This window comes from Schistocerca nitens, chromosome 3, assembly GCF_023898315.1.
Source record: "Schistocerca nitens isolate TAMUIC-IGC-003100 chromosome 3, iqSchNite1.1, whole genome shotgun sequence".
Lineage (NCBI taxonomy): Eukaryota > Metazoa > Arthropoda > Insecta > Orthoptera > Acrididae > Schistocerca > Schistocerca nitens.
In genome coordinates, this window is record NC_064616.1 from 335,935,002 (window position 1) to 336,079,180 (window position 144,179).

Genomic DNA, 144,179 nt, shown 5'->3' on the forward strand with positions numbered 1-144,179 from the left:
TACTATAAATTTAAATTTCCTTTTACCGTAAGTCGATTGTGTCCATATTCATTATATATTCGATCTAATCATTATCCTCATCTTATTTGAACTGTTTATCGTCCATGTTTCACTTCCGTAAGAAGCTACACTGCAGACAAATACTTTCAGAAAACAATACTTCTCATCTAGAAAAAACCATATAAATTCCATGTTAAGAAATCACTCTGTTTTAGAAACCTTTTTCTTGCTACAATCAATCTGCAATTTAAAACAACTTAGGCCGTTGTCACATACATTATTGCCCCTAGCAACAAATCTCAGTTATTCATTTTACTAATGTCTCATTTCCTAATCCAATGCTGTCAGCATTTCTTGAGTTAATGAGACTTCATTACATTGTTTAACTTTTGTTGACGTTCATCTTATAACCTCTTCTCACGACAATATCCAGTCTGCTCAACAGTTCTTCCAAGATTGAAATTCTTTATCTTGAACTTTTACGCTTTTCCGAAATTCTCCTTGGTTTCCTACACAGCTTACTCATACTGCAGATAAAAGAACACTTCCTCTCGCTTCTCAGCCACCCCTTCGCCTACATGAATACCCTTACAGCATTTCTAACTACTGTGTGAATACATCAGAAAGTGTAGCAAATCATTCATTTGTTGTGTAGGAGCCGCTTTATATTCAGAATTTCAAGAAGTCTATTAAGTTGAATGTAAGTAGATAATTTAATAAACATAAATGTTAATATAAATACCAGCATTTGAAGTAAGTGATTTAGGGGGACCACAGAAGAACTAAACAGATTGCTTAGGACCTAAATAAATTGTGTTTCGAACTGTAGTATTTCCTGATGTGTGTGCATTGTTTTACTTGTGCGTCTTCAAGCCCAGTGTGTTACATCAATACGAGTGGTCTGCAGGAGTCGTAAGTGGCCATACACATTGCTTTAAGAACATGTATATACCCACTTATGACGCCTTGCCGGCCATAACGAACTACGTTCTCGGCTGTCTTCTGTGGCTCATTGTCCTACTCCATCATCCCATTGTTTTAAGAAAATCGTTGTGTGTAAGTGTTTGATTTATTAATAACGAATTTTATTTTCCCCTCCTACTTGTATCATATGCATATAAAAGAGCAATAGTCTGCTTATTCTAGTACTATGCAATGTCTTCAAAGTCTTATACGATGTTCTTCATTGATGGTCAGTCATTACAAAAAAACAAATTTAATCGTTTCTGACGGATTAGGTTTGTACGTCTTATGATATTCTATATTTACCTCGGAGTACCTTAATGTTTTCTCGATGAATTATATATTGCAAGCAAGTTGAAATTTGGAGAGGTTCTAACCCTTACCTCAATTCATGTATTTTAGTACTTTTGGAACTTTCCACAGTAAATGGAGTAAAACATTATTTTTTCTTCAAAATACATTCTATCGTCCGTTTATATTTATTCATTTATTTTTGGTACTGACTGGCAAGAATTTTGTGTTAGGATCGACACCATAGGATCGACACGATCTTATTGTAAACTATAAATGGGAACTTCTTAACCTTTTCTCCTAAAAGTTTACTACTATTTGAAGTTTCCACTAACAATGTAATAAGCAGATGAAACGACTAACTCAAATCTAGTTTACTTATGGCCACTACAGTACGACAGTAGCACACTTTTTAGCACTCAGAGGCATATAGGTCAGGCGATAACCCTCTGTCATTGCTGGTTCATTAGTGGTCGTAAGCATTTATTGGTCCAACCTGAATCCCAACTTTTTCTTGCAGATTATTAGTCACTTAAGTTTAATTATTTAGGAAGTAGAGGGTGGTGGATGTGACATTGTGTCTTACTGCATGATTTTTAATAAGTGGCAGCTGTTTCCGAGAAGCAGAACAGAAGAGTGACTTATATTTGTTCCACTGCGAAAGGTGATATGAAAATATCATACACTGATTTACGAAAGTTAGTTTATTTGGCTACGAAACGGACGATGACCGGACGATGACTTGATGCCTTAATAAGTGTTCTGTCAACATATCTTTTCTTTTAGTCATATTGTACCACAAATTTCTTTTCACCACAGTCTGATGGTCTACATATTCATTAAATATCTGACCTCCTAACCATTTAATCTTCATTATTCATCTGCGGTGCCACTTTCCAAAGCTTACATTCTCTTCTTATTTCAAGTCCTTATCGTCATCATTTCACTTCCATATAGGGCTACAATCCAGATCAAAACTGTCTGAAAATATTGATTTTGATTGAAACATATGTATTGGATGTCAAAAAAATTATTCTTTTTCAGGAACCCATTTCTTGCTACTACCAACCAACGTTTAATATCTAATAAGCCATCATCAGTTGCTCTACTACGATCAGTAAAAAATCATTTTTACTACTTTTAGTTGTGTGTCATTTCATATTCTGTTTCCCTCAGGATTAATTGATTTAATTCGACTACATTCCAAGCTCCTAGTTTAACTTTCGTAATTTTTCTCTCGACACTAGCCTTTGCGTTCTACTGTTCTTACAAGTTTGAATTTCTTCACCTTCAATTTAAGTTGGCTTCTCGAAATTCCTCTTGTTTTCATTCGTACCTAGCTCACTGCAGAGATAAGGGAACACTTCTACTCCCTTCTGAAGTACTGCGCCAGTTTCATTAATAATCTCGCAAATTTTATAACTGCAGTCTGACTGCAGCGGAAACTGATTATACTCGTTCACGTCCTGTATATGATGCATTCTACGCTCAGAATTGATTTGGAAGAAATGTATTCAGTTCATTATAAGTACAATAATTTACTTAGTAAATTAATAAATAATTAAATATATAAGAATAAATGGAACTATCATTCCTTGAAATGAGAATTAAGAGAAACCTCAGAGGAGCTAACAGAGAGTGCTGTATCTCGTGATGCGAGTCCAGTGGTCTAGTTTGGGCAACATGTCATTGTGTTACTGTAGGGATGCTAACTCCGTTAGGAAAATGTTGCCGCCCACTTATGACGCCTTGCAAGCCATAAACAACAAGCCATAAACATCAAAGTTTGGAAGGCAGGAGACGAGATACTGGCAGAAGTAAAGCTGTGAGGACCGGGCGTGAGTCGTGCTTCGGTAGCTCAGTTGGTAGAGCACTTGCCCGCGAAAGGCAAAGGTCCCGAGTTCGAGTCTCGGTCGGGCACACAGTTTTAATCTGCCAGGAAGTTTCTTAAACAACAATGTTCTAGTCTCTCTCCTGTGGCCCACAGTGCCACACGATCGTTCACTTGCCATGAGCCGATGGCTGTGGGTAAGTGTGTAATTTATTGCCTAGTTCTGTGATATACAGTGTTTACGGAGTTCAATATAGTTTGGTCCTTTGTTGGTCAGTCATTGCAAAACACTGAAGATTTTCATTATAGACAAGTCTGATTCGCACCTTATATGGTATTTTATTTTTTATTTTGGAATAGTTTTGTGGTTGCTCTACAAATGTAAACTGTATGCCTGTATAAACTTGGAGACCGTGTATCCATTTTGCCCATGGCACATTGTACATTACTTCTGGTATTTGCAAAAAAACAATAGCTTGAAATGTCTGTTGTTACATTTTCTAAATGGCTGCCAAGAATGTTATTACAGAATGTACTATATGCAGATGCCTTAAATTTTCTTTGAAATTTTTGCTAGCATCTGAAATAGTCCCTAACCCACAGTGCAGTAATTATGTGACACATCCTTTACCTGTATAGTTTCCTGACGATCTTTATAGCGCCGTTGTAGCTCATTTCCAGCTACCAGTTTCAATTGGGGCAGGCGATAAATCTGATCATTTTCTACAATTTCTGGTTTATAACTGATCATAATATTTATTCGTCCAACCCATATTTCGCCACGTTCTAGGATAATAAAGCAGCACACCTAACTAATAATATAGGTAGCGGATGACGGTAAACGTTACTTTTTTCGTTATTACATGATTTTAATAAGTGGCAGCTTTTTCCGAAAAGTAGAACGGTAGTGTGGCAGGATTTGTTTCACTATGGATGGTGATCTGCAAATACTAGGAGCGTTTGTAAAGTCTGTGCAAGAGTCCGAGAGATGGCACCACCGGCGCTTATCGAGGTCAAGTTTAGTTAGTAACATCGTTGGACAGCCCTCACACCAATTTTCAGCCATATTGGTCTATTTCTTTGTGTTTGGCATTCGTGTGAATCAAGGAAGTCGAATAATTGTCAAACAATGGACGAAAAAGAATTTCGTGTGGTGATCAAACATTACTTTTGAAAGGCAAAACGCCTCAGGAGACTAAAGAGAAGTTTGATAAACATTATGGTGACCCTGCACCTTCAGTTAGAACAATTTATAAGTGGTTTCAAAATTTTCGGTGTGGCCATATGGGCACAAGTGATGCTGAACGTTCTGGACGCCCTGTTGAGGTTACGACTCCAGAAATCATTGATAAAATCCATGATATGGTGATGGATGACAGTAGAGTTAAGGTGCGTGAGATTTCTAGTGGTGCGGGCATCTCGAATGAACGGGCACATAATATTTTGCATAAGCATTTGGACATGAGAAAGCTATCCGCAAGATGGATTCCGCGACTGTTCATGCTTGACCAAAAACGGAATCGTGTGAAGTGTTGCAAGGATGGTTTGGAGCTTTTGAGGAAGAATCCGAAGGACTTTAAGCGTCCTTTCGTCACTGTGGATGAAACATGGATACATTACTATACTCCCGAGACCAAACAACAATCTAAACAAAGGGTTACCAAGGGAGAATCTGCACCAAAAAAGGCGAAGACCATTCCTTCGACTGGAAAGGTTATGGCGACTGTCTTTTGGGATTCGCAAGGGATAACCGTCATCGACTATCCGTGAAATGGTAAAACTATTACAGGTGAGTATTATTCATATTTATTGGACCGTTTGAAAACCGAGCTGCAAGAAAAACGCTGGCGACTGGACCGCAAAAAAGTCTTTTACCATCACGAAAATGCACCAGCATACACGTCAGCAGTTTTGGTCGCCAAATTAATGGAAACAGGATTCCAACTCTTTTCACATCCCCCCTATTCTCCAGACTTGGCATCCACGGACTACTATTTGATCCCCAATTTGAAGAAATGGCTGGTGGGACAAATATTTTATTCAAACGAGGAGGTGGTTGCAGCAACTAATTTTGCAGACTTGGATAATTCCTATTATTCGGAAGGGATCAACAAATTAGAACAGCGTTGGACGAAGTGTATAAGTCTAAAAGGAGACTAAGTCGGAAAATAAAAATGTTTACCCCAAACACGTAAGTAGTTTTTATTTTTGCACGGACTTTTCAAACGCCCCTTGTAGGTGCCTTCACACTCTGATTTATGGAAGTTAGTTTTAACATTTTGTATTCCATAAATAAGTCCTTCTTTTTTCTGTGCACCATTCCGACGTGAGATAGAGTACGAGCCGTTGGAAAACATTTGGGGCAAAGCTAATCTTGTTGTTATAAATGTTTTTGTGGTCCTCTGTTCGAGGACTGGATCGACGCATCTATCCATCCTAGTTTTTTCTGTACAACCCTACCTCACTCCACTTCCAGCAATTCCCAAATTGACAATCGTTTGATGCGTCAGTAAGCGTCGTTTCAACTGATGCTTTCTTTTAGTATGGTATTACCCATCCGACCTTCAGCATTCTTCGGTCGCACCACATTTCTAAATCTTATACTCTCTTCTTATTTGAACTGTTTATCGCCCATGTTTCACTTCCATACGAGGCTACAGACCAGATAAATAATCTCAGAAAGTACAACGTATGTTTCAATGGTAAGATACCCATTCGATATTCTGAAACTACTGTTTTAATGAAACCGTTTCCTTGATACTACTCTTCTTAAGCCACTAGCCATTCCGTTCAGCTGTTATTCCAAGTTAGAATTTCTTTAGATTGAATTTTAATTGTCTTTCTGAATTTCACCTTGGTTTTCCTCAGAGCTTGCTCACCTTAGTGATAGGATAACACTTCCTCTCCCTTCTCAACTGCTACTTTATTAGTCTTATAAATCTTATAACTGCAATCTGATAGTGGTAGAAACTGTAGATAATCCTTCACTTCCTGTTTATTATCAATTATACGTTCAGAATTTCGGGCAGGGTATTCACTTCAATATAAGTACATAATTTAATAAACATAATTATCATAGTTATAAATATATACAAGCCGGCCACGGTGGTCTAGCGGTTCTAGGCGCTCAGTCCGGAACCGCACGACTGCTACGGTCGCAGGTTCGAATCCTGCCTCGGGCATGGATGTGTGTGATGTCCTTAGGTTAGTTAGGTTTAAGTAGTTCTAAGTTCTAGGGGACTGATGACCACAGATGTTAAGTCCCATAGTGCTCAGAGCCATTTTTTTTATCCAGTTGTTCTCAATTTATCATACACATATTTAAATGTACGACGTGTAGGGTGAGTACGTCGAGAATATCTTTCAGCGTATAAGTCTCTAGTTCTCACTGAATTTCGTTGGCATTCTCCGTAAATGAGAAGCATATCGATTTGTTTTTCGAAGTCATACATCATTCACACTCGCTTGATTCGACGATACTAGTCTTACCGTTCCTATTAGTGTTTTATTGCGAAACCGTCGAATGGTGTTTACATGTAAATGGCACGTTAGATGGAGACGCCGTATCGGTGAATTTTTACTATTTGCACGATATACGAGAGAGAATTGTCAGAGCATGTGTTTCGACAAGTGCCGAAGTGATAAGGAATACCACTCAATCCATGATAAGAAGATTGCAGCACTGCATTGACACCAATGGACATCACTTGAACACCTTCTGTAAATGGACGATCATGCCACCGTTTTCACCTTCCTTGACCTTCAAAGACCTTATTGTTACACTTCATTGGATTCGTCTCGATAGCCGCTATCAGAAAATCAGTACCAAACTATAGCATCCCATTAAAAAAAAAAAACAGAGTTGACCTTCATATCTGTGACGCGACCCTACCTAATAACAAAAACGAACATCATATTATCGCCCCCGTTGTCCCATGCAACTTTTGTCCCACAAACTTTTCAGCTACTATTATATTTTCGGTGGCAATAGTTAGTGATTCACCCTGTATAGAAAGCAGAGGGTAGTAACCACGACTTTGTGCCTTAAGAAACGATTTTTAATGACTAGCAGCTGTCCTTGAGAAGCAGAACAGATGTGTGACGTAGATTTGTTCTACTGTGGATGGTGATCTGCAAATATCGTAGGTGCCCTGTAACACCGCTTTACGAAAGTTTGTGTAGGAGCTTTTAACATCTTATACTCCATGAAGAACTGTCTTTTTAGTGTACCATTCCGACACATTTTATTTTACCAGCCGCTGGAAAATGTCTGAGGTAAGTAAATGTTATTGGTATTGTCGCTAGTGTGGTTGTCTGTCAGGGGGCTGGGTTGATGCAGCTGTCCTGTAAAAGCCTCTTCAGCTCTTCAGAATTACTGCAGTCTACAATCACCTAAAACTGCAGACCGTAATCATGCTTTGTTATCCCTCCATAATTTTACCCGCTACCTCCCTCCACTTCCCACAGTGACGTAATTGATGATCACGTGATGCGTCAATAAGGTCATGTCAACCAATCCCTTGCCTTAGTTTAGGTGTACCATAAATTACTTTCACCAGATTCGATATATTATCTACCCGTCCAATCCTGTGACCTGAAAAAATGGTTCAAAAATGGCTCTGAGCACTATGGGACTTAAAATGTAAGGTCATCAGTACCCTAGAACTTAGAACTTCTTAAACCTAACTAACCTAAGGATATCACACACATCCATGCCCGAGGCAGGATTCGAACCTGGGACCGTATCGGTCACGCGTTTCCAGTCTGTAGCGCCTAGGACCGCTCGGTCACCCCGGCCGGCTATATATTCAGAAAAGACCACTTCTGATTTAAACATAATATATGTTATACATCGACAGAGCGGCAAATTAAGTATTTGTCGTGTCCTTTGTCTTCCTCAAAGTTTATTTCCTAACTTGGTACGTTTTTCTGTTTGAGAAGTGTAAGTTCTCATTTTGTAAGTGCAAATTAAGGCAGTGTCTAGCGCAGTTTTCATTTCTTCTGAGCAGCCAGCTACTTATCTCCTTAAGGCATCAGCGTCCATAGATGACACACCAGCAGGTAATCTGGCACATAGCATGGGACACGTCAGGTGTCGCTCGTTTCACCCAGGGGCTCCTTTGCGGAGGCCCCTTCTAATGTACCTGACGCGGTGGAGTCGCCCTAAGAGCAGGGTGAGCGGTAGGTGGTAAAGCGTTCGTGTCGCATCGACGCGGAGAGCCGGTGTGGAGATTGGTCATCTAGCCTCGCCCATACACCCTTTGAGTGGGCATGTGGACGCTGTTTCAGCAGGGTCCGAGTAGACACATGGAGCGGGGGAGGGGGCCGAGGTGACTAATTATCGAGAGCTCCAGCGTTAGGAGTGTTATGGAGTCCCTTAGGCAGATAGCGTTCAGGGCTGGACAGAAAGCCAATGTGCACTCATTATATCCGTCGCGCGGCCTCATCCGAGGTGTGGAGATGGCTTTGCTTGCCTCCGGCTGTCGAGCGTGTGGGGTGCAGTCGTCTACAAATTGTGGCTTACACCGGCACAAACGACGACTGTCACATGGGTTTTGAGGCCATTCTCAGTTCATGCACGCGGCTAGCGGAGGTGGTTAGCGCTCCCGGTCTCATCCTTGCGGTGCCAGCAGAGCTCGCAATTTGCAGCATTGCTCCCGGAGTTAACCTGGGTCCTTTGGTTTGGAGCCGAGCGGAGGGTCTGAACCAAAGGCTTCGTCGACTCTGTGACGGTCTTGCCTGCAGATTTCTAGAGCTGTGTTACCGTTTGTTGATTTGTAGGACTCCACTCGGTTGTTCAGTGGTGCACTACACAAAGGAAGCAGCTACTCGGGTAGCAGAGTACGTGTGGAGTACACTCGAGAGTTTTTTAAGCTATGCTTTAGTTTGCAGCACTCTGATGAACACTGGTCAGCCGGCCGGAGTGGCCGAGCGGTTAAAGGCGCTACAGTCTGGAACCGCACGACCGCTACGGTCGCAGGTTCGAATCCTGCCTCGGGCATGGATGTGTGTGATGTCCTTAGGTTAGTTAGGTTTAAGTAGTCCTAAGTTCTAGGGGACTTATGACCATAGCAGTTGAGTCCCATAGTGCTCAGAGCCATTTGAGCCAACACTGGTCAGTCGATAGATAGCAGGTGAAGTTGGACCACGTTCAGAGTAGAGACACTTCGACTGTCAAAATTTTATCTGTAAATTGTAGAAGCATTCGTAACAAACTTCCAAATTTACTGTCCTGCAGGAAAGTTCTCACACCTGAAATATTCGTGGGTCCGCTAACTGGCCGAAACCCGAAGTTGAAAGCTGTGAAATATTTAGCGAGTCATGGAACGCATGCCGGAAAGACAATTAGAGGTCATAGGAGAGGGATTGTTCATTGCAGCTGACAAAAATAATGTTTCTATTGAGGTCGAAATTGAATGTGACAATGAAGTTATCTGGTCGTGTATAACAGGTGTAGGTGGAACCAGCTTAACTGTTGGATGCTTTTACCAGCCACCTGGTTTTACTACGACGGTTCTAGAGTCATTCACAGAAAGTCTACGGTCAGTAGCTCATACATTCTCAGATCGTGCCATACTAGTTAGAGGCGACTTTCAGCCACCGTGTATAGACCGGAACGTCTATGGATTCGTTGCAGAGGGTACAGACAGACAATCGTGCGAAGTACTTTTGAACACGTTTTACGAAAACTTGCTTGAGCAGCTAGTTCGGCAACCCACTAGCAGTAGAAATATCTTAGACTTTGTGGCTACAAATATGTTGGGTCTTATCGCAACGTCGGGATAGAAAGGGGGATTATAGCTCAGTAAGTCATTAAAGCAACTATGGTTATGAAAGTTAATAAATGAGTCAATAAGGCTACAAGAATATTTCTGCTAGAAAGAGCAGATAAGAAATGGTTAGCGTCTCAGTTATGCAGCGAATTAACATCACATAGTTCCAGCAGGATGCACGTGGAGAAATTATTGGTCAAGGTTTTACAGGATATAAATGGTGATCTGGAGAGTTATGTTCCTAATAAGTGGATTAAGAACGGAAAAGCCCCGCCATGGTTTAATAACGAAATGCGGAAAATTTTGGGGAAGCAGAGGATGTTATACTCTCGGTTCAAAAGAGAACACGCAAATGAATAGACGCAAAGGTTAGCAGAGAGTCGTGCGTCTATGAAAATATCTACGCGCGAAACATCAAGCAACTACTACGTCATACCTTAGCAAAAGATCTGCCAGGGAAGCCGAGAATAATCTGGTGTTCTGTAAAATCGTTAAGCAGGTCTAAAGCCACCATCCAGTCACTTATTGACCAGTCTGGTGTTGCAGATGAAAGTTGCAAAACGAAGGCCGAAGTTTCAAATTTCGTATTCAAGAAATCGTTCACACGGGAGGATCGTATAAATAAACCGTCCTCCCCCTGCGGGTTCGGGGGTGAGAATAGGCCCGCGGTATTCCTGCCTGTCGTAAGAGGCGACTAAAAGGAGTCTCAAACGTTTCGGCCTTATGTGATGGTCCCCTCTCGGGTTTGACCTCCATCTTTCTAAATTCTACCGAAGAGCGAGCCAATTGGGGAAGGGCGCCTTACATGGTGCACTGTATCCATCGTGCGTTGAGACCTTTCGCCAGCTTTCTCGTTGTCGCAATGCTGTCCCGCTCGTTTTACATCTCTTGGACGAGGATAAGTTCCTGGGTGCGATTACCACTCTGCACTGTGCAGTGTTGCTTTTTGCTGCGACGACGACCTTGGACTTTTTGCACCTAAGATCCAGCACGGTAGTCTTTCCGTTGTGGTGGGGCCGCCATGTACCCTGTTGGTTGTAGCCCCCTGACAACACAGGGATCGCTCTACTGATGCCTGCGCCGTTTACTCCCTATGTATCCCAAGGAGTAGATGCCCGTCTCCCTGGGGCATCAGGACACCCGGCAATGGCCTTCCTGCCAGGTGGCCCTTGCTGTGGCTGGGTGGCGCCCGTGGGGAGGGCCCTTCGTCGGAGTAGGTGGCATCAGGGTGGATGAGACGCAATGAAGCGTCACATGTAATCTCTTGCTGGTGGCCAGCCACCAGCAGTCTCTAAGCGTTCGAGGGCTCATTTTAAAGCTAACGTGTATGACCCCAAATCGTTCCCCTCCCTGGCCACACCTTGGGAGGAACGAAAGGCTATGAATGACAGTGAAACGTATTCGCCCCGATATCTCGTCTGTACCAGAGCTGATGGGGAACCCTTTGTATCTGTGAAGCCTCCGTTCTTTGCAGAGCATTTAGAGGACAAGTTCGGGGAGGTGGAGGGCTTGTCCAAAATGCGCTCTGGGTCAGTTTTGATAAAAACGGCATCCTCTGCCCAGTCACGCAGGTTACTTGCTTGTGACAAGTTGGGGGATGCTAACGTTACCATCACACCACTTAAGAGTTTAAATATCGTCCACGGTATTATTTTCCATAGGGACCTACTTTTGCAGTCTGATGACGAGCTGCGCGCCAACTTAGAGCGTCAAGGTGTTCATTTCGTCCGGCGCGTTCATCGGGGTCTGAGGGGCAACCAGGTTGCTACCGGTGCATTCTTCTTGGCCTTCGAGGGTGATACATTAACGGAGAACTTCAAGGTGATGGTCTACCGTTGTGACGTCAAGCCCTATATCCCTCCCCCAATGTGGTGCTTTAAGTGCTGGAAGTTCGGCCATATGTCTTCCCGCTGTACTTCCAGCCTCACACGTCGAGATTGCAGACGCCCATCACATCCCGATACTCCATGTGCCCCGCATCCCATCTGTGTCAACTGTGGAGAGCCTCATTCACCTTGCTCGCCAGACTGCAGGATCTTACAGAGAGAGCGCAAAATCATGGAATATAAGACCCTGGACCGACTGACCTATACTGAGGCTAAGAGTAAATACGAACGCCTCCATCCTGTGCGAATGACTTCCTCCTACGCCACTGCAACGACAACTGTGTTAGCCCCATCAGTTACGCGACTTTCAGTCGGCTCGCCTATACGTCCCCGCTTCTAAGACGGAGAAGCGTCCAACTTCTTTGGCTTCTCACGCTCGCAAGGGGTCGCTTGGGTCCCTCCCTTCCCAGTTTCCCACAAGCGGGAAGGCTGAGCCCCGACAGTGGCATAAATGCCCACAACCAGCTGGTCGTAGGGCTTCACGATCCTCCTCCGCCCCGGAGACTGAAAACGGTGAAGCCCTCCCAGCCAGTGAAACCCAAGGAGCAGCGTGAAAAATCCAAGAAGAAGAGCTCTACGCACAAGGAACTCGCGGTGGCACCCACCCCACCGCAACCTTCCAACTCTGCGTCTGAAGACGCGGTGGACATTCTGATGTCTACTGAGGACCTCGATCTCGGCGGTCAATCAGACGCAATGGACAGCACTTCCCCTGGTGCTCAATCGGAGGCAGCAGGTGAACCAGCGGCGTAATCTGCCTCCCCAGTCCCTTCACGCCTTTGTCAGCCATGGACAATACCATCCTCCAATGGAACTGCAGCGGTTTTTCCCCCATCTTGCTAAGCTCCGCCAACTTCTCAGCCTTCACCCTTTCTCCTGCATTGCTCTATAAGAAACTTGGTTTCCAGCGATGCGAACCCCAACCCTCCGTGGCTATCGGGGTTATTATAACCTAGCAGATTAGCAGATTATGAAAGGGTATCTGGTGGCGCCTGCATCTATGTCCTTCACTCTCTTCACAGCGAGTCTGTCCCTCTACAAACACCTTTAGAGGCTGTCGCAGATCGGGTGTGGACGCCACAGACTGTTACTGTCTGCGGTCTTTATCTTCCACTGGATGGTGATGTCCCGCAGCATGTCCTCGCTGTGCTGATAGCTCAATTGCCGCCACCTTTCCTGTTACTGGGCGACTTCAACGCCCATAACCCTCTGTGGGGTGGGTCAGTGGCGACGGGGCGCCACCTTTCAGCATGTATTAGCACTGCTCGACCTCTCCCTTTTAAACGATGGAGCCTTCACACATTTCAGTGTGGCGCATGGCACGTACTCCACCATTGACCTTTCGATCTGCAGCCTTAGCCTCTTACCATCTGTCCAATGGAGTGCGCATGACGACATGTGTGGTAGTGACCACTTTCCGATCTTTCTATCACTGCCACAGCGTCACTGTTCTGGGCGCCCTTGCAGATGGGCTATGGATAAGGCTGACTGGGACTTGTTCTCCTCCATTGCCGCTATTGAGCTTCTTTCCAATGAAGCCATTGATGCGGTGGTTCACTCGGTCACCACCGGCATCGTAACTGACGCAGAATCTGCCATTCCCCCGTTCTTCTGGGTCCCCTCGGCGGAGGACTGTGCCTTGGTGGTCGCCTGCGATCGCCGAGGCGATTTAAGATCGCAGGCGGGCGCTCCAGCGTCACAAGCGGCATCCATCTTTAGAAAACATCATCGCCTTTAAACAGCTCCTTGCGCGGGCCCGCCGCATCATTCGCCAACACAAGCAGGAGTACTGGGAACGGTATTTCTCCACCATTGGCCTCCATATCCATCGCAGGTCTGGGCCAAGATTAGACGCCTCTATGGCTATCGGACCGCTGTCAGCGTCCCTGCACTGTCACTGAATGGAACAGTTTGTACTGACCCCAACATCATTGCAAACCGCTTAGCAGACCATTTTCCTCTCAGTTCCGCTTCTGCGAATTACCCACTGGCCTTCCGCTCCATTAAAGAGCAGTTGGAACGTCGGAGCCTATCATTTCACACCCGCCATCCTGAATCCTACAGTATCCAATTCACTGAGTGGGAATTCCACAGTGCCCTAGCTGCTTGCCCTGCTACAGCTTTTGGTCCAGATCGCATCGACTGTCAGATGCTGGAACACATCTCAGTGGACTGCCAGCGACGCCTCCTCCACCTTTACAACCGTATCTGGATCGAGGGTGAGTTTCCGCCGCAATGGCGGGAAAGCATTGTTATCCCCATTTTGAAACCTGGCAAGAACCCATTGGAGGTGGACAGCTACCGCCCCATTAGCCTCACCAACGTTCTTTGTAAGTGATCGAACGCATGGTTAGCCGGCGGTCGAGTTGGGTACTCGAGACTCGGGGCCTTCTGGCTCCCTCAAAGGGTGGGTTCCATGAAGGCCGCTCTGCCGCCGACAATCTGGCGAGCCTGGAGTCAGCCATCTGTACGGCCTTTGCCCGCTGTCAGCACCTCGTCGCTGTCTTTTTCGAAATTCGGAAGGCGTACGATACGACATGGCGCCATCACATCCCCTCTACGCTTCATGATTGGTGTGTTCGGGGTCCACTATCGATTTTCCTACGAAATTTTCAGTCGCATCGTACCTTCCACGTGCAAGTCGCGGCCTCCCATAGTTCCTCCCGAGTTCAGGAGAACGGGATACCACAGGGATCTGTCTTAAGTGTCTGCCTGTTTTTAATTGCAATTAACGGGTCCGCTGCGGCGGTGTGAACGTCTGTCTCAGCTTACTTGTATGCTGACGACTTCTGCCTCTACTATAGCTCCATTGGCATTGCAGCTGCTGAACGTCAGCTGCAGGGCGCTATCCACAAGGCGCAGTCTTGGGCTGTAGCGCATGGCTTCCAGTTTTCGGCTGCCAAGACCTGCGTTATGCATTTCTGCCGGCGACGAACAGTGCACCCTGAGCCGCAGCTTTATCTTTCCGGCGAACTTCTTGCTGTGTTGGAGACACATCGGTTTTTGGGTGTGGTTTTTGATGCCCGGTTGACTTGGCTCCCACATATTCGGCAGCTTAAACAGATGTGTTGGCGGCATCTTAATGCTCTGCGATGCTTCAGCCACACTAGCGCCGACCGATCTACCCTCTTACGGCTCTGCCAGGGGTTAATCCAGTCCTGTCTGGATTATGGGACCCTGGCTTATGGTTCAGCATCCCCATCTGCGTTGCGGGTGCTGGACCCAATCCTTCACAGCGGGATACGACTTGCCACTTGTGCTTTCCGGACCAGCCCTGTGAACAGCTTACTTGTGGAGGCAGGTGTCCCTCCACTGCAGTTACGGCGCCAACGTTTACTGGCCGCTTATGCTGCACATGTTTTGCCCGGGCATCCTGATTATCGTCTCCTGTTCCCTCAGTCAGTCGTCCATCTCCCAGAACGTCGGCTCCGGTCGGGTTGTATGATCGCGGTCCGAGTCAGAGAACTTCTCTCAGGGCTTGAGGTTTTCCCTCTTCCACCTCCTTTCCTGGCCTCTCTGTGTACACCCTTGTGATGGGTGCCCCGCCCTAGCCTTCAGGTCGAATTGGCACAGGGCCTGAAGGACTCAGTCCCTCTGGAGGCCTTCCGCCGCCGCTTTCTTTCCCTCCTTGCCACATATCAGGGCTCTGGCGTTGTTTACACTGACGGTTCGATGGTTGCTGGTCGTGTCGGTTATGCTCTCACTCTAGGCGACCATTACGAACAATATTCATTGCCGGCTGGATGCAGTGTTTTCACTGCTGAGCTGGTCGCCATCTTTCGTGTCCTAGAGTATATCCGCTCCTGCTCAGGCGAGTCCTTCGTTATCTGTAGCGACTCCCTGAGCAGTACACGAGCTATCGACCAGTGCTTCTCTCGCTCTCGTCTGGTGATGGCTGTCCAGGAGTCCCTCCATGCTCTTGCCCATTGCGGCCGCTCTGTGGTCTTTGTGTGGATCCCAGGCCATGTTGTGATACCCGGCAATGAACATGTTGACAAACTGGCCAAAAAGACCACCAGTAAACCATCTCCGTACATTGGCCTCCCGGAGGCTGATTTGCGAGCGATCTTACGCCGCAACGTTTTCGAACTTTGGGACACTGAATGGCGCAACCTGACCACTCCAAACAAACTCCGTCCTATCAAGGAGACGACAGATGTGTGGCGGTCATCCATGCGAGCCACTCGCAGGGACTTTCTCGGTGGTTGGCTTTTCCTTTTTTGTATCTATGGTCGGCCAACCACTGTCACACTATGTGTGATTTTAATTCTTTTTGTCTGATCTCTGTCTGCGTCTTTCTTGTCCTATGTCGTCTGTTGTCATGTCCATTGTTCGTTGTTTATTCTTTGTGGGAGTCTGAAGGTTTTGGAATAAGGGACCGATGACCGTAGCAGTCTGGTCCCTTCAATCCCACAAATCAACCAACCATACCGTCCTTTGACCATCGAACAGACTCCCGTATGGACGGCATAGTAATAAGCATCCCTGGCGTAGAGAAGCAACTCAAAGATTTGAAAAAAAAAAAAAAACATGTCAGGATGGAATCCCATTTCGGTTCTACTACGAGTACGCTACGACATAGGCGCCTTACCTAGCTTTCATTTGTCGTGAATCGCTCACCTAGCTCAAAGTCCCGTTGTTGTGGTTGTGGTCTTCAGTCCTGAGACTGGTTTCATGCATCTCTCCATGCTACACTAGCCTGTGCAAGCTTCTTCATCTCCCAGTACCTACTGCAACCTACATCCTTCTGAATCTGCTTAGTGTATTCATCTCTTGGTCTCCCTCAACGATTTTTACCCTCCACGCTGCCCTCCAATACTAAATTGGTCATCCCTTGATGCCTCAGAACATGTCCTACCAACCGATCCCTTCTTCTAGTCAAGTTGTGCCACAAACTCCTCTTTTCCCCAATTCTATTCAACACCTCCTCATTAGTTATGTGATCTACCGATCTAATCTTCAGCATTCTTCTGTAGCATCACATTTCGAAAGCTTCTATTCTCTTCTTGTCTAAACAATTTATCGTCCACGTTTCACTTCCATGCATGGCTACGCTCCATACAAATACTTTCAGAAACGGCTTCCTGACACTTAAATCTATACTCGATGTTAACAAATTTCTCTTCTTCAAAAATGCTTTCCTTGCCATTCCCAGTCTACATTTTATCTCTCCTCTACTTCGACCATCATCAGTTATTTTGCTCCCCAAATAGCTAAACTCCTTTACTACTTTAAGTGTCTCATTTCCTAATCTAATTCCCGCAGCATCACCCATCTTAATTCGACTACATTGCGTTACCCTCGTTTTGCTTTTGTTGATGTTCATGTTATATCCTCCTTCCAAGACACTGTCCATTCCGTTCAGCTGCTCTTGTAGATCCTTTGCTGTCTCTGACAGAATTACAATGCCATCGGCGAATCTCAAAGTTTTTATTTCTTGTCCATGGATTTTAATTCCTACTCCGAATTTTTCTTTTGTCCCAAGGGATTTGAAAAAAGTGCAGGTGACTCCTATGTTTAGGAAGGGTAAAAGAATGGACGTGAAAAATTACGGATTAATATCCCTAATTTCGTTTTGCAGGAAAATCCTTGAAAATATTCTCAGCTTTAATATAATAAATTTTCTTGATACCGAGAAGCTCATGTTCCCGAATCGGCATAGTTTTAGGAAGCATCGCTCTTGCGAAACACAGCTTGCCCTTTCCCCAAATATTATGCTGTGAACTATGGATGGAGAGCAACAGGCACACTGCATATTTCTAGATTTTCGGAAAGCGTTTGACGGTTGCAGGCTGTTAACGAAGCTACAAGCATGTGTAACAGGTTCATTGGGAGAATTTTAGGAAAGCGTGGGTCATATATAAGGGAGACAGCGTATAGGACTCTGGCGCGACCTATTATTCAGTACTGCTCAAGTGTTTCAGATACGTACTAAGTCGTATTGAAGAAAGTCATCGAAGGAATTCAGAAACGGGCTGCCAGTTTTAGTACTGGTGGATTCGAACGAAGTGCAGGTGCTACGTAGATGCTCCGGGAACTCAAATGGGAATCTGCGGGAGGAAGGGAACGTTCTTTTCGTGGAACACTATTGAGAAAATTCAGATGACCATCATCTAAAGCTGACTGCAGAACGACTACACTGCCTACAACGTTCACTACATGCAAGGACCGAAGGGCTCCTACGGAGGCGTATAGACGCTCATTTTTCCCACGCTCTATTTGCGAGCGGAACGGGCTGGCTCTGAGCACTAAGGGACTTCCGAGGTCATCAGTTCCCTAGAACTTAGAACTACTTAAACGTAACTAACATAAGGACATCACACACATCCATGCCCGACACAGGATTCGAACCTGCGACTGTAGCGGTCTCGCGTTTCCAGACTGTAGCGCCTAGGACCGCTCGGCCACTTCGGCTGGCCGAGCGGAACGGTAATGCAAAGGATTTGTAGTGATACAGCGTACACTCTGCCACATGCCGTGCGGTAGCTTGTGCAGTGTGTGTGTAGATGTAGATGTAAAAGCAGATATTATGGATGTCAAGAAACTGCTCTTTTTAAGAAACCATTTTCTTGCTGTTGATAGTCCACGTTTTAGGTCTACGTAGGCCATCGACAGTTGGTTCATTGCTTATAGTAAAAAATCTCATTTACTGCTTTTAGTAGTGTCTCATTTCCTATTCTGATTCCCTTAGCATTACTTGACGTAATCAGATTACATTCCAAGACCCTTGATTAACTATTGTTGATGAGCATCTTATAATCTCTTCCCATGGTACTATCCATTCCGTTCAACTCTTCTTCCAAGTTCGAATTTCTTCGCCTTGAATTTTACTTGCCTTTCCGGAATGCCGTTTGCTTTCCTTTACAACTTGCTCACTGTACAGATAGGATAATACTTCTTTTCCCTCCTCTTCTAGTGCTTCACCTTCATGGATACCCCTAGAGTTTTATAAATGAGTTCTTATTTCAGCGGAAACTGTATAAAACCGTTCACGTCTCGTATATTATCCAAAATACCTTCAGAATTTCTAGGAGTGTATTCAATTTAATATTAGGAAATGATTTGCTAAACAAAAATATGATTGTAAATATGAGTACCAACATTTACACTGAGCCATTTAGAGAAACTACGGAGAACCTATACCTAGATGACCTGATTGTGATTTGAACTGCCGGCTTTCCTGATACGAGTCGAGTGTTCTTCTTGTCCGCCACCACACTCATTGTATTACACCGGTATTGATGGTCTGCAGGAGTCGTAAGTGCGAATATACATTGTGTTCAGAAAATGTTTATTCACCCTTACGACGCCTTGCAGGCCATAAACAACGACGTTCCAGTCTGTCATCTATGGCCCCTTGTGCCACACGATGGTCCACAAGCAGTAAGACAACGGTAGAAGGTAAGTGGCTAATTTATTAAACATAAGTTTTACTTTATTATACCACTTAAATGAATAGTGTATAATAGAGCAGGCCCCTGCTTAGTGAACTGCTATGCAATGTTTGTTTGGGTCCTTTGCAATTTTCTCTATTGACGCTCAGACACTGCAAAACTCTGGCGACTATCATTACAGAAGGATGTGATTCGCACCTGCTACCGTATTTTATTCTTATCTCGGAACACTAGTATGTTTTCTCAATTAGCACCATCGATTCAGTTGAACTGTCCCTCTAAGTTCGAATTTCCGCACCTTTAATTCTATTTGCCTTTCAGAAATTAACCTGGATTTCCTTCACAGCAAGCATTCTGTACGGGTACGACAACAGTTTCTATCACTTCTGAATTACTGCTCTTTTACGAATAATCCTACGACTCTTATAACCGAAATCTCGTTGCTATAGACTGTAGATAATCATTCGCTCCTCCTATATTATCCATGCCACCTTAAGAATTTTGAGGAGTGTGTTAACATAAATACAGCATTATCTGCATTGTGCAACTGACTAAAATCACGGAGGACCTAAACCCTCATGACCAGACAGTTTTTTGGGCTGCTGTATTTCGTGATGCGAGTCCGTTGTTCGACTTGTGCGCCAGTGTGTTACCTTAATAATGCTGGTCTGGAGGAGTCGTAAGTGTGCATACAGATTGCTTTAAGAAAATGTATATGCCCACTTATGACGCCCTCCAGGCCTTAACGATGGACGTTCCAGCCTTTCATCGGTGGGCCATTGTGGCCACAATCATCCACTAACCGTAATATAATGCTTGTGGCTGTGTAATTTATTAAATATGAAATTTACTTTATTATTCCACTTGTATCATATGCAGATAATAGGGCAGGCCTCAGCTTGGTGCAATGCAATGTAGCGTCTTTGGGATCTTCGCATTTTTCTCATACGTTCGTTAAAAATGCATTAAGGAAGGGCCCACCTTTTTGCGAGTACACAAGTCATTGTTTTGTTTTACCATCCAAACATGATTCGCCACACTTGTGACATCCTCATTGCGTTTTTTCCTGAAATATAGACTTACGCTGTTATATAAAAATATTATATTTTAAATCTGGGGCAACCACGGCTAAAATAGTTTTACATGGATGCTTGACAAAGCATATACGGTACAGTTCTTTTTAAATACAGGTGTTAAAACTATTGAAATGAAACTAAATGAAATGTCGAATGATCAACAGTAGCTGTATTTGTTCACGGCACTTATAAACCCACACAAACGGTTTCGCAACTTTTAAATTGCGTTGTCTGGTGCAAGTATAAATGATATGTCATGGGTTACGGAATGCCTCAGAGTAACAACTGGCTTGGATAGGTAAAATTATCAGCCCTCCCTAACTGACAGAGAAGCATCGAAATTTGATAAAGAGACCATCGACAATGGTGAATGTCATATCTGTGTCGACTCGCGAACTGTGCACTTTCCCATTAAAATATGCTCCAGTCGGCCTATGTGAGGCAACAAAATTACCCTCATAGATGTTATTCAGGGAACTACTGAACCCTGTAGTGACAAAACGCGACACACACTCGTGTATTTACCACCATCATAGCAGCTGACAAAATGGTTAAAATGGCTCTGAGCACTATGGGACTTAACATCTGAGGTCATCAGTCCCCTAGACTTAGAACTACTTAAATCTAACTAACCTAAGGACATCACACACATACATGCCCGAGGCAGGATTCGAGCCTGTGACCGTAGCGGTAGCGCGGTTCCGGACTGAAGCGCCTAGAACCGCTCGGCCACATCGGCCGGCGGTAGCTGACAAAATAAGCTAGGAGCGTCCAATGCGTTTTCTAACCGTTAGCTGCTATTGCCGTCCGGGTATGAGTTTTAACACCTGAATACATTCAAGGAGCATCAGTCCGGAACCGCGCGACCGCTACGGTCGCAGGTTCGAATCCTGCCTCGGGCATGGAGGTGTGTGATGTCCTTAGGTTAATTACATTTCAATAGTTCTAAGTTATAGGGGACTGATGCCTCAGTTGTTGTTAAGTCCCATAGTGCTCAGAGCCATTTGAACCATTTTTGAACCTGAATACAAAAAAAGGACTCTTCACTGTCTGAATTGCCAAGCAATCATGTGCATAAAAACAAACTTGTCACAGCTAAAGACTAGCAAAATAATAGAATGCTAAGGGCAAAAACAGGCGTATGACACGAATTTCACCAGAAGATCCGTTTTATAGATTGGGTAATAACCAAAAAAATCAATGCAGACGATTTTCTAACATCTTTCATGTTTTCAGATGACATGGTGTACTGATTAAGACATGTGGCTGATTTTGGTTGGAAGCCACAAGACACGTTGTTTTTGTGGTCTTCCGTCCAGAAACTGGTTTGATGCAGCTCTCCATGATACCCTATCCTGTGCAAGCTTCTTCATCTCCCAGTACCTACTGCATCCTACATCCTTCTGAATCTGTTTAGTGTATTTATCTCTTGATCTCCCTCTACGATTTCTACCCTCCACATTGGTGATTCCATGATGCCTCACAACATGTCCTACCAACCGATCCCTTCTTCTAGTCAAGTTGTGCCACAAACTCCAAAATGGTTCAAATGGCTCTGAGTACTATGGGACTCAACTGCTGTGGTCATAAGTCCCCTAGAACTTAGAACTACTTAAACCTAACTAACCTAAGGACAGCACACAACATCCAGCCATCACGAGGCAGAGAAAATTCCTGACCCCGCCGGGAATCGAACCCGGGAACCCGGGCGTGGGAAGCGAGAACGCTACCGCACGACCACGAGATGCGGGCCGCCACAAACTCCTCTTCTCCCAAATTCTATTCAATACCTCCTCATTAGTTATGTGATCTACCGATCTAATCTTCAGCATTCTTCTGTAGCATCACATTTCGAAAGCTTCTATTCTCTTCTTGTATAAACTATTTATCGTCTACGTTTCACTTCCATGCATGGCTACACTCCATACAAATACTTTGAGAAAAGACTTCCTGACATTTAAATCTATACTCGATGTTTACAAACTTCTCTTCTTCAGAATCTCTTTCCTTGCCATTGCCAATCTACATTTTATATCCTCTCTACTTCGACCATCATCAGTTATTTTGCACCCCAAATAGCAAAACTCATTTACTATTTTAAGCGTCTCATTTCCTGATCTAATTCCCGCAGCATCACCCTATTTAATTCGACTACATTCCATTATCCTTGTTTTGCTTTTGTTGATGTTCATCTTATATCCTCCTTTCAAGACACTGTCCATTCCGTTCAGCTGTTCTTCCAGGTCCTTTGCTGTCTCTGACAGAATTACAGAGTCATCGGCGAACCTCAAAGTTTTTATTTTTTCTCTATGGATTTTAATTCCTACTCCGAATTATTCTTTTGTTTCCTTCACTGCTTGCTCAATATACAGATTGAATAACATCGGGGAGAGTCTACAACTCTGTCTCGCTCCCTTCCCAACCACTGCTTCCCTTTCATGCCCCTCGACTTTTATAACTGCCATCTGCTTTCTGTACAAATTGTACATAGCCTTTCGTTCCCTGTATTTTACCCCTGCCACCTTAAGAATTTGAAAGAGAGTATTCCAGTCAACATTGTCAACAGCTTTCTCTAAGTCTACAAATGCTACAAACGTAGGTTTGCGTTTCCTTAATCTATTTTCTAAGATAAGTCGTAGGGTCAGTATTACATCACGTGTCCCAACATTTCTACGGAATCCAAACTGATCTCCCCCGACGTCGGCTTCTACTAGTTTTTCCATTCGTCTGTAAAGAATTAGTGTTAGTATTTTGAAGCCTAGGCTTATTAAACTGAAAGTTCGGTAATTTTCACATCTGTCATCACCTGCTTTCTTTTGGATTGGAATTATTATATTCTTCTTGAAGTCTGAGAGTATTTCGCCTGTCTCATACGTCTTGCTCACCATATGGTAGAGATTTGTTAGGCCTGGTTCTCCCAAGGCTGTCAGTAGTTTTAATGGAATGTTGTCTATTCCCGGGGCTTGTTTCGACTTATGTCCTTGAGTGCTCTGTCAAACTCTTCACGCAGTATCATATCTCCCATTTCATCTTCATCTACATTCTCTTCCATTTCTATAATATTGTCCTCAAGAACATCGCCCTTGTATAGACCGTCTATATACTCCTTCCTCTTTTCTGCTTTCCCTCCTTTCCTTAGAACTGGTTCCCATCTGAGCTCTTGATATTCATGCAAGTGGTGCTGTTTTCTCCAAAGGTCTTTTTAATTTTCCTGTAGGCAGTATCTATCTTACCCCTAGCGATATGCGCCTCTACATCCTTACATTTGTGCACTAGCCATCCCTGCTTAGCCATTTTGCACTTCTTGTCGCTCTCATTTTTGAGACGTTTGTATTCCTTTTTGCCTGCTTCATTTACTGCATTTTTATATGTTCCCCTTTCATCAGTTAAATTCAATGACTCTTCGGTTACCCGAGGATTTCTATTAGCCCTCGTCTTTTTATCTACTTGATCGTCTGCTACCTTCACTATTTCATCTCTCAAAGCTACCCATTCTTCTTCTACTGTATTTTTGTCCCCCATTTTTGTCAATCGTTCCCTAATGCTCTCGCTGAAGCTCTCTGCAACCTGTGGTTCTTTCAGTTTATCCAGGTACCATCTCCTCAAATTCCCACCTTTTTGCAGTTTCTTCAGTTTTAATCTACAGTGGCCGGCCGAAGTGGCCGTGCGGTTAAAGGCGCTGCAGTCTGGAACCGCAAGACCGCTACGGTCGCAGGTTCGAATCCTGCCTCGGGCATGGATGTTTGTGATGTCCTTAGGTTTAACTAGTTCTAAGTTCTAGGGGACTAATGACCTCAGCAGTTGAGTCCCATAGTGCTCAGAGCCATTTGAACCATTTTTAATCTACAGTTCATAACCAATTGATTGCGGTCAGAGTCCACATATGCCCCTGGGATGCCTTACAATTTAAAACCTGGTTCCTGAATCTCTCTCCTACCATTATATAATCTATCTTTGACACTACAGTACCTCCAGGCTCCTTCCATGTATACAACCTTCTTTCATGATTCTTGAACCAAGTGTTAGCTATGATTAAGTTATGCTCTGTGCAAAATTCTACCAGGCGGCTTCCTCTTTCATTCCTTACTCCCATTCCATATTCACCTACTACGTCTCCTTCTCTTCCTTTTGCAGCTATCGAGTTCCAGTCACGCATGACTACTAAATTTTCGTCTATCTTCACTATCTGAATAATTTCTTTTATCTCATCATACATTTCGTCAATCTCTTCGTCATGTGCGGAGCTAGTTGGCACATAAACTTCTACTACTGTGGTAGGCGTGGGCTTCGTATCTATCTTGGCCACAATAATGCGTTCACTATGCAGTTTGTAGTAGCTTACCCGCATTCCTATTTTCCTATTCATTATTAAACCTACTCTTACGTTGCCCCTATTTGATTTTGTATTTATAACCTTGTATTCACCTGACGAGAAGTCTTGTTCCTCCTCCCACCGAACTTCACTAATTCCCACTATATCTAACTTTAACCTATCCATTTCCCTTTTTAAATTTTCTAACCTACCTGCCCGATTAAGGGATCTGACATTCCACGCTCCGATCCGTAGAACGCCAGTTTTATTTCTCCTGGTAACAACGTCCCGCCGAGTAGTCCCCGCCCGGAGATCCGAATGGGGGACTATTTTACCTCTGGAACATTTTACCCGAGAGAACGCCATCATTATTTAACCATACAGTGAAGCTACATGCCCTCGGAAAAAATTACGGCTGTAGTTTCCCCTTGCTTTCAGCCGTTCGCAGTACCAGCACAGCAAGGCCGTTTTGATTAGTGTTACAAGGCCAGATCAGTCAATCATTCAGACTGTTGCCGCTGCAACTACTGAAAAGGCTGCTGCCCCTCTTCAGGAATCACACGTTTGTCTGGCCTCTCAACAGATACCCCTCCGTTGTGGTTGCACCTACGGTTCGGCTATCGGTATCGCTGAGGCACGCAAGCCTCCCTACCAACGGCAAGGTCCATGGTTCATGGGGGGCCACAGGACACACACGAAATAAAATAGAAGCCAAAGTGCACATAACATTTTAAATGACAACAACACCTGATGTGTTATATTCCTTATCTTAAAATAACTTGTATGTGCGTATTTCAGGAAAATAATAAAGAAATTGAGGATGCCACAACTGTGGTGAAAGATATTTGGGTGAAAAAATGAAATAATAATTTGTGTACTTGCAAAAAGGCAGACCCAGCCGTAATTCATTATTATTTTTTTGCAAGCACGGGACTAAGCTCAAAACTCTAATATTGCCCTGCGTTTATCGTTACACATGGGTCAGTTTCACACAGGTTCTGGTACTTTAAATTTATTTCGAAACACGTTGATGCTTTTTTCGTAAAATATGCATTGCATGCTAGTATAAACTTTGAGAAAGTTCATACCCTCTTCTCGTTTCATATATTTTAGTACTCGTACTTCTGGCCTTCTCGCCGATCAATGGAGCAAATGATTATACCCTCTTGAAAATGACTTGTAACGTCAGTTTTCATTTTTCAAAATATCTGGCAGGAATTTTCTTTAAAATGAACTCTAGCATAATCTACACGAGAACTGGTTATGTCCTGTATCTTTTCGAATTTTTACAAACATTTGAAACTATCACTAACTGAAAATATAAATTAATGGGTGAAATGACCATTACTACATGATTTTTAATAACTGGCAACTGATTCCGGAAAGCAGAACAGAAGTGTGACATAAATTTGTTCCATTGGGGATGGTGATCTGCACATATGTGGCTAGACACATTGCTTAACGAAACTTAGTTTAAGTGGTCTTAACGTCTTGTATTGCCTAAACAACTCCAATCTCAATGTAAGTACCCAATTTTCTAGCCATAATCGTAGATATTAATACCAGTACTTGCACTGAGCGACGTACGAGTAGAGATACCTCGGAGGACCTAAACCTCGTTGGCAACTTGGTTTTCTGAACTGCCATACTTGCAGGCGTGTGTCCAGTGATCCACTTGGGCGCCACAACGCACAGTGTGTTACAGTAATAACCGTAGTCTGCAGGAGTCGTCAGTGCGATTACGCATTGTCTTAAGGAAATTTTTTTTTCTGATTTATGACGACCTGCGGGCCATAAACAACGACGCTCGAGTCATTCATCTATAGGCCACGATCGTACGCTAGTTGTAAGAGTATAGCTGTGTGTCATTGTGATAGTTGTGTGTCAGTGTGAAATTTATTAATTATTAAATGTACTTTGTAATCCTGGCTGCATGAGAAGCTTGTAACAATAATGCAGTCCTATGCAGTGTCTGTGGGGTCGCATGTAGTTAACGTCATTGACTATCAGGCACTGCAAAACTTGGTTTTTAATCGTTACAGACGAATCAGTTTCGTACATCTTGCATTTTCTGATTTTTATCTCGAAATGCTTTTATGTTTTCTCGATAAGACATGTGAAGAGTGCACGTATAATCTTGGAGAACATTTATCCATTTTTCTTTACTGCATTACTTCTGGCATTTTCAATGACATAAGAAATTGTTTATCTTGAAAGTATCTCGTAACGTTAGTTGTTATCTTTCTCAATAGCTGCCGCAAGTTTTCTTTCAGTACACTAAAAATACCAATGTTTAATATTTTTATTTCTTCCTAAATCGTTACTGCCATTTGAAATTATCACTAAGTGGCAATGTTCTAAGTGCGTTAGGTGTCCTTTACCCACCTAGTACCCGACACCCCAATGGAGCCTTAATAGCCCAGTTCGAGGCAGCCACAGCCACTATCAAATGGGACTGGCGATAAGCTCAGCATTTTCTACTAGTGATGGTTCGTTACTGGACAGGTTAGTAAATGCCACATTGTTCCTTAGTACGTCAATTTTATTTTCTGACAGCTGCTTTCGCGAAGCAGAACAGAAGTGTAACATGGCTTTGTTCACTGTGGATCGTGATGTGCAGAACACGTTAAATGCTTTGGCAGTGTACATTACGAAAGTTTAAGCGCTTTTTACGCCTTGAAGTCCATAAACCACTATAGTTTTTCTTCTGTACACAATTCTGACACATGATAATTTACGAGCGTTTGGAAAATTTTTGCGGTTCACTAAATGTAGTTGTTATTGTTGTTGTAGTGGTCTTCAGTTCAAACACTGGATTGCTGCAGCTCTCCATACTACTGTGTCCCGTTCAGATCGATTGATCTCTGCATGATTCAGCGACTTACTACTATTTGAATTCGCAAACTCTAGTCGTGCTTTGGAATCCCCTCTGTCAGCCAGCCTCCCACATCCAACAATTACGCAACGGACGATAACATGATGCCGCAATAAAAGTCCTGTCAACTGATCCCTTCTTTAAGTCTAGTTGTAACATATATTCCTCTTCACCAGATTCTGATGCAGTACATTTTCGTTAGATATCCGATCGATCCATCTACTCTTCAGCATTCTTCGGTAGAAGCTGTTATTCTCGTCTTATTTGAACTGTTGATGATCCATGTTTAACGCAACTACTTCTCACTGAAACAAAAAAATATGTATGCGAAACCAAGGAATTCCTCTTTCTCAGAAAGATTTTTCTTGTTATTACAAATCTTTTTTTCTCCTCTTAAACCGTCATCACTCATTTCATTGCACCTACTCACAAACCACTTTTACTCCTTTTAGAAGTGTGTCACATGCTATTCTTATGCAATCAGATTACTTGATTTAATAGGATTAAATATCATTGCCCAAGTATAAATTTTGATGACATTCGACCTATAACCTCATCTCACGCCAATAGGCATTCCGTTCAACTGTCCACAAAGTTTGAATTTCTTCCCCTTGAATTTTATTTGCCTTTATGGGTTGCTCCTAGGTCTCCTTCACAACTTGCTCACTGTACAGATAGGATAACACTTCTTCTCCCTCCTCTTCAACCGTTTCACCTTCATGAATACCCTTATTGTTTTATAACTGAAGTCTTATTTCAGCGGAAATTGTATATAACCGTTCACGTCTTGTATATTATCCACGCTTCCTTTAGAAATTTGAGGACTGTATTATAGTCATTATTAGTGCATGATTTCCTGAACATAAATATGAATGTAAATATGAGTACCCGCGTTCGCACTTTGCTATTTAGAGAAAATACAGCGAACCAACATCTAGATGACTGATGGTGATTTTAACTGCGGGCTTTCCTGATACGAGTCCCGTGTTCTTCTTGTCCGCCATCACACTCATTGTATTACACCAGTATTGATGGTCTGCAGGAGTCGTAAGTGCGAATATACATTGTGTTCAGAAAATGTTTGTTCACCCTTACGGCTCCTTGCAGGCCATAAACAACGACGTTCCAGTCTGTCATCTATGGCCCCTTGTGCCACACGATGGTCCATAAGTAGGAAGACAATGGCAGAAGGTAAGTGGCTAATTTATTGAACATAAATTTTCCTTTATTATACCACTTATATGATAAGTGTACAATAGAGCAGGCCCCTGCTTAGTGAAGTGCTATGCAATGTGTTTGGGTCCTTCACAGTGTTCTCTATTGACGATCGGGCACTGCATAACTCCGGCGACTATCATTACTGACGAATGTGATTCGCACCTGCTATCGTATTTTATTCTTATCTCTGTACACTTGTATGTTTTCTCAATTAACGCCACCCATTCCGTTGAACTGTCAGTTCGAATTTCTGCACCTTTAATTCTGTCAGTTCGACTTTCTGCACCTTTAATTCTATTTGTCTTACAGAAATTATCCTGGATTTCCTTCACAGCTTGTATACTGTACGGATACGACAACTGTTTCTTTCGCTTCTCAACTACTGCTTCCTTTACGAATAACTTCACAACTCTTATAACCGAAATCTCGTTGCTGTAGATTGTACATAATCATTCGCGTTTCGTATATTATCCACGCCCCCTTCAGAACTTTCAGGGGTGTATTCAACATAAATGTAGCAGCATCTGCATTGTACGATTCAGTAAAATCACGGAGTACCTTAACTCGTATGACCAGACTCTGTTTTTGACTGCTGTATTTGCTGATGCGAGACCGTTGTTCGACTTGTGAGCCAGTGTGTTACTTTAATGATTCTGGTCTGGAGGAATCATAAGTGCGCATACTCATTGCTATAAGAAAATGTATATACCCACTTATGACGCCATGCAGGCCTTAACGATGGACGTTCCAGTCTTTCTTCGGTGGCCCATTGTGGCCACAATCATCCACTAAACGTAAGATAATGCTTGTCGGTGTGTAATTTATTAAATATGAAGTTTACTTTATTATTCCACTTGTATCATATGCAGATAACAGAGCAGGCCTCCGCTTGGTGCTGTGCTATACAGTGTCTTTGGTGTCTTCGCATTGTTCTCATACGTTTAGTAATAATGGATTAAGGATGGGAATACCTTTTCGCGAGTACATAAGAAATTGTTTTGTTTTATCATCCAAACATGTTTCGCCACAGTTTCACAACCTAATTGCGTTCATTCATAAAATATATACATACATAGGTCGATAAAAACAAATAATTTTCAAACTGGGGCAACCATGGCTAAAATAGTTCTACATGATTGCTTGACAAATCGTACAGGGAACAGTTCTTTTTTTTTTAATACGGGTGTTAAAACCATTAAAATGAAACTCAATGAAATGTCAAATGGAGACTGTAGCTGTATTCGTTCACGTCACTTATAAACCCAGACAAACGGTTTCGCAACTTTTAACTGGTGAAAACATAAATGATATGTCTTGGGTTACAGAATGCCTCAAAGTAATAACAGGCTTGGCTAGGTAAAATTTTCAGCCCTCCTCAACTGATAAAGAAGCATCGAAAATTGATAAAAAGACCATCGTTAATGGTGAATGTCATATCTGTGTTGACTCGCGAACTGTGCACTTTCGCATTAAAATATGCTCTAGTCGCCTGTGTCAAGCAACAAAATTTCCATCATAGATGCTATTCAGGGAACTACTGAACCCTGTAGTGACAAAAGGCGACACATACTCGTGTATTTACCACCAACGTAACAGCTTATAACATAAGCTACGAGCGTCCAATGCGTTGTCGAAGCGTTAGCTGCTATTGCCGTCCGAGTATGTGTTTTAACACCCCATAAAAAAAAAACACCTCTTCACTGTATGAATTGTCAAGCAATCATGTACATAAAAACAAACTGGTCACAGCCAAGGACTAGCAAAGTAAGGTAAGGCCAAAGACGGGCATATGACACGAATTTTACCAGAGGATGCATTTTATAGATTGGGTAATAACCGAAAAAATCAATGCAGACGATTTTCTAACATCTTTCATGTTTTCAGATGACATTGTGTACTAATTTGGTTTTAAGCCACAGGACACAAACAAAGTAAAATAGAAGCTAAAGTGCACATAACAATTTAAATGACAACAAAATCTGATGTGTTATAATCCTTATCGTGAAATTAATTTCTATGTGCGTATTTCAGGAAAATAATAAAAAAAACTGAGGATGCCACAACTGTGGTGGAAGATGTATGGATAAAAAAACGAAATAATAATTTTTGTACTTGCAATAAGGCAGATTAATCCGTAGTTCATTATTATTTTTTTTTTTTTTGCAAGCACGACACTAAGCTCAAAACTCTAATTCGAGTCTACGTTTATCGTTATGGACGGGTCAGTTCCGCACAGGTTATGGTATTTTAAATATATGTCATAACACTTTCATGTTTTCTTCGTAAAATATGTATTGCACGCTAGTATAAACTTGTAAAAATTCAACCCCCTTCTCAGGTCGTATGTTTTAGTACTTCTGGCCTTCTCGACGATCAATGGAGCAAACGATTATACGATTATTTGGAAAGTTGTTTAAAATGAACTCTAACATACTCTGCACGAGAAGTGTTTATGCCCTGTACCTTTTCTAAATTTTTACTAACATTTGAAATTATCACAAACTGAAAATATAAATTATTAGGTGAAACGACCTGCACAAACTCTGAATGCTGACGATCACTACAGTGCTGAGGTAGACCAACGTCTGCCAGGGAGAGGCAAACAGTTCAAGCGATAAGGCTGATCACTTTCTGCCGTTGCTGGTACATTACTGACCATAAGAATTTATTCCTCCAATCTGAGTTCCATCTTTTTCAGTTTAATTATATAGAAAACTGAGGGCGGTAGACGTGAATTTGTACCTTACTACATGACTTTTAATACCTGGCAACTGATTCCGGAAAGCAGAACAGAAGTGTGACATAAATTTGTTCCATTGTGGATAGTGATCTGCACATATGTGGCTAGACACATTGCTTAACGAAACTTAGTTAAAGTGGTCTTAACATCTTGTATTCCATAAACAACTTCAATCTCAATGTAAGTACACAATTTTCTAGCCGTAAATATAGATAACAACACTTACACTGAGCGACGTACGAGTAGAGACACCTCGGAGGACCTAAACCTCGTTGGCAACTTTTTTTCTGAACTGCCATACTTCCAGGCATGATTGCAGTGTTCCACTTGTGCGCCACCACGCACTGTGTGTTATATTAATATTGGTGATCTGCAGGAGTCATCAATGCAAATATGCATTGCCTTAAGATTTTTTCTTATTTATGACGTCTTGCAGGCCATAAACAACGACGTTCGAGTTATTTATCTGTGGCCCACGATCGCACGCCTACTGTAAGACTGTAGTTGTGTGTCAGCATCATATTGGCGTGTCACTGTGAAATTTATTAATTATCTGATTTACTTTGTTATTCTGGTTGTATGAGAAGCGTGTATTAATAGTGCAGTCCTATGCAATGTTTGTGGGGTCGTATGTGATTAACGCCATTGACCGTCAGACGTTGCAAAACTTGGACTTTTATCGTTACAGACGAATCAGTTTGGCACATCTTGCATTGTCTTATTTTTATCTCGAAATGAATTTATGTGTTCTCGATAAGATATGTGAAGAGTGCACCTATAACCTGGGAGAACATTTATCCATTTTTCTTTACTGCATTGCCTGTGGCCTTCTCAATGGAATAAGAAATTGTTTATCATGAAACTATCTCTTAACGTTAGTAGTTATTATTCTCGATGGCTGCCACGAGTTTTCTTTTGGTACACTAAAAATACAATGTTTAAGATTTTTTACTATCTCCGAAACATTTACTGCCATTTGAAAGTCTGGCAATTTTCTAAGTGTGTGAGACGTCCTTTACCCACATATTTACCCGACAAGCAATATGGCTCCATAGTAGCCCAATTACAGGCAGCCAAAGGCACTATCAAATGGGACAGGCGCTAAGCTCAATGTTTTCTACAAGTGCTGATTCGTTACTGGACATAATAATTTATTCTTCTATGTGAATTCCAGCGCTTTTTAGCATCACTTCGATTCAATTATGTTGGTGGCACAGGTTGGTGAATGCGACTTGGCTCCTTACTATGTGATATTTATTTTCTGACAGCTGTTTTCGCGAAGCGGAACAGAAGTGTAATATGGCTTTGTTCACTGTGGACGGTGATGTGCAGAACACGTAAGTGCTTTCACAGTGTACATCACGAAAGTTTAAGTGCAGCTCGATTCATCTCTGCATAATTGAGCGACTTATTGTTATGTGAAGGTGCATACTGCAGTCGTGCTTTGGGAATCGCTCTGGAATTGATGCCTCAAAGGCAATTATCGTATCGCGACATTGCTGCTCCCGTTGGTCGATGTCCAATGACTGTTAGCAGAATATGAAATCGGTGGGTTCAGGTGGGTAATACGGAACGCCGTGCTGGATCCTAACGACCTCGTATCACTAGCAGTCGAGGTGACAGGCATCTTATCCGCATGGCTCTAACGGATCGTGCAGCCACGTCTCGATCCCTGAGTCAACAGATGGGGACGTTTGCAAGACAACAACCATCAGCACGAAAAGTTCGATGAAGTTTGCTGCAGCATGGACTATCAGCTCGGAGACCATGGCTGCGGTTACCCTTGACGCTGCATCACAGACAGGAGCGCCTGCCATGGTGTACTCAACGACGAACCTGGGTGCACGAATGGCAAAACGTCATTTTTTCGGATGAATCCAGGTTCTGTTTACAGCATAATGATGGTCGCATCCGTGTTTGGCGACATCGCGGTGAACGCACATTGGAAGCGTGTATTTGTCATCGCCATACTGGCAAATCACCCAGCGTGATGGTATGGGGTGCCATTGGTTACACGTCTCGGTCACCTCTTGTTCGCATTGACGGCACTTTGAACAGTGGACGTTACATTTCAGACGTGTTACAACCCGTAGCTCTACCCTTCATTCGATTCCTGCGAAACCCTACATTTCAACAGGATAATGCACGACCGCATGTTGCAGGTCCTGTACGGGCTTTTCTGGATACAGAAAATGTTCGACTGCTGCCCTGGACAGCACATTCTCCAGATCTCTCACCAATTGAAAACGTCTGGTCAATGGTGGCCGAGCAACTGGCTCGTCACAATACGCCAGTCACTACTCTTGATGAACTGTGGTATCGTGTTGTAGCTGCATGGGCAGCTGTACCTGTACACGCCATCCAAGCTCTGTCTGACTCAATGCCCTGGCGTATCAAGGCCGATATTACGGCCAGAGGTGGATCTTCTGGGTACTGATTTCTCAGGATCTGTGCACCTAAATTGCGTGAAAATGTAATCACATGTCAGTTCTAGTATAATATATTTGTCCAATGAATACCCGTTTATCATCTGCATTTCTTCTTGGTGCAGCAATTTTAATGGCCACTAGTGTATTTCTCTTCACCAGATTTTGATGCAGTAGATTTTCGTTGGCTATCCAATCGACCCATCTAATCTTCAGCATTATTCGGTAGAAGCTGTTATTCTCGTCCTATTTGCATTGTTGATCACCCATGCTTAACGCAACTTCTTCGCAATGAAACATAAGATACATATTCGATGTCAAGGAATTTCTCTTTCTCAGAAACACTTTTATTAGTATTACCAATCTACTTTTTGTGTCTTCTTAGACTGTCATCACTCATTGTATTGCACCTAGTCACTAAACTCATTTACTCCGTTGACAACTGTATAACTTCCTCTTCTAATGCACTGACATTACTTGATTTAATGCGATTAAATTTCAATACCCTAGTGTAATTTTTGTTGACATTCATCTTATAATATTATTTCACGGTTCTGGACATTCCGTCTGTCGGCTCCACAAAGTTTGAATTTCTTCCCCTTGAATTTTATTTGCCTTTCTGGAATGCTCCATGCTTTCCTTCACAACTTGCTCGCTGGACAGATAGGATAACACCTCTTCCCCCTCCTTTTCTAGCGTTTCACCTTCACGAACACCGAAATGGTTTTATAACTGAAGTCTTATTTCAGCGGAAACAGTATATAACCGTTCACGTCTCATATATTACCCACGCTACCTTTAGAAATTTGAAGACTGCATTATAGTCAATATTAGTGCATGATTTACTGAACATAAATATGAATGTAAATATGAGTACCCACGTTTGCACTGTGCTATTTAGAGAAACTACAGCGAACGAACACTTAAATGACTGTTGGTGACTTGAACTGCCGGCTTTCCTGATACGAGTCCGGTGTTCCACTTGAGCGCCGCCACACCCAGTGTACACCAGTACTGGTGGTCTACAGGAGTCGTAAGTGCGAATATACATTGTGTTCAGAAAATGTTTATTCACCCTTACGACGCCCTGCAGGACATAAACAACGACGTTCCAGTTTGTCTTCTGTGGTCCATTGTACCACGCGATTGGTGACGAGAAGTAAGGCAATAGTAGGAGGTAAGTTGCTAATTTACTAATCACCAATTTTACTTTACAGGAAAACTCTAGCTCCTTTGTACGGATGAGATTCGCACCTGCTATCGTATTTTATTCTTATCTCGGAACAGTTTTATGTTTTCTCAATTAACACCATCCATTTCGTTCAGCTGTCCTTCTAAGTTCGAATTTCTGCACCTTTAATTCTATTTGCCTTCCCGGATTTCTCCTTGATTTCCGTCACAGCTTACTCACAGTAATGGTACGATAATACCTTCTCTCGCTTTTCAGCTACTGCTACCATTACGGATAATGTTACAACTCCTATAACCTGGTTGCTATAATCATTTGCTTCTACAGTATTATCCATACCACATTCAGAATTTTGAGGAGTGTATTGAACATAAATATAGCAGCATCTGCATTGTGCGATTCAGTAAAATCACGGAGGACCTAATCCTGGATGGCCAGATGGTGTTATGTTCTGCTGTATTCTATGATGCGAGTCTGTTCTTCGACTTGTGCACCAGTGTATTAGATTAATAATGCTGGTCTGCAGGAATCATAATTGCACATACACATTGCTTTAAAAAATTTATATGCCCACTTATGACGCTCTGAGGCCATAACGTTCGACATTCCAGTCTTTCTTCCGTGGCCTATTGTACCACACAACAATCCAATAACTGTTAGAAAATTCTTGTATGTGTGTAATTTATTAAATATGAATTTTCTTTATTATCCTATTTGTATCATATGCAGAAAACAGAGCAGGCCTCAGCTTGGTGCAATGCAATGTAGCGTCTTTGGGATCTTGGCATTGTTCTCATACATTTGTTAACAGTGGAATAAGGATGGGCCCACATTTTTGCGAGTACACAAGTAATTGTTTGCCGGCCGGGGTAGCCGAGTGGTTCTATGCGCTACAGTCTGGAACGGCGCGACCGCTACGGTCGCAGGTTCGAATCCTGCCTCGACCATGGATGTGTGTGATGTCCTTAGGTTAGTTAGGTTTAAGTAGTTCTAAGTTCTAGGGGACTGATGACCTCAGAAATTAAGTCCCATAGTGCTCAGATAAATTTTAACCATTTTTTGAAGTAATTGTTTTCTTTTATTGTCCAAACGTGTTTGGCCAAAGTTGTGACATTCTCATTGCGTTTTTTTCCTGAAATATATACATACGTAGATACACAGAAACAAATAACTTTAAAGCTGGGGCAAACACGGCTAAAATACTTATACATGATTGCTTGACAAATCATTTTAAGTTGCTTCTTCTGGTGCAAATAGAAATACTACGTCAAGGGTCACAGAATGCATCACAGTTACAATTGGCGTTGCTAGGTAATGTTTTTAACCCTCCTCAAATGATCAAAGACCATTTCCAATTGATAAAAAGACCGTCGACAATGGTGAATGTCATATCTGTGTTAAGCAGCGAACTGTACACTTCCGGATTAAAATATGCTCTAGTAGGACTATGTCAAGCAACAAAATTTCCATCAGAGATGTTACCTGTGGAACTACTGGGCCCTGTAGTGACAAAAGGCGAGACATACGCGTTTATTTAACACCAGCATAGCAACATAAGCTACGAGCGTCCAATGCGTTGTCTAAGTGTTAGCTACTATTGCCGTCCGGGTACGAGTTTTAACACCTGAATAAAAAAAAACCTCTTTACTGTATGAATTGTCAAGCAATCATGTAAAAAAAACGAACTTGACACAGCTAAGGAGTAGCAAAATACTACAATGGTAAAACCAATCGGGCACACGAATTTTACCAGAACATACGTTTGAAATATTCGGTAGTAACCAAAAGAATCTGTGGTATCACCGCCAGACACCACACTTGCTGCGTGGTAGCCTTTAAATCGGCCGCGGTCCGTTAGTATACGTTGGACCCGCGTGTTGCCACTATCAGTGATTGGAGACCGAGCGCCGCCACACGGCAGGTCTAGAAAGACTCCCTTGCTCTCGCCCCTGTTGTACAGCCGACTTTGCTAGCGATGGTTCACTGACTACAGACGTTCTCATTTGCAGAGACAACAGTTTAGCATAGCCTTCAGCTACGTCATTTGCTACGACCTAGTAAGGCGCCATATTCAGTTACTACGTCTTCTGAACAGATAATATTGTAACTCATGTACCGTCAAGAGCGACGTTCATCATTAATGGATTAAAGTTAAGTATCAAACTAGCTGCGTCCGCTTTCTAAATTCTAATTCCTTGTCATGTTCCAGACCTCACGTCAGTATAGTCCTTCCCTTCTCACGCCAGGCTGCGTGAGCTAAAACGCGTGCATTTCGGCCTCCAATAGTAACACGGTGTTGGCTCTTCTCACATCCTGCAAGATTTCAGGTGACATGATGTACTGATTTAGACCTGTGGCTGATTTTAGTTGGCAGCCACAGGACACACACAAAGTAAATTAAAAGGTAAAATGCACATAACAGTTTAAATGACTACAAAATCTAATGTGTTATGTTCCTTACCCTAACAATAACTTGTGTATGCGTATTTCAGGAAAATAATAAAAATAACTGAGGATATCACAAATGTGGTGAAAGATATTTGGGAGAAAAAACGAAACAATGATTTGTGTACTTGCAAAAAGGCAGACCCAACCGTAGTTCATTATTACTTTGTTGCAAGCAGCTCAAAACTCTAATATGATCCTATGTTTATCGTTGCAGACGGGTCAGTTTCGCACAGGTTACGGAAATTTAATTTTATCTCGAAAGGCTTTTTGTGGTTTCTTCGTGAAATATGTATTTCACGCTAGTATAAACTTAGAGAATGTTCATACCCTCTTCTCGGTTCATAAATTTTAGTACCTCTGGCCTTCTCGACGACCAGTGGAGTAAGCAATTATTGCTCTTGAAAACGACTTGTAGCGTCAGATTTTATTTTTCAAAATATCTGGCATGAATTTTCTTTAAATGAAATCTTGCATATTCTGCACTAGAACTGGTTATGTCTTGGATTTTTTCGAAATTTCTACTAACATTGGAAACTATCACTAACTGAAAATATATATTAATATGTGAAACGAGATTCACAAACCCTTCAGAATGAGATTATCTCTCTGCAGCGGAGTGTGCGCTGATATGAAAATTCCTGGCAGATTAAAACTGTGCGTTGGACCGAGACTCGAACTCAGAACCTTTGCCATTCGTGGGCAAGTGCTCTACCAACTGTGCTACCCAAGCACGACTCACACTGTTTACTCACAGCTTTACTTCTGCCAGTACCTCGTCTCCTACCTTCCAAACTTTACAGAAGCTCTCGTCCAGCAAAAAGCTGTGAGGAGAGGGCGTGAGTCGTGTTTGGGTAGCTCAGATGGTAGAGCACTTGCTCACGACGGGCAAAGGTCCCGAGTTCGAGTCTCGGTCGGTCACACAGTTTTAATCTGCCAGGAAGCTTCACAAACCCTGTTTTCTGACGACCACTATAGTGCTGTGGTAGACCAGCGCCTGGCAGGTCGAGGCAAATAGGTCAAGCGATAAGGCTGATCACCTTCTGCCGTTCCTGGTACAATACTGATCATAAGAATTTACTCCTCCAACCTGAATTCCAACTTATTCGTCACATTACAGCACCGCTTCACTTTTATTATATAGAAAACAGAGGTCGGCAAACGTGAATTTGTACCTTACTACATGATTTTTAACAACTGGCAACTGATTCCGGGAAACAGAACAGAAGTGTGACATAATTTTTTTCCATAGTGGATGGTGATCTGCATAGATGTGGCTAGACACATTGCTTAACGAAACTTACTTTAAATGGTCTTAACATCTTGTATTCCATAAACAACTCCAATCCCAATGTAAGCACACAATTTTCTAGCCATAAATATAAATATAAATACCTGTACTTGTACCGAGCGACGTACGAGTAGAGATACCTCGATGGTGACTTGGTTTTCTGAACTGCCATACTACCAGGCATGGGCCCAGTGTTCTACTTGTATCCCACCATGCACAGTGTGTTACATTAATATCGGTGGTGTGTAGGTGTCATCAATGCGAATATGCATTACCTTAAGAAATTTTATTTTATCATTTATGACGTCTTGCAGGCCATAAACAATGACGTTCAAGTCATTCATCTGTGGCCCACGATTACGCGCTGTATTTGAGTGTCAGCGTCATAGTGGTGTGTCAGTGTGAACTTTATTAATTATCAGATTTACTTTGTTATCCTGGTTGTATGAGAAGCGTGTATTAATAGTGCAGTCCTATGCAGTGTTTGTGGGGTCATATGTAGTGAACGTCATTGACCGTCAGGCGTTGCAAAACTTCGACTTTTATAGTTACAGACGAATCAGTTTCGCACATCTTGCATTATCTTATTTTTATCTCAAAATGCAGGCATGTTTACTCGATAAGATATGTGAAGAGTGCACCTATAACCTCGGAGAACATTCATCCATTTTGCTTTAGTGCATTGCTTCAGGCATTTTCAATGAAATAAGAAATTGTTTATCTTGAAAAAACTCGTAAGATTAGCTGTCATTTTATCTCAGTGGCTGCCACGAGTTATCTTTTAGCGCACTAAAAATACAGGTGCTTAATATTTTTTATTTTTCCGAAATATTTACTGCCATTTGAAATTATCACCAACTGGCAATTTTCTGAGTGTGTTAGACGTCCTTAACTAACATAGTTCCCTGACAACCAATATGGCACCATAGTAGCCCAGTTCCAAGCAGCCACATCCACTATCAAATAGGACAGGCGATAAGCTCAGCATTTTATACTAGCGCTGGTTCGTTACTTTCAATAACCATTTATTCTTCCATGTGAATTCCAGCGCTTTGTAGGGTCACTTCCAATTATTTATGTAGGTGGCGCAGGTTGGTGAATGCGACTTAGTTCCTTACTGTCCGCAGCTCGTGGTCGGGCGGTAGCGTTCTCGCTTTCCTAGCCCGGGTTCCCGGGTTCGATTCCCGGCGGGGTCAGGGATTTTCTCTGCCTCGTGATGACTGGGTGTTGTGTGATGTCCGTAGGTTAGTTAGGTTTAAGTAGTTCTAAGTTCTAGGGGACTGATAACCATAGATGCTAAGTCCCATAGTGCTCAGAGCCATTTGAACCGTTTGAGTTCCTTACTACGTGATTTTTATTTTCTGATAGCTGCTTTCTCGAAGCATAACAAAAGTGTAACATGGCTTTGTTCACTGTGGATGGTGATGTGCAGAACACGTAAGTGCTTTCACAGTGTCATTACGAAAGTTTGAGCGCTTTGTACGGCTTGCAGTCCATAAACCACTACAGTTTCTCTTCTGTACACAGTTCTGACACGTGATAATTTACGAGCGTTTGGAAAATTTTTACGGTTCACTAAAAGTTGTTATTATTGTTGTTGTAGTGGCCTTCAGTCCAAACAATGGATTGCTGCAGCTCTCCAGACTATTATGTTCCGTGCAGGTCGCTTCACCTCTACATAATTGAGCGACTTAGTGCTATGTGAAGGTGCATACTGTAGTCGTGCTTTGGAATCGCTCTACAATTTATCCGCAGCCACACCTCCCCCAGCCAACTTGTACTTCCAACAATTACGAAACAGACGATAACTTGATGCCTCAATGAGAGTCCTGCCAACTGATCCTTTCTTTAAGTCTAGTTGTAACATGTATTTCTCTCCGCCAGATTTTGGTGCAGTACATTTTCGTTGTGTATCCGATCGACCCATCTACTCTTCAGCATTCTTCGGTACAAGCTGTTATTCTCATCTTATTTGAATTGTTGATCATCCATGTTTAACGCAACTTCTTCTCACTGAAACAAAAAAATATGTATGCGAAGCCAAGGAATTTCTCTTTCTCAGAAAGACTTTTCTTGGTATTACCAATCTACTTTTTTTTTCCTCTTAAACCGTCATCACTCATTTTATTGCACCTAGTCACTAAACTCATTTACTCCATTTACAAGCGTATAACTTACTCTTCTAATGGACTGAGATTACTGGGTTTAATGCGATTAAATTTCAGTACCCAAGTATAATTTTTGTTGACATTCATCTTACAATATTATTTCACGGTACTAGACATTCCGTTCATCGGCTACACAAAGTTTAATTTCTTCCCCTTGAATTTTATTTGCCTTTCTGGATTGCTCCATGGTTTCCTTCACAACTTGCTCGGTGTACAGATAGGATAACACTTGTTCTCCCTCCTTTTCGACTGCTTCATCTTCATGAACACCGAAATGGTTTTATAACTGAAGTCTTACTTCAGCGGAAACAGTATATAACCGTTCACGTCTCGTATATTACCCACGCTACCTTTGTAAACTTGAGGACTGTATTATAGTCAATATTAGTCCATGATTTCCTGAACATAAATATGAATGTAAATATGAGTACCAGCGTTTGCACTGTGCTATTTAGAGAAACTACGGAGAACGTACAGTTAGATGACTGATGATGATTTGAACTGCCAGCTTTCCTGATACGAGTCCCGTGTTCTTCTTGTGCGCTGCCACACTCAGTGTATTACACCAGTCTTGGTGGTCTGCAGGAGTCGTAAGTGCGGATACACATTGCGTTCAGAAAATGTTTATTCACTCTTATGACTTCTTGCAGGCCATAAAAAACGACGTTCCAGTCTGTCTTCTGTGGTCCATTGTGCCACGCGATTGTCGACGAGCCATAAAGCAATAGTAGGAGGTAAGTTGCTAATTTATTAAACATCAGTTTTACTTTATTATATCACTTGTATGATATGCGTATAATAGTGCAGGCCCCTGCTTAGTGAAGTACTATGCAATCTGTTTGGGTCCTTGACAGAGTTCTCCGTTAACGGTCGGACCATGGAAAAATCTGGCGCCTTTGTACGGATGAGATTCGCACCCGCTATCGTATTTTATTCTAATCTCGGTACAATTTTATGTTTTCTCGATTATCACCATCCATTCCGTTCAACTGTCCTTAGTTCGAATTTCTGCACCTTTTATTTGCCTTCCCGGATTTTTCTCATGATTTCCTTCACAGCGTACTCACAGTAATGGTACGATAACACTTTCTCTCGCTTCTCAACTAGTGCTACCTTTACGAATAATCTTATAACTCCTATAACCTGGTTGCTATAAACTGTAGATAATCATTTGCTTCTCCTATATTATCCATGCCACGTTCAGAATTTTGGGGAGTGTATTCAACATCAATATAGCAGCATCTGCATTGTGCGATTCAGTAAAATCACGGAGGACCTAAACCTGGATGGGCAGACGGTGTTTTCTTCTGCTGTATTCCATGATGCGAGTCCGTTCTTCGACTTGTGCACCAGTGTACTACATTAACAATGATATTCTGCAGGAGTCATAACTGCTGATACACATTGCTTTAAGAAAATGTATATGCCCACTTATGACGCCCTGAGGCCATAAGGGTCGGCGTTTCAGTCTTTCTTCGGTGGCCATTGTGGCGCACAATCGTTCACTAACCGTAAGACAGTGCTTGTGGGTGTGTAATTTATTAAGTATGAATTTTACTTTATTGTCCTACTTGTATCATATGCATAAAACAGAGCAGGTCTCAGCTTGGTGCAGTGAAATGTAGTGTCTTTGGGGTCTTGGCATTGTTCTCATACGTTTAGTAATAATGGATTAAGGATGAGCCCACCTTTTTTCGAGTACACAAGTAATTGTTTTCATTTATCATCCAAACATGTTGTGACATCCTCTTTGCCTTTTTCTTAAATACATATTTTCGTTGGTACATGAAAACAAATAATTTTAAAACTGGGCAACCACGGCTAAAATAGTTGTGCGTGATTGCTTATCAAATCATACAGGGAATAGTTAAAAAAAAAACCTTCCCACTTACAACAATTACGAAGCAGACAATAATTGGATACTTCAATAATGGTCCTGTCAATTGATCCCTTCTTTTAGTCTAGTTATAATATATATTTCTCTTCACCAGATATTGATGCAATACATATTCTTTGAGTATCAGATTAACCCTTATAATCTTCAGCATTCTTGGGTAGGAGCTGTGTCCCCAGTGTGGAAGATAGCACGTCGGTTGTGGGAACTTCTACGGCGAAGGCTGCTATGTCGTCATCTCGAACTTGAACTTGTGTTTGTGCAATGATAGTAGGCGACATCTCTCATTAATGTATTCTATTTGTTTACAATTTGAAATATCGGTTTTCGTCTCCCAGGCGCGCCAAAGCGACACGAAGGTTTCCGAAGCACTTACTCTTATGTTTCTCAAAACCAGTGAAATTTAATAAACAAAAAGAGTAGATTCGTAGCGTAACCATGAGAGATTGTCATACTGAAAACTGGGTTAAATACGATGAAAATGATATAAATAATTAATAAGAGTAGTTAGGCGTTTTGGCGCCTAACACCCGAAGGAGTCGATCAATCAAGCAATTCAGTACAATAGGCGGACTGTCCCACGGGAATCGTACATACTGTACCATTCGTTGCTTGTACCTTACTCCACTGTTGTACAAAAAAAAAAAAAAGTGCTACTTCATGTATATCAGGCTGCATTAAAGCGAGCTTATAGCGAGATAAAATACTGGCGGCCACAGCAAGGAATATCATACTTACCTCCGTTGACTATCAGACGTTGCTGTTCTCCGACATTTATCTCTACATGCGAGTGAATGTCACACATATTAGAGTACGTTATTTTTGTACCGGAATACTTTTGTGTTTTCTCCATAAGATATATGTTTAGTGCACGTACAAACCTGGAGAACAGTTACTCATTTTCCTTTCCTATAATACTTCTGACATTTTCAATTAAGTAAGAAATTGCTTATTTTTCTTGATGGCTACTAGGAGTTTTCTTTTTAAATGTACTCCATCGTAATCTGCAGTAAAATAGAGATTTTTGCATTTTTTCGAAATTTTCACTGTTATTTGAAATTATCACTAACGGGCAATACTGTAACTATGTGAGACGTCCTTTACCCACCTAGTCCCCTGATGATCACTTTAGTGCCACAACAGCCCAGATCCAGCCACGCAACTTCAAATGGGGCAGGAGATAAGCTGAGCACTTTCTACTAGTGATGGTCCGCTACAGACAATACTCATAACACCTCCAACACGAATTACAGCTTATTCCAGTGCATTAGAACATCACAATGATTTATTTACATAGGTAGCTGAGGGTGGTAGCCGATATTTGGTTCCTTACTACATAATTATTAATATCTGGAAGCTATATCAGAGAAGCAGAACAGAAGTTCGACATGACTTCGTTCCACTGTGGTTGATGATATGCATAAATAAGTAGTGCTTGGCTTGGTGTATTACGAAAGTTTAAATGTTTTTAGCGTCTTGCAGTCCATAAACAACGCCGACCTCTCTTCTGTATACAATTCAGCCACACGATCATGAAGATTTCTGACGTGAAGATTTAATCTGAGATGCGTAATACACTCCTGGAAATTGAAATAAGAACACCGTGAATTCATTGTCCCAGGAAGGGGAAACTTTATTGACACATTCCTGGGGTCAGATACATCACATGATCACACTGACAGAACCACAGGCACATAGACACAGGCAACAGAGCATGCACAATGTCGACACTAGTACAGTGTCTATCCACCTTTCGCAGCAATGCAGGCTGCTATTCTCCCATGGAGACGATCGTAGAGATGCTGGATGTAGTCCTGTGGAACGGCTTGCCATGCCATTTCCACCTGGCGCCTCAGTTGGACCAGCGTTCGTGCTGGACGTGCAGACCGCGTGAGACGACGCTTCATCCAGTCCCAAACATGCTCAATGGGGGACAGACCCGGAGATCTTGCTGGCCAGGGTAGTTGACTTACACCTTCTAGAGCACGTTGGGTGGCACAGGATACATGCGGACGTGCATTTTCCTGTTGGAACAGCAAGTTCCCTTGCCGGTCTAGGAATGGTAGAACGATTGGTTCGATGACGGTTTGGATGTACCGTGCACTATTCAGTGTCCCCTCGACGATCACCAGTGGTGTACGGCCAGTGTAGGAGATCGCTCCCCACACCATGATGCTGGGTGTTGGCCCTGTGTGCCTCGGTCGTATGCAGTCCTGATTGTGGCGCTCACCTGCACGGCGCCAAACACGCATACGACCATCATTGGCACCAAGGCAGAAGCGACTCTCATCGCTGAAGACGACACGTCTCCATTCGTCCCTCCATTCACGCCTGTCGCGACACCACTGGAGGCGGGCTGCACGATGTTGGGGCGTGAGCGGAAGACGGCCTAACGGTGTGCGGGACCGTAGCCCAGCTTCATGGAGACGGTTGCGAATGGTCCTCGCCGATACCCCAGGAGCAACAGTGTCCCTAATTTGCTGGGAAGTGGCGGTGCGGTCCCCTACGGCACTGCGTAGGATCCTACGGTCTTGGCGTGCATCCGTGCGTCGCTGCGGTCCGGTCCCAGGTCGACGGGCACGTGCACCTTCCGCCGACCACTGGCGACAACATCGATGTACTGTGGAGACCTCACGCCCCACGTGTTGAGCAATTCGGCGGTACGTCCACCCGGCCTCCCGCATGCCCACTATACGCCCTCGCTCAAAGTCCGTCAACTGCACATACTGTTCACGTCCACGCTGTCGCGGCATGCTACCAGTGTTAAAGACTGTGATGGAGCTCCGTATGCCACGGCAAACTGGCTGACACTGACGGCGGCGGTGCACAAATGCTGCGCAGCTAGCGCCATTCGACTTCCAACACCGCGGTTCCTGGTGTGTCCGCTGTGCCGTGCGTGTGATCATTGCTTGTACAGCCCTCTCGCAGTGTCCGGAGCAAGTATGGTGGGTCTGACACACCGGTGTCAATGTGTTCTTTTTTCCATTTCCAGGAGTGTAGATAATAAAACAGTTCCATTACTGAAGGAAAGAAGAAGGCAGTATAGTTACAACGTGCTGTCGGTAACACGGTTCTGGAGAGGAGTGCAGCCTCGTATAGGGGAGTTATGTGGACACAATAAGCTACGTGCTGCTAGTATTTGCCTTGAAGAATTTAGGGAATCCGCAGAGTACCTAAAGTTTGATGGCCATATGCTGATTTAAACAGCTGTTCTTCCCGTTGCGACTCCAGTGTTCTACGTCTGCGCCACCACGCTTGTGTTTTACGCGAATAATGGTGATTTGCAGGTGTCATAAGTGGCAGTACACATCGCATTATGAAAAGTGTATACTGTCCCTTATGACGCCTTGCAGGTCACAAACAACGACGCTCAAGTATGTCTCCTGTGGACCACTACACCACATGATCGTCCACTAGCTATAAGACAACAATTGTGGGTAAGTATGTAATTTACTAAATGTCAGTTTTACTTTATTATCCTATTGGTATCAGGTGCATGAAATAGAGGAGGCCGCTGCTGATTGCAGTCCTATGCAGTATTGCTGGATCCTTGTGTATTGTTCCGCATTGATCGTGAGGCGGTTCACAGCATCGACTTTATTGTTACACTGGCGAAACAGTTTCACTACTCTTACAGTATTTTCTGTTTGTATTACGTAATGCATTGATTTATTCTAGGTATGGGATGTATCGCATACAAGTACAGACGTTTAGAAGATTCATATATTTTCTCAGTCCAAATTCTTGTAACTTTTTTTTTGAGAAATTATGCATCGAAACGTACTACATCATAATCTGAGGTGACAGAAGTCATGATATAGCGATATGCACATATACAAATGTCGGCAGTATAGAGTACACAAGATATAAAATGGCAGAGTATTGACGAAACACTCGTTCGTAGTTACTTGACTCATGTGAAAAGATATACGACATGATTATGGCCATACGGCGAGACGTAACGAACTTTGAAAGTGAAATCTTGGTCAGAGCGAGACGCATGGGACACTGCATTTCGGCAATTGTTAGGGAATTCAATATTCCGAGATCCACATTGTCAACAGCGTGCCGAGAATAACTATGAGGGTTGGAACTTTAATAGTGGCAACTATTTATTTACAACTCGTAAAAAATAGATACGTGTTTCAAAGTTTTATTGGCCTGCAGAGTGGTCACCAGCATCGTGTATAACCCGCTGCCAGCGATATGGATGTCGTAGGATACTCTTAGCAGCGCCAGCTGTGTTGACAGTTGGAGAGGCGCGGTTTATTGCCCAACGACAGTGTAGCAGTTCTGAAGCGAATGTCGTGAAATGTTTTCTTCAGTTTATAAATCGAGTTGAAGTAACCAGGGCTAAAGTGAGGGAAGTGCAGTAGGTGGCATAGCACTTAGCAGCCCCATCAGTCAAAAAAGCAGTAACAGCTTGCCCTCTACGTGCGTAAGTATTGTCCGCAAATTGATTGTCAGGTCTTGCATAACGTGTCATCACTCCTATCACTATGCTGTTCATTTTTGGAACACAATCTACGACCAGCTTAGAGACAGAAGTGATGACAGTTTTTGCAGGACCTGACCATCATTTTGCAGGACAATGATGAAGCACATGAAGTGCAAGCTGTTACTGATTGTTTGATTGATGCGGCTGCTAAGTGCTACACCACCTCCTGCTCTCCCCTGATTTATGCCCTCGTAAGGTCAACTCGGTTTCTAAACTGAAAGAAACGCTTCACAGCATTCGCTTCAGAAAATGCTTCAGAAAAGAATTCGACGGGAAGTAGACCGTGCCTCTCGGACTGTCAACACAACTGGCACTGTTGAGAGTATCCAACGACTTCCACATCACTGGCAACGAGTTATACACAATGCTGGTGACTACTTTGAAGGTCAGTAAAACTATGAAACACGATCTATTTTTGACGAGGTGTGAATAAATAGTTGCCACTATTAAAGTTCCAACCCTCGAAATTTCAGGTATTACCTTTCATCAAGTACGACGCAGTAGCTGACGGCCTCCACTTAAGGCCGGAGAGCAGCGTCGTTTGCATGGAGTTGTCACTGCTGACAGAGAACCAACACTGTGTCCAATTATCGCAGAAATCAATATGGGTCGTATGTTGAAAGTATCTGTTAGGACAGTGCCCGAAATTTGTCGTTAATGAACTATGGGCGCAGACGACCACCGCGAGTGCTTTTGCTAATAGGACGACATCATCTGCAGCGCCTATCCGGACTAGTGACCATATTGGTAAGAGCCGAGACGACTGGAAAACCGTGGTCTAATCAAATGAGTCCCGATTTAATTGGTAAGAGTTTATGATAGGCTTCGAGTGTGGGGCAGACGCCACGAGGCCTTGGACCCAAGTTGTCAACAACGCACTGTGTAACCTGGTAGTGGCTCCATAATTGTGTGGGCTGTGTTTACAAGTAATGGACTGGATGCTGTGTTCCAACTGAAGCGACCATTGATTGCAGCTGGTTACGTTTGGCTACTTCGAGTCCATACTGACATTCATGGACCTCTTGTTCCCAAACAACCGTGGATTTTTTATGGATGACAATGCGCCATGTCACCAGAGCACAATTGTTCAAGATTGTTTTGATGAATATTCTGGGCAGTTCGAGCTAATGATTTGGACACTCAAATCACCCAACATGTTTCCCATCAAACATTTATAGAATATTATCGGGAGGTCAGTTATGTACAAAATCATTCACTGGCAACACTTCCCCAGTTATGGAGGCTATAGAGGCACCATAGCTCAATATTTCTACAAGGGACGTCCCACAACTTGTGGAGTCCATGGCACGTCGAGTTGCTGCATTACGCGCAACAATGGGAGGTCCTACCCTATGTCAGAGGGGAGACGCGACTTCGATTATTAGTACGTATTCACAACAACTGGCAGCTCATTTCCAGTGGTAAAACAAACGTTTGGCAAATAATAGATTTGTTTGACTATCAATGGTGTTCTGCAAGAATTATAAGTGCCTGCACTCAGTATGTTAAGAAAGTGTGTATAGATATTTATAAAGTCGTACAGTCCATGAATATCAACACTGTAGTCACTCTTCTGTGGACCTTCACACTGTACAACCGTTCTCTACTTGTTTTACAATGTTCAAAATGGTTCAAATGGCACTGAGCACTATGGGACATAAATGCTGACGTCATCAGTCCCCTAGAACTTAAAACTACTTAAACCTAACTAACCTAACGACATGACAGACATCCATGCCCGATGCAGGATTCGAACCTGCGACCGTAGCTGTCAGGCGGTTCCAGAGTCTTGCGCCTAGAACCGCTCGACCACTCCGGCCGGCAATGGTTAAGTACGGAACTTACAAAATATACAAGTACCACTAGTGTTAGGGTACCTATGTTATACCCAGAGAATGTGTGAAATGAGGTGGACAGCAAGTCTGACCATTTCTTGGAATTGCTGATTAATTTGTGATGATGACAATTCCTTACAGCGACCAGAGTCCATCGTGATCCTGCTCTTAATTGAATCTTTTCCATTTAGCTGTATAAGCAATTGTTGGTCATCAACACGAAGTTGTTCGTTAGCAAATAATTTAAAACAATTCACAGATATTTCTCACTATCAGAAGAAATGTCTGACAGGAAATGGATTTGTCCACTGTGCATGGTGGTCTGTAGGGGTCAGAAGTGCTAATATACATTATGGTAAAAAATTGTGTATTGGTACTTTTGGCTCCTTGCAGTCCATAAACAACAACTTTGAAGGCTCTCTGCAGAGGACTGTTACACCACGTAACCGTTCACTCACTGTAGCAGAATATTTGTGGGTAAGTATGGAAATTGATAAACTGGAGTCGCTGTACAATTTATCCCCCACCCCCTAACTTCCAATTGCGACATACGTTAATTTGCTGCTCAAAAAGGTCCTAACAAATGATCCCTTGTTTTAATCTAGTTGTAACATATATTTCTCTTCACCAGACGCTGATGTGGTACATTTTCGTTGGGTATGCAATCAGCCCACCTCATTTCCAGAATTCTTCGGTAGAAGCTGTTATTCTTGTCTCATTTGAATTGCTTATGATCCAAGCTTAACGCAACTACTTCTCGCTGAAGCATAACGTTGCATTCGATGCCAAGAAAAGTCTCTTTATCAGAAACACTTTTCTAGGTATTAAAAATCTTCTTTTTTTTATCCTCTTAGACCGTCATTACACATTTTATAGCAGCTAGTCACAAATCTCTTTTACTGCTTTTAGAAGTGTGTCACATCCTCTTCTTATGCACTCAGATTACTTTATTTAATAGGATTAATTTTATGACTTTCATCTTATAATCTCATTTCACGTAACCAGCCATTCCACTAAACTCTTCCAGCAAGTTTAAATTTCTTCACTTTGTATTTTAATTATCTTCCAAAATTCGCCTTGGTTTACTTCGCAGCTTGCCTACTGCACCGATAGAATAACACTGTTTCTCCACTCTAGAATAATGATTTGTTTTCATGAATCCTCTTATAACTTTTATTACTGCAATCCGTCTGCTGTAGAATGTTTAGTCATTCCCCTATCGTAGATCATCAATGCTACCTTCAGAATGTCAGGGAATTCCTTCAATTCAGTGTTAGTACATAACCTTCTAAACAGAAATGTAAATACTAGCATTTGCATAGAGTGATTTGCAGATACTACAGAGGACCTAAACCTGGATGGGCGGATGATGTTTTCAACTTACATACCTCCTCATGTTCGTCAACTGTTCTACTTGTGCTCCACCACGCTCATTGTGTTACATTACTAATGGTGGTCCGGAGGAACCATCTGTGGGGATATAGTTTGCCTTACGAAAATATTTATTCTCACTTATGACGTCTTGCAGGCCACATACAAGGACGTTCCAGTCTCTCGGCTGTGGCCCACGAACTTGCGATAGCTGCAAGGCAATGATTGTGACTACGTGTGTAATTTATTATACATCAAATATGCTTTGTTATTCCGGTTGTGTGAGATGCATGTAATAGAGCAGGACACTGCTTATTGTAGTCCTATGCAGTGTTTGTGGAGTCGTATGTTCAACCTCTGACAATAAAGTTCGTTTAATAAAGTCAGTACGGTCGATCGGGCAACACTGGCGACTCACAACGCTGCACTTGCATAGCTGTCGGTGTTGACTACCTTCCACCACCGTAGTTCAGTTGAGCATCGTGTATGTTCCGTGATAGACTTGTTGGACGAAGTGCTCGATCAATGTCTTAGTTCTTAACTGAGAACATGACAATGAACGACCAAAGGAACAACTTAAAGAGTTGTTTTATGCTTTGCAAGACACCGAAAGAGCACATGCAACGCTGGTACGTGTGCCATGAAATGTGTGTACGAGTGGTTCGCCCGTTTTCGAGGCAGCTGGGTAAGTGTTTCATAGAATCCCCATAGCAGACGACTAGCGACTGCTGTCAATGACGAAAACATTGAGAAAGTGAGCACATTAATCACGAACTACAGTCGATTAACTGTGTGCATGATAACATATGAACTGCAGATGAACCGTGAATCTGTGCGGCATATCCTTTCCCAGGGGTTAGGGAAGAGGAGAACGTGTTGTCGTCTTGTGCCATATCACTTGACTGACGATCAGAAGCAGGTACGTTTGGAGGCTTCTCAGAATTTTGTCGAAACGGTCGATGTTGTTGTTGTTGTGGTCTTCAGTCCTGAGACTGGTTTAATGCAGCTCTCCATGCTACCATATCCTGTGCAAGCTTCTTCATCTCCCAGTACCTACTGCAACCTACATCCTTCTGAATCTGCTTAGTGTATTCATCTCTTGGTCTCCATCTACGATTTTTACCCTCCACGCTGCCCTACAATGCTAAATTTGTGATCCCTTGATGCCTCAAAACATATCCAACCAACCGATCCCTTCTTCTAGTCAAGTTGTGACACAAACTTCTCTTCTCCCCAATCCTATTCAATACCTCCTCATTAGTTACATGATCTACCCACCTTATCTTCAGCATTCTTCTGTAGCACCACATTTCGAAAGCTTCTATTCTCTTCTTGTCCAAACTGGTTATCGTCCATGTTTCACTTCCATACATGGCTACACTCCATACAAATACTTTCAGAAACGACTTCCTGACACTTAAATCTATACTCGATGTTAACAAATTTCTCTTCTTCAGAAACGATTTCCTTGCCATTGCCAGTCTACATTTTATATCCTCTCTACTTCGACCATCATCAGTTATTTTACTCCCTAAATAGCGAAACTCCTTTACTACTTTAAGTGTCTGCTTTCCTAATCTAATTCCCTCAGCATCACCCGACTTAATTCTACTACATTCCATTACCCTCGTTTTGCTTTTGTTGATGTTCATCTTATATCCTCCTTTCAAGAGGAGAAATTAGGTGTCGCATCGACCGTTTCTTTTGTAATTCTGTCAGAAACGATCGATGCGACACCTAATTTCTTGAACCGTGTTGTCACTGAGGATGAAACATGGTGTCTCCGGCACGACGCTGAAAAAAACAGGAAAGCATGGAATGGCGTTGTCCGACATCACCTTTTCGGAAAAAGGTCAGAATCGAAATATCACGCATCAAAACGATGCTCATCACTTTTTCGGATAGTCAAGGCATTAGCCACAAGGAATTTCTACTTGAAGGAACGACGCTGAACGCTGTACGGTATGTTGAAAGTTTGGCCTGTTTCATGGAACGTCTGTGCAGGGTACGACCCCAGCACGCACAACAAGGTTCCTGTTTTTCTTTTTTTCTTCTTTTTTTTTCAGGACAATGCTCGCCCATACGCATCCAATATCATCAAACAGCTCCTGTTGTGGTGCAACTTAAATATCCATCATACTCGCCAGATCTCAATCCTCAGACTTCTTCCTATTCCCGCAACTCAAACTCTCTTTGAAAGGAAAGAGAGTTGACGATATTAATAACATCCAACTAAGTCTGACGCGGCTTTTGAATACCATCTCAAATGAAGACTTCGTGCCAAGTTTTAAGGTCAAGTATCGCAGTGCTCAGCGTTGTAAGTTATGGGATTTGACTGTTTCGAAGGATAGTAGGGTAACCGAAGTTCATAGTTCATCTACAGTAATGTTACAAGACTGTTCACCGACCTTTATAGTCAGAGGTCGTAGTTACCTCCACAGACGATCAGGCGTTGCTGTACTCTGACGTTCACCGCTGCTGACGTGTGATTTTCGCACATATTAAAGGATATTATTTTTGTACTGGAATACTTTTATGTATTCTCGATGAAATATGTGTTCAGTGCATGTATAAGCTTGGAGATCAATTATTGAAATTTCCTTACTACATTACCTCTGGCTTATTCTATAAAGTAAGAAATTGTTTTACTGAATGTATCTTGTAACTTAAGTTGTTCTTTTTCTTAATGGCTGATAGGAATTTTCTTTTTGGATGTACTCCGTGGTATTTTGCAGTAAGATAGAAATGTTGTATATTTTTCTCAAAATTTCCACTGTTATTTGAAATTTTCACTAAATGGCAATGCTATAACTATGTGAGACATCATTTTTCCATCTAGTCCCCTGATGACCACTTTAGCGCCACAACAGCCCAGATCCACCCACGCAATGTCAAATAGGGCAAGAGATAAGCTGAACACTTCCTATTAGTGATGGGCCACTACTGACCATAATCATAATTCCTCCAACCGAATCCAACTTATTCCAACGCACTATAACATCACAATGATTTTATGGTATAGGCAACCGAGGGTGTTACACGTAATTTTGTACCTTACTACATAATTATTAAAACCAGAAAGCGGTCTCAGAGAAGCAGAACAAAAGTTTGACAAGACATTGTTCCACTGTGATTGAAGATCTGTGTAAATAATAAGTGCTTGGCGTGGTGTATTACGGAAGTTTAAGTGTTTTTAACGTCTTGCAGTCAATGAACTACTCTAGTCTCTCTTCTGTATATAATTGAGACACACGATCGTGAATAATTCTGACATGAAGATTTGATTTCAGATGCGTAATAGCTACTAAATCTGTTCCGTCACTGAAGGAGAGAAGAAGTCAGAAAATTTTCATCGTGCTGTCAGTAACATAGTTCAAATTTTGCAAATGGCTCTGAGCGCTATGGGACTTAATTACTGACGTCATCAGTCCCCTAGAACTTAGAACTATTTAAACCTAACTAACCTAACGACATGACAGACATCCATGCCCGATGCAGGATTCGAATCTGCGACCGTAGCTGTCAGGCGGTTCCAGAGTCTAGCGCCTAGAACCGCTCGGCCACTCTGGCCGGCAATGGTTAGGTATGGAACTTACTAAATATCCAAGTACGACTAGTGTTGGGGTACCTATGTTATAGCCAGAGAGGGTGTGAAATGAGGTGGACAACAAGTCTATTTCTTGGCATTGCTGATTAATTTGTGATGATGATAATTCCTTACAGCGACCAGAATCCATCGTGATCCTGCTCTTAATTGAATCTTTCCCATTTAGCTGTATAAGCAATTGTTGGTCATCAACACGAAGTTGTTCGTTAGCAAATAATTTAAAACAATTCACAGATATTTCTCACTATCAGAAGAAATGTCTGACAGGAAATGGATTTGTCCACTGTGCATGGTGGTCTGCAGGGGTCAGAAGTGCTAATATACATTATGGTAAAAAATTGTGTATTGGTACTTTTGGCTCCTTGCAGTCCATAAACAACAACTTTGAAGGCTCTCTGCAGAGGACTGTTACACCACGTAACCGTTCACTCACTGTAGCAGAATATTTGTGGGTAAGTATGGAAATTAATGAATTAGAGTCGCTGTACAATTTACTCCCACCCTCACACTTCCAATTGCGACATGTGTTAATTTGCTGCTCAAAAAGGTCCTAACAAATGACCCTTGTTTTAATCTAGTTGTAACATATATTTCTCTTCACCAGACGCTGATGTGGTACATTTTCGTTGGGTATGCAATCAGCCCATTTCATTTTCAGAATTCTTCGGTAGAAGCTGTTATTCTTGTCTTATTTGAATTGCTTATGATCCAAGTTTAACGCAACTACTTCTCGCTGAAGCATAACATTGCATTCGATGCCAAGAAAATTCTCTTTATCAGAAACACTTTTCTAGGTATTAAAAATCTTCTTTTTTTTATCCTCTTAGACCGTCATCACACATTTTATAGCAGCTAGTCACAAATCTCTTTTACTGCTTTTAGAAGTGTGTCACGTCCTCTTCTTATGCACTCAGATTACTTGATTTAATAGGATTTAATTTCAATGCCCAAGTATAATTTTATGACTTTCATCTTATAATCTCATTTCACGTAACCAGCCATTCCACTTAACTCTTCCACCAAGTTTAAATTTCTTCACTTTGTATTTTAATTATCTTCCGAAATTCGCCTTGGTTTACTTCGCAGCTTGCCTACTGCACCGATAGAATAACACTATTTCTCCACTCTAGAATAATGAATCGTTTTCATGAATCCTCTTATAACTTTTATTACTGCAATCGGTCTGCTGTAGAATGTTTTGTCATTCCCCTCTCGTAAATCATCAGTGCTACCCTCGGAATGTCAGGGAATTCCTTCAATTCAGTGTTAGTACATAACCTTCTAAACATAAATGTAAATACTAGCATTTGCATTGAGTGATTTGCAGATACTACAGAGGACCTAAACCCGGATGGGCGGATGATGTTTTCAACTTACATACCTCCTCATGTTCGTCAACTGTTCTACTTGTGCTCCACCACGCTCATTGTGTTACATTACTAATGGTGGTCCGGAGGAACCATCAGTGGGGATATACTTTGCTTTCCAAAAATATTTATTCTCACTTATGACGTCTTGCAGGCCACATACAAGGACGTTCCAGTCTCTCGTCTGTAGCCCACGAACTTGCGCTAGCTGCAAGGCAATGATTGTGACTATGTGTGTAATTTATTATACATCAAGTATGCTTTGTTATTCCGGTTGTGTGAGATGCATGTAATAGAGCATGACACTGCTTATTGTAGTCCTATGCAGTGTTTGTGGAGTCGTATGTTCAACCTCTGACAATAAAGTTCGTTGAATAAAGTCAGTACGGTCGATTGGGCAACACTGGCGACTCACAACGCTGCACATGCATAGCTGTCGGTGTTGACTACCTTCCACCACCGTAGTTCAGTTGAGCATCGTGTATGTTCCGTGATAGACTTGTTGGACGAAGTGCTCGATCAATGTCTTAGTTCTTAACTGAGAACATGACAATGAACGACCAAAGGAACAACTTAAAGAGTTGTTTTATGCTTTGCAAGACACCGAAAGAGCACATGCAACGCTGGTACGTGTGCCATGAAATGTGTGTACGAGTGGTTCGCCCGTTTTCGAGGCAGCTGGGTAAGTGTTTTTTAGAATCCCCATTGCGGACGACTAGCGACTGCTGTCAATGACGAAAACATTGAGAAAGTGAGCACATTAATCACGAACTACAGTCGATTAACTGTGTGCATGATAACATATGAACTGCAGATGAACCGTGAATCCGTGCGGCATATCCTTTCCCAGGGGTTAGGGAAGAGGAGAACGTGTTGTCGTCTTGTGCCATATCACTTGACTGACGATCAGAAGCAGGCACATTTGGAGGCTTCTCAGAATTTTGTCGAAACGGTCGATGCGACACCTAATTTCTTGAACCGTATTGTCACTGAGGATGAAACCTGGTGTCTCCGGCACGACGCTGTAAAAAACAGCAAAGCATGGAATGGCGTTGTCCGACATCACCTTTTCGGAGAAAGGTCAGAATCGAAATATCACGCATCAAAACGATGCTCATCACTTTTTTGGATAGTCAAGGCATTAGCCACAAGGAATTTCTACTTGAAGGAACGACGCTGAACGCTGTACGGTATGTTGAAAGTTTGGCCTGTTTCATGGAACGTCTGTGCAGGGTACGACCCCAGCACGCACAACAAGGTTCCTGTTTTTTTTTTTCTTTTTTTTTTAGGACAATGCTCGCCCATACACATCCAATATCATCAAACAGCTCCTGTTGTGGTGCAACTTAAATATCCATCATACTCGCCAGATCTCAATCCTCAGACTTCTTCCTATTCCCGCGACTCAAACTCTCTTTGAAAGGAAAGAGAGTTGACGATATTAATAACATCCAACTAAGTCTGACGTGGCTTTTGAATACCATCTCAAATGAAGACTTCGTGCCAAGTTTTAAGGTCAAGTATCGCAGAGCTTAGCGTTGTAAGTTATGGGTTTTGACTCTTTCGAAGGATAGTAGGGTAACCGAAGTTCATAGTTCATCTACAGTAATGTTACAAGACTGTTCACCGACCTTTATAGTCAAAGGTCGTAGTTACCTCCACAGACGATCAGGCGTTGCTGTACTCTGACGTTCATCGCTACAGACGTATGATTTTCGCACATATTAAAGGATATTATTTTTGTACTGGAATACTTTTATGTATTCTCGATGAAATATGTGTTCAGTGCATGTATAAGCTTGGAGATCAATTATTGAAATTTCCTTACTACATTACCTCTGGCTTATTCTATAAAGTAAGAAATTGTTTTACTGAATGTATCCTGTAACTTAGGTTGTTCTTTTTCTTAATGGCTGATAGGAATTTTCTTTTTGGGTGTACTCCGTGGTATTTTGCAGTAAGATAGAAATGTTTTATATTTTTCTCAAAATTTCCACTGTTATTTGAAATTTTCACTAAATGGCAATGCTATAACAATGTGAGACATCATTTTTCCATCTAGTCCCCTGATGACCACTTTAGCGCCACAACAGCCCAGATCCACCCACGCAATGTCAAATAGGGCAGGAGATAAGCTGAACACTTCCTATTAGTGATGGGCCACTACTGACCATAATCATAATTCCTCCAATTGAATCCAACTTATTCCAACGCACTATAACATCACAATGATTTTATGGTATAGGCAACCGTGGGTGTTACACGTAATTTTGTACCTTACTACATAATTATTGAAACCAGAAAGCGGTCTCAGAGAAGCAGAACCAAATTTGACAAGACATTGTTTCACTGTGATTGAAGATCTGTGTAAATAATAAGTGCTTGGCGTGGTGTATTACGGAAGTTTAAGTGTTTTTAACGTCTTGCAGTCCAAGAACTACTCTAGTCTCTGTTCTGTATATAATTGAGACACACGATCGTGAATAATTCTGACATGAAGATTTGATTTCAGATGCGTAATAGCTACTAAATCTGTTCCGTCACTGAAGGAAAGAAGAAGTCAGAAAATTTTCATCGTGCTGTCAGTAACATAGTTCAAATGATGCAAATGGCTCTGAGCGCAATGAGACGTGACTACTGACGTCATCAGTCCCCTAGAACTTAGAACTACTTAAACCTAACTAACCTAACGACATGACAGACATCCATGCCCGATGCAGGATTCGAACCTGCGACCGTAGCTGTCAGGCGGTTCCAGAGTTTAGCGCCTAGAATCGCTCGACCACTCCGGCCGGCAATGGTTAAGTACGGAACTTACAAAATATACATGTACCACTAGTGTTAGGGTACCTATGTTATACCCAGAGAATGTGTGAAATGAGGTGGACAGCAAGTCTGACCATTTCTTGTAATTGCTGATTAATTTGTGATGATGACAATTCCTTCCAGTGACCAGAGGCCATCGTGATCCTGCTCTTAATTGAATCTTTCCCATTTAGCTGTATAAGCAAGTGTTTGTCATCAACACGAAGTTGTTCGTTAGCAAATAATTTATAACAATTCACAGATATTTCTCACTATCAGAAGAAATGTCTGACAGGAAATGGATTTGTCCACTGTGCATGGTGGTCTGCAGGGGTCAGAAGTGCTAATATACATTATGGTAAAAAATTGTGTATTGGTACTTTTGGCTCCTTGCAGTCCATAAACAACAACTTTGAAGGCTCTCTGCAGAGGACTGTTACACCACGTAACCGTTCACTCACTGTAGCAGAATATTTGTGGGTAAGTATGGAAATTAATGAATTAGAGTCGCTGTACAATTTACTCCCACCCTCACACTTCCAATTGCGACATGTGTTAATTTGCTGCTCAAAAAGGTCCTGACAAATGACCCTTGTTTTAATCTAGTTGTAACATATATTTCTCTTCACCAGACGCTGATGTGGTACATTTTCGTTGGGTATGCAATCATCCCATCTCATTTTCAGAATTCTTCGGTAGAAGCTGTTATTCTTGTCTTATTTGAATTGCTTATGATCCAAGTTTAACGCAACTACTTCTCGCTGAAGCATAACATTGCATTCGATGCCAAGAAAATTCTCTTTATCAGAAACACTTTTCTAGGTATTAAAAATCTTCTTTTTTTTATCCTCTTAGACCGTCATCACACATTTTATAGCAGCTAGTCACAAATCTCTTTTACTGCTTTTAGAAGTGTGTCACGTCCTCTTCTTATGCACTCAGATTACTTGATTTAATAGGATTTAATTTCAATTCCCAAGTATAATTTTATGACTTTCATCTTATAATCTCATTTCACGTAACCAGCCATTCCACTTAACTCTTCCACCAAGTTTAAATTTCTTCACTTTGTATTTTAATTATCTTCCGAAATTCGCCTTGGTTTACTTCGCAGCTTGCCTACTGCACCGATAGAATAACACTATTTCTCCACTCTAGAATAATGAATCGTTTTCATGAATCCTCTTATAACTTTTATTACTGCAATCCGTCTGCTGTAGAATGTTTAGTCATTCCCCTCTCGTAAATCATCAGTGCTACCTTCGGAATGTCAGGGAATTCCTTCAATTCAGTGTTAGTACATAACCTTCTAAACATAAATGTAAATACTAGCATTTGCATTGAGTGATTTGCAGATACTACAAAGGACCTAAACCCGGATGGGCGGATGATGTTTTCAACTTACATACCTCCTCATGTTCGTCAACTGTTCTACTTGTGCTCCACCACGCTCATTGTGTTACATTACTAATGGTGGTCCGGAGGAACCATCAGTGGGGATATACATTGCTTTCCAAAAATATTTATTCTCACTTATGACGTCTTGCAGGCCACATACAAGGACGTTCCAGTCTCTCGTCTGTAGCCCACGAACTTGCGCTAGCTGCAAGGCAATGATTGTGACTATGTGTGTAATTTATTATACATCAAGTATGCTTTGTTATTCCGGTTGTGTGAGATGCATGTAATAGAGCAGGACACTGCTTATTGTAGTCCTATGCAGTGTTTGTGGAGTCGTATGTTCAACCTCTGACAATAAAGTTCGTTGAATAAAGTCAGTACGGTCGATTGGGCAACACTGGCGACTCACAACGCTGCACATGCATAGCTGTCGGTGTTGACTACCTTCCACCACCGTAGTTCAGTTGAGCATCGTGTATGTTCCGTGATAGACTTGTTGGACGAAGTGCTCGATCAATGTCTTAGTTCTTAATTGAGAACATGACAATGAACGACCAAAGGAACAACTTAAAGAATTGTTTTATGCTTTGCAAGACACCGAAAGAGCACATGCAACGCTGGTACGTGTGCCATGAAATGTGTGTACGAGTGGTTCGCCCGTTTTCGAGGCAGCTGGGTAAGTGTTTCTTAGAATCCCCATTGCGGACGACTAGCGACTGCTGTCAATGACGAAAACATTGAGAAAGTGAGCACATTAATCACGAACTACAGTCGATTAACTGTGTGCATGATAACATATGAACTGCAGATGAACCGTGAATCCGTGCGGCATATCCTTTCCCAGGGGTTAGGGAAGAGGAGAACGTGTTGTCGTCTTGTGCCATATCACTTGACTGACGATCAGAAGCAGGCACATATGGAGGCTTCTCAGAATTTTGTCGAAACGGTCGATGCGACACCTAATTTCTTGAACCGTATTGTCACTGAGGATGAAACCTGGTGTCTCCGGCACGACGCTGAATAAAACAGCAAAGCATGGAATGGCGTTGTCCGACATCACTTTTTCGGAAAAAGGTCAGAATCGAAAAATCACGCATCAAAACGATGCTCATCACTTTTTCGGATAGTCAAGGCATTAGCGACAAGGAATTTCTACTTGAAGGAACGACGCTGAACGCTGTACGGTATGTGGAAAGTTTGGCCTGTTTCATGGAACGTCTGTGCAGGGTACGACCCCAGCATGCACAACAAGGTTCCTGTTTTTTTTCTTTTTTTTTTTTAGGACAATGCTCGCCCATACACATCCAATATCATCAAACAGCTCCTGTTGTGGTGCAACTTAAATATCCATCATACTCGCCAGATCTCAATCCTCAGACTTCTTCCTATTCCCGCGACTCAAACTCTCTTTGAAAGGAAAGAGAGTTGACGATATTAATAACATCCAACTAAGTCTGACGTGGCTTTTGAATACCATCTCAAATGACGACTTCGTGCCAAGTTTTAAGGTCAAGTATCGCAGAGCTCAGCGTTGTAAGTTATGGGTTTTGACTCTTTCGAAGGATAGTAGGGTAACCGAAGTTCATAGTTCATCTACAGTAATGTTACAAGACTGTTCACCGACCTTTATAGTCAGAGGTCGTAGTTACCTCCACAGACGATCAGGCGTTGCTGTACTCTGACGTTCATCGCTACAGACGTATGATTTTCGCACATATTAAAGGATATTATTTTTGTACCGGAATACTTTTATGTTTTCTTGATGAAATATGTGTTCAGTGCATGTATAAGCTTGGAGATCAATTATTGAAATTTCCTTACTACATTACCTCTGGCTTATTCTATAAAGTAAGAAATTGTTTTACTGAATGTATCTTGTAAGTTAGGTTGTTCTTTTTCTTAATGGCTGATAGGAATTTTCTTTTTGGGTGTACTCCGTGGTATTTTGCAGTAAGATAGAAATGTTTTATATTTCTCTCAAAATTTCCACTGTTATTTGAAATTTTCACTAAATGGCAATGCTATAACAATGTGAGACATCATTTTTCCATCTAGTCCCCTGATGACCACTTTAGCGCCACAACAGCCCAGATCCACCCACGCAATGTCAAATAGGGCAGGAGATAAACTGAACACTTCCTATTAGTGATGGGCCACTACTGACCATAATCATAATTCCTCCAACCGAATCCAACTTATTCCAACGCACTATAACATCACAATGATTTTATGGTATAGGCAACCGAGGGTGTTACACGTAATTTTGTACCTTACTACATAATTATTAAAACCAGAAAGCGGTCTCAGAGAAGCAGAACAAAAGTTTGACAAGACATTGTTCCACTGTGATTGAAGATCTGTGTAAATAATAAGTGCTTGGCGTGGTGTATTACGGAAGTTTAAGTGTTTTTAACGTCTTGCAGTCAATGAACTACTCTAGTCTCTCTTCTGTATATAATTGAGACACACGATCGTGAATAATTCTGACATGAAGATTTGATTTCAGATGCGTAATAGCTACTAAATCTGTTCCGTCACTGAAGGAAAGAAGAAGTTAGAAAATTTTCATCGTGCTGTCAGTAACATAGTTCAAATGATGCAAATGGCTCTGAGCGCAATGGGACGTGACTACTGACGTCATCAGTCCCCTAGAACTTAGAACTACTTAAACCTAACTAACCTAACGACATGACAGACATCCATGCCCGATGCAGGATTCGAACCTGCGACCGTAGCTGTCAGGCGGTTCCAGAGTTTAGCGCCTAGAATCGCTCGACCACTCCGGCCGGCAATGGTTAAGTACGGAACTTACAAAATATACATGTACCACTAGTGTTAGGGTACCTATGTTATACCCAGAGAATGTGTGAAATGAGGTGGACAGCAAGTCTGACCATTTCTTGTAATTGCTGATTAATTTGTGATGATGACAATTCCTTCCAGTGACCAGAGGCCATCGTGATCCTGCTCTTAATTGAATCTTTCCCATTTAGCTGTATAAGCAAGTGTTTGTCATCAACACGAAGTTGTTCGTTAGCAAATAATTTATAACAATTCACAGATATTTCTCACTATCAGAAGAAATGTCTGACAGGAAATGGATTTGTCCACTGTGCATGGTGGTCTGCAGGGGTCAGAAGTGCTAATATACATTATGGTAAAAAATTGTGTATTGGTACTTTTGGCTCCTTGCAGTCCATAAACAACAACTTTGAAGGCTCTCTGCAGAGGACTGTTACACCACGTAACCGTTCACTCACTGTAGCAGAATATTTGTGGGTAAGTATGGAAATTGATAAATTGGAGTCGCTGTACAATTTATCCCCCACCCTCTAACTTCCAATTGCGACATACGATAATTTGCTGCTCAAAAAGGTCCTAACAAATGATCCCTTGTTTTAATCTAGTTGTAACATATATTTCTCTTCACCAGACGCTGATGTGGTACGTTTTCGTCGGGTATGCAATCAGCCCATCTCATTTCCAGAATTCTTCGGTAGAAGCTGTTATTCTTGTCTTATTTGAATTGCTTATGATGCAAGTTTAGCGCAACAAATTCTCGCTGAAGCATAACATTGCATTCGATGCCAAGAAATTTCTCTTTATCAGAAACACTTTTCTAGGTATTAAAAATCTTTTTTTATCCTCTTAGACCGTCATTGCACATTTTATAGCAGCTAGTCACAAATCTCTTTTACTGCTTTTAGAAGTGTGTCACATCCTCTTCTTATGAACTCAGATTACTTGATTTAATAGGATTAATTTTATGACTTTCATCTTATAATCTCATTTCATGTAACCAGCCATTCCACTTAACTCTTCCACCAAGTTTAAATTTCTTCACTTTGTAATTTAATTATCTTCCAAAATTCGCCTTGGTTTACTTCGCAGCTTGCCTACTGCACCGATAGAATAACACTATTTCTCCCCTCTAGAATAATGATTTGTTTTCTTGAATCCTCTTATAAGTTTTATTACTGCAATCCGTCTGCTGTAGAATGTTTAGTCATTCCCCTCTCGTAAATCATCATTGCTACCTTCAGAATGTGAGGGAATTCCTTCAATTCAGTGTTAGTACCTAATCTTCTAAACATAAATGTAAATACTAGCATTTGCATAGAGTGATTTGCAGATATTACAGAGGAACTAAACCTGGATGGGCGGATGATGTTTTCAACTTACATACCTCCTCATGTTCGTCAACTGTTCTACTTGTGCTCCACCACGCTCATTGTGTTACATTACTAATGGTGGTCCGGAGGAACCATCTGTGGGGATATACTTTGCCTTACGAAAATAATTATTCTCACTTGTGACATCTTGCAGGCCACATACAAGGACGTACCAGTCTCTCGTCTGTGGCCCACGAACTTGCGCTAGCTGCAAGGCAATGATTGTGACTATGTGTGTAATTTATTATACATCAAATATGCTTTGTTATTCCGGTTGTGTGAGATGCATGTAATAGAGCAGGACACTGCTTATTGTAGTCCTATGCAGTGTTTGTGGAGTCGTATGTTCAACCTCTGACAATAAAGTTCGTTGAATAAAGTCAGTACGGTCGATCGGGAAACACTGGCGACTCACAACGCTACACATGCATAGCTGTCGGTGTTGACTACCTACCACCACCGTAGTTCAGTTGAGCATCGTGTATGTTCCGTGATAGACTTGTTGGACGAAGTGCTCGATCAATGTCTTAGTTCTGAACTGAGAATATGACAATGAACGAGCAAAGGAACAACTTAAAGAGTTGTTTTATGCTTTGCAAGACACCGAAAGAGCACATGCAACGCTGGTACGTGTGCCACCCGTTTTCGAGGAAGCTGGGTAAGTGTTTCTTAGAATCCCCATTGCGGACGACCAGCGACTGCTGTCAGTGACGAAAACATTGAGAAAGTGAGCACAATAATCACGAACTACAGTCAATTAACTGTGTGCATGATAACATATGAACTGCAGATGAACCGTGAATCAGTGCGGTTTATCCTTTCCCAGGGGTTAGGGAAGACGAGAACGTGTTGTCGTCTTGTGCCATATCACTTGACTGACGATCAGAAGCAGGCACGTTTGAAGGCCTCTCAGAATTTTGTCGAAACGGTCGATGCGACACCTAATTTCTTGAACCGTATTGTCACTGCGGATGAAACCTGGTGTCTCCGGCACGACGCTGAAAAAACAGCAAAGCATGGAATGGCGTTGTCCGACATCACCTTTTCGGAGAAAGGTCAGAATCGAAATATCACGCATCAAAACGATGCTCATCACTTTTTCGGATAGTCAAGGCATTAGCCACAAGGAATTTCTACTTGAAGGAACGACGCTGAACGCTGTACGGTATGTTGAAAGTTTGGCCTGTTTCATGGAACGTCTGTGCAGGGTACGACGCCAGCACGCACAACAAGGTTACTGTTTTTTTTTTTCTTTTTTTTTTTAGGACAATGCTCGCCCATACACATCCAATATCATCAAACAGCTCCTGTTGTGGTGCAACTTAAATATCCATCATACTCGCCAGATCTCAATCCTCAGACTTCTTCCTATTCCCGCGACTCAAACTCTCTTTGAAAGGAAAGAGAGTTGACGATATTAATAACATCCAACTAAGTCTGACGTGGCTTTTGAATACCATCTCAAATGAAGACTTCGTGCCAAGTTTTAAGGTCAAGTATCGCAGAGCTCAGCGTTGTAAGTTATGGGTTTTGACTCTTTCGAAGGATAGTAGGGTAACCGAAGTTCATAGTTCATCTACAGTAATGTTACAAGACTGTTCACCGACCTTTATAGTCAAAGGTCGTAGTTACCTCCACAGACGATCAGGCGTTGCTGTACTCTGACGTTCATCGCTACAGACGTATGATTTTCGCACATATTAAAGGTTATTATTTTTGTACCGGAATACTTTTATGTTTTCTCGATGAAATATGTGTTCAGTGCATGTATAAACTTGGAGATCAATTATTGAAATTTCCTTACTACATTACCTCTGGCTTATTCTATAAAGTAAGAAATTGTTTTACTGAATGTATCTTGTAAGTTAGGTTGTTCTTTTTCTTAATGGCTGATAGGAATTTTCTTTTTGGGTGTACTCCGTGGTATTTTGCAGTAAGATAGAAATGTTTTATATTTTTCTCAAAATTTCCACTGTTATTTGAAATTTTCACTAAATGGCAAGGCTATAACAATGTGAGACATCATTTTTCCATCTAGTCCCCTGATGACCACTTTAGCGCCACAACAGCCCAGATCCACCCACGCAATGTCAAATAGGGCAGGAGATAAACTGAACACTTCCTATTAGTGATGGGCCACTACTGACCATAATCATAATTCCTCCAACCGAATCCAACTTATTCCAACGCACTATAACATCACAATGATTTTATGGTATAGGCAACCGAGGGTGTTACACGTAATTTTGTACCTTACTACATAATTATTAAAACCAGAAAGCGGTCTCAGAGAAGCAGAACAAAAGTTTGACAAGACATTGTTCCACTGTGATTGAAGATCTGTGTAAATAATAAGTGCTTGGCGTGGTGTATTACGGAAGTTTAAGTGTTTTTAACGTCTTGCAGTCAATGAACTACTCTAGTCTCTCTTCTGTATATAATTGAGACACACGATCGTGAATAATTCTGACATGAAGATTTGATTTCAGATGCGTAATAGCTACTAAATCTGTTCCGTCACTGAAGGAAAGAAGAAGTCAGAAAATTTTCATCGTGCTGTCAGTAACATAGTTCAAATGATGCAAATGGCTCTGAGCGCAATGGGACGTGACTACTGACGTCATCAGTCCCCTAGAACTTAGAACTACTTAAACCTAACTAACCTAACGACATGACAGACATCCATGCCCGATGCAGGATTCGAACCTGCGACCGTAGCTGTCAGGCGGTTCCAGAGTTTAGCGCCTAGAATCGCTCGACCACTCCGGCCGGCAATGGTTAAGTACGGAACTTACAAAATATACATGTACCACTAGTGTTAGGGTACCTATGTTATACCCAGAGAATGTGTGAAATGAGGTGGACAGCAAGTCTGACCATTTCTTGTAATTGCTGATTAATTTGTGATGATGACAATTCCTTCCAGTGACCAGAGGCCATCGTGATCCTGCTCTTAATTGAATCTTTCCCATTTAGCTGTATAAGCAAGTGTTTGTCATCAACACGAAGTTGTTCGTTAGCAAATAATTTATAACAATTCACAGATATTTCTCACTATCAGAAGAAATGTCTGACAGGAAATGGATTTGTCCACTGTGCATGGTGGTCTGCAGGGGTCAGAAGTGCTAATATACATTATGGTAAAAAATTGTGTATTGGTACTTTTGGCTCCTTGCAGTCCATAAACAACAACTTTGAAGGCTCTCTGCAGAGGACTGTTACACCACGTAACCGTTCACTCACTGTAGCAGAATATTTGTGGGTAAGTATGGAAATTGATAAATTGGAGTCGCTGTACAATTTATCCCCCACCCTCTAACTTCCAATTGCGACATACGATAATTTGCTGCTCAAAAAGGTCCTAACAAATGATCCCTTGTTTTAATCTAGTTGTAACATATATTTCTCTTCACCAGACGCTGATGTGGTACGTTTTCGTCGGGTATGCAATCAGCCCATCTCATTTCCAGAATTCTTCGGTAGAAGCTGTTATTCTTGTCTTATTTGAATTGCTTATGATGCAAGTTTAACGCAACAAATTCTCGCTGAAGCATAACATTGCATTCGATGCCAAGAAATTTCTCTTTATCAGAAACACTTTTCTAGGTATTAAAAATCTTTTTTTATCCTCTTAGACCGTCATTGCACATTTTATAGCAGCTAGTCACAAATCTCTTTTACTGCTTTTAGAAGTGTGTCACATCCTCTTCTTATGAACTCAGATTACTTGATTTAATAGGATTAATTTTATGACTTTCATCTTATAATCTCATTTCATGTAACCAGCCATTCCACTTAACTCTTCCACCAAGTTTAAATTTCTTCACTTTGTATTTTAATTATCTTCCAAAATTCGCCTTGGTTTACTTCGCAGCTTTCCTACTGCACCGATAGAATAACACTATTTCTCCACTCTAGAATAATGATTTGTTTTCTTGAATCCTCTTATAAGTTTTATTACTGCAATCCGTCTGCTGTAGAATGTTTAGTCATTCCCCCCTCGTAAATCATCATTGCTACCTTCAGAATGTGAGGGAATTCCTTCAATTCAGTGTTAGTACCTAATCTTCTAAACATAAATGTAAATACTAGCATTTGCGTAGAGTGATTTGCAGATATTACAGAGGAACTAAACCTGGATGGGCGGATGATGTTTTCAACTTACATACCTCCTCATGTTCGTCAACTGTTCTACTTGTGCTCCACCACGCTCATTGTGTTACATTACTAATGGTGGTCCGGAGGAACCATCTGTGGGGATATACTTTGCCTTACGAAAATATTTATTCTCACTTGTGACATCTTGCAGGCCACATACAAGGACGTACCAGTCTCTCGTCTGTGGCCCACGAACTTGCGCTAGCTGCAAGGCAATGATTGTGACTATGTGTGTAATTTATTATACATCAAATATGCTTTGTTATTCCGGTTGTGTGAGATGCATGTAATAGAGCAGGACACTGCTTATTGTAGTCCTATGCAGTGTTTGTGGAGTCGTATGTTCAACCTCTGACAATAAAGTTCGTTGAATAAAGTCAGTACGGTCGATCGGGCAACACTGGCGACTCACAACGCTACACATGCATAGCTGTCGGTGTTGACTACCTACCACCACCGTAGTTCAGTTGAGCATCGTGTATGTTCCGTGATAGACTTGTTGGACGAAGTGCTCGATCAATGTCGTAGTTCTGAACTGAGAATATGACAATGAACGAGCAAAGGAACAACTTAAAGAGTTGTTTTATGCTTTGCAAGACACCGAAAGAGCACATGCAACGCTGGTACGTGTGCCACCCGTTTTCGAGGAAGCTGGGTAAGTGTTTCTTAGAATCCCCATTGCGGACGACCAGCGACTGCTGTCAGTGACGAAAACATTGAGAAAGTGAGCACAATAATCACGAACTACAGTCAATTAACTGTGTGCATGATAACATATGAACTGCAGATGAACCGTGAATCAGTGCGGTTTATCCTTTCCCAGGGGTTAGGGAAGACGAGAACGTGTTGTCGTCTTGTGCCATATCACTTGACTGACGATCAGAAGCAGGCACGTTTGAAGGCCTCTCAGAATTTTGTCGAAACGGTCGATGCGACACCTAATTTCTTGAACCGTATTGTCACTGCGGATGAAACCTGGTGTCTCCGGCACGACGCTGAAAAAACAGCAAAGCATGGAATGGCGTTGTCCGACATCACCTTTTCGGAAAAAGGTCAGAATCGAAATATCACGCATCAAAACGATGCTCATCACTTTTTCGGATAGTCAAGGCATTAGCCACAAGGAATTTCTACTTGAAGGAACGACGCTGAACGCTGTACGGTATGTTGAAAGTTTGGCCTGTTTCATGGAACGTCTGTGCAGGGTACGACCCCAGCACGCACAACAAGGTTCCTGTTTTTTTTTCTTTTTTTTTTTAGGACAATGCTCGCCCATACACATCCAATATCATCAAACAGCTCCTGTTGTGGTGCAACTTAAATATCCATCATACTCGCCAGATCTCAATCCTCAGACTTCTTCCTATTCCCGCGACTCAAACTCTCTTTGAAAGGAAAGAGAGTTGACGATATTAATAACATCCAACTAAGTCTGACGTGGCTTTTGAATACCATCTCAAATGAAGACTTCGTGCCAAGTTTTAAGGTCAAGTATCGCAGAGCTCAGCGTTGTAAGTTATGGGTTTTGACTCTTTCGAAGGATAGTAGGGTAACCGAAGTTCATAGTTCATCTACAGTAATGTTACAAGACTGTTCACCGACCTTTATAGTCAGAGGTCGTAGTTACCTCCACAGACGATCAGGCATTGCTGTACTCTGACGTTCATCGCTACAGACGTATGATTTTCGCACATATTAAAGGATATTATTTTTGTACCAGAATACTTTTATGTTTTCTCGATGAAATATGTGTTCAGTGCATGTATAAGCTTGGAGATCAATTATTGAAATTTCCTTACTACATTACCTCTGGCTTATTCTATAAAGTAAGAAATTGTTTTACTGAATGTATCTTGTAAGTTAGGTTGTTCTTTTTCTTAATGGCTGATAGGAATTTTCTTTTTGGGTGTACTCCGTGGTATTTTGCAGTAAGATAGAAATGTTTTATATTTTTCTCAAAATTTCCACTGTTATTTGAAATTTTCACTAAATGGCAATGCTATAACAATGTGAGACATCATTTTTCCATCTAGTCCCCTGATGACCACTTTAGCGCCACAACAGCCCAGATCCACCCACGCAATGTCAAATAGGGCAGGAGATAAACTGAACACTTCCTATTAGTGATGGGCCACTACTGACCATAATCATAATTCCTCCAACCGAATCCAACTTATTCCAACGCACTATAACATCACAATGATTTTATGGTATAGGCAACCGAGGGTGTTACACGTAATTTTGTACCTTACTACATAATTATTAAAACCAGAAAGCGGTCTCAGAGAAGCAGAACAAAAGTTTGACAAGACATTGTTCCACTGTGATTGAAGATCTGTGTAAATAATAAGTGCTTGGCGTGGTGTATTACGGAAGTTTAAGTGTTTTTAACGTCTTGCAGTCAATGAACTACTCTAGTCTCTCTTCTGTATATAATTGAGACACACGATCGTGAATAATTCTGACATGAAGATTTGATTTCAGATGCGTAATAGCTACTAAATCTGTTCCGTCACTGAAGGAAAGAAGAAGTCAGAAAATTTTCATCGTGCTGTCAGTAACATAGTTCAAATGATGCAAATGGCTCTGAGCGCAATGGGACGTGACTACTGACGTCATCAGTCCCCTAGAACTTAGAACTACTTAAACCTAACTAACCTAACGACATGACAGACATCCATGCCCGATGCAGGATTCGAACCTGCGACCGTAGCTGTCAGGCGGTTCCAGAGTTTAGCGCCTAGAATCGCTCGACCACTCCGGCCGGCAATGGTTAAGTACGGAACTTACAAAATATACATGTACCACTAGTGTTAGGGTACCTATGTTATACCCAGAGAATGTGTGAAATGAGGTGGACAGCAAGTCTGACCATTTCTTGTAATTGCTGATTAATTTGTGATGATGACAATTCCTTCCAGTGACCAGAGGCCATCGTGATCCTGCTCTTAATTGAATCTTTCCCATTTAGCTGTATAAGCAAGTGTTTGTCATCAACACGAAGTTGTTCGTTAGCAAATAATTTATAACAATTCACAGATATTTCTCACTATCAGAAGAAATGTCTGACAGGAAATGGATTTGTCCACTGTGCATGGTGGTCTGCAGGGGTCAGAAGTGCTAATATACATTATGGTAAAAAATTGTGTATTGGTACTTTTGGCTCCTTGCAGTCCATAAACAACAACTTTGAAGGCTCTCTGCAGAGGACTGTTACACCACGTAACCGTTCACTCACTGTAGCAGAATATTTGTGGGTAAGTATGGAAATTGATAAATTGGAGTCGCTGTACAATTTATCCCCCACCCTCTAACTTCCAATTGCGACATACGATAATTTGCTGCTCAAAAAGGTCCTAACAAATGATCCCTTGTTTTAATCTAGTTGTAACATATATTTCTCTTCACCAGACGCTGATGTGGTACGTTTTCGTCGGGTATGCAATCAGCCCATCTCATTTCCAGAATTCTTCGGTAGAAGCTGTTATTCTTGTCTTATTTGAATTGCTTATGATGCAAGTTTAACGCAACAAATTCTCGCTGAAGCATAACATTGCATTCGATGCCAAGAAATTTCTCTTTATCAGAAACACTTTTCTAGGTATTAAAAATCTTTTTTTATCCTCTTAGACCGTCATTGCACATTTTATAGCAGCTAGTCACAAATCTCTTTTACTGCTTTTAGAAGTGTGTCACATCCTCTTCTTATGAACTCAGATTACTTGATTTAATAGGATTAATTTTATGACTTTCATCTTATAATCTCATTTCATGTAACCAGCCATTCCACTTAACTCTTCCACCAAGTTTAAATTTCTTCACTTTGTATTTTAATTATCTTCCAAAATTCGCCTTGGTTTACTTCGCAGCTTTCCTACTGCACCGATAGAATAACACTATTTCTCCCCTCTAGAATAATGATTTGTTTTCTTGAATCCTCTTATAAGTTTTATTACTGCAATCCGTCTGCTGTAGAATGTTTAGTCATTCCCCTCTCGTAAATCATCATTGCTACCTTCAGAATGTGAGGGAATTCCTTCAATTCAGTGTTAGCACCTAATCTTCTAAACATAAATGTAAATACTAGCATTTGCATAGAGTGATTTGCAGATATTACAGAGGAACTAAACCTGGATGGGCGGATGATGTTTTCAACTTACATACCTCCTCATGTTCGTCAACTGTTCTACTTGTGCTCCACCACGCTCATTGTGTTACATTACTAATGGTGGTCCGGAGGAACCATCTGTGGGGATATACTTTGCCTTACGAAAATATTTATTCTCACTTGTGACATCTTGCAGGCCACATACAAGGACGTACCAGTCTTTCGTCTGTGGCCCACGAACTTGCGCTAGCTGCAAGGCAATGATTGTGACTATGTGTGTAATTTATTATACATCAAATATGCTTTGTTATTCCGGTTGTGTGAGATGCATGTAATAGAGCAGGACACTGCTTATTGTAGTCCTATGCAGTGTTTGTGGAGTCGTATGTTCAACCTCTGACAATAAAGTTCGTTGAATAAAGTCAGTACGGTCGATCGGGCAACACTGGCGACTCACAACGCTACACATGCATAGCTGTCGGTGTTGACTACCTACCACCACCGTAGTTCAGTTGAGCATCGTGTATGTTCCGTGATAGACTTGTTGGACGAAGTGCTCGATCAATGTCTTAGTTCTGAACTGAGAATATGACAATGAACGAGCAAAGGAACAACTTAAAGAGTTGTTTTATGCTTTGCAAGACACCGAAAGAGCACATGCAACGCTGGTACGTGTGCCACCCGTTTTCGAGGAAGCTGGGTAAGTGTTTCTTAGAATCCCCATTGCGGACGACCAGCGACTGCTGTCAGTGACGAAAACATTGAGAAAGTGAGCACAATAATCACGAACTACAGTCAATTAACTGTGTGCATGATAACATATGAACTGCAGATGAACCGTGAATCAGTGCGGTTTATCCTTTCCCAGGGGTTAGGGAAGAGGAGAACGTGTTGTCGTCTTGTGCCATATCACTTGACTGACGATCAGAAGCAGGCACGTTTGGAGGCCTCTCAGAATTTTGTCGAAACGGTCGATGCGACACCTAATTTCTTGAACCGTATTGTCACTGCGGATGAAACCTGGTGTCTCCAGCACGACGCTGGAAAAACAGCAAAGCATGGAATTGCGTTGTCCGACATCACCTTTTCGGAAAAAGGTCAGAATCGAAATATCACGCATCAAAACGATGCTCATCACTTTTTCGGATAGTCAAGGCATTAGCCACAAGGAATTTCTACTTGAAGGAACGACGCTGAACGCTGTACGGTATGTTGAAAGTTTGGCCTGTTTCATGGAACGTCTGTGCAGGGTACGACCCCAGCACGCACAACAAGGTTCCTGTTTTTTTTTCTTTTTTTTTTTAGGACAATGCTCGCCCATACACATCCAATATCATCAAACAGCTCCTGTTGTGGTGCAACTTAAATATCCATCATACTCGCCAGATCTCAATCCTCAGACTTCTTCCTATTCCCGCGACTCAAACTCTCTTTGAAAGGAAAGAGATTTGACGATATTAATAACATCCAACTAAGTCTGACGTGGCTTTTGAATACCATCTCAAATGAAGACTTCGTGCCAAGTTTTAAGGTCAAGTATCGCAGTGCTCAGCGTTGTAAGTTATGGGATTTGACTGCTTCGAAGGATAGTAGGGTAACCGAAGTTCATAGTTCATCTACAGTAATGTTACAAGACTGTTCACCGACCTTTATAGTCAGAGGTCGTCGTTACCTCCACAGACGATCAGGCGTTGCTGTAATCTGACGTTCATCGCTGCTGACGTGTGATTTTCGCACATATTAAAGGATATTATTTTTGTACCGGAATACTTTTATGTTTTCTCGATGAAATATGTGTTCAGTACATGTATAAGCTTGGAGATCAATTATTGAAATTTCCTTACTACATTACCTCTGGCTTATTCTATAAAGTAAGAAATTGTTTTACTGAATGTATCTTGTAACTTAAGTTGTTCTTTTTCTTAATGGCTGATAGGAATTTTCTTTTTGGGTGTACTCCGTGGTATTTTGCAGTAAGATAGAAATGTTGTATATTTCTCTCAAAATTTCCACTGTTATTTGAAATTTTCACTAAATGGCAATGCTATAACTATGTGAGACATCCTTTTTCCATCTAGTCCCCTGATGACCACTTTAGCGCCACAACAGCCCAGATCCACCCACGCAATGTCAAATAGGGCAGGAGATAAGCTGAACACTTCCTATTAGTGATGGGCCACTACTGACCATAATCATAATTCCTCCAACCGAATCCAACTTATTCCAACGCACTATAACATCACAATGATTTTATGGTATAGGCAACCGAGGGTGTTACACGTAATTATGTATCTTACTACATAATTATTAAAACCAGAAAGCGGTCTCAGAGAAACAGAACAAAAGTTTGACAAGACATTGTTCCACTGTGATTGAAGATCTTTGTAAATAATAAGTGCTTGGCGTGGTGTATTACGGAAGTTTAAGTGTTTTTAACGTCTTGCAGTCAATGAACTACTCTAGTCTCTCTTCTGTATATAATTGAGACACACGATCGTGAATAATTCTGACATGAAGATTTGATTTCAGATGCGTAATAGCTACTAAATCTGTTCCGTCACTGAAGGAAAGAAGAAGTCAGAAAATTTTCATCGTGCTGTCAGTAACATAGTTCAAATGATGCAAATGGCTCTGAGCGCAATGGGACGTGACTACTGACGTCATCAGTCCCCTAGAACTTAGAACTACTTAAACCTAACTAACCTAACGACATGACAGACATCCATGCCCGATGCAGGATTCGAACCTGCGACCGTAGCTGTCAGGCGGTTCCAGAGTTTAGCGCCTAGAATCGCTCGACCACTCCGGCCGGCAATGGTTAAGTACGGAACTTACAAAATATACATGTACCACTAGTGTTAGGGTACCTATGTTATACCCAGAGAATGTGTGAAATGAGGTGGAAATGGCTCAAATGGCTCTGAGCACTATGGGACTCAACTGCTGAGGTCATTAGTCCCCTAGAACTTAGAACTAGTTAAACCTAACTAACCTAAGAACATCACAAACATCCATGACCGAGGCAGGATTCGAACCTGCGACCGTAGCGGTCTTGCGGTTCCAGACTACAGCGCCTTTAACCGCACGGCCACTTCGGCCGGCGAGGTGGAAAACAAGTCTGACTATTTCTTGGCGTTGCTGATTAATTTGTGATGATGATAATTCCTTCGAGCGACCAGAATCCATCGTGATCCTGCTCTTAATTTGAATCTTTCCTATTTAGCTGTATAAGCAATTGTTGGTCATCAGCACGAAGTTGTTCGTTAGCAAATAATTTAAAACAATTCACAGATATTTCTCACTATCAGAAGAAATGTCTGACAGGAAATGGATTTGTCCACTGTGCATGGTGGTCTGCAGGGGTCAGAAGTGCTAATATACATTATGGTAAAAAATTGTGTATTGGTACTTTTGGCTCCTTGCAGTCCATAAACAACAACTTTGAAGGCTCTCTGCAGAGGACTGTTACACCACGTAACCGTTCACTCACTGTAGCAGAATATTTGTGGGTAAGTATGGAAATTAATAAATTAGAGTCGCTGTACAATTTACCCCCACCCTCACACATCCAACTGCGGCATACGATAATTTGCTGCTCAAAAAGGTCCTGACAAATGACCCTTGTTTTAATCTAGTTGTAACATATATTTCTCTTCACCAGACGCTGATGTGGTACATTTTCGTTGGGTATGCAATCAGCCCATTTCATTTTCAGAATTCTTCGGTAGAAACTGTTATTCTTGTCTTATTTGAATTGCTGTTGATCCATGTTTAACGCAAATACTTCTCGCTGAAGCATAACATTGCATTCGATGCCAAGAAATTTCTCTTTATCAGAAACACTTTTCTAGGCATTAAAAATCTTCTTTTTTTATCCTCTTAGACCGTCATCACACATTTTATAGCAGCTAGTCACAAATCTCTTTTACTGCTTTTAGAAGTGTGTCACGTCCTCTTCTTATGCACTCAGATTACTTGATTTAATAGGATTTAATTTCAACGCCCAAGTATAATTTTATGACTTTCATTTTATAATCTCATTTCACGTAACCAGCCATTCCACTAAACTCTTCCACCAAGTTTAAATTTCTTCACTTTGTATTTTAATCATCTTCCGAAATTCGCCTTGGTTTACTTCGCAGCTTTCCTACTGCACCGATAGAATAACACTATTTCTCCCCTCTAGAATACTGATCTGTTTTCGTGAATCCTCTTATAACTTTTATTACTGCAATCCGTCTGCTGTAGAAAGTTTAGTCATTACCCTCTCCTAAATTATCAGTGCTACCTTCAGAATGTCATGGAATTCCTTCAATCAGTGTTAGTACATAATCTTCTAAACATAAATGTAAATACTAGCATTTCCACTGAGTGACTTAGAGTTTGCACGAAGGACTTAAACCTGGATGGGCGGATGATGTTTTCAACTTACATACCTCCTGATGCTTGTCAAGTGTTCTACTTGTGCTCCACCACGCCCATTGTGTTACATTACTAATGGTGGTCCGGAGGAACCATCAGTGGGGATATATTTTGCCTTACGATAATGTTAATTCTGACCTATGACGTCTGGCAGGCCACTTATAACGACGTTCCAGTCTCTCATCTGTGGCCCATGAACGTACACTAGTCGCAAGGCAATGATTGTGACTATGTGTGTAATTTATTATACACCAAATATGCATTGTCATTCCGGTTGTATGAGATGCATGTAACAGAGCAGGACACTGCTTAGTGTAGTCCTATGCAGTGTTTTGTGGAGTCGTATGTTGAGCCGCTGACAATAAAGTTCATTGAATGTAGTCAGAACGTTGCTCTATCTGGCAACAGTGGTGACTCTCAATGCTGCACATGCATAGCGGTCGGTGTTGACAAACTGCCCCCACCGTAGTTCAATTGAGCATCGTGTGTGTCCCGTGATAGACATGTAAATCCAAGCGCTTGGTCAGTGCATTAGTTCTGAAATGAGAACATGACAATGAACGAGCAAAAGATCAATTAGAAAGTTCTTTTATGCTTTGCAAGACACCAAAAGTAACGCATGCAATGCTGGTACATGTTCCATGAAATCTGTGTACGAGTGGTTCGCGTAATAGTTAATAAGTCTGTTCCATTACTGAATGAATGGAAAGTATCAATGTGTTGCGAGTAACATGGTTCTGGAGAGGAGGGCAACCTCGTATTGGGGAGTTACGTGAACAGAATATGCTTTCTGCTGATAACATTTGCCTTGAAATATTTATGGAAACCGCAGAGTACCTAAACTTTGATGGCCTGATGCTGATTTATACAGCTGTTCTTCCATTGCGACTCCAGGATTCTACGTCTGCACCACGACGACTGTGTTAAACACAAATAGTGGTGATTTGCAGGTGTCATAAGTGATAGTACACATTACATTATAAAAATTGTAATACTATCCCTTATGACGCCTTGCAGGTCACAAACAACGACGTTCCAGTATGTCTTCTGTGGACCATTACACCACATGATCGTCCACTAGATGTAAGAGAACAGTTGAGGGTAAGTATGTAATTTACTAAATGTCAGTTTTACTTTATTATCCTATTGGTATCAGGTTCATGTAACAGAGCAGGCCGCTGCTTAGTGCAGTTGTATGCAGTATTTGCTGGAGCCTTGTGTATGGTTCCGCATTGATCGTGTGGCAGTTGACAGCTTTGACTTTATCGTTACACTGGCGATACAGTTTCAACTCTTACCGTATTTTCTGTTCTTATTATGTAATGTATTTATGTATTCTAAGTATACTCTGTATCGCATGCAAGTACAAACGTACGGAACGTTCAAACATTTTTTCAGTCCAATTAGTTTAGTGCTTCCTCCTTTTCCCCGCAGAAATTCTTTTAATGTAATTTTTTTTTCATAATGACTACCCCCTGCGGGTTCGGGGGTTAGAATATGCCCGCGGTATTCCTGCCTGTCGTAAGAGGCGACTAAAAGGAGTCTCAAGTGTTTCGGCCTATATGTGATGGTCCCCATTAGGGTTTGACCTTCATCTTTCTAAATTGTTCCGAAGAGCGAGCCAGTTGGGGAACGGCGCCTTACATGGTGCAATGTATCCGTCGTACGTTGAGACCCTTTGCCGGCTTTCTCGTCGTCGCAATGGTGTCCCGCTCGTTTTCCACCTCTTGGGCGAGGATACGTTCCTGGGTGTGATTACCACTTTGCACTGTGCAGTGTTGCTTTTTGCTGAGACGACGACCTTGGACATTTTTGCACCTATGATCCATCATGGTAGCCAGTCCATAATGGTGGGGCCGCCATGTACCCTGTTGATTGTACCCCCCCCCCCCCTGACAACACAGGGATCGTTGTGCAGATGCCTGGCCGTTAAGTCCCCACGTACGCCAAGGGGTAGATGCCTATCTCCCTGGAGCATCGGGATTCTCGGTAATGGCCACCCTGCCAGGTGGCCCTTGCTGCGGCTGGGTGGCGCCCGTGGGGAGGGCCCTTTGTTGGAGTGGGTGGCATCAGTGTGGATGACCTGCAATGAAGCGTGGTACATCATCTCTCGTTGAGGGCCAGCCGCCAGCAGTCTCTAAGCGTTCTTGGGTTCAATTTAATGCTCAGAAATACTATCCAAACACGTTCCCCTCCCTGGCTACACCATGGGAGGAGCGTAAGTCTCAGGATGGTGGTGACAGTTATTCGGCCCGGTTCCTAGTTTGTAGAAGAGCTGATGGAGAGTCTTTCATGTCCACAAGGCCTCAGTTATTCGTAGAGCATTTAGAGGACAAGTTCCTGTAACTGTGTGACTTCAATACCCATAACCCTCTAAGGGATGGGTCAGTGGCAACAGGTCGAGGCGCCACCGTTGAGGATGTAATGACATAGCTCGACCTTTCCATTTTAAATGATGGTGCCTTCACGCATTTCAGTGTGGCGCATGGCACATACTCCGCCATCGACATTTCGATCTGCGGCCCTAGCCTCTTACCGTGTTTCCAATGGAGTGTGCATGACGACCTGTGTGTTAGTGACCACATCCTGATCTTTCTGTTAGTACCACAGCGTCACTCTTCTGGGAGCCCTTGCAGATGGGCTATGAACAAGGCTGACTGGGACTTGTTCTCCTCCACTGCCACTATTGAGGCTCTTTCTAATGAAGCCATTGATGCGGTGGTTCACTCGCTCACCACCGGAATCGTCACTGCCGCAGAATCTGTCATTCCGCGTTCTTCTGGGTCCCCTCGGCGGAGGACTGTGCCTTGGTGGTCGCCTGCGATCGCCGAGGCGATTAACGATCGCAGGCGGGCTCCCGAGCGTCACAAGCAACATCCCTCATTAGAAAACCTCATCGCCTTTAAGCGAATCCGCGCGCGGGCCCGCCGCATCATTCGCCAACACAAGCAGGAGTGCTGGGAACGGTACGTCTCCACCATTGGCCTCCATATCTTTCCATCGCAGTTTTGGGCAAAGATTAGGCGCTTCTATGGCTATCGGACCCCTGTCAGTGTCCCTGCGCTCTGACTAAATGGAGCAGTTTGTACTGACTCTGACGTAATTGCAAACCGGTTAGCAGACCATTTTTCTGTCAGTTCCGCTTCTGTGAATTACCCACTGGCCTTCTGCTCCATTAAAGAGTGGCTGGAACGTCGGAGCCTTTCATTTCACACCCGCCATCCTGAATCCTACATTGTTTGATTCAGTGTGTGGGAATTCTACAGTGCCCTAGCCACTTGCCCTGATACAGCTCCCGGGCAAGATCGCATCCACTGTCAGAATCTGAAACACCTCTTAGTGGACTGCCAGTGACGCCTCCTCCACCTTTACAACCGTATCTGGGTCGAAGGTGAGTTTCCGTCGCAATGGCGGGAAAGCATTGTTATCCCCGTTTTTAAACCTGGCAAGAACCCATTGGAGGTGGACAGATATCGCCCCATTAGCCTCACCAACGTTCGTTGCAAGTTGCTCGAACGCATGGTGAGCCAGCGGTTGAGTTGGGTACTCGAGTCTTGGGGCCTTCTGGCTCTGTCTCAGGGTGGGTTGCGTAGCGGCCGCTCTGCCGCCGATTATCTGGTGAGCCTGGAGTCAGCCATCCGAACGCCCTTTGCCCACCTTCAGCACTTCGTCGCTGTCTTTTTTGACATGTGGAAGGCGTAGAATGCGACATGGCGCCATCACATCCTCTCTACGCTCCATGGTTGGGGTATTAGGGGTCCGCTGCTGATTTAAATACGAAATTTTCTGTCGCATCGTACCTTCCGCGTGCAAGTCGCGGCCTCCCATACTTCTCCCCGAGTTCAGAACGGGGTACCACAGGGATCCGTCTCAAGAGTCTGCCTGTTTTTAATTGCTATTAATGGGCTCGCTGCGGTGGTGGGAACGTCTGTCTCAGCTTCCTTGTATGCTGACGACTTCTGCCTCTACTATACCTCCATTGGCATTGCAGCTGCTGAACGTGTGCTGCAGGGCGCTATCCGCAAGGCGCAGTCTTGGGCTGTAGCGCATCTCTTCCAGTTTTCGGCCGCCAAGGCCTGCGTTATGCATTTCTGCCGGCGACGCACTGTTCACCCTGAACCGCAGCTTTACCTTATTGGCGAACCTCTTGCTGTGGTAGAGACACATCGATTTCTGGGTGTAGTTTTTGATGCCTGGTTGACTTCGCTCCCACATATTCGGCAGCTTAAACAGATGTGTTGGCGGCATCTTAATGCTCTGCGATGCTTGCGCCACACGAGTTGGGGCGCCGACCGGTCTACCCTCTTACGGCTCTACCAGGCGTTAATCCAGTCCCGTCTGGATTATGGGAGCCTGGCTTATGGCTCAGCATCCCCTTCTGCTTTGAGGGTGCTGGACCCAATCCTTCACAACGGGATCCGACTTGCCACTGGTGCTTTCCGGATCAGCCCTGTGAACAGCATACTTGTGGAGGCAGCTGTCCCTCCACTGCAGTCCCGGCGCCAACGTTTACTGGCCGCTTATGCAACACATGTTTGCAGCTTACCCAGGCATCCTAATTATCGTCTCCCATTCCCTCAGTCGGTCGACCATCTCCCAGAACGTCGGCCCCGGTAGGGTTGTACGATCGCGGTCCGCGTCAGAGAGCTTCTCTCCGCTCTTGGTGTTTTCCCTCTTTCACATCCTTTCCGGGCCCCCTTCGTACACCTCCGTGGTGTCTGCCAAGGCCTTGCCTTCGGCTTGAATTGGCACAGGGCCCGAAGGGCTCATTCTCTCCGGAGGCCGCTTTCTTTCCATATCAGGGCTTTGGCGTTCTTTACACTATCAGTTCGCTGGTTACGGGTCGTGTCGGTTATGCTCTCACTATAGCGGCCATGCTCATTGATTGCTCGCTGCAGCGTTTTCATTGCTGAGATGGTCGACATCTTTCGTGCCCTAGATTATATCCGCTCCTGCTCAGGTGAGTCCTTCGTTATCTGTAGCGACTCCCTGAGCAGTTTACAAGCTATCGACCAGTGCTTCCCTCGCTCTCGTCTGGTGATGGCTGTCCAGGAGTCACTCGATACTCTTGCCCGTTGCAGTCGCTCTGTGGTCTTTGTGTGGACCCCTGGTCATGTCGGCATCCCGGGCAATGAACATGTTGACCACCTAGCCAAACAGGTGGTCCACATTTTGTTGGCCTATCCCCGTTTAGCTGTTCTCAGGCAGACATTTGCGCTGCCTGATGCGCTCCCTGCCCTTTTAACAGATGACACTGCCATGGCAGGCTTACTTTTGCGTTTTATTCGGTCAGGAGCCTTTTATCACTCAATATACGTGTTTGACGTTTTTTTGTGTTGAGTCGGGCCTTTGGCCTACGATTTTAGACTGAGTTTTTCGTGTGTTTCTCGGTGGTTGGCTTTTCCTTTTTTTGTCTCTATGGTCGGCCATCCACTGTCACACTCAGTGTGATTTTATTTCCTTTTGTCTGGTATATGTCTAAGTCTTCCTTCTCCTGTGTCGCCTGTCGTGTTTTCTATTGTTCGCTTTTATTCTGTGTGGGTGTTTGAAATTTTGGAAAAAGGGATCGATGACCATAGCAGTCTGCTCCCTTCAATCCCACAAACTAACCGACCAATCATAATGACTGGCAGAAACTATGTTCGAAACGTACTACATCATACTCTGAGGTGTCAGAAGTCATGATATAGCGATATGCACACATACGATTGTCGGCAGTACAGCGTACACAAGATATAAAATGGCAGTGCATTGACAGAACACTCATTTGTACTTACGTGATTCATGTGAAAATATATACAACATGATTATGGACATACGACGAGTCTTAACAGACTTGGAACGTGAAATCGTAGTCAGAGCGAGACGCATGCGACATTCCATTTCGGAAATCGTTCGGGAATTCAATATCCCGAAATATAGTGTCAAAAGCGTGTCGAGAATAACTAATTTCAAGTATTACCTCTCATTAAGGACGATGCAGTAGCTGACGAGCTTCACGTAAGGAGCAAGAGCAGCGGCGTTTGCATAGAGTTGTCACTCCTGACAGACAACCAACACTGTGTCCAATAATCACAGAAATGAATATGGGTCGTATGTTGAAAGTATCTGTTATGACAGTGCTCCGAAATTTGTCGTTAATGAACGACGGGTGCAGACGACCAGCGCGAGTGCTTTTGCTAACAGGACTACATCGTCCGCAGCGCCTATCCGGATTAGTGGCCATATTTGTAAGAGCTGAGACGAGTGGAAAACGGTCGTTTAATCAAATGAGACTCGATTTAACAGGTAAGAGTATATGGTAGGGTTCGAGTGTGGCGCAGACACCACGAGGCCTTAGACCCAAGTTGTCAACAACGCACTGTGCAACCTGGTGGTGGCTCCATAATTGTGTGGGCTGTGTTTACAAGTAATGGACTGGATGCTGTGTTCCAACTGAAGCGACCACTGATTGCAGCTGGTTACGTTTGGCTACTTGGAGACCATACAGACATTCATGGACCTCTTGTTCCCAAACAATAGCGGATTTTTTAAGGATGACATTGTGTCATGTCACCAGAGCACAATTGTTCAGGGTAGTTCTGAAGAACTTTCTGAGAAGTTGGAGATAATGATTTGGACACTCAGATCACGCGACACGAATCCCATTGAACTCTTATATAACACTATTGAGAGGTCAGTTATGTAGGAAATCATTCACTGGCAACACTTTCCCAGTTATGGAGGCTATAGACGCAGCATGGCTCAACATTTCTACAAGGAACTTCCAACAACTTGTCGATTACATGCCTCGTCGAGTTGCTGCATTACACCCAACAATGGGAGGTCCTACCCTACGTCAGAGGGGAGATGCGACTTTGTTAATTAGTATGTATTCGCAACAACTGACCGCTCATTACCAGTGGTAAGACAGACGTTTAGCAACTAGTAGATTTGTTTCACTATGAATGATACTCTGCAAGAATCATAAGTGCCTGCACTCAGTGTGTTACGAAAGTGTGCATAGATAGATTTAGCGCCGTGCAGTCTATGAATATCAAATCCGTAGTCACCCTTATGTGTACCTTAGCGGTGTACAATCGTTCTCTATGCGTTTTACTATGTTTAGGAATGAGTATGGAACTTACTAAATATCCAAATATCATTTTGAATTTGTATAATACACTCGTTTATGACGCGTAGACACTGCCCAGATACCACTAGTGTTTGGGTAAATATGTTCTAGCCAGAGAGTGTGAGATGAGGTGGACAACAAGTCCGACCTCTTCTTGACATTGGTGATTAATTTTTGATGATGATAATTTCTTCCAGCGACCAGAATCCATCGTGATCCTGCTCTTATCGGAATCTTTCCCTTTTAGCTTTATAAGCAATTGTCGGTCATCAACACGAAGTTGTTCGTTAGCAAATAATTTGAAACAATTCACAGATATTTCTCACTATCAGAAGAAGTGTCTGACAGGAAATGGATTTGTCCACTGTGCATGATGGTCTGCAGGAGTCAGAAGTGCGAATATACATTGCGATATAAAATTGTGTATTTGTACTTTTGACTCCTTGCAGTCCATAAACAACAACTCTGCAGGCTCTCTGAAGAAGACTGTTACACCACGTGACCGTTCACTAACTGTAGCAGAATATTTGTGATTAATTATGGAAATTAATTAATTAGAGTCGCTGTACAAATTGCCCCACCTTCTCACTTCCAACAACTACGACGGACGATAATTTGATCCCTCAGTAAAGGTCCTGACAACTGATCCCTTGTTTTGGTGTAGTTGTAACATACATTTCACTTCGCCAGCGTCTGACGCAGTATATTTTCGTTGGGTATGCAATTGGCCCATCTAATTTTCGGCATTCGTTGGTAGAACCTGTTATTGTCGTCTTATTTGAATTGCTTATGATCCAAGTTTAACGCAACTACTTCTCACACAAACATCACATTTCATTCGATGGCAAGGACATTCTCTTTCTCAGAAAGACTTTTCTTGTAATTAGAAACCTTTTTTTATCCTCTTAGACCGTCATCACTCATTTTATTGCACCTAGTCACAAACCTCTTTACTCCTTTTAGATGTGTGTCACATCCTCTTCTTATCCACTCAGATTACTTGATTTAATAGGATTAAATTTCAAAGCCCAATTATAATTTTATGACTTTCATCTTACAATCTCATTTCAAGACACTAGACATTCCACTCAACTCTTCCACCAAGTTTAAATTTCTTCACTTTGTATTTAGTTATCTTCCAAATTCGCCTTGGTTTACTTCGCAGCTTGCCTACTGCAACGATAGAATAACACTGTTTCTCCCCTCTAGAATACTGATTTGTTTTCATGAATCCTCTTATAACCTTTATTACTGCAACCCATCTGCTGTAGAGAGTTTAGTCATTCCCCTCTCGTAAATTATCAGTGCTACCTTCAGAATGTCAGGGAATTCCTTCAATTCAGTGTTAGTACATAATATTCTAAACATAAATGTTAATACTAGCATTTCCACTGAGTGACTTAGAGATTACACGGAGGACCTAAACGTGGATGGGCGGATGATGTTTTCAACTTACATACCTCCTCATGTTCGTCAACTGTTCTACTTGTGCTCCACCACGCTCATTGTGTTACATTACTAATGGTGGTCCGGAGGAACCATCAGTGGGGATATACTTTGCCTTACGAAAATGTTTATTCTCACTTATGAGGTCTTGCAGGCCACATACAACGACGTTCCAGTCTCTCGTCTGTGGCCCACGAACTTACGCTAGCTGCAAGGCAATGATTGTGACTATGTGTGTAATTTATTATACATCAAATATCCTTTGTTATTCCGGTTGTATGAGACGCATGTAACAGAGCAGGGCACTGCTTAGTGTAGTCCTATGCAGTCATTCCATGTAGGCTTCCACGGCCGGCGTCTTCATCAGTAAACACTTCCGGGCTAAGTTGCCGTGGTCGATCTGTAGAACTTCTTCTCCCTGACGTTTCGTTCTCAACTACGGAGAACATCTTCCGAGGTGAGTCAACGACTGGCTGCTAGGAGCTAGGGCCGCCGCTTATATGGATATCGTAGGGGGCGCCACCACACGTCACGTGGCGTCGATGTGCAGCTATCTCTGGCTATCGTCTGTTCTTTCGATTGCAGACAATCGATTGTCACGTGATTGATGCAACGTCGACCGCCATATCTTATCCAATTTTAATCCTTCTTCTTTACGATTAAAATTGTATTGATGTTTGTGGATTTCAATTGCCTCTCTATACATACGTGTATAATAGTGCGACGTCCTCGCTAGCACGCTTGTTTCACCAAATTTTATTTCGTGATCTCCATCCTTAAAAACATGTTCCGCTACTGCCGATTTGTCGATATGTCCCAAGCGACAGTTCTTTTGTGCTCCGTCAACCGTGTATTGATGCTTCTTTTTGTAGTTCCTATGTAAACCCTGCCACAACTACACGGAATTTTATATACCCCTGGGGTGGCTAGGGGGTGACGAGCATCTTTTGTTGATCTTAGGCATTCACTAATTTTCTTAGTAGGTCTAAAAATGGTCTCTACCTGGAACTTGGCTAGTACCTTTCGAATGGGATCCGTGATATTATGGATGAACGGAAGAAATACTTTTCCAGCTGATGGTTGTTGCTGTCTCCTATTTTTAGGCATTTTTCTATTTGGGTGAAGTGCTCGGTTAGTCTTGTTGTTCGTATAACCATTTTTCGCAAAGGCCATTCGTAAATGATTTAGTTCTTCTTGTAAGTAGCCTGGTTCACAAATATTATTGGCCCTATCCATTAGTGTTTTTATGACCCCCCTCTTTTGCCTAGGGTGGTGGTTAGAGTTCTTATGGAGGTAGCGATCAGTATGTGTATCTTTCCTGTATACCTTATGGCCTAAGGTCCCATCCGCCCATTTGATAACTGATTCATCCACGAAGTTAAGTTGTCCATTCTTCTCCTTTTCCATAGTAAATTTAAACTTTGGGTTGATGCTATTTAAGTGTACCAGGAAACCATTCAAGTCTTCTTCCTCATGATTCCATATTACAAAGGTATCATCCACATACCGATACTACTTCGAGGGGCTTTTTTTGGCCGACTGCAGTGCTTGATGTTCAAAATATTCCATGAATAAATTCGCAATTGCGGGACTTAGGGGGCTTCCCATGGCTACCCCATCGATCTGTTCATAAAATTCACCATTGCACTGAAAATAGGTCGAGGATAGACAGTGTTGGAACAAGGCTACTATATCAGTAGGGAACATATCGGCAATATGGGATTGAGCTTCATCAACTGGAACCATCGTGAACAAAGACACTATATCAAAACTGACAAGGATGTCATTAGGACCGACAGTAATTTCCCTCAATTTCTCAATGAAGTGTAGAGAGTTTTTAATATGACTCTCAGTTTTGCCTATGTAAGGTTGTAACAATGAGGCAAGGTGTCTGGCTAGTTCTTAGGTAGGAGCTCCAATTGCGCTGACTATTGGTCTCAAAGGAACACCACGTTTATGTATCTTTGATAATCCATATAATCTCGGAGGATAAGCCTCCGTTTTACAAAGATACTTTTTAACTTCTGTAGGAATGGAAGACTGTTTTATCAGACGATTGGTGGCATTCAGCACATTCGTTGTGGGATTCTTTTTCAACTTCTTGTATGTGCTGGGTTCCAGGAGATCACTGATCTTCTTGTGATAATCCTCAGTATTCATTAAAACAGTAACATATCCCTTGTCAGCGGCAACTACAATAACATTCTTGTCTGCATTGATCTGCGTGGCGGTCGGTGTTGACTGCCTGCCCCCACCGTAGTTCAATTGAGCATCGTGTATGTTCCGTGATAGACCTGTTGATCAATATGCTTTATCAGTGCATTAGTTTTCAATTGAGAACATGACAATGCTTTGCAATGCTTTGCAAGATACCAAAAGAAACGCATGCAATGCTGGTACATGTTCCATGAAATGTATGTACGAGTGGTTCGCGTAATAGTTAATAAATCAGTTCCGTTACTGCTGGCCAGAGTGGCCGTGCAGTTCTAGCCGCTGCAGTCTGGTACCACACGACCGCTATGGTCGCAAGTTCTAATCCTGCCTCGGGCATTGATTTGTGTGATATCCTTAGGTTAGTTATGTTTAAGTAGTTCTAAGTTCTAAGGGACTGATGACCACAGCAGTTAAGTCCCATAGTGCTCAGAGCCATTTGTCCGTTACTAAATGAAAGAAGAAGTCAGAAAAGTTTCAAAGTGCTGTGAGTAACATGGTTCTGGTGGGGAGTGCAACCTCGTATGGGGAGTTATGTGGACAGAATAGGTTATATGCTGCTAACCGCAGAGTACCTAAACTCTGATGGCCAGATGCTGATTTAAAAAGCTGGTCTTCCCGTTGCGACTCCAGGATTCTACGTCTGCCCCACCACGATTGTGTTTAACATAAATAGTGGGGATATGCAGGTGTCGTAAGTGATAGTACACATTACATTACGAAAATTGTATGCTATCCCTTATGATGCCTTGCAGGTTCCAAACAACGACGTTCCAGTATGTCTTCTGTGGACCATTACACCACATGGTCGTACACTAACTGTAAGACAACAGTTGTGGGTAAGTATGTAATTTACTAAATGTCAGTTTTACTTTATTATCCTATTGGTATGAGGTGCATGCAGCGGAGCAGGCTTAGTGTAGTCGTATGCAGTATTGATGAAGTCTTGTGTATTGTTCCGCATTGATCGTGAGGCAGTTGACAGCTTTGACTTGATCGTTACACTGGCGAAACAGTTTCACAACTCTTACCGTATTTTCTGTTCTTATTATGTAATGTATTTATGTATTATAGGTATACTCTCTATCACATGCAAGTACAAACGTACAGAACGTTCATACATTTTTTTAGTCCAACTAGATTAATGCTTCCTCCTTTTCCAGCAGAAATTATAGTAACATAATTTTTTTTGCATAATGACTGGCAGAAACTATGTTCGAAACATAGTGCATCATACTCTGATGTGACATGAGTCATTATATAGCGATATGCACACATACGGATGTCGGCAATATAGCGTACACAAGATATAAAATGGCAGTGCATTGACAGAACACACGATTGTACTTACGTGATTAAAGTGAAGAGGTATAAGACATGATCATGGCCATAAGACGAGTCTTAACAGACTTTGAACGTGAAATCGTAGTCAGAGCGAGACGCATGCGAGATTCCATTTCGGAAATCGTTAGGGAATTCAATATTCCGAAACAAAGTGACAAGAGCGTGCTGAGAGTAACTAATTTCAAGTACTACCTCTCTTTAAAGACAACGCAGTAGCTGACGGCCTTTGCTTAAGGACTGCGAGCAGCGGCGTTTGCGTAGAGTTGTCACTGCTGACAGACAATCAACACTGTGTCCAGCAATCGCAGAAATCAAAATGGGTCGTATGTTGAAAGTATCTGTTAGGACAGTGATCCGAGCCGGCCGAAGTGGCCGTGCGGTTAAAGGCGCTGCAGTCTGGAACCGCAAGACCGCTACGGTCGCAGGTTCGAATCCTGCCTCGGGCATGGATGTTTGTGATGTCCTTAGGTTAGTTAGGTTTAACTAGTTCTAAGTTCTAGGGGACTAATGACCTCAGCAGTTGAGTCCCATAGTGCTCAGAGTCATTTTTGACAGTGATCCGAAATTCGTCGTTAATGAGTTACGGGTGCAGACGACCGGCGGGAGTGCTTTTGCTAATAGGACGACATCGTCCTCAGAGCCTATCCGGACTAGTGACCATATTGGTAAGACCCGAGATGACTGGAAAACGGTCGTCTAATCAAATGAGACCCGATTTAATTGGTAAGAGTTTATGGTAGGGTTCGAGTGTGTTGCAGATGCCACGAGGCCTTGGACCCGAGTTGTCAACAACACACTGTGCAACTTGGTGGTGGCTTCATAACCATGTGGGCTGTGTTTACAAGGAGTGCACTGGATGCTCTGTTCGATTTTAAGCGACCATTGATTGGTGCTGGTTTTTGTTTGGCTACTTTGAAGTCATTTACAGCCATTCATTGACCTCTTGTTCCCAAACAACCATGGATTCTTTATGGATGACAATGCGCCATGGCACCTGAGCACAATTGTTCGTGATTGGTTTGAAGAACATTCTGAGCAGTTGAAGCGAATGATTTGGTAACTCAGGTCACCCGACATTAATCCCGTCGGACATTTATTGAACATAATTGAGAGGTCAGTTACGTACAAAATTATTCAACGCTAACACTTTCCCATTTATGGAGTCTATAGAGGCAGCAAGGCTCAATATTTCTACAAGGGACTTCCAGCAACTAAACCTAAACTTTGATGACCTGATGCTGATTTAAAAAGCTGTTCTTCCATTGCGACTCCAGGATTCTACGTCTGCACCACGACGACTGTGTTAAACACAAATAGTGGTGATTTGCAGGTGTCATAAGTGATAGTACACATTACATTATAAAAATTGTAATACTATCCCTTATGACGCCTTGCAGGTCACAAACAACGACGTTCCAGTATGTCTTCTGTTTACCATTACACCACATGATCGTCCACTAACTGTAAGACAAATGTTGTGGGTAAGTATGTAATTTACTAAATGTCAATTTTACTTTATTATCCTATTGGTATGAGGTGCATGTGACAGAGCAGGCCGCTACTTAGTGCAGGCGTATGCAGTATTGCTGGTGCCTTGTGTATGGTTCCGCATTGATCGTGAGGCAGTTCACAGCTTTGACTTTATCGTTACACTGGCTGGCGGAGCCGGCCGCGGTGGTCTAGCGGTTCTGGCGCTGCAGTCCGGAACCGCGGGACTGCTACGGTCGCAGGTTCGAATCCTGCCTCGGGCATGGGTGTGTGTGATGTCCTTAGGTTAGTTAGGTTTAAGTAGTTCTAAGTTCTAGGGGACTTATGACCTAAGATGTTGAGTCCCATAGTGCTCAGAGCCATTTGAACTGGCTGGCGGAACAGTTTCACAACTCTTACCATATTTTCTGTTCTTATTACCAAAGGCGCTTATGTATTCTAGCTATAGGCTGTATCCCATGCCATTACAAACGTACAGAACGTTCATATATTTTTTCACTCCAATTAGTTTAGTGCTCAACCTTATCCCGCAGAAATTCTTGTAACGTAATTTTTTTTTTCATAATGACTGGCAGATACTATATTCGAAACGTACTGCATCATACTCTGAGGTGACAGAAGACATGTTATAGCGATATGAACATATACAAATGTCGGCAATATAGCGTACACAAGATATAAAATGGCAGTGCATTGACAGAATACTCGTCTGTACTTAAGTGATTAATGTGAAAATGTATACGACGTGATTATGGACATACGACGAGTCTTAACAGACTTTGAACGTGAAATCGTAGTCAGAGCGAGACGCATGTGACATTCCATTTCGGAAATCGTTCGGGAATTCAATATCCCGAAATATAGTGTCAAAAGCGTGACGAGAATAACTAATTTCAAGTATTACCTCTCATTAAGGACGACGTAGTAGCTGACGAGCTTCACGTAAGGAGCAAGAGCACCGGCGTTTGCATAGAGCTGTCACTGCTGACAGACAACCAACACTTTGTTCAATACTCGCGGTAATCAATATGGGTCGTTTGTTGAAAGTATCTGTGAGGTCAGTGCTCCGAAATTTTTCGTTAATGGACTACGGTTGCAGACGACCGGCGCGAGTGCTTATGCTAACAGGACGACATCGTCCGCAGCGCCTAACCGGACTAGTGGCCATATTTGTAAGAGCCGAGACGACTGGAAAACGTTCGTCTAATCAAATGAGACCCGATTTCATTGATAAGAGTTTATGGTAAGTTTCGTTGGTGGCACAGACGCTACGAGGTCTTGGACTGTGCAACTGTGCAACCTGGTGGTGGCCCCTTAATTGTGTGGGCTGCGTTTACAACTAATTGACTGAATGCTCTGTTCCTACTAAAGCGACCATTGATTGGAGCTGGTTACGTTTGGCTACTTGGAGACCATACAGACAGTCATCGACCCTTTGTTCCCAAACAACCATGGATTTTTTAAGGATGACAATGCGCCGTGTCATCAGAGCTCAATTTTTCAGGATAGTTTTGATGAACATTCTGAGCAGTTCGAGATAATGATTTGGACACTCAGATCAACCGACACAAATCCCACTGAACTTTTATAGAACATTATCGAGAGGTCTGTTATTTACAAAATTATTCACTGGCAACACTCTCCCAGTTATGGAGGCTATAGAGGCAGCATGGCTCAACATTTCTACAAGGGACTTCAAAAAACTTGGCGATTCCATGCCACGTCAAGTTATTGCACTACACCCAACAATGGCAGGTCCTACCCTATGTCAGAGGGGAGATGCGACTTTGTTAATTAGTATGTATTCGCAATAACTCCAGATCATTCGTGGTGGTAAAACAGACGTTTAGGAACTGGTAGATTTCTTTGACTATTAATGACACTCTGGAAGAATCATAAGTGCCTGCACTCAGTATGTTAAGAAAGTGTGTATTGATATTTATAGCGTTGTGCAGTCTCTGTATATCACTCTGTAGTCACTCTTCTGTGGACCCTCGCACTGTACAATCATCCCCAACGCGTTTTACAATGTTTAGGGATAAGTATGGAACTTACGAAATATCCAAATATCATTTTGATTTTAAGTTTATATAATACACTCGTTCATGATGCGTAGGCAGAGCCCAGACACCACTAGTGTTTGGATGCCTATGTTCTAGCCACAGATATTGATATGAGGTGGACAACAAGTCTGACGACTTCTTGACTTTGCTGATTAATTTTTGATGATGATAATTTCTTCAATCGACCAGAATCCATCGTGATCCTCCACTTAATGGAATCTTTCCCATGTAGGTGTATAAGCAATTGTTGGTCATCAGCCCGAAGTTGTTCGTTAGCAAATAATGTAAAACGATTCAAAGATATTTCTCACTATCAGAAGAAGTGTCTGACAGGAAATGGATTTGTCCACTGTGCATGGTGGTCTGCAGGGGTCAGAAGTGCGAATATACATTGCGATAAAAAATTGTGTATTTGTACTTTTGACTCCTTGCAGTCCATAACCAACAACTTTGCAGGCTCTCTGCACGAGAGTGTTACACCACATGACCGTTCACTACCTGGAGCAAATTATTTGTGATTAAGTATGGAAATTAATTAATTACTGTCGCCGCACAATTTTCCCCCACCCTCACACTTCCAACAATTACGACGGACGATAATTAGATGCCTCAATAAAGGTCCTGCCAACTGATCCCTTGTTTTGGTCTAGTTGCAACATACATTTCTCTTCACCAGAATCTGACGCAGGATATTTTCGTTGGGTATGCAACTGGCCCATCTAATTTTCAGCATACATCGGTAGAACCTGTTATTGTCGTCTTATTTGAGTTGCAGGTGATCCAAATTTAACGCAACTACTTCTCACCAAAACATCACTTTTTATTCGATGACAACGAATTTATCTTTCTCAGAAACACTTTCCTTGTTATTAGAAACCTTTATTTATGTTCTTAGACCGTCATCAGCAAATACTGCTTCGTTTTCATGATTCCTCTTATAACTTTTATAACTGCAATCCGTTTGCTGTAGAAAGTTTAAGCATTCACGTCTCGTGCGTTATGTATGCTACCTTCAGAATTTCAGGGAGTTCCTTGAATTCAGTATTAGTACATAATCTTCTAAACATAATTCTAAATACTAGCATTTGCGCTGAGTGACTTAGAGATGCCACGGAGGACTTAAACCTGGTTGGAAAATTGTTGTTTTGAACTTACGTACCTCCTGTTGTGCGTCAAGTGTTCTACTTGTGCTCCACCACGCTCATTGTGTTACGTTACTAATGGTGGTCAGGAGGAACCATCAGTGCGGATATACGTTGCATTAAGAAAATATTTATTCTCACCTATGACTTCTGGCTGGCCACATACACCGACGTTCCAGTCTCTCATCTGTGGCCCATGAACGTACGCTAGTTGCAAGGCAATGATTGTTACTATGTATTATTGTTACTATTTATTATGCATCAAATATGTTTTGTTATTCCGGTTGTATGAGATGAATGTAATAGAGCAGGGCACTGCTTAGTGTAGCCGTATGCAGTGTTTTTGGATTCGTTGAGCCAAGTCAGAACGGTCGATCGGGCAACACTGGCGACTCACAACGCTGCACATGCATAGCGGTCGGTGTTGACTACCTGCCCCCACCGTAGTTCATTTGAGCATCGTGTATGTTCCGTGATAGACCTGTTGATCGAAGTGCTTGATCAGTGCATTAGATCTGAACTGAGAACATGACAATGACGAGCAAAGGATCAACGTAAAGACTGGTTTTATGCTTTGCAAGACCACGAAAGAAACGCATGCAATGCTGGTACATGTTCCATGAGATGTATGTACGAGTGGTTCGCGTAATATTTAATAAATCTGTTAGTTACTGAACGAAAGATGAAGTCAGAAAAGTTTCAACATGTTGTGAGTAGCATGGTTCTGGAGAGGAGGGCAACCTCATATGGGGAAGTTATGTAGACACATATTGCTACATGCTGCTAACATTTGCCTTGAAGAATTTAGGGAAACCGCAGAGTACCTAAACTTTGATGGCCTGATGCTGATTTAAAAATCTGTTCTTCCCGTTGCAACTCCAGGATTCTACATCTGCACCACCAAGATCGTGGTTTACGCCAATAGTGGTGATTTGCAGGTGTCATAAGTGATAGTACACATTGTATTATGAAAATTGTATGCTATCCCTTATGACGCCTTGCAGGTCACAAACAACGACGTTCCAGTATGTCTTTTATGGACCATTACACCACATGAGCGTCCACTAGCTGTACGACAACGGTTGTGGGTAAGTGTGTGATTTACTAAATGCCAGTTTTACTTTATTATCCTATTGGTATCTGGTGCATGTAACAGAGCAGCCGCTGCTTACTGCAGTCGTATGGAGTATTGCTGGAGCCTTGTGTATTGTTCCGCATTGATCGTGAGGCAGTTGACAGCTTTGACTTGATCGTTACACTGGCGAAACAGTTTCACAACTCTTACCGTATTTTCTCTTCTTATTACGTAACGTATTTATGTATTCTAGGTATGCTGTGTATCGTATGGAAGTACAAACGTACAGAACGTTCATAAATTTTTTCATTCTAATTAGCTTAGTGCTTCCTCCTTTTCCAGCAGAAATTATAGTAACATAATTTTTTTTTATAATGACTGCCAGAAAGTATGTTCGAAACGTACTGCATCGTACTCTGAGGAGACAGAAGTCATGATATATCGATATGCACACATACGAATGTCGGCAGTATAGCGTACACAAGATATAAAATGGCAGTGCATTGACGGCATACTCGTTTGTACTTACGTGATTAAAGTGAAAAGGTATACGACATGATTATGGCTATACGACGAGTCTTATCAGACTTTGACGTGAAATCGTAGGCAGAGCGAGACGCATGCGGCATTCTATTTCGGAAATCGTTAGGGAATTCAATATTCCGAAACACAGTCTCAAGAGTGTGCGGAAAGTAACTAATTTGAAGTATTACCTCTCATTAAGGACGACGCAGTGTGTGACGACCTTCACTTAAGGAAACAGAGCAGCGGCGTTTGCGTAGAGTTGTCACTGCTGACAGACAACCAACACTGTGTCCAGTATTCGCAGAAATCAGTATGGGCCGTTTGTTGAAAGTATCTGTTAGGACAGTGCTCTGAAATTTGTCGTTAATGAACGACAAATGGACCTTCGCGCTGTACAGTCGTTTTCTACGCGTTTTACAATGTTTAGGTATAAGTATGAAACTTACTAAATATCCAAATATCATTTTAATTTTAAATTTATATAATACACTTGTTTATGGCGCGTAGGTATTGCCCAGATGCCACTAGTGTTGGGGTACCTATGTTCTAGCCAGAGAGTGTGAAATGAGGTGGACAACAAGTCCGACCACTTCTTGGCATGGCTGATTAATTTTTGAAGATGATAATTTCTTCCAGCGACCAGAATCCATCATGATCCTGATCTACATGGAATCTTTCCCTTTTAGCTGTATAAGCAATTGTCGGTCATCAACACGAAGTTGTTCATTAGCAAATAATTTAAAACGATTCACAGATATTTCTCACTATCAGAAGAAGTGTCTGACAGGAAATGGATTTGTCCACTGTGCATGGTGGTCTGCAGGGGTCAGAAGTGCGAATTTACATTGCGATAAAAAATTGTGTATTTGTACTTTTGACTCATTGCAGTCCATAAACAAGAACTTTGCAGGCTCTTTGCAGAAGACTGTTACACCACGAGACCGTACACGAACTGTAGCAGAATATTTGTGGATATGTATAGAAATTAATTAATTAGAGTCGCTGTACAAATTCCCCCACCCAACCCCTCTCCCACCCTCACACTTCCTACAATTACGATGGACGATAGTTTGATGCCTCAATAAAGTTCCTGACAACTGATCGCTCGTTTTGGTCTAGTTGTAACATACATTTCTCTTCACCAGAAACTGAAGCAGTATATTTTCGTTGGGTATGCAATTGGCCCATTTAATGTTCTGCATTCCTCGGTAGAATCTTTTATTGTCGTCTTATTTGAATTGCAGACGATCCAAGTTTAACGCAACTATTTCTCACCGAAACATAACATTGTATTCCCCCCTGTGGGTCCGGGGGTAAGAATAGGCCCGCGGTATTCCTGCCTGTCGTAAGAGGCGACTAAAAGGAGTGTCAAACGTTTCGGCCTTAAAGTGTTGGTCCCCTAAGGGGTTTGACCACTACATTCCAAAATTTTCCTTTAGTGCGTACCATTTGGGGAAGGACTCCTTATGTGGTGCATTCTATATCCATCTTGCCCTAAGATCTGGCACACCCGATATTGTCATGGAGTTGGACTTACACAGAGCTTCCGGCCACATCAGCTGCAATGTGTTCCGGGTAGCATACATGCCCTCCATTGTGCACTTCCATCTTCGGCTTCGTGATACACATGGATATTCGACACCCGACATCCAGCACGGTAGCCAGTCCGTTGTGGTGGGGTCGTCATGTACCCTCTTGGTGGTAGCCCCCTGACTACACAGGGATCGCACTGCTGATGCCTGAGCTGCTGCCTCCCCACTTATGCCGAGGAGTAGATGCCTATCCCTCTGGGGCATCAGGACTCCCGGCAAAGGCCATGCTGTCAGGTGGTCTTTGCTGTGGCTGGGTGGCGCACGTGGGGAGAGCCCCTGGTCGGAGTGGGTGGCATCAGGGCGGATGACCCACAATGAAGCGTTTTACATCATCTATCGCTGGTGGGCCTCCACCATCAGTCTCTAAGCGATCGAGGTCTAACCTGTATGGAAAGAAATATGATCAGAGACCATTTCCCTCCCTGGCCACTCCATGGGAGGAACGTATGGCTAAAGAAGGCAGTGGAGATTATTCACTCTGGTACCTCGTCTGTACGCGAGTTGATGGTGAATCGTTTATGTCGACCAAGCCCCTGTTTATTGTTGAGCATTTAGAGGACAAGTTTGTTGAGGTGGAGGGCTTGTCCAAAATGCGCTCTGGGTCAGTTCTAATCAAGACAGCATCCTCTCCCCAGCCACTGAGGTTGCTCACTTACGATAAGTTGGGGGATGTTTCAGTTACCATCACGCCCCATAAGAGTTTAAACATGGTCCAGGGTATTATATTCCACAGGGATCTTCTTCTGCAGTCAGACGATGAACTACGCGCCAACCTAGAAAGACAAGGTGTTCACTTCATCCGGCGCATCAGTCGGGGTCCGAGGAATAATCAGGTAGCCACTGGTGCCTACATCTTGACCTCTGAGGGTGATGTCTTACCCGAAAAGGTCAAGGTGATGATTTACCGCTGTGATGTGAAGCCATATATCCCCCCTCCAATGAGGTGTTTGGGCATATGTCCACCCAATGTACTTCCAGCATCACGTATCAAGATTGTGGACATCCTTCGCATCCCAATACTATATGTGCCCCGCCTTCCATCTGTGTTAACTGCGGAGAGGACCATTCCCCCTGCTCGCCAGACTGTAGGGTATTCCAGAAAGAACGGAAGATAATGGAATATAAGACCCTGGACCGCCTGACCTACACCAAGGCTAAGCAGAAATATGAGAGGCTGCATCCTGTGCCAATGACGTACACCTATGCTGCTGCTGCAACAATGGTTCTCCCAGCTCCCATGTCATAACATACGGTTGGCTCTATGATCTGCCAGTATCCACCGGTCCCCACGATTGTGAGGGGCACTTCACTCCCTGTTGCTTCTGCTCCATCTACTTCAAGAGCAACGCCCCCCCAACCATCGGGGACATCAGTTCCCACTTCCCAGCCGGAGAAGCGTAAGACTTCTTCGGCTACTCTCGCCAGGAAGTGGTCCTTTGGGGAACTCCCTTAGCAAGTTCCGACCAGCAGAAAAGCGGACAACCGCAAGTGGCTGAAACAATAACCAGACCTGGATCTCACCGGACCCTCGGACGCAATGGATATCACTCGATCGGGTACTGAATCGGTGGCAGCAAGTGACCCAGCGGCGTAATCTGCCTCCCCAGTCCCTACAAGCCTTTCTCAGCCATGGACAATGTCATCCTTCAGTGGAACTTTGGCAGTTTCTTCCACAACCTAGCTGAGCTCGCACAACTTCTCAGCCTTCACTCTTTCATCTGTATTGCTCCTCAGGATACTTCCAGCGATGCGAACCCCCACCCTCCGTAGCTATCGGGGTTATTGGAAGAACTGAGCAGCGTATGAAAGGGTATCTGGTGATGTGTGCATCTATGACCCTCACTCTCTTCACAGCGAGTCTGTCCCTCTACAAACACCTTTAGAGGCTGTCGCTGTGTGGGTGTGGACGCCACAGGCTGTTACTGTCTGCAGTCTGTATCTTCCACCGGATGGTGATGCCCCGCAGCATGTCCTCGCTGCGCTGATAGCCCAATTACCACCACCTATCTTGTCACTGGGCGACCTCAACGCCCATAACAGTGGCAACAGGTCGAGGCGCCACCATTGAGCATGTATTGGCACAGCCCGACCTTTCCGTTTTAAATGATGGTGCCTTCACGCATTTCAGTGTGGCGCATGTCACATACTCCACCATTGACCTTTCGATCTGCAGCCCTAGACTCTTACCGTCTTTCCAATGGACTGTGATTGACGACCTGTGTGGTAGTGACCACTTCCCGATGCTTCTGTCATTGCCACAGCGTCACTCTTCTGGGCGCCCTTGCAGATGGGCTATGAATAAGGCTGACTGGGACTTGTTCTCCTCCACTGCCCCTACTGAGCCTCTTTCGACTGAGGCCATTGATGCAGTGGTTCACTCGGTCACCACCGGCATCGTTACTGCCGCAGAATCTGTCATTCCCCGTTCTTCTGGGTCCCCTTGGCGGAGGACTGTGCCTTGATGGTCGCCTGCGATCGCCGAGGCGATTAAAAAACGCAGGGGGGCGCTCCAGCGTCACAAGCAGCATCCCTCATCAGAAAACCTCATCATCTTTAAACGTATCCACACGCAGGCCCGCCACATCATTCACCGACACAAGCAGGAGTGCTGGGAACGGTATGTCTCCACCATTGGCCTCCATATCTCCCCATCGCAGGTTTGGGCCAAGATTAGGCACCTCTATGGCTATCAGACCCTTGTCAGTGTTCCTGCCCTCTGACTGAATGGTTTGTACTGACTCTGACACAATTGAAAACCGGTTAGCAGACCATTTTGCTCTCAGTTCCGCTTCTGTGAATTATCCACTGGCCTTCCGCTCCATTAAAGAGCGGTTGGAACGTCGGAGCCTTTCATTTCACACCCACCATCCTGAATCCTACTATGTTCCGTTCAGTGAGTGGGAATTCTACAGTGCCCTAGCCGCTTGCCCTGATTCAGCTCCTGGGCCAGATCGCATCCACTGTCAGATGCTGAAACACCTCTCAGTTGACTGCGAGCGACGCCTACTCCACCTTTACAACAGTATCTGGGTCGAGGGTGAGTTTCCATCACAATGGCGGCAAAGCATTGTTATCCCCGTTTTTAAACCTGGCAGGAACCCATTGGAGGTGGACAGCTACCGCCCCATTAGCCTCACAAACGTTCTTTGCATGTTGCTCGAACGCATGGTGAGCCAGTGGCTGAGTTGTGTAATCGAGTCTCAGGGCCTTCTGGCTCCGTCTCAGGGTGGGTTGCGTAAAGGCCGCTCTGCCACCGATAATCTGGTGAGCCTGGAGTCAGCCATTCATACGGACTTTTCCCACCGTCAGCACCGCGTCGCTGTCTTTTTCGACATGCGGCAGGCGTACGATACGACATGGCGCCATCACATCCTCTCTACGCTTCATGGTTGGGGTCTTCGGGATCCGCTGCCGATTTAAATACGAAATTTTCTGTCGCATCGTACCTTCCGCGTGCAAGTCGCGGCCTCCCATAGTTCCCCCTGAGTTCAGGAGAACAGGGTACCACAGGGATCTGTCTTAAGTGCCTGCCTGTTTTTAATTGCAATGAAGGGGCTCGCTGCGGTGGTGGGAACGTCTGTCTCAGCTTCCTTGTATGCTGACGACTTCTACCTCTACTATAGCTCCATTGGCATTGCAGCTGCTGAACGTCTGCTACAGGGCGCTATCCGCAAGGCGCAGTCTTGGGCTGTAGTGCACGGCTTCCAGTTTTCGGCCGCCAAGGCCTGCGTTATGCATTTCTGCCGGCGACGCACTGTTCACCCTGACCCGCGTCTTTATGTTGCCAGCGAACTTGTTGCTGTGGTGGATACACATCGATTTTTGGGTGTGGTTTTTGATGCCCCGTTGACTTGGCTCCCACATATTCGGCAGCTTAAACAGATGTGTTGGCGGCATCTTAATGCTCTGCGATGCTTCAGCCACACTAGCTGGGGCGCCGACCGATCTACCCTCTTATTGCTCTACCAGGCGTTAATCCAGTCCCATCTGGATTATGGGAGCCTGGCTTATAGTTCATCATCCCCATGCGCGTTGCGGGTGCTGGACCCAGTCTTTCACAGTGGGATCTGACTTGCCACTGGTGCTATCCGAACCAGCCCTGTGGACAGCATACTTGTGGAGGCAGGTTTCCCCCCACTGCGGTTACCGCGCCAACGTTTACTGGCCGCTTATGCTACGCATATTTGTAGCTTGCCTGGGCATCCTAATTATCGTCTCCCGTTCCCTCAGTTGGTCGTCCATCTTCCAGAACATCGGCCCCGGTCGGGTTGTACGATCGTGGTGTGAGTCAGAGAGTTTCTCTTTGGGCTTGGGGTTTTCCCTCTTCCACCTCCTTTCCGGGCCCCTCTGCGTACATCCCTGTGGTGCGTGCCCCACCCTTGCCTTCGGCTCGAATTGGTACAGGACCCGAAGGACTCAGTCCCTCTGGAGGCCTTCCGCTGCCGCTTCCTTTCCATTCTTGCCACGTCTCAGGGCTCTGGCGTCGCTTACGCTGACGGTTCGATGGTTGCTGATCGTGTCGGTTATGCTCTCACTCTAGGGGACCATTACGAACAACATTCATTGCTGGCTGGCTGTAGCGTTTTCACTGCTGCGATGGTCGCCATCTTTCGTGCCCTACAGTATATCCGCTCCTGCTCAGGTGAGTTCTTCGTTATCTGAAGTGACTCCCTGAGTCGTTTACGAGCTATCGACCAGTGTTTCCCTCGCTCTCATCTGGTACTTGCTATGCAGGAGTCCCTCCATAGTCTTGCCCGTTGCGGCCGTTCTTTGGTCTTGGTGTGGACCCCCGGCCATGTTGGGATACCAGGTAATGAACATGTAGACCGATTGACCAAACAGGACACCAGTAAACCATCTCTGGATGTTGGCCTCTCGGAGACTGATTTGCGAGCATTCTTACGCCGCAAAGTTGTCGCGCTTTGAGACACTGAATGGCGCGATCTGACCACACACAATAAACTTCATGCTATCAAGGAGACGACGACTGTGTGGCGGTCATCCCTGCGAGCCACTCGCAGGGACTCAGTAGTCCTTTGTCGGCTCCGCATTGGCCACACCCGCTTGACACACATCCATTTACTGCGCCATGAGGACCAGCCTCTATGTCGCTGCGGAGTGGCTTTGACATTGGTCCACATTTTGTTGGCCTGTCCCCTTTTAATTGTGGTCAGGCAGACGTTTGTGCTGCCTGATCCGCTCCCTGCCCTTTTAAAAGATGACACTGCAATGGCAGGCTAAGTTTTGCGTTTTATTTGGGCAGGGGGCTTTTATCCCTTAATCTAAGTGTTTGTCATTTTTTATTGATTCTGGCCCTTGGCCTCCGATTTTAGTCTGAGTTTTTAGTGTCTTTCTCGGTGGTTGGCTTTTCCTTTCTTGTCTCTATGGTCGGCCAATCACTGTCACACTCTGTGTGATTTTAATTCCTTTTGTCTGGACTCTGTCTAAGTCTTTCTTGTCCTGTGTCGTCTGTTGTCTTTCCCATTGTCGCTTTTGTTCTGTGTGGGTGTTTTTAAGTTTTGGAAAAAGGGACCAATGGCCGTAGCAGTCTAGTCCCTTTAATCCCACAAACCAACCAACCAACATTGCATTCGATGTCAAGGAATTTATCTTTCTCAAAAACACTTTTCTTGATATTACTAATCTTTTTTTCTCCTCTTAGACCGTCATCACTCATTTTATTGTACCTAGTCACAAACCTAATTGTTCCTTTTAGAAGTGTGACACATCCTCATCGTATGCACTCAAATTACTTTATTTAATAGCATTACATTTCAGTGCCCAAGTATAATTTTATGACTTTCATCTGATCTCACGTAACTAGCCATTCCACTCAACTCATCCACTAAGTTTAAATTTCTTCACTTTGTATTTTAATTATCTTTCAAAATTCGCCTTGGTTTCCTTCGAAGCTTGCCTACTGTAGCTCTGACAATAAAGTTCGTTGAATGAAGTCAGAACGGTCGATCGGGCAACACTGGCGACTCACAACGCTGCACATGCATAGCGGTCGGTGTTGACTACCTGCCCCCACCGTAGTTCATTTGAGCATCGTGTATGTTCCGTGATAGACCTGTTGATCGAAGTGCTTGATCAGTGCATTAGATCTGAACTGAGAACATAACAATGACGAGCAAAGGTTCAACTTAAAGAGTTGTTTTATGCTTTGCAAGACACCGAAAGAAACGCATGCAATGCTGGTACATGTTCCATGAAATGTGTGTACGAGTGGTTCGCGTAAAAGTTAATAAATCTGTTCCGTTACTGAATGAAAGAAGACGTCAGAAAATTTTCAACGTGTTGTGAGAAACATGGTTCTGCAGAGGAGTGCAACCTCGTATTGGGGAATTATGTGGACGCAATAGGCTTTCTGCTGCTAACATTTGCCTTGAAGAATTTAGGGAAACCGCAGAGTACCTAAACTTTGATGGCCTGATGCTGATTTAAAAATCTGTTCTTCACGTTCTGAGTCCAGGATTCTACGTCTGCACAACCACGACTGTGTTAGACACAACTAGTGGTGATTTGCAGGTGTCGTAAGTGATAGTACATATTACATTATAAAAATTGTAATACTATCCCTTATGACGCCTTGCAGGTCACAAACAACGACGTTCCAGTATGTCTTCTGTGGACTATTACACCACATGATCGTCCACTAGCTGTAAGACAACGGTTGTGCGTAAGTATATAATTTACTAAATGTCAATTTTATTTTATTGTCCTATTGGTATCAGGTGCATGTAACAGAGCAGGCCGCTGCTTAGTGCAGTTTTATGCAGTATTGCTGGAGCCTCATGTATTGTTCCGCATTGATCTTGAGGCAGTTGACAGCTTTGACTTTATCGTTACAATGGCGAAACAGTTTCGCAACTCTTACCATATTTTCTGTTCTTTTTACGTAATGCATTTATGTATTCTAGATATAGGCTGTATCGCATGCAAGTACAAACGTACAGAACGTTCATACATTTTTTCAGTCCAAATATTTTGGTGCTTCCTCCTTTTTCCGCAGAAATCCTTGTAACGTATTTTTTTTCATAATGACTGGCAGAAATTATGTTCGAAACTTACTGCATCATACTCTGCGGTGACAGAAGTCATGATATAGCCATCTGCACATATCGGCAGTATAGCGTACACAAGATACAAAATGGCAGTGCATTGACAGAACATTCGTTTGTACTTACGTGATTCATATGGAAACGTATACAACATCATTATGGCCATACGACGAGTCTTAACAGACTTTGAACGTGAAATCGTAGTTAGAGGGAGACGCTTGCGACATTCCATTTCGGAAATCGTTAGGGAATTCAATGTTTCGAAACACAGTGTTAAGAGCGTGCCGAGAATAAACTAATTTCAAGTATTACCTCTCATTAAGGGCGAAGCAGTAGCTGACGAGCTTCACTTAAGGACCAAGAGCAGCGGCGTTTGCGAAGAGTTGTCACTGCTGACAGACAACCAACACTGTGTCCAGTAATCGCAGAAATCAATATGGGTCGTTTGTTGAAAGTATCTGTTAGGACAGTGCTCCGGAATCTGTCTGTAATGAACTACGGGCGCAGACGACTGGCGCGAGTGCTTTTGCTAATAGGACGACATCGTCTGCAGTGCCTATCCTGATTTGTGACCATATTGGTAAGAGCCGAGACGACTGGAAAACGGTTGTCTAATCAAATGAGACCCGATTCAATTGGTAAGACTTTATGGTGGGGTTCGAGTGCGTTGCAGATACCAAGAGGCCTTGGACCCGAGTTGTCAACAACGCACTGTGCAACTTGGTGGTGGCTCCATAACTATGTGGGCTGTGGTTACAAGGAATGGACTGGATGCTCTGCGCCAGCTGAAGCGACCGTTGATTGGAGCTTTTTTTTTTTCTTGCTACTTGGAAGTCATTTACAGCCATTCATGGTCGTCTTGTTCCCAAACAAGCATGGATATGGATTCTTTATGGATTACAATGCGCCATGGCACCAGACCACAATTGTTCGAGATTGGTTTGAAGAACATTATGAGCAGTTGAAGCGAATGATTCGGTAACTCAGGTCACCCGACATGAATCCCATCGGACATTTATTGAACATAATTGAGAGGTCAGTTCCGTACAAAATCATTCACCGGTAACACTTTCCCAGTTATGGAGGCTATAGAGGCAGCATGGCTCCATATTTCTACAAGGGACTTCCAACATCTTGGAACTGCAATCGTCATACACAAAGACATTGAGCACACAAACATAGAGCTCCCTGAACTGGAAAAAACCGAGGCCACGTCCGTCAGAGTCAAGTTCAACAGAGCCTACACTACACTGATATCGGTATACAACAGTTCTGAAGGCATTTCAACACGCGATATCAGCAGACTACTCAACATTTCACCACGAGTAATAGTCGCCGGAGATCAGAACACAAAACACCCAGAATGGAATTCACGCATACGAAATCACAACGGCAAAAAACTATACGAACATTCACTAGGTAGAAACTGCATTACACTAGCGCCGTCTGAACCGATGCACATTCCCTATCAGAGGGGACACAGGCCAGACGTGTTAGACATGGCCCTCATCAAGAGCATTACATCGACACTCAACGTTGCCGTTGAAAACGATCTGCTCTCAAACCACCAACCTGTAATACTATACATTGAGGAAACACTGCAGCATATGGAACAACGCAGGATGTTGGACATTGTTCACGGAAACGCTCGATAGCCACATCCCACCCATACACGAAATTAACGAAACAGCACAAATTGACGAGGCAGTAGAAACCCTCACTAACGCCGTCCAGGACGCAATGGCGGGCACCATACCTGATCGCGCCTCACAACAACACAGTGCGGCCATGCCCCAGGAAATCCTCGGCCTAATCTCAATGAGGAATCGCCTCAGGAGACAATGGCACCCTACCAGGCGTCAGTACTTCTAACGGCACATTAACAGGCTACAGGGCATCATACACCACAAAATACAAACACATAGAACACAACAGTGGAACCAAAAGCTCGAAGGGCTGGACACCGCGCGACCTGGCGTGTGGCAACTAGCCCGACACTTCAGCAGGGAGAAAATGTACACCGCAACGCTTCAAGGGCCTGACGGACCTGCATACTCAGCAGAAGAGAAAGCAGATCTAATGGCTCGCACACTCGCAGCGTCATTCACACCGAACCTGGTACCATCAGATCCAGTGTCCACACTTGCTACTGACCAGGAGGTTACACGCATTTTAGCCCAACCATCGCGCGACGACATTCGACATGCTAATACAGCCGAAGTCTCCTGGGCTATAATGCATTCCGCTGCTAGGAAAGTCCCTGGTCGTGATGGCATTCAAAACCGTGTCCTCCAGGAGTTTACGGATAAAGCCACTGAATACCTAACACACATAACGAATGCCATACTAAAACACCAACACTTCCCCGCCTTTTGGAAGACGGCCAAGGTCCTGATGTTCAGGAAGCCGGGGAAAGAACACAGCCTCCCACAAAATTACCGACCCATCAGTCTTCTGAACTTGCTCAGCAAGATTGTTGAGAAGGTGATTCTCAAACGCATCACTAGGCACTGCATAACAAATGACATCCTGTGACCGGAGCAATTCGGCTTCAGGAATCACCACTCCATAACACAACTCTTACGTGTCGTTGAACATATAACACATTGCTTCAACACAAACAAAGGGCGGTCTTCCTGGACATCGAAAAGTATTTCGACCGTCTATGGCACAACGGCCTCATTCGCAAACTCAGCGACGCGGGATTCCCCGACGGGCTGGTGCGTCTCATACACTCATACCTCACATACAGGAGTTTCATCACTGACGTGCAGCGAAAACAACCAACACGACACAGTACACACGCGGGAGTACCCCAGGAAAGCATCCTAGGGCCCCTACTGTTTAACCTCTACATAAACGATCTCCCAATCACACACAACAGAACGATGGCAATCTACGCGGATGACACAGCCATCCTCGCGCAAGATTGGAAACCATCAAACATTATGTCACGCTTACAGACCACACTCAAAGTGTCTGAGCCTTGGTTGGAGAAATGGAGTTTTAGAGTAAACGTCGACAAGTGTGAAGCCGTTCTGTTCACTATAAGACCGAAGCAGCTGCGCAAACACCGATACTGCAGACCAATAACTCTACATGCACGCCCAATACGTTTCCGCGAGAAAGTCAAATACCACGGTGTCTGGCTGGACGGGAAATTACTCTGGGAGGACCACATACAACGCGTGACCAACCGAGCAAGCGCGAGGCTCAAACAGTTCTACCCTATGTTCAACAGGCGTAGCACACTGTACAGAAGGCTGTCGAGGTCCATGTACATGCCACTTATTCGACCCCTGATGACGTACGCAGCTCCTGTCTGGGGATACGCTGCGCCCACACGAATGCGCCGTCTGTAGATCATACAAAACAAAGTACTCAAAATCATAAGCAATGCTCCACGGTACACATGCATCGCGGACCTTCACCAGGAATACCGACTTGAGACTCTCACGGAGGTAATCAACAAACTCACCACAAGAGTATACAGAAACTCCAGACATTCGCAGAACCAAACTCCAGACATTCGCAGAACCCGTTTATTTTGAATCTGGGGAACTACGACTAAAACCATAGATGGAAACATAAAAGACCAAAAGACATACTTGTAAGGACCTAACATCTATGACCAAGTACACGCAATACAACGGTACAGGTGAGCCCCTGCTAATCAGACACCATTACTGGTTATCCAGCTGGAACACACTTGCCGAATAACTGGCACCACTCAGGGAAGTCGTACCGTACACTACATGCAGACAAGCCCCACACATCCCCCACACAGTGAGATGATCTATGGCCGATCTCCCACTACTATATAACGATCTTGATTGTTCCAGGAATGCAGCGGCTGCAGCAAACTCGGATACATCACCATCGCTTGCCACGGTAACGATGCATGATACCCATACTAACAAACCCAACCTTGCATGAACTATCGCAGCTAGTAACCCACTACTGCTCTTACTACCCATCACACTGTCGCAGAGGTTTTTTTCCCACGGCACGAGCCTTGGCACTTTTTTTCCCTCTGCTCTTCAAATTGCTACCCTCATTCGCGTTTCGTCCACTATCTATCACCTGATGGACCGTGTTAATGCGTAGTCTTACCCAGACGCACGGATAACATCACATCCCAGCATCCTGTGATCCACCTATTAGATAACTAACATGTTGACGGAGGTGACAGTAGAACTTTTGGTTTGGTCACCACGTTGGTGCGGGCGTGGAGGGGCCCCATCTCTATGTTCAACAACTTGTCGCGTCCATGACACGTCGATTATCTGCACAACACATGGCTAAGGGAGGTCCTACCCTATATCAGGATGCATCCCGTGTCGTTGTCACTTCATTATATTCTACGTCAAAAACAGAGAGGTTTAATTTTATCAGAATTTTTACTACTACTTGAAATTATCAATAACTGGAACTGCGGTAACTAGATGGAATGTCGTTGACCCTCCTATTCCTGACAAGAACTATAATGCCGTGACTGTCCTGTTCTAGAGAGTCAGAGGCAAATCGGGCAGATGATAAGTCTGAGAATTCCCGCCATAGTTGGTTCATTCTTAATTGTAAACTTTGTTTGTTGTAAGAGATCACAACATCAATTCAGTTTAACTACGTGAGTGGCAGGCTGGGTAAACGCTACTTTATTAATTAGTACATATTCACAACCGGCAGCTCATTTCCAGTTGTAAAACAAACGTTTGACAACTAATGGATTTGTTTGACTATGTATGATGGTCTGGAAAAATCATAAGTGCCTGTACTCAAAATACTAAGAAAGTGCAGCGGAGTGGGCGCTGATATGAAAATTCTCATTCTGGAAACATCCCCCAGGCTCTGGCTAAGCCAAGTCTCCGCAATATCCTTTCTTCCAGGAGTGCTAGTTCTGCAAGGTTCGCAGGAGAGCTTCTGTGAAGTTTGGAAGGTAGGAGACGAGGTACTGCAAGAACTGAAGCTGTCAGGACGGGTTGTGAGTCGTGCTTTGGTAACTCGGATGGTAGAGCATTTGCCAGCGAGACGCAAAGTTCCCGAGTTCGAGTCTCGGTCCGGGACACAGTTTTAATCTGCCAGGAAGTTTCATATCAGCGCACACTCCGCTGCAGAGTGAAAATCTCATTCTGGTTCTGTACTCACTCTACAATGTTTATGGGTAAGTATGTTACTTACTCAATATCCATATATAATTTTGATTTTTAATTTAAACGGTACACTCGTTTATGGCGTCTAGGCACTGCCCAGATCCCACTAGTACTGCGGCACCTCGGTTCTAGCCAGACAGTGTTAAATGAGGTGGACGACAAGTTTGAGCACTTCTTGGCGTTGCTGACTAGTTTTTGATGATGATTATTTCTTCCAGCGACCAGAAACCATTGTGATTCAGCTCTTAATGGTATCGTTCCCATTTAGCTGTATAAGCAGTTGTTGATCACCAACACGAAGTTGTAGGTTAGCAAATACTCGTAATTTAAAACGATTCACAGATATTTCTCAGTAGCAGAAAAAGTGTCTGACAGGAAATGGATTTTTCCGCTATGCATGTTAGTTGGTCTGCAGGGGTCAGAAGTGGAATACACATTACGATAAAAAAACGTGTATTTGTACTTTTGGCTCCTTGCAGTACATAAACAACAACGTTCCTGGCTCTCTTCAAAAGACTGTTACACAACGTGATCGTTCGTTGACCGTAGTAGAATGTTTTTGGATAAGTACGTAAACTACTAAATATGACTATTAGATCGTTATCGTACTTTGATAAGATGTAAATACACTAACTGAAAATATAAAGTACCAACCAATGAAACACCAGATTTACCAGTGTTTGTTGTGATATTCATAGCATAATGGGTATTGAAGGGTTACAATTTCGGAATTGATGTCTATCATATACATCACTGGTAGGCACGAATACAATACTGTATTCGTTGTAGCACGGAAACAAGCAGCTCTGAATGTCATATTGTGGAACATTTTGCCATGCCTGAAACACATGCTGTGTTGGTTCATCAGGATTGCTGGGTTTATAATGGTAAGAAAGTATATATATTCTCATTGCATCCCAGATATCGTCTTTGAGTGACAAATCGGGGGACCGGAGAGTCCAGTGAAGGATCCATACATTCCACAAATCATTGTTGGTGTGAACTGCAGCTATTAAAAATTCACTAGTGCTAGTTTTGAGGATATCTGTGTGGGGTTATGGATCTTTGTGGGACTAAGATAAATTATTTTATACTTTCGAATCCGTTTTAAAAACGTTTTATATTAAAAATATTTTTACTTGTATAGGTATTTTCTGCTTATTAGTCTAGTGTGTGTGTGAAATTTGTCATTCGAATTCGAACATTTTGATGAGATTACAGCAGCAGTTTATTTTCACCTGAGTCAGCCAATGTGTTGCCTCCTACGATGTATACCTAGCAAAATGACCCCGAGGGTATCAATTAAAGAGATTCGAAATCACTCGAAGGCTTACCAACTATCGTTCTCTCCACAATACATTCGCGACTGGAACGAAGAAAGGTATGATAAGCACTGGTACACAAAGTTCCCACTGACACACACAAGACAATAAAGCAAATTAATATTGCATTGTTATCCATTTTTTGAGTAATTATGAAAGCTTTGAGTCTCTAGCTTTTCGTGAAGTTAGTTTAAAATCATTTGCAGAATTTTTACCGAACACACAAACAGACAACATAGCGACGTAATAAAAACGTGTAAAAATGAACATTAGTGGCGAAGAAGTGCAAAAGAATAATCGAAATAAAGACAGTCTGTACGGAAGAAATGTATTTGCACGTCAGTGAAATCAGAATCGGCTGTCGCACAACATGCAGTACTATGCTACTCCACCCCGTACATTGTAACATTCTTCGATTCTCCTCGACTTGCTGTCTGCAAGAAATTGAGACATTGTTGCTGGAGCCTGTTCCACTCTTAGACTGCGGCCCTCCTGAGGCGATCCATTGTGTGAGGAGGGTTTCTGCGAAGACGCCTTGCAGGGTGCCACTGTCTCAAGCATGCTCAATCGGGTCCACTTCAGCGGATACCGCAGACCATTCCTGTCATTTGATTACTGGTAATTTGGAAATTTATGGTAAGATATTATGGGACTAAACAGCTGAGGTCATCGGTCTCTAAGCTTACACACAACATAATCTGACTTAAACTAACTTCCACAACGACAACACACATACCCATACAAGAGGGAGGACTCGAATCTCCATCGCAGGGAGCCGCGCGGACCGTGACAAGGCGCCTTAGACCGCGCGATTTGATTCCTGTCTCCACAACCATGGTGTTTACGAGTTGGGAGCAGTGGGCTCGCGCATTGTCGCCTTTAAAGAAAAATTCATTTGTAAATGTTGATTGTAGGACTGGACAATTGGTAGGTGGATCCTGTCCTGTTACCGAACAGCCTTAAAATTATCCTCGATAGCGAAGAGACGTGTCTGACATCCGTTAGCAAACCTGGCCCAGGATTTAATTGACTCATGTCCCTATAAACTGAACTCACTAACAAGGTTCGCGTTCCTGTGTCGTGTGTTGTGACGTAGTCGCCTCCACACTTTTCTACATCACTACGCGTCAGGCAGATCTTGCATCCGTTGTTCGAGAGAACATGATGCCGCTGATCCGGGTCCGCTAACGGGTGTCCGCATACCCATCTTCTTAATACTCAACTTGCTCGGGAGTTACGTATGTTGATTGTGGCGGCGCGGGATTAGCCGAGCGGTCTGAGGCGCGGCAGTCATGGACTGTGAGGCTGATCCCGGCGGAGGTTTGAGTCCTGCCTCGGGCATAGGTGTGTGTGTTTGTCCTTAGGATAATTTAGGTTAAGTAGTGTGTAAGGTTAAAGGCTGATGACCTTAGCAGTTAAGTCCCATAAGATTTCACACACATTTGAACATTTTTGTTGATTGTGAAGGAAACCTAGATGCGAAACCGATCGTGCGATGCCGGCTGCTTACTGTGCGGATAGACGCAGCCTTGTCAGTGATAATTAAAACGCCAGTGGGCCATTCTGTTTCATTTCTCTTAGGATACCTATAAGCCACAGTTTTTAAGTAGCATCATCGGCAGTTGATCTCAACCACGGCCTGTTTTGTGTCTCATGATAGCCGTTTAACGTTCGAATGCTATCCTGTGGTGTGTACCATTTTGTTGGGCAAATTCCATTCTGATGGTATTTCTTGGCGTTAAGTGACGGTGGGTAACTGCCTAACGACTCTTCAAGACAAGCTGAAAGACGGAACAGGATACGCTAGTTGCAATGAATCGTTCACAGTTGAAGACACAGCGCTTGTTATTGAATATCACTGACAAGGGGAGGCCACGACGTTGGGATCGCCGATTTACTTAAAACATTATACGCCTTTAGTAGACCATTAAAACAATATAGCGTGCAAGTAATAAGGTGCACTACTCTGGTAATTCCGACAAAATCGCAAGAGAAGTTTTACGCGTGTATTATGTGGCTTATGTTTCTGTGCTTAGGGGCAGATGTTAGAATTCGTAGCGGTCAAATGCTTATCGTTAGAATTTGTAAGACGAACGCGTATAAGACGACGGATAGACTCCCGTTCAAACTTAATTATTAATCTATTTTTTAAATCACAGGTCATATTATTTAATTCTTATGGTGTTTGAGAGGTAATATAATTTGAGATACCACGTATATTTGCATGAAGTTTCAGTGAATTTCATTTTATTTGACTACTTACTATTTATCGCTTGCACCTTGTCCCGCGGTTACTAAGGCTCGGCCACGGTTAATCGGATTTGGCATGTTAATGGTAAGGGGTGGCTGGATGCCCTTCCTGCCGCCACCCTGTACCACCCAGGACGGAATTAGTGGACCCCAACTGTCTGTGTCTAGTGTAAATCGTGAAACAGTACGAACGTGTTTTCAAATGTCTGCGACGCGTGTAACTGAGGCAGAACGTGGGGACCAGCCCGGTATTCACCTAGCGGGATGTGGAAAAACGCCTAAAAACCACATCTAGGCTGGTCGGCACACCGGCCCTCGTCGGTAATCCGCCAGGCGGATTCGATAAGGGGGCCGGCGTGCCTACCCGAGTCCAGGAAGCAGCGCGTTAGCGCTCTCGGCTACCCTGGCGGGTTTATTTGACTACTTAGTATTTTCAATTAAATTTAATTATTGGGACAAACATATTTATAGCTATAGAAAATTGAACGAAGGAACGCATAGGGTGTTCCTGAAAATGTATGCCTTTTGTGATTTGCGGAATCCGTTATACATGGAGTCTTGTTAAGTACCCGGAACTACTTTGCACTTCAACGCTTCAAGCTGCAGATACAGAGGCAGGCCCCATTTAGTGGTTAACCTGCGTAGCGGTGAGACGTTGCTAATGCAGCAGAACGAACAGTGTAGGTGCAATTTTTTTGAATATCACAGAATTTACACTTGTACTGTTCTTCGACTGCTGCAGATAATGAATGTCTTGACGATTCAGAACATAATGTACTTACAAAACGTCTGTTAAAAGCTGCGTTCGTGTACTGTGGAACCCTTCTTCAAGAAGCGGACCTTATTAATACAGAGCAATCACCGACGACGCAATGGCGATTGGAGAAGTACTTTATCATTCTACTGTCGAAATGTTAGGGGAAAAGACACTTATTAGTGACGAGGAACTCATTCATTCCGACAAAGTAGATGAAGAAGGTCTTTTTAGTGAAGTTGACGATATTTCCGACAGCAAGGATTCTGAACCAGCTGAAAAGAAGGCAAAAGCCGAATACATTCAGTTGGAGACGAAAATAAAAGATGTAACACTGGCAAAAGAACACCCCACGTGGAATTTACAAACTCTCGAGAGCAAAGTATCTCGAAGTTTAAAAAGAAAGCACCATTTGAAGAGATGAGAAGAAAACGTAAAACGTGGAGGATCAGAGATTGATAAATATGCACTAATTGATTCATGAACCAATGACCGCTTGGTGGAAGCTCGCAAAAATCGTCGGCAAGTAAATTATATTTTTGTCATCTTTTCATCTAATGTTTTTTATCTTCATCAGCCGTATTTTAACAATAGATTAATAAAATTACAGGAAACTTTGATTTTACGTTTAAGGTAACAACAAGGATTTTACATCAATGGACTTTAGCTACTGCAGGCCAGTTTCAGTCCGAGGACTTAATCTTCAAAGCATCATTTCGTTGGCTAAAACATTCGAACAATGGCACAGAATTCGGCAGAGGAAGATCACGACATATGTAACAGAGAATCTGTGACGGGAAGAAACACTGGAAGCCGCCAGAAAGTTTCAACTGCAGATGAAGGCACTTATTCCTAATTTCGACAAAAAAAAAAACATTGTGATTGATACAGACCATACAGGTTGCCAGTAGCAGTCAACTTACGACAGAACTCTCACTGACAGAAATTCAAAAACTGTTCGTTACAAGGCGCAATATGAACAAAATAACGCACCCATACACAGCGTTGTACGCGATAACGATGTGTGGTGAATTATTACCGCAAGTGTTTTTGTGTTTGCAAGATGCCACGTGGAAGTTTGGACCAAAAGTTTAATATACTGTAGAGAAATTAACGGTAGACTTTCCAAATGTCGTTTTAACTTGTTCTGGGAAGCTTACCACACAGGTCTACGTTCGGTTTTAACCAGCGTCGTGTTTCCTCACGTGGGAAAGTAATCATTCCTCCTAATATTAGATTCTTAGGGGAGAGGGTGGAAGTAGGAGAGTGAAAGGGTAAAACTTATCCGATTTACACGATGACATCTTTACCGATGACGCAGGCCTTCCAACTTGTACAGTTAGAGTCATTCTCCCAAAATGTATTCCGATTTGCCAACCATGCGACGTTTATTTCTATCGGCAAGTAAAAAACTTTACCAAGCACCTTCAGAATCGTTCATTTCTGATTGATAACCAACGAGAAATTGCTTCTCTTGAAGATGCTACTAAAATCCATTCCATCGTACATCACAAACTGTCAGAAACTATATTTTCCAAAATGTTACGTTACTTATAGATTTCATCCAAACTATCGGAATAAAGAGAAATTTTTCAAAATGTCAAAAAGGTGTGCTTTCCCTTAGAAACTCTGGATATTACCTGTAAATGATGGAAAACTGTATTCATTCGATGTAGTAGATGCAGTCTCTATTTATGTTTTCCATGTCTGTATGACAAACACCATCCTGCAACGTGTGATGTCGAGAGCACATCCGAAAAGTAATTGTGCATTGTTCTTGTGGTCTGGCGCATTGTCAATTACCGTATTACTGATTGTAAATAACGTCTTTCGCATCATTATTTATCGAGATTTGACTTGGGCTTTCCAAGTCTGTCCGCATCCTTGAAAATGTAATTAAAAATAGTAATTAGTCAAATATCATACGAAATTCACTACAATTTCATGAAAATGTACATTTTTTCATTATATTACCTCTCAAAATTAATATAAATTAAATGATGTGACCAGTGATGAAAAAATATAGGTTCAACAATTAGTGTTAGTGGGATTCGAACCGCCCCGTTGCCCCCGACACTCTCGCAAAGCGCGAACGCTAAACACTTAGCCACCACGAACTCCAATAACCGCTACTTTCGCGCAGATACATAAGCCACTCAAAAGACGGATAAAACTTCTCTTGTGATTTACTCGGAATTGCCAGAGTGGTGCAGCTTACTACGTGCACATTACGTTATTTTAATGACCTAATAAAGGTGTACGAAGTTTGAAGCAAATCAGTGATTCCAACGTCGTGGCCTCTCCTTGTGAGAATACATGTTTTCTTTTACTTTTACTACACATGTGATTCAACGAAGTGATGGCGCGTGTCAAAAGATTTTTAAGAAACACAACGTAACTATGTTATGAGTATAGTGCAAAATATTTTTGACACGTTTGTATCATATTACAACTGATAAATGACTTATGATCTACTGAAAATTAAATCGGCAAGCTGCGTTTTGAATAAGAATATGACTGAGGAGTAATACAGCGTTGATTCATGAGTTTCAACTTTCTGATTCTATTCTATATTCACGTATATTAAAGCCTTTCCGAGATAATTCATCGGTTGCAGGTTCGAATCCTGCCTCGGGCATGGATGTGTGTGATGTCCTTAGGTTAGTTAGGTTTAAGTAGTTCTAAGTTCTAGGGGACTGATGACCTCAGAAGTTAAGTCCCATAGTGCTCAGAGCCATTTGAACCATTTTTGAGATAATTCATAACAAACGAAAACATGTCCGTCATATATACAAATGAACGTAATTTCACAAACATTACGTGTTACCTTCCCCTCAGTAGCAGTGCATGTTCATTCCGGAATTGAAATTATGAGTGGATAATATATTACATTATATTATTCATGTATAGCATCGTACTCTCCTACGTGTTAAACGAAATACCTGTGTGCAATATACTATGGCTTAGAGCAAAGATAAATATTATCAGTCATATCAGCTGTGTTAATTTATTTCACGTCTCTGTATACTTTTTAATAAGCAGTCTAAAGTTTATGTATTATCTCCCACAGAGTAGCATGGCAAGCTGATTGACGCTCTATTCCTTAAACATACTTTTAAATATAAAATACTAAATTTGTGCTCTCTGTTCGCAGGTCGTCTACCAGATCTCCTCGAGCATGGACAGTGGTGAGTGAAAAGCAGAGATCATTTGCACAGATATAGCTATAGTTCTTTTGAATCAATAGAAATTAACAAAGTTCTTCCTCATCATACAACATAGTGTAGTATAATATACATTTCCTACATCAAAATATAATCGTATTAGGTACTATATCCGTAGGAATGTCTGTTGTATAGTCACCTCTAGCTTGTTCAGGTTGTCAACAATGGGTATCGCTCCTCAGGAATCCGCACTGAGGGCTGTTAAGGAACTCTCTGGTCTCTAGTATCTACCAAGCGGCGGTTGTTTATATACTACTGGATCTTTACAGATTGCACATTACGGGGACACCGCTGAAACTATATGCAGCCCTTCCTTGGTTTGAGAACGGGATAAAAGTTTCCTCCTTCCAGATACTGGGAAATTTTGTTCTCTAATGTTAAATTAACAGCATGAATAAGCCAAAGGTCAAGAGCTGCAGATACAGGGTTTGGACAAAATTATGGAAATATGATGGGAAACGCATGCTTGAATATAAATGCTAGTCAAACCCACATGTTGCGCTATTGTATTTGAAAATGAATGTCATTTGTACAATGCCCTCAATACACTGCTAATGTCAACCGTGTCATAACAGTGTAGTCGTGAGTGCATTATGTCGGAGCAAAGTGAATACGAACGTTGCCAAATTGTTGGTGCTCCTACGGTCGGTGCTTTCAAAGTAGACGAAATGTCAAGTGTTTCAAGAGGAACCGTATCGAAGATTTATACCTCATACATGGAAAGCGGGAAAACAGCATCCATTAAGTCACAACGCGGACGGAAGTGTGTGTGAAGCGATCGTGACTGACGGTCATTGGAGGGGATTGTGACGAAAAATAAGAGAACGACGGGTGCCAAAGACTGCAGAACTGAATGTCGTACTCTTGATCGCTGTCAGCACCAAAGCAACAATACGGGAGCTCCATGAGCTGGAAATTGGAGGGCGAATTGGAATTCTAAGCCCACTCATCAGTGATGCAAATGCTCATAATAGCCGACCGGGGTGGCCGAGCGGTTCTAGGCGCTACAGTCTGGAACCGCGCGACCACTACGGTCGCAGGTTCGAATCCTGACTCGGGCGTGGATGTGTGTGATGTCTTTAGGTTAGTTAGGTTTCAGTAGTTCTAAGTTCTAGGGGACTGATGATGTCAGAAGTTAAGTCCCACAGTGCTCAGAGCCATTTGAACCATTTGAGCTCATAATCGGCAACCGTCCTGGCGAAGCCATAAAATTTTGACAATGGAGAAACTGAAGAAGGTCAGTTTCTCGGACGAGCCTTTTTGCATACTGTTTCTAATTCCTGGCAGAGTTTACATCTAAAGTGTGAAACACTGAGGTGAATCGCTGATGATCTGGACAGCTATATGGTGATATTCCATGGACCCCATGGTTACTTTGAGCGCTCGCATTACCGCGACGGATTCCGTTATCATTTGGCTCATCAGGTCCATCCCGTGGTATGTGTGCTATTCAGAAAGTAAGGTCCTATCGGTCACAAAATGGAAACCACAGTGAAAATCAAAAATGTTTTATTTTAAACAGTTTGCCACGCCTTCCAGCTACTTCTCTAAATAGCCCCCGCCCCGACTTAGAGACCAGTCGTAGCGTTTTAGCAACTGTCCAATACCCTTGTCATAGAAGACAGCAGCCCCTGATTTCCGCCATTTCTCTACACTGGTCTGCAGTTCGTTGTCGATACCAAAAATGCCAGCCAGCGGTTCATGTGAACAGAGATGAGCATCAGAGGGAGCCAAGTCCGGAGTGTATGGTAAATGATCAAATAATTCCCACTGAAAACGCTGCAGGGGCGTCCTTATCGCCCCTGTGGTGTGCGGCCGAAAATTGTCATGAAAAAGGAAATGCATACCAGGTAGGTTGCGTGGGGTTGTATGAAATCACGCAAATCCTCACAGCGCGCACCCATACTTGGAAGGAGACACTACTGTTCCAGGCATCTTTACTTGCTCACTGTGTGCTCAGAATTGAAAAGAGCGACGTGATGCGATCGACAGGCATCCCAGAGAAACTGCCCAACACATCTGTGCGAAGATTTATCGGATTTTCACTGTCGTTTCCATTCCGTGACCTATCGAAGCTTACTTTCCGAATAGCGCCCGTACCATGTTTGTTCCCCAGTCGTGACACATTGTTCCAAGGCGCCAGGGCCCCAGTTCACACAGCTCGTATCGTAGAGAACTGTTTGTGAGCAGGAGGACGAATAGTCTCTCTGGGTATCACAGTCGGTAGATCTGAATATTATTGAGTCTTTGTAATCTCCTTTGGAGATAAGGACAAGTAATCGCAATCCATCTCCGTCATCGCTACAAGAATTTGACACTATTTTGCAGGAAGAATGGTACAAGGTTGCTTTGAAAATCACCCGGGATCTGTACCTATCCGGTGCTTTGAACGCCTAGGTTTTCCTACATCGCATTAGGCAAGGTAATGTGTTGTGTTTTTGGTATTTCCATGTTCTCGTCCAACGGCTGTCACTAGACAAAAATATGGCGAGTTTGACCTCCAAGTCAAAAGGAGGTGTAGAGCCGACAAAATGAGTACTCTGAACGGAAACGAAGAGAGGCGAAAAATGCTGCCCCTCGAAAAGACATAGACATTAAACCGGCTAGTTCGAGAACTTACTTGGGCCTATAATTTTTCAAATGGCTCCATAAAGGATGAAAATGAGGAACTACTGATCACAAATTATGAACAAGCTGCGTACTGGGTTGCGTACTTCAAGGAAACCATGAAAAATCCCAATCCCGTTTAATTCTTATAACTTCTAAAATAAGCCACAAATGCAAGAGATAATGGTAAAAACAGTTAATGTCACAGAAGCAGAGATGTGCACAAGAATCACGACACTTGAAAACAATAAAACAGCTGGACTGTAAGAAAAATTATCTGAAATTCTGAAACATGATGGCCCGGCCTTAATTAACCACCGTACTAAGCAGTAAAATATCTGCTGACAAAAAAAGACGAATTCCAGAAGATTGGATGCGTCAACAGGTTGTCGACTACGAGAAGAACAGGCTGACTTTCAAAGTGGGAGATCCTGCTCCGAACAAATATTTATTCTGCGAAATGTAACAGAACAATCCACAGAATTCAGCTGTCCACTGCATCTAAATTTCGTTGATTTAAAAAAGCTGCATTTTGCTGATGGCGTTGTTCTTCTGGCAGTATCACATCGAAGTTTACAACCAATGGTTATCAAGCTGGGTGTAATTGTCACTTATGAAAGACTAAATAAATAGTAATGAAACCATAAAGAAGAAAGTGTGTCTAGTCCCATTTTAATGCAACAGAAGGCACTACAAGATACTGATCGATTTCCATACCTCGACCTCCATATCTGTAATAACGGGGACGTAGATGCAGACGTCACCAGCAGACGTTGGAAAGCTGTTGCACGCCTCTAACGAATGCACTCCATATGGCAATTAGACTCTATAAGGGTGCCCACAAAGGTCCGGCTGTGCTCCTTTAGCCGGTCATTGTGGCCGAGCGGTTCTAGGCGCTTCAGTCTGGAACCGCGCGACCGCTACGGTCGCAGGTTCGAATCCTGCCTCGGGAATGGATGTGTGTGATGTCCTTAGGTTAGTTAGGTTTAAGTAGTTCTAAGTTCTAGGGGACTGATGACCTCAAATGTTTAGTCCCATAGTGCTCAGAGCCTTTTGAACCATTTTGTGCTACTCTATCATCCTACCGATGGCCGTATACGTGTGTGAGACACAGACAGAAAAATTAGCACAAAAGCGCAGTGTTTTTAATCAACGATGCTTGAGGCGAATTTTGAGTATCAGTTTTCGCGACTACGTTTCAAATGATGAAATACTGAGAAGTAGTAGTCTACGCAGCCTGCATAAAATCGTTGCTAAAGGAGACTGAAGCTTGCGGAGCATGTTCTGTTCATTAAAGTTGGAGGAATCCCCAAATAATCACTGTTGTACAAATCAACGGATTAATATAGAAGTAGAGGAAGACCTCGTAACAGTTGAAAACGAAATGTTGGAAAGGACACTTCTATAGCCGTACATGAACTGGGAGGACGCTGAACACCTGGAATTTCATCGAGCTCGCTGGAGGAAACTTGTTGCCTAATATGCTACCTAGCATTGCAAAAACTAAGTCTAAGTAAGTCATTTACAATCACAAACTTGTAGGATGACTCTCTTCGCAGGTGCCGCCACATACTGCACTAGATTCGGCTGTAGTTGCAGTTACAGGAGCCATAATTTTAAAATCTGAGATACAACTAACAGCACCCCATTTTCAAGACGTAGCGGTGGAATACTGTTGGCATCATAAACTGGTCTGTCACTCAAACATCCTGTGAGATTAAAATCGTGCGCCAGACCAGGACTTGAACCTGGTCCAGCGCACAGTTATAATCTGTCAGGAAGTTTCATGCCAGCGCACATTCCTCTGCAGAGTGAAAGTTCATTCTGGTATGCCATTTTCCAGGTGACATCCCTTGGTTTGGTTTGGTTATAATGCTGCTTTAGAACAGCATCTGTTGCTGGCCAACTGCATTTACTACATGGAGCTAGAATCTGCTGCATGCTTTGAACACTTCACCCATTACACCTGTTGCCTCTCGCAATCAATTGCATGAACATGAGTTGTTAGATTCGAATGTAGTGCAGCTGCGACATTTACAGGTGCTCTTCCGGATAGCTTCCCATACTTTTGTATAGTAAGTGGAACTGATAATAGCACCCAGCCAGATTATTATAGCATCGTTTGATTGTTTGTGGAAGTTCCGCCCTCGTAGTCCGAAAGTTTGCTAGGTTATCAGAGGCTGGTCAGCACTGAACAGTCCCAGAGACCCATGCGTGGCTCAGTTTATCGAACAGCACTCATCGCTTACCATGGTACAGGGTTCCTCTTATGATGACCTGAGGACTCCGGAATGGATAAATCAACGTCATCGAGGAGCATATTTGTGATGTAGTGCACCAAAACATTATCGATACAAGACAAAACACTCATCTCAAAGGATACACTGCTTGTACCTCAACAGTGGGGAGGAGCATAGCAACTACATAAATTAGCGAGCACTTACCTTGAGCTGTGATGCCGCCCTGAAGATCAACTGACTGTCCCTCTGCTTCACCTAGCTGTTCTCATGTCAGTGCAGAGGTACGCTCTCGGATCACTTCCTGTTCGTATAGCTCATTCAGAAGAATTGCTTGGGGCAGGAAAGGCATGGTGATATTACCCCAAAAATTACACTATTTGACACACCTTATTTATTTTAGGTTTCCACCGTTAATGTAATGGCAATTATTCCTGTAAATTCTGCCTGGTATCGTAGAGTATACACACTTGCAGTAGTAAAACTTAAAATATTTTTGTTGTTGCTGCAGTCGCGCGGCATTTAGATGAAGCGATAATATGCTGCCTTACTTGAATATCTGATGGATAACAAACAGACAAGCACTCAGTCCCACAACTGATCATGGCCACTAGGCTATAATGATGGTTTTCGGTTTTCAGTTAATGTGAATTTTTAGGGGTCAATATCTGATCTCTGAGCATAGAACTTTCGCGTGCCTGCTAATTTCTATACTTTGCATCGTTCTCCAGGTTGTAATTGTGGAAAACGTTTAGACAGATCTCTATGTGACTAAGGACTATTTACATCATCATTCATTACGTCAGTATCGTCTAAGCTGAAATGTCCACATTGTAGGTTTCACCAATTTATTTCCATCTTCAACAAATGGTTCAAATGGCTCTGAGCGCTATGGGACTTAACATCTGAGGTCATCAGTCCCCTAGAACTTAGAACTACTTAAACCTAACTAACCTAAGGACATCATACACATCCATGCCCGAGGCAGGATTCGAACCTGCGGCCGTAGCAGCTGCGCAGTTCTGGACTGAAGCGCCTAGAACCGCTCGGTCACCGCGGCCGGCTCGATCTTCACATGTGATTAATCCACCAACAGATTCACCATGATATATACATTCAAGGCATGCACTCTGAACAACGTGACGTGGCAAAAAATATGTCAGTGAATTATACATCACGTCGTCACATAGAAAACGAGAGTTGGTATCTAACTTCTCTCATGTATTTTTCACACCAGGTGAAATGTTCTGTCATTGTTGGCTCTCTAAAGGATTTCAGTTACTTTGAGGAAATGTCGGCTCCTCCAGGGACGTAGTTTAGATTTATGTCTTTCAACGATGCGTCAAATTCTTCACTCGATATCATATCTGAAAACAAATTTATATCAACGTCGTCTTCTGTTTGTATAATGTTAACTTCAGGTTCATTTTCCTTGTACAGCCCTTCTTCGAGGGGTATTCAGAAAGTAAGGGCCGAAAGGTCGTGAAATGCAAAGGACAGTGAAAGTCCGATGAAGCTTTGCACAGGTGTGTTGAACAATATCTCTAGTATGCCTGTCGATCGCGTCTTGTCGCTCTTTTCAGTTCTGATGAGGTAAAGATGACTAGACCAACAGTGTCTCCCGCCAAGGATGGGTGCCCGCTGCTAGGTTTCCCTGCCATACAAGGTACCTGCCATGCATTCCTTCTTCATGACAATTCTCGGCTGAACTCTAAAGGGGTAATGAGGAGGCCCCCGCAGCGTTTCCGATGGAAAGTGTTCGACCACCCACCATACAGCCCGGATTTGGCTCCTTCTGATGTTCATCTCTGCTAACAAGAACCGCTGCACAGGCAACAAAGTACAGACAACGTAGAGAAGTGGCGGAAAGCACAGGCAACAGGCAACTGCCTTCTATGACGAGGGTATTGGAAAACTGGTAAAGCGCTACGACAAATGTCTAAGTCGAGGCGACGACTATTAAGAGAAGTAGCTGCAAGGCGTAGCAAACTGATTCAAATGAAACATTTTTATTTTCACTGTGGTTTCCATCTCACGTCTGATCGGTTCTTAGTTTCCAAATAGCCCTTGTATACGTCCCCTTCCCTTTTCAGCTTTCCCTTCTTTCCTTGTCGTTTGAACTCTTGATATTCAAACAACTCCTTCTCTTTTCTCCAAACGTATCTTTAATGTCCACATAGGACATTCATTTCATCCTTATGCGAGTTTCTCTTCAGTATTTTCTATACATAAAACAGCCATTCTTACAGACGAAGAATGGATTTCGTGATTACCATAAATGGTAAAGTGGAGGGATTTGTAGCAGGAGGTATTGGAACAAGCTACTTATCTACAAGATTCGACTTCCTATGTCTTCCACCGATTCTCTTATGTATTAAAAGCTTGTATAGAAGAAAGTTACGAGCCCAGTAACGAAGCTTGTACAACCATTAATGTCTTTTTGCTCGGATTTTAGGCATCGTACCCGAGAGATTTAAAATATTCGATCTCTCTTGGGGAAATTTGGTTGCGGGAGGGGGTGAAGGCATACCCGAGCATTTTGCTTACCATGTTCTTTCGTTATCTCCAGAACACGTGGCAGCATTTTATACCACAGTACTCAGAAGACTTGCCAAGCAGATGTATGTCTCGCAGCAACAGGAAACAGACCGAGAAATTAGTTATTATTAATGAAACCACTGAGCAAAAGAAGACAATTGCTGTATGATAAATGTTTCCATCCCACAATATTGATTACTAAAAATCCTCCTTACCTAAAAATACTGGCAACTTCATCCTTACGATATGAAAGTAGTAGTACCAAAACATTTCCAGCATTGTATCACAGTTAACACGGCGTGGAACTACCTGTTAGAATCAGTTGTCTGATGGAGATCTGTTCCCGTGTGTGAACTTACTAAAGTGATTACTCTGTTACAAAAATTCGAGCTTCAACTCATAAAATATGTAGAAGGGGGTTGACTTCAAGAACTCTCTGTTTCAATCATTCGTTAACACTGCAAATTAAGTGGATAGAAAATGAAAAAAGAAAGAGTTTAGTAAGAAAATTATTTCGTTCGAGAATGATTTATATTTACAGCCGAAAGCATTGCGATAATGGGGGCACTAAAGCTTGTTAGAAGAACAAAAGTCTTGCTATTAACCGATTCGATGTCTGTAGTGAAAGCAACGGAAGCCGGCAACTGGTCCAGGGCAGAGAACCACTTCACTTCATTGTAGAATATTAAGTCCTCTGGCTTAAAAGCCACAGCAATATATCCGATGACGAAAAGACAAAATGACAAAAAAGACAATTTCATATGGCTTATGTCTTAAAATACATTGGATATGGAAATAGGTGTTTTCAGTCTCACCTGTAAGGAATAAACTTCGATGCCGCCCAATTTTCAGACTGTGTCAATGAGTCGGTCGGTGATTTAAGTTAAACGCCGTTATCCAGGGGAAAGACTGCTCGGAACATGCACCGCGCCATGATCACAGATCGGTGGGGGCAGTACTATGCCAGGGCTCCCATAGGACCTGCATCTCTTCATGCTTGATGACTGCCGTAACGGCCATGGGATTTCCCAGCCGGATAATTTCTTTTCCACAAGGCCAGAATGGTGCTAAAGTGGTTTGAAGAACTTGATAGCGAACCCTTGTTGATAGCTTGGCCACCAAATTCTACTGTTTTGAACTCGACTGAACGCATCTGGCAACCAGATCCGCACCCATCAACCGCCGACCCGTAAATTACGGGACTTGCGTATAGATATCCCGTGTTGCATACCTCTGGAAACCTACCAGGACTGGTTGAATTCATGTCACACAGAATCGCTGCTGCATTGCATTCCAGAGGTGGACGAACAAGCTATTAAGCAGATGGTAAAAATGTTTGGCTCATCAGAGTATGTCAGGTGATGCTTTGACACAAACATATTTCTTACATAGCAGTTTATAATGGCCTTGTGCGTTCTACTCATTTATCCGTAATTTCCTTTTCATGGTTTGATTTTGACGTGAACCGGTTTCCACTCATCGCAACGTCCGACGCCTTTGCTTTAGCTGTTCTCCTCCCTTATAAATTGAGTCTGTGTTCGTCTTGTAGACAAGTACTCTACCCATAGAAGCAGCGAGATGATGACGCTTCGTTAAACGTTAATCTTCTTTTATTTATTAAGTGTGTGCTATTTCGCAAATCGAATATAACTCTGGATTAAAAAACCTGTGATGTGAAGTTTGGTTCTTATTCTTCCAGAACTGTTACAACATTATCTGTGAATTTAACTATAGTAATACTGACAGGAGTTGGCATCTGTGGTATGAGTTCCATTCATGAAGTCATTGTAATACATTCAGTGACATTACTTGAGTTGCATGGTCAGGTAGACAGATGAAACAATTGGACCATATGAATGTATTTTTCGGTTCAGGCGCATTTATTTTTATTATGTCTGGACGTGAGCAAGAGCATTAGAGGTAGCCGCACTGTTGTAATGAGACCGCTGTGCAACAAACCGATATGAAAAGGAACAACATGAAGACAAAATTAATCGCAGCTAGCAAAGACCGAATTATGTCATCAGCTATTATGGAAGAAAAGGATTTCGGATTGCGCGGCCCCTTCCCGCTGGAGGTTCGAGTTCTCCCTCGGGCATGAGTGTGTGTGCTATTGTTTTAGCATAAGTTAGCTTAAGTAGTTTGTAGGTCTAGGGGCCGATGACCTCAACAGTTTGGTCCCTTAGGAATTCACGCACATTTGAAGATTTGAAGAAAAGGATTTCATGTTTAACGAGTGATGGATGTGTGAGTTAACATGTTATTAAATCAGTGTTATTCTCACAGATCCATCACTTGTTGTGCATGATTAGCTCCAGACATGAAGAGACTTGTTTAAGATGAGTACACTCATTAACACAAACTCCATCGCCATGGAAACCGTAAGTACAATAAACTCTGCGATTTTCTTTGTCTTAACTTGCGTGGAGATCGCGAGAACTGTGTGTTGTTACAAATCATTATTATATATCTTTTCTGTTCTAAAAATGCGATGGATAACAACGAACAGTTTCTCTTTCCATTTTTACCGTGTTTATTAAGTAGAGATGGTAATATTTTCGCTTATACTGCAACTTAAATGCTATCAATTAATGTGAATATTACAGCGCTGCCATTAACTTCTCATTTCTATGTATGGTATTCTGCGTTACGGCAGGTCTTTCAGTGGGTTAAGCCTCTTCCACTTTTGTCTGTCCATGGCCAGTCTTTTCATTCTGAATATTTGCCTCCTTTGATATTGTCCAGCATTTGATATCTTCTTTTTCCCATTCCTTTTTCCCTCCACAATTCCTCCTATTCCTGCCTTCAATAAACAGTCCCTCCTCAAACAATGTCCAATCCAGTTCCGTTTTCACTTTCTGATGACTTTCAGCATGTTTCTTTCTTCTCCAACTCTTCTTAATACTTCTTCATTACTTACTCGGTCTTCCCATTTCACTTTTTCCATTCTTCTCCATATCCACATCTCTAGTGCCTCCAATCTTCTTTCATCTTCCTTCCTCAATGTCCAGGTCTGCGCGCCATATAGTGCAACACACCAGATGCAACATTTGGCAAGTTGTCTCCTCAGATCTTTGTTTAGTGGTCCACAAAGTAATATCTGTTTCCTCTTGATTCCTTCATTTGGCACTGCAAATCTTTTCCTAATTTCTGTTGAACAATACATACCATCCATTATTACACTTCCCAAGTAACTGAAGTTCTTCACTTGCTCTATTCCCTCTCCCCCTATTTTCATACGACATTTTCTCCCCTTTCCTCCAATTACCATGCTTTTCCTTTTCTACTTGTTAATCTTTTATTCCATATTCTTCTAAATTTGTGTTTAGATCAAAAGGTTCAAATGGCTCTGAGCATTATGGGACTTAACGTCTGAGGTCTACAGTCCCCTAGAACTTAGAAATACTTAATCCCATGGTACCGCGCAACCGCTACGGTCCCCAGTTCGAATCCTGCCTCGGGCATGGATGTGTGCGATGTCCTTAGGTTAGTTAGGTTTAAGTAGTTCTACGTTCTAGCGTACTGATGACCGTAGAAGTTAAGTCCCATAGTGCTCAGAGCCATTTTGAACTTAAACCTAACCAACCTAAGGACAACACACACATCCATGCCCGATGAAGGATTCGAACCTGTGACCGTAGCGGTCGCGCAGTTCCAGACTGTAGCGCCTAGAACCACTTGACCACCCCGGCCGACTGTTTAGATCATCTCATTTCTATAGCTGCTCTTAATAATGATATCGGCTGATAATTTCAAGTGTAGAAACGTCGTCAAGTATTACGTAGTGCTTCGATGGACGCAATCCACATACAATCCGGCAAGCTATGAATTCAGCTGCATATCATACACAAATTTAAAACATATTAGGTTCTCAAAATTTGTATTTTCTCATGTCGACACACGGTGCACAGAGACTCTAAACACTTGGTGACTCTGGGTAAAGCTCCCTCCAAACAAACGTTCGAGAAATAGCAATCTGTACACCAGTACGGCGGATATATTTACAGACAGTTTTTGTTATTGTTTTGTGTTCTAATTTACAGCGTACAGGTCTTAGAAGGTTACTTTTCTCTCATGGAAATATCATATTACCGCTACTGAAAATGCACCAGATACCTGTAGTGAATAACAGCTGATTACAGAGGAAATGCACCCACTTCCATTTCCATATTATTTGAACCTCTTTACTACCGATGTAAAGGATTAAAGAGGAACTAGCTACAATGTGCAACAGAATTGAAGGATAGCTTCTTAGAAAGCCCGTAATTGTCTCCCACTCCGACGCAGAAGTTTGAAATTTGGCTCAACGGTGATAACGTTCTTCCTCTGTAACGGTGCAAAAGTGTGAGACCATACGACGCCATCATTGAACTCGACGACGCTTCAAACAGCAAGTCGTCGGGTTCCAACCCGTACACGAGAGCTGCCATATGAATACCGCGTGATTTCAACGCTGGGAGTCGCAGTTCTTACGACGATGACAGGGGCGTCAAAAGAAGGGGTGGAATGTGGTTGAGAGAGGTTGTGACGCCGTCCCAACGTGTGACACGGTGGCTTTGGACAGCATTTCGGTGCACTATGGGTCAGTCTGACACCATCAACTGACCTTAAACGACACGTGAACTTCTAAGGTCTGGATTTTTTTTTTTTTTCGCATGTGTCGACACCTTGCTCTGTGAAGTGTTTTCGAGCTCGAGGATGACGTCGCTGGGTGCTTTTGTATCGTTACGGTAGAAGTAAATATCCTCGGAGTAGTGAAGTAACTTAATTCACTTAATAAAAGGAAGTTTTCTGGTCCAGACCGTGTACCAATTAGGTTCCTTTCGGAGTATGTGGATCATTAGCCCCATACATAACAATCGTATACAACCGTTCGCTCGACGAAAGATCCGTACACAAAGACTGGAAAGCTGTACAGGTCGCACCAATATTCAAGAAAGGTAGTAGAAGTAATCTGCTAAAATACAGGCCGATATCGTTAACGTCGATATGCAGCAAGATTTTGGAACATATATTGTGTTCAAACATTATGAATTATCTCGAACAAAACTGTGTATTGACACACAGTCTACATCTACATCTACATCTACATTTATACTCCGCAAGCCACCCAACGGAGTGTGGCGGAGGGCACTTCACGTGCCACTGTCATTACCTCCCTTTCCTGTTCCAGTCGTGTATGGTTCGCGGGAAGAACGACTGCCGGAAAGCCTCCGTGCGCGCTCGAATCTCTCTAATTTTACATTCGTGATCTCCTCGGGAGGTATAAGTAGGGGGAAGCAATATATTCGATACCTCATCCAGAAACGCACCCCCTCGAAACCTGGCGAGCAAGCTACACCGCGATGCAGAGCGCCTCTCTTGCAGAGTCTGCCACGTGAGTTTGCTAAACACCTTCGTAAAGCTATCACGGTTACCAAATAACCCTGTGACGAAACGCGCCGCTCTTCTTTGGATCTTCTCTATCTCCTTCGTTAAGCCGATCTGGTACTGTTGAGCAATACTCAAGTATAGGTCGAACGAGTGTTTTGTAAGCCACCTCCTTTGTTGATGGACTACATTTTCTAAGGACTCTCCCAATGAATCTCAACCTAGTACCCGCCTTACCAACAATTAATTTTATATGATCATTCCACTTCAAATCGTTCCGCACGCATACTCCCAGATATTTTACAGAAGTAACTGCTACCAGTGTTTGTTCGGCTATCATATAATCATACAATAAATGATCCTTCTTTCTATGTATTCGCAATACATTACATTTGTCTATGTTAAGGGTCAGTTGCCATTCCCTGCACCAAGTGCCTATCCGCTGCAGATCTTCCTGCATTTCGCTACAATTTTCTAATGCTGCAACTTCTCTGTATACTACAGCATCATCCGCGAAAAGCCGTATGGAACTTCCGACACTATCTACTAGGTCATTTATGTATATTGTGAAAAGCAATGGTCCCATAACACTCCCCTGTGGCACGCCAGAGGTTACTTTAACGTTTGTAGACGTCTCTCCATTGATAACAACATGCTGTGTTCTGTTTGCTAAAAACTCTTCAATCCAGCCACACAGCTGGTCTGATATTCCGTAGGCTCTTACTTTGTTTATCAGGCGACAGTGCGGAACTGTATCGAACGCCTTCCGGAAGTCAAGGAAAATAGCATCTACCTGGGAGCCTGTATCTAATATTTTTTGGGTCTCATGAACAAATAAAGCGAGTTGGGTCTCACACGATCGCTGTTTCCGGAATCCATGTTGATTCCTACAGAGTAGATTCTGGGTTTCCAAAAACAATATGATACTCGAGCAAAAAACATGTTCTAAAATTCTACAACAGATCGACGTCAGAGATATAGATCTATAGTTTTGCGCATCTGCTCGACGACCCTTCTTGAAGACTGGGACTACCTGTGCTCTTTTCCAATCATTTAGAACCTTCCGTTCCTCTAGAGACTTGCGGTACACGGCTGTCAGAAGGGGGGCAAGTTCTTTCGCGTACTCTGTGTAGAAACGAATTGGTATCCCGTCAGGTCCAGTGGACTTTCCTCTGTTGAGTGATTCCTGTTGCTTTTCTATTCCTTGGACACTTATTTCGATGACAGCCATTTTTTCAAAATGGTTCAAATGGCTCTGAGCACTATGGGACTTAACATCTATGGTCATCAGTCCCCTAGAACTTAGAACTACTTAAACCTAACTAACCTAAGGACGTCACACAACACCCAGTCATCACGAGGCAGAGAAAATCCCTGACCCCGCCGGGAATCGAACCCGGGAACCCGGGCGTGCGAAGCGAGAACGCTACCGCACGACCACGGGATGCGGACGCCATTTTTTCGTTTGTGCGAGGATTTAGAGAACGAACTGCAGTGCGGCCTTCCTCTGTGAAACAGTTTTGGAAGAAGGTGTTTAGTATTTCAGCTTTACGCGTGTCATCCTCTGTTTCAATGCCATCATCATCCCGGAGTGTCTGGATATGCTGTTTCGAGCCACTTACTGATTTAACGTAAGACCAGAACTTCCTAGGATTTTCTGTTAAGTCGGTACATAGAACATGGGTTTAGAAAACATCGTTCCTGTGAAACACAAATAGCTCTTTATTCGCATGAAGTGTTGAGTGCTAGTGACAAGGGATTTCAGATCGAGTCCGTGTTTCTGGATTTCCGGAAGATTTTTGGCTCTGTAGCACACAGGCGGCTTGTAGTGAAATTCCGTGCTTATGGAATATCGTCTCAGTTATGTGCCTGGATTTGTAATTTCCTGTCAGAGAGGTAACCATTCGTAGTAACTGACGGAAAGTCATTGAGTAAAAAAGAAGTGGTTTTTGGTGTTCCCCGAGGTAGTGTTATAGGCCCTTTGCTGTTCCTTATCTATATACACGATTTGGGAAACAAACTGAGTAGCCGTCTTAGGTTGTTTGCAGACGACATTGTCATTTATCGACTAATAAAGTCATTGGAAGATCAAAACAAATTGCTAAACGATTTAGAAAAGATATCTGAATGGTGCGAAAATTGGCAGTTGACCCTAAATAACAAAAAGTGTGAGGTCATCCACATGAGTGCTAAAAGGAATTCGTTAAACTTCGGTTACACGATAAATCAGTCAATCTAAAGGCCGTAAATTCAGCAGATACCTTGGTATTCTATTTACGAACAACTTAAATTAGAAGGAACTCACAGAAAATGTTGTGGGGAAGGCTAACTAAAGACTGCGTTTTATTGGCAGTACACTTAGAAAATGTAACACATCTACTAAGAGGACTGCCTACACTACGCTTGTACGCCTTTAGAATACTGCTGCGCGGTGTGGGATCCTTACCAGATAGAACTGACGGAGTACATCGAAAAATTTCAAAGAAGGGCAGCAAGTTTTGTATTATTGCGAAATATGGGAGAGAGTGTCACGGAAATGATACAGGATTTGGGCTGGACATCATTGAAAGAAAGGCGTTTTTCGTTGTGACGGAACCTTCTCACGAAATTCCAATCACCAATTTTCTTCTCCGAATGCGAAAATATTTTGTTGAGACCGACCTACATAGGGAAAAACGATCACCACGATAAAATAAGGGAAATCAGAGCTCGTACGGAAAGATATAGATGCTCGTTCTTTCCGCGCGCTATACGAGATTGGACTAACAGAGAATTGTGAAGGTGGTTCGATGAACCCTCTGCCAGGCACTTAAATGCGATTTTCAGAGTATCCATGTAGATGTAGATGTAGATGAAGACCGATAGGTTGTAGGTACCTTTGAACCAAATTTCAAACTTCTGTGTCGCAATGGGAGACACACAAGGCCAGAATGGTGCTAAAGTGGTAGGAGGAACTTGATAGCGAACCCTTGTTGATAGCTTGGCCACCACATTCTACTGTTTTGAACTAGAATGAAGGCATCTTGGCACCAGATCCGCACCTATCAACCGCCGACCCGTAAATTACGGGACTTGCGTATAGATATCCCGTGTTGCATACCTCTGGAAACCTACCAGGACTGGTTGAATTCATGTCTCACAGAATCGCTGCTGCATTGCATTCCAGAGATGGACGAACAAGCTATTAAGCAGATGGTAAAAATGTTTGGCTCATCAGAGTATGTCAGGTGATGCTTTGACACAAACATATTTCTTACATCGTAGTTTATAATGGCCTTGTGCGTTCTACTCATTTATCCGTAATTTCCTTTTCATGGTTTGATTTTGACGTGAACCGGTTTCCACTCATCGCAACGTCCGTCGCCTTTGCTTTAGCTGTTCTCCTCCCTTATAAATTGAGTCTGTGTTCGTCTTGTAGACAAGTACTCTACCCATAGAAGCAGCGAGATGATGACGCTTCGTTAAACGTTAATCTTCTTTTATTTATTAAGTGTGTGCTATTTCGCAAATCGAATATAACTCTGGATTAAAAAACCTGTGATGTGAAGTTTGGTTCTTATTCTTCCAGAACTGTTACAACATTATCTGTGAATTTAACTATAGTAATACTGACAGGAGTTGGCATCTGTGGTATGAGTTCCAGTCATGAAGTCATTGTAATACATTCAGTGACATTACTTGAGTTGCATGGTCAGGTAGACAGATGAAACAATTGGACCATATGAATGTATTTTTCGGTTCAGGCGCATTTATTTTTATTATGTCTGGACGTGAGCAAGAGCATTAGAGGTAGCCGCACTGTTGTAATGAGACCGCTGTGCAACAAACCGATATGAAAAGGAACAACATGAAGACAAAATTAATCGCAGCTAGCAAAGACCGAATTATGTCATCAGCTATTATGGAAGAAAAGGATTTCGGATTGCGCGGCCCCTTCCCGCCGGAGGTTCGAGTTCTCCCTCGGGCATGAGTGGGTGTGCTATTGTTTTAGCATAAGTTAGCTTAAGTAGTTTGTAGGTCTAGGGGCCGATGACCTCAACAGTTTGGTCCCTTAGGAATTCACGCACATTTGAAGATTTGAAGAAAAGGATTTCATGTTTAACGAGTGATGGATGTGTGAGTTAACATGTTATTAAATCAGTGTTATTCTCACAGATCCATCACTTGTTGTGCATGATTAGCTCCAGACATGAAGAGACTTGTTTAAGATGAGTACACTCATTAACACAAACTCCATCGCCATGGAAACCGTAAGTACAATAAACTCTGCGATTTTCCTTGTCTTAACTTGCGTGGAGATCGCGAGAACTGTGTGTTGTTACAAATCATTATTATATATCTTTTCTGTTCTAAAAATGCGATGGATAACAACGAACAGTTTCTCTTTCCATTTTTACCGTGTTTATTAAGTAGAGATGGTAATATTTTCGCTTATACTGCAACTTAAATGCTATCAATTAATGTGAATATTACAGCGCTGCCATTAACTTCTCATTTCTATGTATGGTATTCTGCGTTACGGCAGGTCTTTCAGTGGGTTAAGCCTCTTCCACTTTTGTCTGTCCATGGCCAGTCTTTTCATTCTGAATATTTGCCTCCTTTGATATTGTCCAGCATTTGATATCTTCTTTTTCCCATTCCTTTTTCCCTCCACAATTCCTTCTATTCCTGCCTTCAATAAACAGTCCCTCCTCAAACAATGTCCAATCCAGTTCCGTTTTCACTTTCTGATGACTTTCAGCATGTTTCTTTCTTCTCCAACTCTTCTTAATACTTCTTCATTACTTACTCGGTCTTCCCATTTCACTTTTTCCATTCTTCTCCATATCCACATCTCTAGTGCCTCCAATCTTCTTTCATCTTCCTTCCTCATTGTCCACGTCTCCGCACCATATAGTACAACGCACCAGATGTAACATTTGGCAAGTCTTCTCCTCAGATCTTTGTTTAGTGGTCCACAAAGCAATATCTGTTTCCTCTTGATTCCTTCATTTGGCACTGCAAATCTTTTCCTAATTTCTGTTGAACAATACATATCATCCATTATTACACTTCCCAAGTAACTGAAGTTGTTCACTTGCTCTATTTCCTTTCCCCCTATTTTCATACGACATTTTCTCCCCTTTCCTCCAATTACCATGCTTTTCCTTTTCTTCTTGTTAATCTTTATTCCATATTCCTCTAATTTTGTGTTTAGATCAAAAGGTTCAAATGGCTCTGAGCACTATGGGACTTAACTTCTGAGGTTATCAGTCCCATAGAACTTAGAACTACTTACACCTATGGAACCGCGCGACCGCTACGGTCCCCAGTTCGAATCCTGCCTCGGGCATGGATGTGTGCGATGTCCTTAGGTTAGGTAGGTTTAAGTAGTTCTACGTACTAGGGGACTGATGACCTTAGAAGTTAAGTCCCATGGTGCTCAAAGCCATTTTTTTGAACTTAAACCTAACTAACCTGAGGACAACACACACATCCATGCCCAAGGCAGGATTCGAACCTGCGACCGAGCGGTCGCGTGGTACCAGACAGTAGCGCCCAGACCCGCTCGGTCACCCCGGACGACTGTTTAGATCATCTCATTTCTATAGCTGCTCTTAATAATGATGTCGGCTGATAATTTCAAGTGTTGGAACGTCGTCAAGTATTATGTAGTGCTTCGATGGACGCAATCCACATACAATCCGGCAAGCTATGAATTCAGCTCCATAACATACACAAATTTAAAACATATTAGGTTCTCAAAATTTGTATTTTCGCATGTCGACACACGGTGCACAGAGACTCGAAACACTTGGTGATGCTGGGTAAAGCTGCCTCCAAACAAACTTTCGAGAAATAGCAATCTGTACACCAGTACAGCGGATATATTTACAGACAGTTTTTGTTATTGTTTTGTGTACTAATTTACAACGTACAGGTCGTAGAAGGCTACTTTTCTCTCATGGAAATATCATACTACCGCAACTGAAAATGCACCAGATACCTGTAGCGAATAACAGCTGATTACAGAGGAAGTACACCCACTTCCATTTCCATATTATTGGAACCTTTTCACTACCGATGAAAAAGATTAAAGAGGAATTAAGCTGCAATGCGCAACAGAATTAAAGGACAGGTTCTTAGAAAGCCCGTAATTGTCTCCCACTCCGACGCAGAAGGTGCTAGGACAGGTTCTTAGAAAGCCCGTAATTGTCTCCCACTCCGGCGCAGAAGGTGCTAGCGTTCTTCCTCTGTAACGGTGTAACAGTGTGGGACCACACGACGCCATCATTGAGATCGACGACGCTCAAACAGCAAGTCGTCGGGTTCCAACCCGTACACGAGAGCTGCCATAAGAATACAGCGTGATTTCAACGCTGGGCGTCGCGGTTCTTACCACGATGACAGAGGCGTCAAAAGAAGGGTGGAATGTGGTTGAGAGGGGTTGTGACGCCGTCCCAACGAGTGACACGGTGGCGTTGGGCAGAATTTCGGAAAACTTTGGATCAGTGTGACACTATCAACCGACCTTAAAGAACACGTGAACTTGTAAGGTCTGGATTTTTTTTCGCATGTGTCGACACCTTGCTCTGTGAAGTGTCTTCGAGCTCGAGGGTGACGTCGCGGGGTGCTTTTGTATCGTTACGGTAGAAGTAAATATCCTCGGAGTAGTGAAGTAACTTAAATCACTTAATAAAAGGAAGTCCTCTGGTCCATACTGTATACGAATTAGGTTCCTTTCGGAGTATGTTGATGCATTAGCTCCATACTTAACAATCGTATACAACCGTTCGCTCGACTAAAGATCCGTACACAATGACTGGAAAGTTGCACAGGTCACACCATTAGTCAAGAAAGTTAGTAGGAGTAATCCACTAAATTATAGGTCGATATCGTTAACGTCGATATGCTGTAGGATTTTGGAACATATGTTGTGTTCAAACATCATGAATTACCTCGAAGAAAACTGTGTATTGACACACAGTCAAGATGGGTTTAGAAAACATCGTTCCTGTGAAACACAACTAGCTCTTTATTCACATGAAGTGTTGAGTGCTAGTGACAAGGGATTTCAGATCGATTCCGCATTCCCGGATTTCTGGAAGATTTTTACCACTATACCACACAAGCGGCTTGTAGTGAAATTGCGTGCTTATGGAATATCGTCTCAGTTATGTGACTGGATTTGTGATTTCCTGTCAGATAGGTCACAGTTCGTAGTAACTGACGGAAAGTCATTGAGTAAAACAGAAGTGATTTTTGGTGTTCCCCGAGGTAGTGTTATAGGCCCTTTGCTGTTCCTTATCTATATACACGATTAGGGAGACAATCTGAGCAGCCGTCTTAGGTTGTTTGCAGACGACGCTGTCATTTATCGACTAATAAAGTCATTAGAAGATCAAAACAAATTGCTAAACGATTTAGAAAAGATATCTGAATGGTGCGAAAATTGGCAGTTGACCCTAAATAACGAAAAGTGTGAGGTCATCCACACGAGTGCTAAAAGGAATTCGTTAAACTTCGGTTACACGATGAATCAGTCAATCTAAAAGGCGTAAATTCAGTTAAATACCTAGGTATTATATTTACGAACAACTTAAATTAGAAGGAACACATATAAAATGTTGTGGGGAAGGCTAACTAAAGACTGCGTTTTATTGGCAGTACACTTAGAAAATGTAACAGATCTACTAAGAGGACTGCCTACACTACGCTTGTACGTCCTCTTTTAGAATACTGCTGCGCGATTTGGGATCCTTACCAGATAGAACTGACGGAGTACATCGAAAAATTTCAGAGAAGGGCAGCACGTTTTGTATTATTGCGAAATATGGGAGATAGTGTCACTGAAATGATTCAGAATTTGGGCTGGACATCATTGAAAGAAAGGCGTTTTTCGTTGTGACGGAATTTTGTCACGAAATCTGAGTCACCAACTTTCTCCTCCGAATGCGAAAATATTTTGTTGACACCGGTCTACATAGGGAGAAAGGGCCACCGTGATAAAATAAGGGAAATCAGAGGTCGTACGGAAAGATATAGATGCTCGTTGTTTCCCCTCGCTATACAAGATTGGAATAATAGAGAATTGTGAAGGTGGTTCGATGAACCCTCTGTCAGGCACTTAAATGTGATTAGCAGAGTATCCATGTAGATGTAGATGCAGATTAAGACCGATAGGTTGTAGGTACCTTTGAATCAAATTTCAAAATTCTGTGTCGCAATGGGAGACAATTACGGGATTTCGAAAGAGTGATCCTTTAATTCTGTAGTGCAATGTATAATTACGCTGGCTTGAACCGTTTTCAGATTTCCTCATGGAATGATCACACATTTATGTGTGGTCTCGAGCCCATACAATTGAGTCTTTCTAAAACGGTGACATCCATGACAATTCAAGCTGCTGAACTTCAATGGGCTGAAGGGAGCGCTAAATTTACTGTGCGAAGGTATTCGAATGCTTTTGTCTATATGAGTCACATCATACTCAAGCTTTGTTCATCATCTACCGTGTCATGTTAACGAAATTGAGTCATTTAAACTAAGTGACCACTGGAAATGCTACTTATAACAGTAACTACTGGGTTATGGAGAACTGGTACATAAGTGACACAACTTTGATAATGTATTTGTGTAGAAATCCTGGTTAGAACTTCACAAATTATGTGAATTGGAATGTTTTCACTACTTTGAAATCAGTAGTGAAACAAACGGAATTCATGTAAGTTGTATGTCGAACACAGTGGAGCTACATATTACTGAAATTACGGGTGCTTTCCCCTCCTTTTACGTGATGTGCCTCGTCATTTTCGAATCGTCACTGAAGGACGTTACGGGAATACATTCATTAACAACATCGACCGGTACTGTTCTTTTCCCAGAAGATGACAGAATCTTTATCCTCATGTCGTCACGTTCATCAGCAGTGTCATATCACAGACCCAAGATATTTCCCAATTGGTTTTGGGAACATTTGTGATGAATTCGGTGAGACATGGTGCCATGTAAATAGCCAAACAATATATTACTATCAGTTTGGAAATAGTGAGTGATATACATATGATTCCCATTTGTTTACTGTTGCAGTCTCACCTTTCGCCTGTTATACATGCTTAGCTCCTAAAAACGGCCCAAGAAGATTGAAACCAAAAACAAAATCTCTCAAATTATTGAAATTGTGTGTTTATAGTAATCCTGATTCGAACGGAGGCAGTAAAATTGAATAATAACTACGAATTCTGTATGTATTTAATATTACTCGCTTTAACACTTGGCATGCTTACTGCATCACTCAGTTGCGATTAGACATTGACTGTACGTTTTTCATAGTATACAGGTGCCCCTGTATACTAGTAATTTCAAACTCTCAATTAAAATAAAATGCCGTCGCTCTACCAACAATATATACTTTCCGAAAATACTCTTCTTTGTCGTAATGTCTTGGTTATTCCCTGATCCATAAAGTGCAGTAGACCATGGTCACTCCATAGATATACATTCTCTATTATTAATTCCCGGCAGGCGTAATGATACCGACCAACGCTTTAATCCGCACACGTGACAGGCGACGGAAAATACGGCGGCCAAGGTGTCGTCCTCTGTTGGCCAGTCCGGAACTATGCCTTTCGCAGTACGTCGTCCTACCGATTAACGCCTCCTTAACAGGCAACCCAAATAACGGTGCTGTACGGCGTGGAGCCCTTGTGCCCCGCGGAATAGGGCACTCTAGTTATGTTTCTGATGTTTTAACAACAAAATAATTAAAGACTTATAATTTTTTATTTTTTGCTTATGGTAAATTAAATAGCGTAATATGTTTTCATCACAGTGATTTCGGAATGGGTCTTCGTGTATTTCTGCTTGAGTCACATTGAGCCATGTACTCTTATAGCGCAAATGGTTTTATCCTAAGACCCAGTAACTAGCCCTTCTATAAATATACAGTCCTCACAAGGAATTCTCTTTGGTGTAAATTTTATCGGCAGAAATTAGGAGTTTATATACTTAACTTACTTTATGTGTGAATTTCATAGACCTGAACAATACCTGAGCTTTATTGCGACAAGCTGTTTAATGATTAACACCAGAGCAGCCATCGGTCTAAAAGTCTCTTCTTACGAACGAATTCCTAGCCATTGCACTATATCAGCAATATTATATGAGCTTTATTTTTTAATACTGTCCGTGACAGGAAAGAAGCTGTGACAAAAAAAAAAAAAAAAACTCTGAGCGAAATTGTGCATCTGAGGGGTACTTGCTTCTGAGAAATTATATTGGTTGTAAATATGGCCCAAATAGTGAATTACAGACCTACAACGCTTATAGTAGTGTAGGCTCGTATTAAAATAATCTGCTATTCCTAAACATCAACATGTTGCATGAAAACCTTACGCACAGATTATGTGTTGTAGAAGTTAGCAAACAGATGCGATTGCTTGAAACAGCGTTATCTCACGCCGCAGTGCTACGGTCGTTCGCATGCGTCGATATGTGCGTCATATGTCACTGAGAATACCTTTCCTCTTCTCGTTCTAACCTGACGTAAAAGATACTTCGCCATTGTTCTCGGTGTCCACCGATATTTTCAATCTGCTATTGATATATGACATGGCTTACAATTATAGCTACTGTTGTTGTTTTTCTGTCCGAAGACTGATATGCTGTAGCTGTCGACGATACTCTATGCTGTGCAAGCCTCTTCATTTCTGAATAATTACTGCAATCTACTTTCATTTGAACCTGCTTTTTGTATTTGCCTCTTGGTCTTCTTGTACAATTTTTACTCCCAACACATTCCTCCAACACTAAGTTAATGATTCCTTAATGTCTCAGAATGTATCCTATCAACCGATCCCTTTTTTAGTCAAGTTATACCACAGATTTCTTTTCACTGCAATTCTATTCTGTATTTCCTCATTTGTTACACGATCTATTCATCTGATCTCCAACGTTCCGCTGTAGCACTGCATTTCAAAAGCTTCTTTTCCCTTCTTCTCTGAACTGTTTATCTTATTCGTTTCACGTCTGTATAAGGCTGCGCTCCAGACAAATGCCTTGAGAAAATGCTTCTTAACATTTGATTTTATTTTCGATGTTATCAAATTTATCCTCTTCAGAATAGCTTTTCTTGCCATTGCCAGTCTACCTTTCAAATCCGCTCTACTTCGGTCACCATCAGTTATTTTACTGACCAAACAGCAAAGCTCATCTACTACTTTTAGTGTCTCATTTCCTAATCTGATTCTCTCAGCATCACCTGATTTAATTTGACTTCATTCCATTAACCTTGTTTTACTTTTGTTGATGTTCATTTTGTTTTGTCCTTTCAAGAGACTGTCTACTCCGATCAGCTGCTCTCCAAAGTCGTTTGCTGTTTCTAACAGAATTACAATTTTATCGGCAAACTCATTCCTTTTCAATTAACTTCAATTCCTTCTCCAAATTTGTCTCTGGTTTCCTTTACTGACTCCTCAGTACACAGATTGAGCTACGTCGGGTTCAGGCTATTATTACGTCTCACTCCCTCCTCAATTACTGCTTCCCTTTCATGGCCTTCGACCTTAACAACTGCCGCCTAGTTTATGTACAAGTTGTATATAATCTTTCATCCCCTGCATTTTACACCTACTACCTTCAGAATTTCGAAGAGTGTATTCCAGTCAGCTTTTCCAAAAACTTTCTGTAAGTATACAAATGCTATAAAAGTAGATTTGCCTTTCTTCAACAGTCCTCCTGTGATAAGACACAGGATCAGTATCGTCTGCGGTGTTCCTACGTTTCTACGAAAACCAGACTGATCTTCCACGCGGTCTGCTTCTGCCCATTCTTCTTTGAATACTTCCAGCCAATATTTTGCAGTCATGACTGTAAGTAGGATGTTTAGGTTTTTATGTTGGTAACGTCACCTAGCGCTCTGTATGAAAATCACTTGCTGTACTGTGTGCAGTCTGAGGCTGGTCGGCATTGTTGCAATAGTCGCTATTGTAGTGTTTGGCAGCTGGCTGGTAACAGCGCGTAGCGTTGCGCAGTTGGAGGTGAGCCGCCAGCAGTGGTGGATGTGGTGAGTGAGATGGAGGAGTTTTGAAAGCGGATGATTTGTAAGACTGGATGCTTATATATATATATATATATATATATATATATATATATATATATATATATATATATATATATATATATATTGTTTCTTCTTTATCAAAATCTTTCATTTGCTAACTATGCCTATCAGTAGTTAGTGACTTCAGTAGTTAGAATCTTTTATTTATCTGGCAGTATTGGCGCTCACTGTATTGCAGTAGTTTGAGTAACGAAGATTTTTGTGAGGTAAGGGTAAAACTCCCTGACTAACAAACTCCCTGTCTTACAAATTTACTGTACGTCCAGATCATCCGCTCTCAAAACTCCGCCATCTCACTCCCCACATCCACCACTGCTGGCGGCTCACCTCCAACTGCGCAACGCTACGAGCTGTTAACAGCCAACTGCCCAACACTACAATAGCGACTACTGCAACAATGCCGACCAGCCTCAGACTGCACACAGCACAGCCAGTGATTTTCATACAGAGCGCTACGTGACGTTACCAACATAAAAACCTAAATATCCTACTTACATGACTTATTAAACTCCTCTAGAGCTATTAATATCCAATAATGTGTTTTTAGTGTCTACTGAACTGTATGTTGTAATTTTATTCGGAATGCAAAATATTCAAGGAGTACTTATTGTTCACAGGTGGTCGCTGTGTTGCCGTCGTGTGACATCACCGGTGAGTGAAAATATTAATTTATTGACATTTTGATATTAATGTGTTTTAAGAATTAAGCAGAAACATGCCCATCGTTGAATGTATGAGATACGGCAGTGACAACTAGTAACTTGGTTAAGATTTTTCCAGTTAGTGCATAGTCATGTAATCAGAAGCTACACGCTTTAGAGGATGACAGCATATTCTAAGCAACTGGTTGCCTATTTGCAGGAATGGTTTCCTTTAAAATGATACTACCTATGACAAAAAATAAGCAAAATCTATCAGATTAATGAGTATTAAGTTTCAGCGTCAGAAGTAGTCAACGTCAAGGGAAGTGATGTTGAATGAGAAACACAAGAATGTGGTTTCTGAGAAACCACAATTTGGAAAACACTAACTGCCATAGTAGAGTTGTAGAATTGCAGCTCTGACGTTTACCTCGGAGGACATATGTAATTAGAAAGTTAGCCTCGTACTAAAAAGACCGGATTTCAGTTGTTCCATCGTGTTCTCACAACTTAACAGTAAGAATACAAATAGGCAGAGCACAACTGATTTACTACAGAAGATTTACTATCTGACTGTAAAGTTGTGTAAAATGGGGAGAGGTACAGTACTGTACGTACCACGTACTCGTATTTCAGGGTTGCTGACTGCATACGACAGTTGTACGGCTTTGGGTACTGAGATAATGGGAGTTTTTCTCATACTGGGATCCGGTGCCATTCTCTTGGTCGTTAGTACCCACATTATGTATCTCTATAATCGTTTCGTTTCTTCTTTGAACCGACTATACCAGACCATCTAAATATTTTTATAGCATTTCTGATTTGCTACGCATAAGGAAGAGAAAAATTGATACATAGCTATCTCAGTGCTCTTTATCAGACATCATTCATTAAGAGCTGACGCACACCAACTTGCAGTTTTCAGTTGTGCACTCGTTTAAACGTCATGAGCTAGCTTAGGGGCGTTCCAGACTCATTTACTTTGCCGCAGTAAAAGAACATCTTTCTCGTCGCCCATCACATACGAGAGTTATGGAAAGGAGTATGATAGCGAGAACTCCCGCAAAATAAAATATATCTTCGGAAAAATCATGGTTATTTAGACTCACACGATCTGATAAAGCTAAATTCATTTCTAAGCTACCAAGCTTGTAGCACCGGTGAAACAAGTACAGTGTTTATAACGGAAACACTAAAACTGTTTAACGAAGTCGGTTAATAAAAGCTTTTACCATGTGAATACTCTGTGTGAATTGTAAATTCTGAAGACACCAGATTGAAGGTCTTCGAAACAACGATTCGGAGTAGTTAACGTTTAAGTTAAATGACAAACATGTTTTCTATGTGTATAACTATGTTGTAAAAGGATTTCAATACGTCTTCCACTAATAATAAGAGAATCAATACATTTAGATTGTGTTTGTAGGCAGCAAATGACCGCGAGAACGAGGCGCGTCTTTTTACATATATAGTTTTATTGTTTTATATATGAAATTTGAGTGGTGGACATAAATGCAATTTTTTGTAAAGAACATGGTGGTGACCCCAGCGACAATATATAATGGAGGTGCACCAGCACCACAAATCGTCAGTCGCAGCTCACTCAGTAGTGGAAGTGCATTCTCAGTTTGCAATGTAATCTCAGCGGTGGGTTTTGTGAGAGTTCGATAGTAGGAAGTGCGGGAATTTCTGAGCGGCGTGTCGGCTGCACTCCGTATATGTACGCAATGTGTTTAACTCTGTTTTATTTCATCATTCACGGCTTATAGCTGTTCGTGGACTTCATGAAATTTAACTTTCGTTTGATTTTAGACTCTGAAGCGTACTGAAATACGACTTTTGTAGATTATCGTAATCTACTGCAGAGAACTAAAGTCTGTTTAAATTATTATTATGCACACTATTAGTGACAATGAGAGGCTAAATACAGGTTGTCCGGACATTGCCATTTCTAACTTCTAGAACTTGGAGAGGGACTGTGTAGATAATATTTTGAATTGGTACCCATGTCCTAAAACGTGCCGTTTTCGCACTACAGCCGTTTGGAAACATGGTTGTCAGATACGTACGCAACAAGGTATTCATGGTAGAAGGTGCTTCCGCCGGATCGTCTGATGTCATTTTACGTCTATCCTATCTCTCTGACATGGTTCGAGCCTTATTCACGTGTCTGAGAGTGTTAGGGCAACATGTTTGAGTATACGTTTGCAGGATACACTTACATGATCCTTCTGTTTGGCGAAGTTCACGGTAATGGAAGAGCTCCTCGTCGCCTTTATCAAGATCATTATCCACAAAGTCCGACCCCATCGCATACCCTTCCCACCACAACTACGCAACAGTTTCGAGAAACATACCTTCACCCTCAGCAGGCGTCACTGTGGTCCTCCAAGGAGACGGCGGACA